Source organism: Tachypleus tridentatus, chromosome 10 (assembly GCF_004210375.1).
Source record: "Tachypleus tridentatus isolate NWPU-2018 chromosome 10, ASM421037v1, whole genome shotgun sequence".
NCBI lineage: Eukaryota > Metazoa > Arthropoda > Merostomata > Xiphosura > Limulidae > Tachypleus > Tachypleus tridentatus.
Window position 1 is genome coordinate 176813556 of NC_134834.1, and position 136276 is coordinate 176949831.

At 33.5% G+C, this 136276-nt stretch overlaps 4 protein-coding genes and 1 long non-coding RNA gene across 10 annotated transcripts; 4 read left to right on the plus strand and 1 right to left on the minus strand.

The window, feature by feature from the left end:
• Window positions 1-1890: 1890 nt before the first annotated feature.
• On the plus strand, window positions 1891-17520 carry LOC143231000 (multiple coagulation factor deficiency protein 2 homolog). Its single transcript, XM_076465422.1, has 5 exons — window positions 1891-1994; window positions 2569-2763; window positions 3301-3387; window positions 5296-5489; window positions 17299-17520. The coding sequence occupies exons 2-5, from the start codon at window positions 2597-2599 to the stop codon at window positions 17415-17417; spliced, it is 567 nt and encodes a 188-aa protein (XP_076321537.1). The 5' UTR covers window positions 1891-1994; window positions 2569-2596; the 3' UTR covers window positions 17418-17520.
• A 1495-nt stretch (window positions 17521-19015) lies between these two features.
• Window positions 19016-28731, minus strand: LOC143231001 (centromere protein S-like). Its single transcript, XM_076465423.1, has 4 exons — window positions 28510-28731; window positions 24887-25044; window positions 20294-20360; window positions 19016-19587 (listed from the first exon to the last, which is right to left on the minus strand). Exons 1-4 carry the CDS (start codon window positions 28558-28560, stop codon window positions 19444-19446), a joined length of 420 nt encoding a protein of 139 aa, XP_076321538.1. The 5' UTR covers window positions 28561-28731; the 3' UTR covers window positions 19016-19443.
• A 7019-nt stretch (window positions 28732-35750) lies between these two features.
• On the plus strand, window positions 35751-41517 carry LOC143231002 (uncharacterized). 2 transcript variants are annotated; one of them, XR_013016742.1, is made up of 3 exons: window positions 35751-36069; window positions 38663-38792; window positions 40775-41517. It is a non-coding gene; the product is annotated as an uncharacterized LOC143231002 (long non-coding RNA). The 2 variants fall into 2 exon arrangements; XR_013016741.1 differs by having other exon boundaries at window positions 35758-36078.
• A 4502-nt stretch (window positions 41518-46019) lies between these two features.
• LOC143231003 (nuclear exosome regulator NRDE2) lies at window positions 46020-82222 on the plus strand. Of its 5 annotated transcripts, none has more exons than XM_076465424.1 (12): window positions 46020-46706; window positions 49597-49684; window positions 55098-55292; window positions 56203-57245; window positions 65596-65853; window positions 66977-68183; window positions 68728-68799; window positions 73237-73434; window positions 75051-75187; window positions 75974-76101; window positions 77544-77615; window positions 81674-82222. In XM_076465424.1, exons 1-12 carry the CDS (start codon window positions 46559-46561, stop codon window positions 81845-81847), a joined length of 3720 nt encoding a protein of 1239 aa, XP_076321539.1. In that variant the 5' UTR covers window positions 46020-46558; the 3' UTR covers window positions 81848-82222. The 5 variants fall into 5 exon arrangements, with proteins under 5 accessions (XP_076321539.1, XP_076321543.1, XP_076321540.1 ...); XM_076465427.1 differs by lacking the exon at window positions 46020-46706 and adding an exon at window positions 48192-48302; XM_076465428.1 differs by lacking the exon at window positions 75974-76101.
• Window positions 82223-99088: 16866 nt separating this feature from the next.
• Window positions 99089-131593, plus strand: LOC143231004 (glutaminyl-peptide cyclotransferase-like). The gene is made up of 7 exons (XM_076465430.1): window positions 99089-99290; window positions 109941-110090; window positions 110865-111134; window positions 119861-120043; window positions 120570-120669; window positions 123344-123466; window positions 129998-131593. Exons 1-7 carry the CDS (start codon window positions 99177-99179, stop codon window positions 130156-130158), a joined length of 1101 nt encoding a protein of 366 aa, XP_076321545.1. The 5' UTR covers window positions 99089-99176; the 3' UTR covers window positions 130159-131593.
• Window positions 131594-136276: the final 4683 nt, after the last annotated feature.

The window sequence follows — 136276 nt, forward strand, 5'->3', positions numbered from 1 at the left end:
ACCGCCAACTCTTTTACCAACGAATGATGGAATTGACCGTCACATTATAATGCCCCCACGGCTGAAAGGACAAGCATTTTCTGCCACTGGGATCATTTGCATATCGTTTATCTAGTATCTTTGCACTTACTACGAAGAATACCTAGAACAGAAAAAGGTAAAAACTGATTAGTCCAAAAATAGGAGAAAAATAAATGAAATGGAAATGACAAGTGTAATCTTAACAAAAAAAAATTCTATACATTCATTATTCAAATGACTCTTCTGACTCCCCATGCCTGGTCACGCTAAAATACGCAAAAAATTGCCAAAGTTAATGTTTTAATTTGTACTAAATTATTTACAAAATATAAATGCATTTTAGATCAAAATAAACATTTAATAATATAATTGAGAAAAAAAATTATTATTTAATTAAAACACAAAAATTAAAAATATTTTTATTTTAAAAACTTCATCATAAGATAAATATTAAGTATAAAAACATAAAAAATTGTATATTCATTGTTCAATCATAACGAGACGTAAAAGAAAAACAAACTGATACGGAATTACTTTGGTAATTCCATCATCTCTTAGATCTACTGTTCAATTGTTTGCTGACATGCATTCGCTCAAGCTCCTACGGTAAGAAAATGAGTAAAGTGAAAACAAAAGTTAAATATTAATCTTGATATTCTAACAGTTATTTTTGTGTCTCTGTATCTGATCCATATTTCTTCCTTATTCCTTTCATATTCTATTTTCATTTTTTCTTCAATTTCCCTCCAAGAACGTACGTTTTTCACCGAAGTGGGGCCCCCGTGCCCACAGGACATGGGTGTTATTCAAGTTTATGCATATCAAATATAAAACATTACCCATGGAGACACAACTGACACATGTAGAAGTGTACTATAGGTATTACCTAATAATAGTTTCATTGCGAGCAGTATTTCTCGACCAAATATTAGAAAATTCAGAGAATAACCAGTCAGTTGTTCAGTTGCCTAGAACACCCTATATGACTTTGGATATTCGATCAATCAGTTTCCATACTCAGCAACCAAGTGCTTAGTTAGCAGTCTGCACAACTCATTCAGCCAAATCATCAGAATGGAGATGACATGACAAAGTACACATTTTCGCCATACTTCTGTTTCTTACTTTTTCTAATATTAAAATCGTATTCACCAAACCTTCGAACCTCTTATTATGTGTAAGAGGTTTACCTGTGATCTAAACATTCCAGAAAAAGGAATGCCATATTGATTATACAGTATAATTACCACTAACTACCTACAAAGATCAGAGTTAAAATTAACACAGCTGACTAGTGATGTGCAGCACTTTATAACAACAACAACAAAAATTGATTAAAATAAACTAATCTACCAGTTGCGTACAGGTTGTTAGCGACGTGTTCGGCCGTTATCCCAACAATATTTCATGGGTTTGGCCAGCTTGTGAGACTCAGGCTAGTCTTAAATCATACATTAAACTAACAATGCAAAATAATCCTCATAATGAAAATGACAACAGTTGAAAAAATTGTTATATATACTAAACATTTTAAACAATACTGGTAATGAAAGAAATGATAGAAAATAAGTTATTTACAGTGTAATAAAAAGAAGCTTAAATATAGGTAAATATATATATATATATATATTACTCCACATATTTTTGTAAGTGCATTATAGGGTAAGGAAAGCAGAATCTGAACTAAAGATGAATTATATAACTACACGTGTAGCAAATTTTTAAGAAGCGATACGTAATTGGTTCTGTTTGCTCTCTTTATATAAATATTTAGAGATACACGAGTCAAGCAGTTTATTGTTTTTGAAATCCAAATGAAGCATTAGTATTTATCACCACTTCGTAAGGCAATGCACAGTGTGCGAAAGAACAGCTGTTCCGAATGCTAACTGATACACGTAAAGTGATAATTGCTACCTTGCCACAAATGTTATAGTACATAGTGTGCTGTTTCGCTCTTCACGAAGACACAGGTAAAGGTTTTAAATGTTTCCGAACAGCTTAGGTTGTATATTGCATACTTCGTAATGGTGTTTTCTATAGACACATTTAAGCCTACATTCTGTAGTCGGTTGATGGAACATTGGGTCTTTAGAATACACGATAATTTGCAAACGACAAATGCTACTTGCTGGACAGAGCGTTTAAATGTTGTTTACAGATAATTTTTGTATTATACTAATCAAGAGTGAAATCATCAAACTTATCATGTTATACGGCAACATCACTAGTAGTAGTGATACAGAGGTAACTCCAGAAACTCCAACGTAAAAACAATGTTTCGATACCTGTAATTGGCATAGCACGGATAACACATTGTATAATTTTGAATGTAATTACAAACAAACAAGTATGTCACAATGTAAAGAAACATTTTATTGACTCTTAATTTAGTGTAAATACTTATATTAAAAATTCATATTAAAAAGTCAGTTCATCTTTCTATTTCATTTTGTTTTTCATTTATCATATGTGTTTTATTCTGGTATTGCATTGGTTTTATTTAATACTTTGATGACTAACTTGACACTTTTAAATCCTTTCTAGGTAAAAAACAACAACAAATAAATAAATAATGTTTTATCAAAGAATAACAGCGTATGTCCTGTTATTGGGAATATTTCTTTTCAATCACTTGACTAATGGATCAGGTTCTAAACATAAAGACCATACACATTATCAGCCTTCTGGTGGTGCTGATTACAACATTTTACGAGACGATTACTTAATTCGAGACATTGAGTAAGTATATTTTGTGTCAATTTTGAATGAAACAACAACAATATATGAAACAGTGAAAATTTTTCAATGCCTTAATTTTAAAAATTTTGGTTCGAAAAGGGTGGTAACTGATAAGTCACAAATAATGTAATTTTAATGAAAAAAGTCGAAAGTGAGAGATTTAGTAATACTACCTGTAATACAACAAAAACGATAGTAGATGTCGCAAAATATATCTTAAAGGCCTCGAACAATAACTACTTATATCAGTTCGAATCTCAGAAAGGTCTATTTTTTATAAAGTTGTAATAATTACATTATACAAGCTCACATTTATTTATTAATTAAAACCATACATTTTAATAACCTCACAAAACTATGAATAGGCGTTGTTTCTATATTAAAGTATAAATATTGCTTGTTCTATGGTTAAATTTTAATTAAGGTAATTTTCTCTTTATTTAAAATGAGTCATCAACTTTCAACACCAAATCATTTTATCATTTTAATAAATCATTATAGGCACCATTTTAAAACAAGACTGTTTATCTACTTTAGGCATCTACGAGAGGACATTCAAAGCCTTTATACATTCGAGTTATCAGAAAACATTGAGAATAAAGAAGTGGAATTTTATTACTTTCAGTAAGTGACTGCAAAATTTAATCCACTAATTTATTCTAATTTTTATTAAGGTCTGCATGAATCATTTAACTGAAATCACAATTTATGTGTTAAAATGGACAAAGTAATGCATGCAGATAGATTATTTAATGCCTAAGTGCAAATATCATTCGCTTACGGATATTTTAAATGTGTTCAAAACGGCCTACTTTCTAGTTTAATTACCGCAAAGAAGTAAATAATTATAAGCTCATTTAAGAGTTCTAATGAAGACAGTGGTTCATTATGATGACTTATCACACAATATAAAAATCAACAAATGATATTTACCAAATATCTTGAAAAAAAACACATAAATGTTTCATAATAATTAAAAGTATTAATCTTAAAGGTCATTAAATCGAACAGGAATATTATTTTCCTGAATAACTGTCAATACGAATGGTAAACTTTTTTGACAAACAAACTATAAGTATCCTAACTTTAATTTCTTTTAAACATAAACTATAACAAGATTGTAAACCATATTTACGTACCAGATGAGGCCTGGCATGGCCGAGCGAGTTAAGGCTCGTAATCTGAGGGTCGCGGGTTCGCATCCGAGTCGTGCTAAACATGCTCGCCCTCCCAGCCGTGGGGGCGTTATAATGTGACGGTCAAACCCACTTTTCGTTGGTAAAAGAGTAGCCCAAGAGTTGGCGGTGGGTGGTGATGACTAGCTGCCTTTAATTTAGTCTTACACTACTAAATTAGGGACGGCTAGCACAGATAGCCCTCGAGTAGCTTTGTGCGAATTTCAAAACAAACAAACGTACTAGATATTCAGTTAAGCCAGGCGAAGAATAGTGGTTAGTCCGAGGTTCGAACCTGTGATATCCCTCTGAACATACGCTTCGTTCTTTTTAGTTGTGAGTATAAGAGTAGCAGTCAGTTCAATTATCCAGTTAAGAGTAGTCTATATGAACAGCGAGTGTTGCTGATTGGATTTTACTCCATCTGATCTATATTTCTAAATTAGGTGTGACTATGACCAAACCTTAAGTTTTTTTATCTGGACTTTCGTGAAGTCCAACGAACAAGTAAGATGATTGTTATGAACCGTCATCAGTCCATAGACCAGTGACTACGAAACACTGGTTTGAAATATTTAGAAAAAAAAAAAAGAGTATCAGTCAGGGTTATAAACTGATATTATGTAAAAATTATAAAAAAGTTAATTAATTTATTTTTTACAGTAGTTATAGAATTGTATCTGACGGCGTTGTAAACTTTTGTTTTACTTTGTTTGGATAATGACCCGGTATGGCCAGACTTGTAATTTCAGGCTCGCGGGTTCGAATCCCAGTCGCACCAAACATGCTCGTCCTTTCAGCCGTGGGGGCGTTATAATGTGAGGGTCAACCCCACTATTCAGTGGTAAAAGAGTAGCCCAAGAGTTGGCGGTGGGTGGTGATGACTAGATGCTTTCCCTCTAGTCTTACACTGCTAAATTAGGGACAGTTAACACAGATAGCCCTCGTATAGCTTTGCTCAAAATTCCAAACAAACCAATCCGAGATGCAATTACACAAAGCCATATCTAACTTTTAATAAGTACATTATAACTTATGTTTTGTACCATAGTTAGAAAACAAAATCTGAGAGTGTTATTAATTATTTACTGAAGCTAGAAAGTTGTATTAGGCAGTAAACAAGCACGTATAGCATTTAAAACTTGTACCTGCTACCAAAGTTTTGTTATGGTTCGAGTTTTATTCGTGTTTTATTGAAATATATAACGTCGTTGAATATCTGCATTAGCGTGCGATATAAATTTCGTAGTATAGCATTTTAAATCTATCCAAACATCAGTACCGTTTACAAAAATATAAAAGCTGTATTAAACGTATTTTTAATTACAATGATTTAATGAACTTTATTACCACATAGATTACACGACTTCGATAAGAACGGGATGTTGGACGGCCTGGAAATTTTGGCCGCTCTTAATCACGTGAATGACGATCCAATAGAAAATACGAAAACTTCTGAAGAATATGACGTCGAATCAGCCAATCCAGGTGTCAAAGTGGCCAACTTAAACTGGCAAAGGTTGTGGAACTCAAAGTTCGAAAAAGATTCTCGTACGTTCCACTTATTCTAGTACAGTGAAGAACGACAGGGTGTTCGGAAAGTCACTGTGCACTTATATATTTATTAACAGACATGTTTCGGTATATAATACATACAGGAGGTAAATATGAATGACAATTATAAACAATGTTGAAAGTGACCCTAGTTGACATCAATGCAGGCTTGGATCCTTCTTATTTTGTTTCTAAACACCGCTATCAGTTGCTGGCTTGAAATAGACTGAATAGACACATGATTAGAAAACTGCACAGTGACTTTCCGAACACCCTGTACATGTAAACATGTGGTTCTTTATTTTCTGTGTAAAACAAACGACATTTATCATTTTAATAAGTTTTTTTACAAAACTGTTTTATTAAAGAATCATGTAAAAGTTAATTTAAATATTATAGTACTTTTGTTTAAGTTTCAGTAAATACAAAAATCCATTTATATAAAATTTCATACAGATATCAATAAAAATATTTTAAAGTTTTCATATAGTTAAGAACATTTCAAACTTAAAGTGGCCCGGCATGGCCAAGCGCGTAAGGCGCGCGACTCGTAATCCGAGGGTCGCGCTAAACATGCTCGCCCTCCCAGCCGTGGGGGCGTATAATGTTACGGTCAATGCCACTATTCGTTGGTAAAAGAGTAGCCCAAGAGTTGGCGGTGAGTGGTGATGACTAGCGGCCTTCCCTCTAGTCTTACACTGCTAAATTAGGGACGGCTAGCACAGATAGCCCTCGAGTAGCTTTGTGCGAAATTCCAAAAAACAAAAAAACAAAGCTTTGTGCGAAATTCCAGCAAAACAAACAAAACAAATAAACTTAAAGCGTATTGTTACGCTTGATATTATCCAACATTCTAAAAATAAATATTGTGTTTAAATAATTATACCCTTTTCACAGTACCATGATTCTTTTTGTTGCTAAACACGAAGCTGCATAATAAGCCGTGTTTTGCTGGCTGCCGGTATCGAAACCCGTTTTTAACGTTACAAGCCCCCATATTTACTGCGATTCACAGTGGAACTTCAACAACTTAGAACAGTTTTATGGAATATGCAAAATTCCCAGATATGATGTAAATAAGCAATTGCTGTTGCTTCTTCCCGGTCGCACCAAACATACTCGCATTTTCAGCCGTGGGGGCCTTATAATGTAAAGGTGAATCCCACTATTCATTGGTAAAAGAGTAGCCCAAGAGTTGGCGGTGGGTGATGATGACTAGCTGCCTTCCCTCTAGTCTTACACTGCCAAATTAAGGACGGCTAGCACAGATAGCCCTCGTGTAGCTTTGTGCGAAATTCATAAACCAAACCAATCAAATAGGTTGTAATTACCTATATAATCATATCTGCATTATTATAACACGAAATCATTTTCTGTTCTACAACGTGTCTCTACAAAACATATCGAACATAAATTACATCCGTAATCTAAAACTTTAAACAAAATTATAAACTAACAAATGGGCTCATAATAATAAGCAATTTTGTTTCAGAATATTTCTTAAAAGCACTAAGAGTGTCAATTTATTTGCTGTTAAGCGCAAACCTACACAATGAGTCACCTGTACTGTGCCCATCATGAGTATTGAAACCCAGTTTGTAGCGTTGTGAGCCATCAGACTCACTCCTGAGCCATTGGGAGGCATAAGTAGTGTTATTGGACGTACAGTGAAAAGTAAGTAGGCTGCAAAATAAATCCATGTCTTACGTACTATTTTACCGCCAAATTTATTTATGCAAGTCATCAGTAATTAGATACATACGCTTATTTGTTTTAGTGCAAAGCCGCATTGAGCCATTTGATATATCCACTGCTGAGAATCGAACTGTGAATTTTATTGTTGTAAGTCCGTAAAAGTCCGGGGAAGAGGAGCGCCTATATATATGTAACTGTGGTGATTAAAGTGGTTTCTGAGAGACGGCAGAATGATGATTTTGAATAGTTTTCTTCCAGTTCTAAAAGACATAAAATATAGATTACCGTCAAACTGGAACATTGGCGCAGATATTCTGATTGCTTTGCGCCATAAAACACCAAAACTACCAACTAACTGGAATAAAATATAGTACGTCTGGGCAATATGTTCAGGTTTGTTTCTGAAACATAAGATCTTAAGTTCATCTTCGAAGAAGTAAATATTGCCAATTCTGTTCTTTACCCCTCGGTGTGGATTCCTGTACGTGGTGAGGGGACCCCCCAGGGAAGGTTCTGTTCTGTCTAGTTACCTTCTCTGGGATCTAAACATCCACCCACGTGTTTGCCGTGCGTGGCGACCAGTGAACGGGAGGAGAGGATCCTGTTGGTTGAGGGGTCCAACCCTAACACACCACTTTGGCCTCGAATTCCTGTAGACGGACGGCCTTTGGGTGGCCCCCCTTGGATCAATCGGCTGGTCCACTTGGGCTAGAGTCAACCAAGTACCAGTGTTGGAAGTTCTCAACGGGTGTTGTGGACATTGTGCCTGATGCTGGTGTTTGGGTATGGTGCTCACGAAACCCTTGCGTTGCTGCATTGTCCTTGCATGACTTTGTAGTGCGTCCCCTTGTAGGGCTCCATGGTGGGTGGGGTCAGTGGGTACCGAAATTTTTCCTTTTTCCTATGGATCCTCCAAAAAAAATTAAATAAAATTGTGAAAAAACAGTCTTGAAGACTCTGAACAGCAATCTTCAACATCAGTAACACACGTACCTCATTTTCTTATATTACATTCTCTTTCGGAAAAACCTTTAGGGCAAATGTCCCCTTTTTTTATTCAGAAGGGACTAGAGGGACTTGCTGGCTCTCCAAAGTCAGTAAAGAAACTTCGATCTGGTGACATATTGGTTGAAACATCCACATCCCAACACAGTGAACTCCTCTTGAATTCAAAGGCAATTGGGGTTATACCTATTGAGGTTACACCTCATGCTACTTTGAATTCTTCACGAGGAGTTATTGTTGAAAGGGATTTGAAGAACGTTCCCGAGTCAGAGATTCTCGCTGGTCCCTCCACTCAAGGAGTTTCTGCAGTGAGGCGCATCTCCACTCGCAAAGATGGAGTTACACTGCCAACAAATACCCTCGTTTTAACATATACTTCACCACGTGCACCTGCCACCATCGAGGCAGGCTATCTCATTTGCAGGGTTCGGCCATACATTCCAAACCCTCTTCGATGTTTCCAATGTCAGAGATTCGGCCACTCAAAGACATCTTGTCGTGGTTCCCTGACATGTGCTCGTTGTGGAGGCAAGGACCACGATGCCTATGACTGTGACATGAACCCACATTGCATCAACTGCAATGGTTCTCTCCCCTCTTACTTTCATTCTTGCCCAAAATGTTTGGAGGAAAAAGAGGTGCAGCGTTTGAAAACGACACATAACATTAGTTATCCTGAGGCTTGGAAATTGCTGTCCACAACTCCATCTCGGACATATGCTGCTGCACTTCATTCCACAACTACAGTGGGAGTGCAGACAGATTTCTCTGTGCCTCCAAGAGAATCGTTTTCAAAACAAATGAAAAGCCTTTTGACCTCCGTGGTTAAAAAGGTTGATGAATCGACTTCCACACCCATCTCTGTTCCTCCCATACCTTCCAACAAACCTCAAGATCAACGTCCTTCAGTTTCAAATAAAGGCATTTCTTCTGATACATCTTTTTCTCCCACCACAAGAGACAAAACAATTATTCGTTCGCGTCCTCAGTCACTGGATTCCTCTTTCAATAACAAAAACCTGCTCACTCGACCCAGGACAGGATCCATGGAGGTTGATAGACCTCCTCCGACTAAAGACAGTAAAGAAAAAAGACGTGGTCGTAAACCGAAGGGTTCTCCAGCCACTTCACCTACCCGTTCTTAAAAATGGCCACCTTGATACAATGGAACTGTCGAGGTTTACGTTCTAATCTGGATGATATCAAAACGCTGATTGCTTCCTACCATCCTGTTTGTCTTTCTTTACAAGAAACATTTCTCAAATCTGCTGATACAGTCTCCATTCGGCAGTTTTCTCTGTACAGAAATGACAGGTTGTGTGATGGTCGAGTACATGGAGGGGTGGCACTGTTGGTTGATCAGCATGTGCCCACCCTGTCTTTGTCACTCAACACACCCTTGGAGGCTGTAGCCATCCGTGTTTCCTTGGGTCATACCATCACTGTTTGTTCTCTGTACCTGTATCCTGGAGAGACATATGATCAATCAGACCTTGATGCTCTCGTTGAACAGTTGCCGTCTCCATTTCTAATCCTGGGGGGATTTTAATGGACACCATCCCTTCTGGGGAAGTGCTGTTATTGATGGGAGGGGTCGATTTGTAGAGCGGATGCTCTCTGATCACAATCTTTCTCTTTTCAATACTGGTTCTTCCACTTACTTTCATGCACCTAGTCAGTCCTTTACCGCTATTGATCTCTCGGTTTGCTCCCCTTCATTATTCTCCCATTTTTCATGGAGGGTTGACAGTAATCCACTAGGCAGTGATCATTTTCCGATCCTTTTGAGAGAGACTGGCCGTGGTCGATGCCACCCTACCTGCGTGCCCCGGTGGAAGCTAAATCAGGCAGACTGGTCCACTTTCACTGCTCTCGCAGAACTTGATCCTGCCATCGTAAATCAGCCATCAATAGACGACTGTGTAGCACCGTTAACTGACTGTATTATGCAAGCAGCTGCTCAGTGTATTCCTAAAACCTCGACACGTTTTCCACGATATCCTTGTCCGTGGTGGAATCCTGCTTGCCACTTAGCACGGAAGGCTCAAAAACGGGTCTGGGATACTTTTCGTAGATATCCCACACTTTCAAATCGTGTTGCTTTCCAACGGGCCCGTGCACATGCTAGGTGGGTAAGACGTCAAAGCCAGAAGGAATCTTGGATTAAGTTCACAACTAGCATATCTTCTACCACCAGTTCCAAGATCATATGGGACAGGATTCGAAAGGTTAATGGGCACTACAATTCTGTCCCCCCTCTCGATCTTACTCTCTGATGGTCAGGAGGTGACTGATGTCCGGAGCATCGCTGACACTCTAGGTGAAAGCTTTTGCCGGGTATCTAGCGCTTCTGCTTGTTCCTCCACCTTCCTGGTCATCAAGACTCGGGCAGAGCAATCACCTCTTTCCTTTCGAACTGACTGTTTCTTTGACTATAATTGTCCCTTTATCCTGGTGGAACTGAAAATGGCCCTTCATCGGTCTGCCAGTACGTCTGTTGGACCTGATGATATTCATTATGACATGCTGCACCATCTATCTCCTGTTTCTCTTGATGTCCTTCTGATTGTCTTCAACCGGATCTGGCAGGAGAATGTTTTTCCTGATGCCTGGCGCCAGGCTATTATTTTACCTTTCTCTAAGCCAGGGAAAGATCACAAGATTCCTTCAAACTACCGCCCAATTGCTTTGACGAACTGTCTCTGTAAGACCTTAGAAAGGATGGTTAATGCTCGTCTTGTTTGGTTCCTTGAATCAAACAACTTCCTCTCGCCCACCCAGTGTGGGTTCCGTCGACAGCACTCCACCACAGACCACCTAATTTGTTTTGAAACATCTATCAGAGAAGCCTTTCTCAACCGCCAACATCTTGTATCAATATTCTTTGACATAGAGAAGGCTTATGACACAACATGGAGGTATGGCGTTTTGCGAGACCTCCATACATATGGGTTACGTGGCCATCTTCCCATGTTTATTAAAAAGATTTTAATGGACAGGAGATTCCAAGTTCGTGTGGGTTCGACACTTTCCCGTTCTTTTGTACAGGAACTTGGAGTCCCTCAAGGCTGTGTATTGAGTGTTACACTCTTCAGTATAAAGATAAATGCCATCACTAAACAACTCCCTCTCACTGTTGCGAATGGGCTGTATGTCGACGACTTTCACATCTCATGTCAGTCGTCAAACATGAGATATATTGAGCGGCAACTACAAACTGCTCTCAATCGTGTACGGAAGTGGACTCTGGCGAACGGCTTTAATTTCTCTCTCTCTAAAACCGTATGCATGCACTTTTGCCGTCGACGGGGTATTCACCCTGATCCTGAACTTCATATCAGTGAAGTTTTGCTGCCAGTGGTCCTGGAGACCAAGTTCTTGGGGTTTATCTTTGATCGTAAACTGACCTTTATACCACACTTAAAGCAGCTTCGGGTCAAATGCCCAAGAGCACTGAACATCCTCCGTGTTCTCTCTTCTACCAGTTGGGGGGCAGATCGCTGTTCAATGTTAAAGGTATATCGTGCTCTTATTCGATCGAAACTCGACTATGGATCAATGGTCTATGGCTCTGCCAGACCCTCGGCCTTAAAGATGCTGGACCCCATTCATCACCAAGGACTCCGACTCTGCACTGGGTCTATCCGTACCTCTCCAGTTCAAAGCATATACATTGAATCTCATGAACCTTCTCTACACCTTCGCCGTTTGCAACTATCTTTACAATATACTTCGAAACTTCGTTCCTTACCAAAACATCCCACCTGGAAATGTGTTTTCCTTCCTCGGTGGGCAGTACTTTTTCAGAACAGACGATCTGTCATTGCTCCGTTTGGCCTTCGCATCCGGGCGCAATTGGATGTATTGGATCTGTCCTTGGATAACATTGCAGATTCCACAGGTCGGCCCATCCCACCATGGCTTATTACAGCCCCCAAATGTGACTTTTCTTTCAGTCACCTAAAAAAGGCAGATACTCCAGATTGGAAGTACCGTCTTTTATTCAATGAACATCTTTCAAACACTCGTTCAGTTCCCATTTATACAGATGGTTCCAAATCAGGTAATTCAGTTGGCTCTGCTATGGTTTGCTGTGGTTCAGTAGTTGCGTGCAGAATCCCCTCTACAGCTTCTGTGTTCACTACTGAACTGTATGTCATATCTCTTGCCCTGGATCATATTGCAGCTGAGCAGTACTTCAACTGCACTATTTATACTGATTCGCTTAGTTCTATACTTGCCTTGGAATCACTACACGTTGGCTCACACCCTGTTCTCGCTGATATTCAAAACCAACTGGCCCATTTCTCATTAACAGCTACTTCAATCCAGTTTTTCTGGATAACAGGCCATGTTGGTATTCGCGGGAACGAGCTTGCAGATATGGCAGCTAAATTTGTCTGCTCCAGCACCATCATCCCTGTGCCTATTCCGTACATGGACTATGGTCTTGTCTTCAAGGCTCGGCTCCGTGCCAGCTGGCAGTCCACTTGGAGTGAGCAACGCGACAACAAACTTTTTTTCAAATCAAACCCTATATTGGACTTTGGCCATCTAGCTTCCGTAAAGTTCGGAAGGAGGAAGTTGTTCTCACTAGGCTACGCATTGGTCACAGTTTTTTAACTCATTGTTTTCTTTTATCTGGAACTGATGCACCAATGTGTAGTTTATGTAACACTCAAATCACTATCAGGCACGTTTTACTTTCTTGCCATCGTTACAATTCTCAACGACGGCAATATTTTAAACATATTTTTTCCCAGGGTCACTCTGTAACATTGGACAGTGTTATTGGTGATGGTGACTCTGTCCACCTTGATAACGTTTTTCATTTTTTAATGGCCATTAATCTTTTTAATCTCATTTAAGTATTTATTCATTACACCTTTTTAATTGTGGTTCCTTTTTTACAGTTTTAATCTCTCTCATTCAATTTGACATTGGACAATGGCCAGAACATTAAATAACTCGACACCAGGACTGGAAAGGCCAACTGCAGGTGACTAACGCTACTGTTTGAACTATCCGTTTGAACTACTCGTTAGTCGTCCTGGCGAGTTGTTATTATATTTTTGCTGCATATCATTTCACACTTTTATTACGTTACCTTTTAGTACTGGACATTATGGCTCATAACCCGGAACCAGGACTGGAAAGACCAACTTCAGGTGACTGACGGTGGTTTTTATACTTACCTGTTAGTTTTCCTGGCGGGTTATGATCATTACCATTTTGCTAGAGTAAATATTTTACAACTTTGAAGACTGGATGTCACCATTGGTTTTTACACCATTTTCTGTTTTAATTGCTGTTTTGTTTTTACCTTCATTTACTTTTACAAATTTTACTCCATTTACTTGACTTTTATCTTTTTACTGGATATTTGGCTACTCATTATTACGATTTTGCGGAGTGTCTTTTAAAACTTCTATTCTTTTACATTTTGATACTGGTTGCTATGATGCATAACCCGGAACCAGAACTGGAAAGACCAACTTCAGGTGACTGACAGTGGTTCTTGAACTTACCTGTTAGTCTTCCTGGCAGGTTATGATCATTACCTTTTTGCTAGAGTAAATACCTTACAACTTCTTATACTCTGCCTTCTATCTTAACATTGTAGACTAGGTGTCAACATTGGTTTTATACTTTTTTGTTTTACCTTCATTTCCATTTATGTCTATTACTACATTTATTTATTTATTTATTTTTTTACATTTTTACCGAATGTCTGGCGCAGATAGCCTCGCTGCTTTGTGCCATAAAACACTAAATCAATCAATCAACTGTTCTTTACCAGCAAAACGTAATATTATTTTAACACGTTTCTCGTTTAAATATCTCAAAATCTCTCAAGCTTTCTTTTCAGTTCTAGTCGAGTTTTGTCAGCAGCTGTAACTGCTAGATGAATTTGTACGTTGAAAATGTGAATGAAATAAATACTTGATTTATTCCGAAGTATAGGTCCTGCACTTAGAAAACGATATTAATAGAGGTACATGGCATGCACTATTAGTCTTATCTGTAGCAATTAAACTATCCGATTCGTACAAACGTTATCGTTTTTTTTTTTAATTTGTTTATCCTATACAGTTCACCTGATTTTTACATGCGTAAGAATGTTGAAATGCATGTTTCACTCTTACAACAAACGAACTCTGAAGTAACTCAACGTAAGGCGTGCGACTCGTAATCCGAGGGTCGCGGGTTCGCGCCCGCGTCGCGCTAAACATGCTCGACCTCCCAGCCGTGGGGGTGTATAATGTGACGGTCAATCCCACTATTCGTTGGTAAAAGAGTAGCCCAAGAGTTGGCGGTGGGTGGTGATGACGAGCTGCCTTCCCTCTAGTCTTACACTGCAAAATTAGGGACGGCTAGCACAGATAGCCCTCGAGTAGCTTTGTGCGAAATTCAAAAACAACAACAACTCAACGTAAATGCTATATTTCTCGGAATTTGCCCTTGTCTGTTCTGCAACTTTTCCAGCCTTAAACTGTAACTCATTTTTTACTCTGAACTCGCCCTAGCCTGACATAATGTTTCTCACTCTTTCATGTAAATCCCACAGGAATTACTTCCGGCTGCCACCTGGTGGAAGAGTTCCTTTATTGAATTGTCTTCTGACATCTTGTTTAGTTTCTATGGAATTGATGTGTCACGATTGAAAAGGATAGTGGTTCGATAATGGAATATACGTTCGTTACGGTACGCCCCCTGGCGGTACATCAATAAGTTTTCGAACTTACACTCACGGGTTAGATTCCCCTCGGTAGACACAGCAGGTAGCTTAATACGGCTTTTCCATGAGAAAACATCAATACCCACTTGTTACATTAAAAGGCCTTAGTAAATAATTTGGCTTGTAAACACTGTTAGTTCTCTGCGATGTTACTGTTATGTAACAGTGCTTTGATGGTGATGTCTTTTACCAGTCTCAAACAGTTGTTTTGTATCTCTGTAATCTTATCTAACTGTTCATCACCAGTAGTGCATAATCCAGGATGACACGACTATAACTGTCGTAGAGCATCAGCAGCTAATGTTTTATGTTGCAACTTTCACGGTCTTGATACTGTTGGTGACTGTGGTTATCATAGTGTTAATATGGTTGGCTTTAGGTATTTCAATGTTTCTTCCAAAAGGATGGCAGCACTCGTAAAGGATGCTAATGGGTTGTCCTCTTCAACATCTTTGTAACTGTGTATGAATAACATGGCTGTGGTTTTAGCAGAATTAATTACCATATCTTTGTTATTGTACCATGTTAAAGGATCATTACATCTTGCTTTCTATTTCAGATTTGCTAAAGTCTCTGATGTACCAGAATGTCGCCAGCAAACATTATAAAACAGTATTTGGTGGGACTGTAAAGGATGGCTATGTGTTAAAGGGAAGATACATGCAAGATAATAAGATTTGTAACTTATATCATCCTATTTTAATACAAGCTTAAAATGGAACTCCAAAACTTTGTTTTCTGCATACATCACGCTACTATTTTGTTATACAGAATAATTGATATAGACACGCCAATGAACAAGATAACTTACTTCAGCATTTGCTTATTTATTAGTAAGTATACATGTGTCCTGACCTACAAATTACTTCCGCTACCGAAGTTGACAAAGACTTATGTTCTCACCGTTGTGTCTGTCAACAAGATTTCTCAAAAAAATACTGAATAGATTTGGAGGAAAATTGGTATACTTTTGGATTATGACCCAACACAGAAGTGGTTTTAGAGGGTTAAACTCAAGGTCACGAGACCCCCCTTAAATCCCCATCTTTTACAATGGGAACTGATTTTTCATACTATTTTTGCATAATAACTCAGTCAAAAATGATCGAATTTTAATGAAACTTGAAGGGAATGTGTAAGAATGTTGTCCATCATTATATTTCTAAAAATAGTTCGTGTCCGTTGATAAGGACGGACATGTTTTCGTATTTTTGGAGGACTGAATATGATCAACGCCACGTGGCGAAGGTACACGCTCTCAAGACTGCCCCTCTTGTTCTGAATTAATTCAGTGTAAGACCAGTAATAACATTTTCAACAGTCTCTCACATTTTAGTAACTCACGCAGGTTTCAGTAATTAATGCGTAGGTTTTAAAATATAAAGATTAATATTACAAAGTCTTAAAACGACTTCCACTAAGTTTCTGAGGATTCGATCCATTAGTCTAAAAACTATGCTCACTTAGGGTGCACTATAAGTGTGACAGTCAAATTCCACTTTTCAGACAAATAAGACAAATCCCAGAGATGGCAGTGGGTGCACTAGTCCATTGTCTCAAAATTAGGACAGTTATGTACAGATAGCCTTTCGTGAACTTTGCACAAATTTTTGAAGAAAAAACAACAATAAAAACAAACCACTGAATGAAAGCGATAGTAAAAAATGCAAAATCTCCAATTAAATTAATAATTCACGAGCCTCAATATATTTGTGAACATGCACGTTATTAGCAATGAGCCAATGGTATTGGCCAAGTTTGATTAGTTAATATACGAAACATGAACAAACAAACATATCGGCATTGGCGCCACCTGAAAGAAGCAAGATTTTGTTTGGCTTGTTTTGTTTTGAATTTCGCGCAAAGCAACACAAGGGCTATCTGCGCTAGCCAATCCTAATTTAGCAGTGTAAGACTAGAGGAAAGAGCTAGTCATCACTACCCACCGCCACTCTTAGGCTATTCTTTTACCAATGAACAGTAGGATTGACCGTCACATTATAACGCCCCCACGGCTAAAATGGCATGTTTGGTGTGACGGGACTCTAACCCGCGATTCTCACATTATGAGTCGAGTGCCTTAACCACCTGGCTATGCGGGGCTAGCAAGAAGGGGTATTTGTTCTGATAATTTCGAAAACAATTGCACATATTGTAATTAACATAACACCTTATTTAAACTAAATACTTTTAGTAACTGTTATTAAAACAATAATTTTGTGTTTGGAATGAAGCCCACATAACATTATTCTAGTCTGTTGATTTATACTGTAAAAGCTGATCTCCTACAACATACGTTTGCAGTTTTCACTGATACAGAAACTTATTTGAAACTGTAATACAAATTTATTTATTTATTTTTAACAGAATATATTGACAAAATTCTCAAAGAGGATGACATCGATAAAGATGGTTTTCTGACGTACCTGGAATTCGCTATTGGTCGGCGTCGTGAGCAACGTGAAGCTGCTAAATTAGAACAGTAACAAATACATCTTAGTGTTAACTCACTTGTCAAATATTTGAATATTGGAAACTGGTGTAACTAACTTAAACAGAATAATAAAAAAATCACAAAATTCTGAAATACTTCAGGATTATTATTTTAAAGTTTTGAGTAATTTCGTCAAAATAATAATGACGTCGATCTACACCTTGGTAATTGTTCTTCGTGTTCACTCCGATTTTATTCAGTTACTTTTACATAGAAAGAAACAAAAACACAAAAGAATGCAGGTATTTATCACTGCAAAGATTTTACTCATTTCAACGAGAACGTACGCATAGAACAAACAATCGAAATATGTTTTTGGGCAATAGAAGGACTGAACTCGATTACATTTGATTTAATAAAAAGCAAAGGTGAAATATTTTCCCATATAATTGCTTGTCTATTTAATCTTTAAATTGTAGTAATTAAGTATAATATGTATATAAATATATATTTTCGATGTTATACCTTCTATAATAAACTGTAATCGGTGCATGCTGTAAATCTATTAAGTCTCTAATTATTTCTAAGAATCTCTAAGAATTTGTAATATATTATTACACATGTATATAAACGTACTGACTTTGCTATAAAACTTAATATAATAGTTATTCCGTTTATTTCCACATTGTTGAGGGTAGGAGGCCAGTTTGACATCATGAATATAGGTTCCTGTTCTATGTCCTGTTGGTGCATTGCGACAATGACAATCTAGTACATTTATCGATGTTGTCCGCCCATCTTTTGGACTGTCGTACATATGAGCGACATCCGTTAATCTTCCCTTGTATGATTATTGTTGGTCCTGGTAATGTGGCCAAAATATCTTGGTTTTTATTATATATGTAAAAACGGCTCGTTTGGGTTGAGAAAATATTTTACGAACAACGTTTCGACCTTCCATACTAACACCGCCCTCTACATTCCGACACTCAGTTACACAACCCCTTCAAACATGTGGTCAGCTTCCGGTCAGTTACCTCTTGCTTTGGGAACCTGACGATGACCGAAGAAGGTCGAAATGTTTTTCTCTCCTCTACGTAAAATATTTTCTCAACCCAAACGAGCCGTTTTTACATATATATTTCTCTACAAGTGGGTTTTCTCGACATCACTGACTTGGTTTTTATTGTCTAATGTCGTCAACAACTGTTGTTTGTGTCCCCACTTCCTCCAGCACTGATTCATTCATCTGACAGTTTGTCAAGCTAACTTCCAGTAGCCCCCGATAGCCATGCATATCATTGAAATGCACGCTTTTAAGCATCCAACTCTGTCAATCACAAATTGTTACCAGCCAGTCCATAGTTTTTAGCAATTTCATCTTGATGTTCTTGCCAGGGACCTGATTGCAGGCTCTTACCCTGAAGAAATATTTATTTTTACTCTTTTTTTTCTTCTTCACGTTCGTACAACATTAAAGAAGTTATAAACTTTATTTTATCTTAATAATTTATTTTCCTTCTGGGATTGTAGAACAATTATTGTCCAAGTAAGATGATCCACAAAGTGAGTATTTTCAAAAATGTAACTGGTGGTTATAATAATACAGACTATAAAAGAAGCAAAAAACATACACTATGATGCAACAAATAAAAGAAGTATTTGTACAGTGTTTAATCTTTCAGGTTTTACACATGTTTCAAAAATGTGGTATCTCCTTTGAAACAAAAGCATGATTACAACATTTCTTACGTTACTGTGATGGATAGCTTTGGATCTGAACTGTACAGCTACAGTTGTGGGATTCTAAGCCAAGACTGAATAACAAAGCTGCAATATTTGTGTGATAAAACCAGAACTAGGCATTTCATACTTAACTTTATTACTTGTTGTATACAGTACCATGAAAACATTGTATTTGTTATTTAGTCATGGTTTAGAATCCTTTAAATTTACTTGCTTTAGCTTGACAAACAACTTCTGTAGATAAAACCTAAAATTTCTCACAAAACATTTTATTGCCTCCAAATAATAACACACACACAAAAAAAATCCAGTTTAGAATTTTCTACAAGCTTTCAGTCTATGTTCTCAACTGCAGAGTTATCTTGGTGATTGAGTTCAGAGTCAGTGAAGGAGACCTTCTTTTTCCGTCTCTGAGGCTTCTTCTTTACTTCTGTTCCAGAATTCAGTGCCTCAGCTAATTGAGTTATGTGGTTTGCCTGTATATCAAATTTTAAAAACTGAAATAGCAATATACTTATTTATAGGCCTTAAGCTTTAAAACAAAAACTTATTTTAGATTTGGAGAAAAAATAGGCATGTTATACTAAGTTCTTGTTTTCCACACAAATTTCTTTCACAATAGTAGTTCAAGCCAACAGGTAGTGGATTTGTGTTTCCTATGTAAGTTATGCTACATAGTAGTATTTACTATTTACTATTACTTTAATAAATAGTATTGCTCACACTGTTTAGTTTATTGAATGTTATTAATTGTTTTGATTTAATATTATAAGGATTGTTCTGCATTATTATCTTAATATATGTGCTCAGAAGTAGCTTAAATTTTCAAAGTTGACAAAACCTTTTTAAAACATTCATTCTCCTCTTTATAAGCAGAAACGAAAGAACATTTAAATAGCTAGTGACTGCCATGTTGATTTTTAACTTTGCTCTAAATAAATAGCTTGCCCTGATTAGAAATCAACAATGACTTGAAACTTGCAATATGAATTATGACAATCATCACAAGTTTTCAGTTTACAGAACTTATCAAAACCCAATAAATTTACCTGAATATATACATACATAAAAAAACAAAACATTTTGTTGCATATTTTGAGCACAACATTCTTCAAACACACATTATTTACAACATATATAAAAAACAAAACTCCCAAACACTTTGTTACCGTACATACTTACCAAGGGTAAGCTTTTACGAACCAGTATTTTCACATCATCTACTCCTATCATTGAACGTTTGGCATGTCTAGATAAGGTTTGGAAAAATTATTATATTTAATACCTCTGTTGAACAACATTTCTACTTTTGTGCTGATGTGTGTGTGTATTGTGGGAAACAGATCTTTTAGAAGCAACAGATAAAATCAAAATGAGCAAAAAATCGTATTTTCCTCATTATTATATGCAGTTTATAACACAGTAACAGTAAGAATAGTTCCAGTAATAAAATATAGTAATGAAAGCTCTCAATTAAATGAGGGAGTATAAACTGAACACTTTATTAAAGGTTCTATACAAACTATATTTACCTTATATTTAGGTTCACTGAAAGATTTCCTGTATAGTTATAAAATATAACAATGACACTGACATATGGGTATTTCAAAATTATTTTAAATAAAACCAACGTGTATGGTATCACAACTCAATGTTTTAATAAAATGAATGGCCTACAGAAAACAGATTAAAGAAAAGCAAAATTCATAATTATCTTTATAAATTGTATCTTAGTTACAATATTAACTCTACTAAATGAAAGGTAATGATACAGATAAAAGTTTTCAAATTAAAATGGGTTATTCATGAAGAAACAGGTAACCTTATTATAATGGAGATTGTAATGTATATGTACAAAACTTGGATCTCGGAACCTACTGCACGAATCACAACTGGATTACATTTTTATAACTAAGCAGTATTTTTATAGCTGAGGAATAAACAAAATATTGAAATTTCCACAAATGTGTTTCAGATTCAACCAATAAAAATTACAAAAAAAAGTAAAAGTTTCAAATATACAACAATCAAAATCAAACTTTAAAAAAAATTGTTTTCTTCAGTGAAAATCTCATGAGTGTTGCAACAAAAAAAACAAAGATACTTTCATTGATAAGTATAACTACAAAGAAATACTTCAATAAAATCTACTTTGTGAGGTAATGCTATGATAACTCATGTTTAAACTAAAGTTTCAATAAAATCCTTTTTCTCAGGGATGATGAACATTGTTTAATGCCAAATACATATAAACTGACAGGCCCAATACTCTTCTGCAGGAACTAGCAGTTATACCTTCCCAAAGGGTGGGTATTTATGCTAGTCTAAGTAATAATAGAAAATCATTAGCTAATTTGTTTTTGCAAACTGTTTGGCTTAGAAAAGCTAAGACAGCTTTTAAATGTTAATCTGTATATGGAGATACCTTATCCATTTGTTCTAGTTGTTTTTTTTCTTTTCACTTTCAGACAGTTCAAAATTAAATCACTTTTCATTGATTACAAGAAACAAGATGCCTTCATTTCTGTAAAGTTTTTAAAGACAGCTTCTCTCTTGTATTTGTTAAAGAAAAAGTTTTAGGCTTCCTACAGAGTCCTCATTCAGATCTAAGGGCTTGTTTTTTTCTTACAGATTATATAGTACAATGAAGCATGATCCTGGTTGAGAACTCCATGGTTTTGATGGTTTTTCATAATAATTTGCAGTATTGGCTCCAGTGGGGAGCATGTTATTTAATCCTATATCCTTTCTGTTTACAGTAAACAGTTACAAATTCTGGTAGTGTCTAGACCCTCATCTCATTTGAGACTCAATCTTTTAATTTTTATTCTAAAAGTTTCTCTAGTTTCTTCTGTGTTTTCAGTGTTGTTCCTTGTCTAATACTTTGTGTATTTCTTTTTCATTCTCCTGTTCTGGGTTTTTACAATACTTGGCACTAGGTTGACTTTTTAGGCTACACAAGTCTTTTTTCCATCTGCACATTCTTTGTTGGATAGTTCCATCTGTTTTACTAATGTAAGTTTCTCCAAAACTGCAGGAAAATACACTGCACCACCTATTTTTGCTTTCTAGGATTGCTGAGGTCTTTATAACAGGTGATAATATGCCTCTGAGAGTCATTATGAATTTTATTCTGGTATTAAAGTGTTTGAAGATCCTTCTAATTTTGTAGCTTAAATCTGGTACAATATTTTTCAAATCTAACCAAGTTTCAGACTTGTTATTTTGCTCTAAATCTTCTTTTCAAACTTCCTTTTGTCCTAGTTATGCTACCAATTTTTCTTTCCCAATTTCCACAACTTCCTAACCTCTATACACATTTAAACTATCTTTAATAACTGGCTTAAGTGGAGCTCATTTTTATAATATAACTTATTCTTACCCTGAAAACTATCCCACAATTTCAACCAACCCACCTGTTGCTCTACAAAACTTGCAAGCATACCCTTGATAATCTTCCATTTAATCTTTGGATCCTGCTTATAATTCATTTCCACATCTAGCCCAGTGTGTCACTCCTGAAAAGGTCACATCTGTATTTCTATCCTTAAATTTCTGCAGAAGTTATTGAAACTTTTTAAATAACTCTTCTGATTTAACATAACTGCCAACACCATTTGTTTCTTCATGTTCTAGAAAAAGTGTGTTCTATAGCACAAGCAACTAACTTGTCAACACGTTTCATAATACCCTTTCCTTGCACACCTGCTGAGCAAAGTTATATACCTAGACTTTTTATGTTTTTCACCATGCAAACCATCCAATCATCTCACTCCTTGCTGCAATCAAGCAAATGTTTAAACCTGTTACAGACTGGTTCCTTAAGTTAAGTGAACCTCTTTTCATAGCCCTAAATTCTTTATTACCATACACCCCTGTAAAGCCACTCTTTCAAACCAGACTTTACCCTAAAACTAAGTCCCATCTAGCTTCCTCGATTTCTGCTTCTAACATGTTATTTCTTCCCTTTTAAACAGCAATTGACCTTTCCCAAAACTATATCTTTATCTGTTCTCAAGCAAGTAAGTTCTGTAAGTGAAGTGTATTATTATCTTTCTAAGCTTCCTGAAAATTTAAAAGAAAGTTATTAAACACAATTCTCAATCATAACCTAATACTGGCATCTACTGTTTTACACCATATTAATTCTATCACATTTACAGAAATGCCAACTATTTCAAATGACTAAGTGTAATGATTGTAGACAGAGCCCTTTCACAGTTTTAGTCCCTTTAGATTTGCCAGAAACAAGACAATCCGGTGAATGAGACCTCTTTTTTTCCATTTTGTGAACGATCGAATTGGTGTTTCTATGCCGCTTAGGAAACGAGAAATACCCATCTACGTGAGCGCTGATTGGCTGACAAGCACTGATGACATAACTATGGATTCCCCCACATACCCAGTATGGAGAAGCACCGCACTCAAACTATTGGTAGATGTCCGAGATACAAATATTTTTATTATTTCAAGCACAAACATGATTATCGCAAGTAGCCATTTGGACTATGTCTTTTATTTATTATCAAAATTTATTTGTATCTCACTAAAAATTTCCTTTTCACCCCTTTCAAGCCCTGGGAGAACAATTTATCACTTTATTGTATAGGCCTATATAATATATAATAATTTGGGAGTTGCAACAAGTAATACTTGTTTGTATGAGTGTGTAGTCATAACGTATACAACAAATTCGTAATGATTACGCTCAAATTGTAATGACTGGCATCTATGCATTTACCTGTAGCTACAGTACCTCTAACCATATTGGTTTTGCCTAGAATTAACTATTAATTCAGCAACTCAATATGTGTACATTTAACTAAAATTAATCTTTTAACAGCTTATACTATAAATTGTAGATAAATTGAACACTGATAATATTAGTTATTAGTACTGAAATTATAGATTGGGACCAAGCCTTCTTACATGCATCTAATCTGTAATGCTAAATAATCTACTAAAGTATTTTAAATTTATAGTACCTACTAAATAATATTGAAAAGAAATCTAGTGTCCAAAAACAATAAGTATTAGGAATAATGATATAATTTTAGATTTCAAAAAATTGCTTTTAGCAATGTAGCATTTAAAAAAAAAAAATCCTATTTAATATAACTGGAACTACCAAAATGCTTTAAAATAATTAATGGCAAAGGTAATACTTATGATAAAAATTAAGAAATTATTTTTGAAATACTACTTAAGTTTCCTTTTACATTTCTTCACTGTTGCAGCTTCAAAACCAAATCCTCTCAAAAAAAAGGATGACAGAAACAATTATTTAACCATGTGAATGTTACACATGTAATAATGAAGGCATTTTCTAAAAAGAGTTACTGCATACTTCAAATACCATTAATAACAAAGAAAAAATGTTCTCCAACCTAAACTGAAACCATAAAAATTTTCCTACAGAATTACAGTACATATCATCTCATGATAAAGTAACCTGTTTCAAACTAACAATTAATACATAAATATATATACGTACACGTTTTTTATTACAAATGCATGGAAAACACGTGAAGATACCTAAACACAATTTTAGATGTTTGAATCTGATAATGTAAGATTAAAATTAATAAAAGTAAAGCTCACAAGTTATACCCTAGATTAATGGAATGTCCAAAACATACTCTGCAACACATCTTTTATACACAAAAACAAAAACTTTCACACATAAAACCACATTATCTTATACCAGTTTAAGTTAGATAAAAATATTGAAATAAGATATATTATTAAAAGTCAAACACAACTACACAGTTTTACCTTGCAAATAATTCTAAGTCTTCTGCAAAAGATCCTATTTGTCTGTATGTCAACTCTGACAAAGTGGCAATAAACTGACGTGAAAATGTTTGGTGTTTTTCCTCGCTTGTTTCTTCACAAATCTTGGCTACAGTGTAATGTACAGCTGCTTTCAAGTGCTGAGTAGGGAAAACCAAGTTATTTTTATTGTCAGTTTTTTAATTGTACAGTGAACCTATATTTTCAAGTTGTGTGCAGTTCACTTAGTTGTAAATGTAACTTATATTATACACATAAGATAATACAACTAAATGAAAACTTTTAGTGAAAATCTTGACTTATTTGTTTTATACTGGGATGAAACAATCAAGTTCATCCAAATTCATACACAAAGAAAAAAAAAAGGACAATACTTATGGTGTTTTTTTTATTTCTCTTTAATTGAAACATGTACAAAGTTTTGAAAAATCTAGCAACATCAAGGATAACATACATGTCAATAATTAATTTCATTTATACACTTATAACTTTAACAACATGTCTAAAACTAACTGTTGGTTTTCAATCATAAAAATTCATCCAAACACCTTGAAAGTATTAATGCACTGAGGAACTAAAGTTCTTTCAGGAGTTCAGAATGATTATGATAAGTGATTTGAAATGCTTGTTTACTGCACAGGCATAGTAAAAGATAATACTGGTTTAACAAAGAAGTTTCTAAAACCAAAGTAAGGAAAAAAAATTGTTCTGTAAGCATAAACTGTTTTATAACGTTTTTACTAATGGGCAAATACAGAATTTCAAAACTGATCTTCTTTTATTTTTAATTACGAGTATTTATTTTTATATGCAAAAAAAAAAAAACTTAAAAAAAAGAACAGATAATATCTAGAGCATAATACTACTAGCCATAATGAAACTTATGGCAAAACTTTGAAAATTAAACTAAACAAAGTCTTTAATTAATTTGTAACACATGGATAATTTCCAGTAGTTATTGATGACATGATCCCTAAAAGATAAAATGAAGATCCTGGAAATCACAGGTTAATTAGTTTGACCCTTTCTGGATAGCAAATGGGTGGAATCTTTTTCTTAAAAATAAATTACTTTCAATGAATCATCTTTTCCTGGAGAGAATGGAAAAACTAGGAGATACAAATGTAAATTTTCACAGAGTAAGAGTCATCTTCATCTAGGACAGTTTTATTTTTGACAGGGTTGTTGACCTTTGGAACATGTTGCCTTCAGATGTAGTGAATGCAATTAATTTAAGAAAGTTTAAGAAAATGTTTGTTAAATATTGCAATGATAAAGGTCAGTTTTATTTTAGACTATACTCCAGCGAATGAGACAATATAAAAAGAACCAACAACTCTGTCTTATCTTTATATTTTGTTATACTAAAAATGCTGTAATTCTGTTTTAAAAAATAGTTCTTTTTATTCAAAACAACTTTAACAGTCTTATAAAGTGGGCCAGAAAATGGAAAATGAATGCTGGCATAGAGCAGTAAATTTTACCACTGAGGTACACATATCTTGTGACATTGTAAAAAGAAAAGAAGAATTTTGGGTGTTTCTGTTAATAAAAACTCTAAAGTCACCTGGTGAATGTTTAATTATTAAAAAACGATTCTTTAAGGAATTTTGAACAAATAGAATCAAGGAATGTGACCACGAGTAAGACCAATTATGTTTGAATTAGATTTATATGAAATTTTTGTCCCTCATTGTTACAGAAAAGACATTATTATGCATGACAAGAGACCATTTGGTCCTTTGAAGGCTCTTCATGCACACCCATCATTAAGGGAAGTACAAATTAAACCTACATTCTATTTGTAATGAAATCCTAGATTCCCCTCCACTCTTACAGTCTTACAAAGTGCTGTCCCCTCCACTACTGTCAGTGGCAACTTAATCTAGAAGTCAACCATCTTGTTAATAAAATCATTTTAACTGTAGCCAAAGTTGCCTTTTTCAGATCTTAACTTTATGTCTTCTCATCCTACCATTTTCAGAATACAGCAAAGATAAATAAGAGGTCTGTATGTTACCAATCCCCCAGATAATCTTGTAAACTCCAATATCACTTCTCACCTTCTATCCCTGTAAGTATAACATAACCTTTCTATTCCCAAAATTGTCCTAGTAGCTCTATTGTAGTTAGATTAAAAAAAAAAAAAAGTCAAGAAATTCACATTGATGGGAGTTATGGAAAGACTAGTTAACTGAAATTTATGGTGGTCAGATAGAAGAAAACAAAAGGTTGTTTTTAATGATTTCCAATCAAACTAGACCCACTATTGCAGTGTCTCATTAGTCAATGTTCACAATAACCTTTGTCTTTTCTTACTTACATTGACCCTGATAAGAGAATAATTAGTATAATCTGGTGATGTCATTACACTCTTGTGTACTTCTAGCTACATTAAGGACGTTGAGCTATTACAAAATGATTTGGCTAAATTAGTCTAATAAATATTTGGCAAATAAACTATAATTACAGAAAGTACAACATTTTTGGAAATAGTTTGGAGGTAGATAAGTAGGATGATTCCAAAGACTGAAAAGTTATCTTAAAGAACTAATTAAAGATACTTTAACTCCTAAGCAAAAAGTGGTATGAGCAGTTATTATATTTAATATAAGATAATCCAATGAATCATTATGACAGAGAACTCTGGTTCTTATGCTGTCTTCTAGAAAAAAATATGTGACTTTTCATGCAGTTAAAGTTCATGAAAAATGTGATGTAACATGTTCTTTTTTCTCATGGATGCAAGATTTGAAAAAAACAGCCACAGCTCCAGTTGTTGTCAGCAGTGGGACTAGCATTTTACAAGTTTAAAAAAAGGAATTATAAGGATGTGTTGTAAATTTTTACTTTTCACAAGAGTAGGGGTAAAGGAACACATCTTGAGGAAATAGCACCTAATTGTATTTTATATAACACAAGTGTGGTTTACTCATTAGGTATGTTAGAAAGGTTTTCTTGCTCTGACTTCAGTTTATGATACTGTCAACAGAGCTCATTGTTGTAGGCACAGGGAAGGAAGTTTACACTTATTAATTTGGTAAGCAAATGCAAGACTGTACACACTACTCTGTTGAACGTTATATGCTGCAGGAGCTGGCAAGCACCCAGCTATATTAACAAAAATAATGCTTCCCAAATCTTGAGCCAAGTTCTAATAATTACTCGAATTACTCTCACTGATTCAGCGTTTGTTTCAACTTTCATAATATTGTATCTACGTTTTAGTCAATAGTTTGTAACACAAGAACCCAAGTCAAACTTCCCATAAAAGTTTAAGCATATATACAAAATTAGATAAATAAATATTGGTTAACGGTAACATTTGTTTCTATAGGCTATAGTGCTATTTGTAATATATTTCCACTCTGTTTTAGTTAGAGTACATATACTTAGCCAGATACTAAACTCTAAAAGTGAAATATGTTGACATCTTAATACATTTTAAGTAATAAAAGTTATTTTTAATATCGGTATGAAGTTAGTTATTATTTATTTGAGTATTTCTAAGCATCTTGTAAGTTGTAAAAACTAAAACGACAATTATAGCGTAGAGTTATAAATTAAAGCTTAGGCTATTTGAAAATAAGTGTTCATGATATAACCTGAACATGGGTTAATGTTTCAAGATCATCACTGGTATTTTCACCATCCATACTTCACCCTATTTTTATTATGCAGAACCCTATACTCCAATCTACGAATCGATCATCAAGATATAGATCAGATTGATCAAACGTGATATAAAATTGAAAATATCCGCGAATTAGTTTAACAAATTTTCCAATAGAGGGTAGGATCCTCCCTTGCGCACACGAGTGTATTTATCTCGATTTGACTTCAAACAAAACGGGAAAACTATCAAAAATTTATATTAATAACATGCAATAACAATTCCTTGGTTAGTAATACTATTAAGATTAATATCTTTATATTCTTACCACCGACTTAGAAAAAGACTCGGGTATCATGTAAACTATAGAAAATTCAGATAATGCTAGTAATGTTTTTATTGTCATTTAACAGTGACATTATAATACACAGCGCTGCGAGTTCAATCTCTCTTAAAGGTGAATTTTACAGAAAAAAGGAAACTTTGCAGTCAAAAGAACTGCTCATACTGATTAATTTTGCAGGTTCATATTTTTTATAAAAAAAATATGTGCTAATAAATGAAACATAGAACTTGGTGCAGAAAGAGCCCTTTCCGAGCAGTAATCCGAACGTTTTAGTTTTTACGTTTGCCGCTAGGAAAAGTACTGTGACGTAATAGTTGCCAAACAAATTGCCAACGCCAGCGCAATGAATGTAAATAAACATGGCCAGTGCATACGGAGAAACAGAGGCGGAATCTGTTTTGACTTTGTGTTCTGAACAGTGTCGAGTAGTGCCATATCAATTCGAACCTACTCTGAACGAACCTAGAACAGTTACTTTTGACACAGATCTGACAAGTTCTAGTGATGAGGACAGTTCCACGAGCGAGAGTAGCGAAACTGTGAGTGATACTGATAGCGCCCAGGCCGGTTGCGAGTCGGTCATACCTCTAGTGGAAGAATGGTAAGCCTAAGTCATGACAATAAATATGGTCTCTATTATTTCACGTGCAATTTTAAGCATATCAAAACCTGTCTGGTGTTTATAAAATATTGGTATCACAGACTGGGTTTTATTTGTTTATACTTTGCCGACTATGGTAATACTCGGCCCTTCCACAATCATTGTACCGGGTATTTATGACTCGAAACAAAATGAATTTCAATTATACGTCATAATTCTGTCTATAAAATCAAACTAGATGTAGCAGTCTGAATAGTTAATTTATCTTGAAATGTTAAATTTGAAAAATGGAATTCTTCAAACTTTTCCATATTTAAAAATGATACAAAACATCTACAGAATGATCTACCAGCTTTAAAACTTGGAATATACTCTATTTGGGATAGATTTGTCCACTGACTAGACTAGGAAATCAAGGTTTCACTGACTTTCAGGTGCCACAAATTCAAAACATGCTCATGAATGTGAAATGTGTATGTCTAGTTACATTCTTCAAAAACTTGTAATTTTTAAATTATTATATTATACTAGTTATTGTTTATCGCTTTATACTGCACACATACCTTTAAGTTTGTTCTTTTCGTGACAGCAAGGGATGGCTTCAGAGGGGTGGAACCTGTACGTTGCAGGCTGAGATCAGTCCTCAGCTCTACACGGGAAAAGATGGTGGAGAAGATCCTGTCTACTGCCGATGTTTTTTTCAGTCTCAACCTGCCTGGCTTGAAACCCACGGAATCCAAAACAGTGGGATCCGACACAAAACATTAGCATTCAAAGTGATCTTGACAAAGCGCATTGCATGGTGTGAATGAGTCCAGTTCTTCCTATTGACCATCCGCACCCACTGTCGCCACCTTGCCGGTTCCTTCTCCTTGCACGGAAACGAAAAGAAGCTTTTTCCTGATGCCTAACCGCTTTTACAACCATAAGCAACGCAGTAAACCTTGTTATCATAAAAGAAACATAAAGTAGCAATATCAAGACAAAAAATAGTCTCACAAAGTATGTAATCCGAAAAAAGCACCGATAGATTTACATAAAACACCAGCACTGAAAGGAACACAATGGTCGGCGTGCAATGAAGCGTGTTTAGGCAACTATTACGTCATAGTTGTAAGATGTCACAGAAACGGCCGAACGACCAAGAGAAACTTGAATTCGAGGACCCGAATATTTTGTTTCATTTTTCACTCAAAAACTAAAGTGTTTAAAAATATGGCAATCACATAGAAATTATATCTAACGAAAGTACAGTTTCTAAGGCAATTATTAAATTTCTGGAAAATTCACCTTTAACAGTTAAAATGTGAAGTAATCTTCACCTTCTATTGCTTAGAATCATGAAGCCGCCTGAAATAAATTTTCAGAAGATCATTTAAAAGAGAGGAAAGACTTAAAGTGGAACAACTTAAAGAGCTACGTTATACTTGCATTATATTGTTGCATGCTATATTTGATTAAATTATCGTTTGCCAGAAGTAGTGTGTTATTAAATAACGAAATTTCATAAAAGTTAAGAGAGAAGTAAAAAGGGTATACAGCCTACAACGAATAAAAGAATATAGATATCCAAAGAAGTGTATTAATTGGGAATACAAGGAAAAAGACCACTTGGAAAACCTCCAAAGAGATAGGTAGAAGGAACACAAGAAGAGATGTTATTGATATGTGAAGTTGAAATGCATGCCAAGTTTGAAGATAGGATAGTGTAAAAAAAGATTGATAGGCACAGCAATGGGGAGGACTCAGTCCTAAATGATGTTGGAGAGTTGAAGTGACATATATATATATAGAAATGTTATGAAAAGTTAAGGCCACTCTAAAGACTAGAAAGTTCGTGCAGTATGTATAAATTATAATTCAGTGTAAATACCAGCCTCAGCGAATTAGTTAGTTCATGAATTAATAAGTAATCAGTGAAGGATTTAGTTCATTGTCAGTTTGTGAGTTAAAGGTTGATAATTATTGCGTCTATTCAGTTAGCCAGTGGGTTAACTACTGTGTATGTTAACAGCTGATTAGAGGGAGGCGTTGCAAATAAATTTATTTGTAAATTAGGCTTTCATTAGTTTCGATGTTTGTATTGAAACATTTGAAGGTCAACAAATGAACATAGCCTGTGACAAATGTTGTTGAAGAAATCCGTTAAGATTACATATATTGGATTTAACAGTAATGTTTACGAAATAATAAAAAAACATATATCCAAGGGTAGAACACATTACAATAATATTAATAGCTGATCTTTTTCGTTCAGTTATGTCCTTTGTTTGGACAGCGGTAAGTCTTCGGATTTACAACGCTAAAATCAAGGGTTCGATTTCCCCTCGGTGAACACAACAAATAGCCCAATGTGGCTTTGCTATAAGAAACACACACATTCATTCAGATATAGCTTTTGCTGGGGTTTTAAGAACTTTCGAGAGGTTGTAACTAAATTTAAAAAAGCATTTATTTAAGTTAGTTCTTCCTTACCTTTTTCTTTTACGTCATTGTTATACACCAACTCTTTTATTTCTATATTAGCGTGACACATTAATAAATTTACATAATTTCATGGTTTTTATCACGGAAATACTTGTTTATGTGTTGCACGTTTCATAGTGAAATCGAAGTTTGGGAAGGTTGTGGCAAAATTACTTCCAAATACTGATCACAAAACCTTTGTTGCTTGTGATACTCTGTTCAAGCCGTGTGATATTTAATGTTGTGATAAGAATGATTAGTGCTAGCAGTTTGATAACTTTATTTCTATAATAATCATTTTTTGTAATACTTCAAAGTTTTGTTTCTCTGTAATAATTTGGTCTTGACTGCTGTAACCTATGCCTTTAAGACTGCAACCTTTTTGAAAGAGAATATCAACCACAGGTGTCCATGGATAGGGCAAGAGAAACCTTTTCTTTCTGGAATTTCAGAAGTAAATTAATTTGAATAATGTATTCAAAATGTATTAGAAAATAATATTATCTGAATGTAAAAGACGTAGTTAGATTCACATAGATAAGCCTTAATCAAATAGAGCATTGCACCCAAAATTCAAGGCATTGACCCGTGCTCTGCCATGACTTGCTTCAGCCTGGAATAAGTTATGCAGATACCCATGGCAACAACTTTAAACTGTAAATCTCTAGTTGGATGGTTTTGAGACTAAGGGTGACCAGCGTCTGCTGTTATGTTATTGAACAAAACATTTTATCCCACTTATTTCATCTGTTAGCTGAAGGTTAACTTGTATTAGACTAACATCCCGTTCAGGGATATATTGTCACCATTTTCAAACGCTTGTGCCACTTGAAACTGGATTCAAAAGCAATGATCCTATGTGCCTTTAAACTGTATGGTAAGGACTGAACTTAAATTTTAACCTTAAAAACTAAAAATGCACGTTTATGAGTGATTTCAATTTAACTTTTTCCAAATAAATGAAAATATAGACTTTTAGTACGCTATATCACATTAAAGTGCTTTGGTTTTGTTTGTTTTTTATTTTGCGAAAAACTACACAAGAACTGTCTGCACTACCCATCCCTAATTTAGCAGTGTAAGACTAGAAGGAAGACAGCTAGCTAATCATCACCACCCACTGCCAACTCTTGGGCTACTCTTTTACCAATGTATAGTGGGGCTGACCATCATATTATAACGTCCTCACAGCTAAAAGGGCGAGCATATTTGGTGTGACGGGGATTCGAACCCGCGACCCTCAGATTACGAGTCGAATGTTTTGGAATCTCACCATATTATTATAATTCATGTCGCCATTTGTGATTATGCTCTATCTAACAATTTTACATTTTGTCAATAGTTCAGCAATGTAGTTTCTACTGTAAGACTGTAAAGTATGAAGCACATCCTTTTCTTTGATTGTTTTCCATAAACCACCTAGGACATGAAAGCATTTTAACATTCCAATCATATAGAAATGCATAGGTGTTGAATCCAGTGACTTGACAGATGTCTTTCTATGGAATACCGTGAGTACTCATTTCATTCTACAGCTGCACAAAGTATGGGATGGTTGAACAGACACGCTGTGGATAAAAAAACAACTTGTGTGAACGTGACTTCTATCACTTTTCCATGAGGAAATACTCCTTCATTATGTTGCATATTATTGCTTAAGAGGCGTGGAATGCTTTTGCCACTGACTTTTTATTTGTAGATTATCACCTGTTCCAAGATGATACACTCTGCTTAACACGACTTAAGTTGCATGTTTCTATAATAATGATCTTGGTGCTTCAAGTTGATCCATATTATAAAATCATCAAGTACAATAGGTATCCTAAATCCCCAAGCCAAACACATCTTTATTATCTAAATGTATGAATTTTTTTTTGTGTCAGAAAGTGTTGGGCTGTTGCATAATCTTTCTGAAAGTGATTAGTTTTTAGTGACATCATACTATAACTACAAAACACCAAACAGTATCAAAATCTAACTTTGATGCATTGCATTTCACTGTGACTTTATTTTGTCTACGGCCATCATGTGACTTGCTGGCGTGCATATTGAAAATAATTTTATTATAATATATTCAACATTCTGTGCACTATGAGCGAATGTTAAAGTCGAGAATAATTATACAGTGTAACATTAAATATTAATATTGAAAGTCTTGAAGAGATGATCAGTGTATAGCTGCATCATTACTTTATTCCTGTTTCTATTCTTTTTGGCACTGCTATCCCTACGTTGTTTTATATTTACAAAATAAATTTTATCACTTATTTTTCACATTCCACCTGAATGAAGGTTAGTGTATTCTATAAATCTGTGAAATATAATTGAATATTATATGCACTGATTTTTGTTTACTCTTTTACTTCCTATATAATATAAGAGTTGGCTCCCTAAAGATACCAATTGTATAGTGTAAAAATTATTGAGTATTCTACATGTTGTAGTCATCTAATGTTAATCTATTGTTGACTGGTAATTCCTGTTACATCCGCTACTTAAGCATTAAAAAACACACACCATATTTGTGAAAAAACTAAATTCAAGAGAGAATGATAATATCATTTACACTAGAATTATGATAAATTTTAAGTACTACTAGTTATTGTGTCAAAGAGATTACATCATGCGCTGCCCCAATTTATATACAGGGTGGCCCTTAAGTCCCTACCCATCCACATATCTTATGTATCCAGTGTATCTGTGTGCTGTACCTCATTCTCGCTGCATAATAAGTACCCACGTACTTGTCACAATACGCTCTTCAAATGTAAATGGGCTTACCTCGGCCATATTTCTCTGAAAAAAGACACAAATTTATAATACATGCGTAATTGAATATAACATGATAACATATGGATGGGTAGGGACTTACGGGCCACCCTGTAGATTTAGGTTTAAACTGACGTTAGTAATAAAGTAGTTGTAGGAGCTATCCTCAATGAAACAAGAGGAAAAAGATGGGTTGAACACTTTCTGATTTGGTATCTTAGTGATAGTTTACTGCGTTGGTTTTTAGCTTGTTGGGTAGAGAAACAAATAAAAGTGAGTGGCAGTCGTATTTTAAAATAAAACCCTTTTTGTCACCGCTGAATTTTTAGCGTGCATATGTGTATTATGCAGATTGAGTACCTTAGCCATCCCCACATAGAGTTGTACTGACGCTGTGATATATATTGTGTGTGTTTGTACATCATCTCTCAGTTTTAACCTCTATTTACAAGCCTCTCATCTGAAACTATCTTTCACTGTCTATAACTGGTTGATATCTTACTTTCTAAGTCTAAAGTAGAATTATAAAAAATGGAGTAAAACAGGTTAATCTACGCTCTAACCATACCACTGCAGATGATAACTGAAAACATCTCTTGGCGTTAGAGGGCCCGGCATGGCCAAGCGCGTTAAGGCGTGCGACTCGTAATCTGAGGGTCGCGGGTTCGCATCCGAATCGCGCCAAACATGCTCGCCCTTTCAGCCGTTGGGGCGTTATAATGTGATGGTCAATCCCACTATTCGTTGGTAAAAGAGTAGCCCAAGAGTTGGCGGTGGGTGGTGATGACTAGCTGCCTTCCCTCTAGTCTTACACTGCTAAATTAGGGACGGCTAGCACAGATAGCCCTCGAGTAGCTTTGTGCGAAATTCAAAAACAACAAAACAAACAAACTATATCTGTAATTAGTAAAAATAAACTTAAGTTTAATAATTTCAATGATAAAATCTACAGTTTTGTTAAAATCAAGTGGATAAATTTGGTTTATTCTGTTTATGATAAACTAAATGCAAGGTCTACAAAAATCTTAAAGGTTAACTTTCAATGATCAAAGCTACTGGAGATACTCGAGTGAGTTTGTTAAACTTCACAGTGTTAATCCCGCCAACTAATTCAAGGCTAATGCTCCAAAGTATAAATACAATTGAGGATTTAGTTTTACTATTTATATTATATTTAACTTCATAAAGATTCAACAGGCTTGAAGTTGAACTATTACTATACATATTTTAATTTTTGCTGTAATTTTCTTTCTTCTTAATTCTGTATTTTGATCAACTAAAGTGAGATTATGGAAAAGAGTAACGAGTGTCAAGTAGATGTAGGCCTAAGTGTTACTGAAAAGGAAGCTGCAGTGGGACTGTATTATCAAGTATGTTCGGTAAGGTTATAAAAATAATCTGAACCTGTGTTTATCAACCCTTGATCCGTTACAAACATCTTGCCGCTCCTTGGGATTTCATAAAAATAAACAAACAAAACTGACAAAATATTTTATGTATATCGTAATAATTTTTAATTATACTTGCTGTTTATTTTAGCTTTTAGTGTTGGGAGGCAACGAGTTAGCCCCGGTAATGGTATTGAAAAGGTTGAGCAAAGCCGATCAAAACTATTAGTGTTATACGTATGAAGTTTTGAAATGCCGAAATAACACAGTAATTGTATGTTTGTATAGGATTTCCAGGAATATACAGTATTACTACAACTAAATTATTCTTGGGAATTATTTGTCCTGATAACATGTTTTAAACCTAAGTAAATGTAGAATTCAATCTTTCATTTATCACTTGTCACTGAGTTATATTAGTTTGAGGAAATTCCACCACTTATTTGGTATCAATATCAGTAATCCGAGGGCAACTCAGAAGAATAAGACAAGGCTTCATATAGTGGTGGAATGTATATTATATATATGATGTTTTGAAGCGTCTTTTACTTGTAAGGTAAACTTAAATCTACAGGAATTTCAAGAATATGCAACAATAATGCATCTAATGTATTCTTGTGAATTATTCAGTTGTACAAACTGTTTAAAATGCTAAAATTGCTGAAAATCACAAACTAGAATAACTCTGTGGCAGATGGTAAGTTAATGACAGATTGAACATCACACTTATTTTCAATAACCTAAACCATTCTGGTGCTTTTTTGATGCAATTTCAAAATTTTATCATTCTCAAAGAAAATTGCATCAGTAGGGGTTGGGGAAAGACTGGTTAAATGGACAGTAGGTGGTTTTACTGATGGAACACATCAGATGTCTTTACTTAAGTTCTGGGACCTTTGTTTAATTTTACATACAACAATATTCATGGAAACAACAATATGAAATCAGTACATTCTGCTGATGGCATTTGGGTATTTCTAAATTTTAGTTGTGTTCAGCATGAATCGGATCAGTTGATAAGTACGAAATATGTTTGGCAAATCACCTTTCAGTACAAGGTAATTCATTGGGGTTATCGTAGTTGCATCATGCATTTAATATAAGTGAGAACCAACTCAGCAGCATGACTGAAAAAAAGGGTCTTGATACTTTAGTGGCTAGATCACTCAGTCAGTAAAGCAGTGCTCTGTTGCTAATAGTAAAGTTTCGAGGTATTAATTTCTGTTTAGTTTTATCTCTAGTTTTATTTATCAGTTATGTATAGGTTTTGCTCCATCATTTAGTGCAGTTACATTTTGATTTACTTTAAATGTTAGCTTGTCTGTTTCCTAGTGTGTTTTAAATATTAAATCATTTTGACATTAGGACCCCAACTTGAGGTTCCCTTAAGATGATGTATGGGTACTAAGTTTAGATATGTTGTATAAAACAAATGCTAAATGGTTAGTCATCACATGCCATCTAGTGGTTTAGCAATAAAATAAAATAAAAATCTTATAACCTGAAAGTAAAGCATATTGTGAAGAGAGTTACACTGAAGAGGTAGTTAATTTGGTAAAAGAAATAGTTATGCAAGTTCTCAATCTGTATTTGTGATTTGACATTATTTTTTAAATGTATCTAATGTTATTCATTTGTGTAATCTAAAGAATTAGGTTTTTGCTCTTCTTTTCTTAATTTGTTCTTGTTAATATTTGGTTTGAGTTGATATTAATAATGGTTTGTGTGTTTTAATATTTGCCTTTTGAGGTTAAAGACTGAGTTATGACATTTAGTTATGTAGTCCTGACCAAGGACTGTTTAAATATTGATTATATTTATCATACTCTGGTAATAACATGTTTGATTGATAATGTTGCATTAAAGATAATAGAATTTTGGTGTGGATATATTGATAAATGAAAAAGGTAATTATATCTGCACAAATCATTTGTTTGGCCTTGCTATAATACTATATACAGTTTTGGTCTCATTATCTAAGAAAATGTATTGAGTTTTAGAAAGGGTTCAGAGGAGGGCTACTAAGATGATCTTTTAAGATAAGATCTCTTAGTTTTTCCTGAGTATAGGAGGGCAAGGTATGATCCTGTAGAGGTATACAAGATTAATTAGAAGATTTACAGGTTACAGACTTCTAACTTCTCTGCTATTCTGAGGATAATATGATGTGAAGACATAAGTTTAAATTTAGTAAAATATATGTTAAGCTTTAGTTAAAACAGTTTTATTCTTCTATCAAATGAGTTTTAGTCAATGGTAGTAGAGGTCAGTACTTAACAGGAGTTAAGAAGAGGAATAAGTGATTTCCTGAAAGTTAAAAGTGTGGGTTTAAAATTTTAAAAGGATGGTTATGCAAGGACTACTTGTTAGTTTTCTAAATTTTATACTTGAAATGTTGAGACTTGAAAAGCTATGTATATTTTCCAAAAAATTGATCTAAACACATAAACTTATTGCATTTGATTGTAAAACTAAAATTCTACATATTTTAATATTAAGTAAAAGTAAATGTTTGAGGTAATTAAACTCAATGATTTAAAAGCTTTTAATAAATTAATTAATTTACTTTAAACAGGACCTGGTTAGCTGTCAAAAGAAGCTGCAGAAACTGCAAGAAAACTTGTCCAGTCTTTTACAGAATGGATCTGACATTGAACAGTTAGCAGAGATTTGGAGTGAATTTGCAACCAAAAATGCTGCAATTGGTGATTTCTGTTAATATTTATAACAGTGTAAACAATTAGATAATTTTGGTCTGTTTGAAGCATACACAAATCTCAGTAGACGTAGATTTTCCTGATGTTTGGTGTGCGTAAAAAATAGGGAAACTCCAAAAGTATGTACATATGTATTTGTAGAAAATGTAAGCTCCATCTGTGTATTTTACAGATGTGTGTGGTCTGTGAAGAGTAATGCCTTTACAGATGTGTGTGGTCTGTGAAGAGTAATGCTTTTACAGATGTGTGTGGTGTGTGAAGAGTAATGCCTTTACAGATGTGTGTGGTCTGTGAAGAGTAATGCTTTTACAGATGTGTGTGGTGTGTGAAGAGTAATGCTTTTACAGATGTGTGTGGTCTGTGAAGAGTAATGCTTTACAGATGCGTGTGGTCTGTGAAGAGTAATGCTTTACAGATGCGTGTGGTCTGTAAAGAGTAATGCTTTACAGATGCGTGTGGTCTGTGAAGAGTAATGCTTTACAGATGCGTGTGGTCCGTGAAGAGTAATGCTTTACAGATGCGTGTGGTCTGTGAAGAGTAATGCTTTACAGATGCGTGTGGTCTGGGAAGAGTAATGCTTTTACAGATGCGTGTGGTCTGGGAAGAGTAATGCTTTTACAGATGCGTGTGGTCTGGGAAGAGTAATGCTTTACAGATCGCGTGGTCTGTGAAGAGTAATGCTTTTACAGAAGTGGTCTGTGAAGAGTAATGCTTTACAGATGCGTGTGGTCTGTGAAGAGTAATGCTTTACAGATGCGTGTGGTCTGTGAAGAGTAATGCTTTACAGATGCGTGTGGTCTGTGAAGAGTAATGCTTTACAGATGCGTGTGGTCTGTGAAGAGTAATGCTTTACAGATGTGTGGTCTGTGAAGAGTAATGCTTTACAGATGCGTGTGGTCTGGCAAGAGTAATGCTTTTACAGATGCGTGTGGTCTGGGAAGAGTGATGCTTTTACAGATGCATGTGGTCTGGGAAGAGTAATGCTTTTACAGATGCGTGTGGTCTGTGAAGAGTAATGCTTACATCTATATTACTGGAACATAAAGTAAGCATTACAAAAGAAACTGGAAGGCAGGTGAGGTTCTTTGTATCACTTCACAACCATACAACAAGTAAACAAGAGTTGAAATATACAAAATGTCATTCAAAAAACTAGTTGGTTTCACTCTGTACATATAAATTAATGAAGTGCAAACCTACAAAGAATGATGTATTGGTTTAGTACAACTTTTAAATTGATCTGTACAATCAAAGAGACAGTGAAGATTATGGTAGTTTCATGGTAATTCATAACAAAAAAGAGAGTTTAAATAATAATAAACAAAAAGACTTTAGTTAGGCGGTTCACAGCTTCAGGTAAGTAATGGAGATATTTCATATACTTTAAAATCATAAACAGCTGAAATAGTATTAAAAAATAACACCATATAGTTAATATGCATCATCAAGTACATTATACAATATGATATAATATTTAAATGCATAATGGTAATGTCAGCATGACCTTGACCCTAAAATAAATGTAAACTTATTCTTTGCATTTTATTTATTATAAGTTTGTTGTTTAATTCATATTCTTTCAGCAAACAGCATGGTTGAAATATTGTTATACACTCTTCCTTTTGAGGGGTCAATAAGAATATAGTTTTAAAAACAACAACTCACTACTATCTTCTGCCAAAATCAAATGTCATTGATTATAATCACATTTCACCAGTAGAGGGATTCACAACATTGATAAGAACAGTTCTTATTTGTATTATCTGTTTAGTACTGTTTCTTCAACTCCTATATTTCAGTACTTAATTAAGTAATACGAGTAATAAAGATTAATTTTTATAACTAAATATTTGTTGGTGCTATATCTAAATTCTCTAATGTTTTAGAAATAAGTTTAACAGATCTTTATTTCCAATTACTAGTGTGTATTATGTGTGCACATTTTTCTAATGCTTGTAATGCTTTTCCAGCTTCTTCACCTTCTTAATGCTTTGATTCACCAGATGACTAAACTTGACTGTCATTGTAGCTGCTGAAGGAACAAAGATATGTTGAGTTTTACTTAATACTGTTCAAAAAGTGGAACAAGCTTCAAAAGTGGCATTTTTGTGTTCTCAATGACAGCCATATTGTATCATATATATAATGTCATTCTAGTGATTTCATTTTATATTCTTTATTATAAATGTGAAAAATTAAAACACTTCTAGGAAGTTTGTGTGTTTTGAAGAAAACATTTGTCATCAGCCAAAATATTTTCACAAATGTCAGCACTGGCTTCTCTGGTGTTTGAGCATATTTTACACTAACATGAACTATCAAACAGAACTGTCTCCTTAACACACATTTCTGTATAATGTCAAATATTATTTCTGTTTTACATGCAGTATCCTTCAAATCTTCTAATACTGAACATTTACATTAATGTCTTAGAGTTTCCTTAGCTCTGTTAACTCTTATTCACAAAAAAAGTGTATAAATATTTTAAAAGGATTGAGTTAAGAAATTTATTAGTAATATTAATCACTACAAAATAAAGTATTTTAAAGAAAAGAATAACAACTAGTATAATTTTCAAATTTTGCATACCATTACGAACTGAAACAAATGTCATAAATTCTGTGACTGTAAGTGTAGGTAGGTAAGTTTTAATAAACAAGTTCACTGTACAATAGAGGTAGAACCTTAAAATAAAGTTACTGAAAGCTGATAATTGTATTTTAGTGTGTTTTTTTACTGTGACTTCTAATTTGATTTTTGTAATTCTTGCATATCATAATCACTGTAATATTGATCATGAAATATTTGGATTGAAGTACAGTTTTCAATCATTATTTAAGGAAATGTAGACCAAGTAAATAATAACTGTATACAACAAATTTCTGTGTTTATGTAAACCTGTTGATCATGTTTATTCATGGGCTCTTTGATCCCTCTCATTTTTTTCTGTTTGTATTTCACCAATTCGTGGTACCCCATGCAGTGGCTCAACTATATAGAAAGAAGCTTGTGTATTGTACCAGTGCTGGGAGCAGCTGGCCTTGGATCTGTTGATGTTCCTCACAGTGGGATATCCAAAAGCTCACTAGCAATGCTTACTACTTCATGAGTTAAAATGGCTTCTGCTTGTTCAGGAGCTCACAAAAAAAAAATTGTCATCCAAACTTCTTTTATGAAAAAAATCAGCAAAAGTTAATAAATAAAATGAAAGGGAGGGGGTGACAATATTAATGACCATGGGGCCTGGGCTGACTCTTGATGCCCCTGGTACCAGTATATGCTAGAATAAATCAATATATGGCACTCCACAAATAAATGTTGATAAAACATTGTTTAATGCTATATATTAAATTTTGTTGTTGTACCATGGCCCAAAAAAAAAAACGGAGAATTGTCAGTAAAGCATAAAGTTTCCATGAGAGCTTTACGTAATGCTGGTTGGACTCTCTGAGAAAATGCTGCAAACTTGAAATGCTCCCCCAAAAATTGTTAAGTACATCCTAGATTGTGTGACTGAGACAGGTAATTTGAAAATAGGAATGGAACAGACAGAACACATGCACTCAGTTATACTGATATTAATCGTCATTTATGCAGCCTTTGAGATGGAAGAAAGACTGCCACTGATCTCAAGCATGAGATAAATGATATGTACCAAATGACAGAAAATTGTCCAGATCTACATCATTGAGAAGCTTCAACAAGAATGGAATATTTGGTCATATAGTAGTTATTAAAGCAAAAAGGGGAAGAGTCAAAATATAAACTTTTTGCTGAACTAGCATTTCCAGAGTTTCTGTCGTACTAAATATGAATATTAATAAAATTTTGATCTTTCACCTAGAGTTTACCATCCATTGTATTTTGAAAGTAGCCCAGAATCTAATTTTTAACTTGGCCTTAACATATTTGCATGGTATTGTATCTATATAATACAATTGATGTTTTGAGTGTTGTTATTGTAAGTTAGAAATATCCATTGGGATTTTGACTAAAAAAGAACGATAAGGTTTGTTATGATATTAAACCAAATTCATCCTCATTGGGACCATTTTTCAAAATTTTTGTAGAGGTCATGCTCCCAAAATCCTATAGCTTCTGTGAGGTATTCAAGTCAGGCTATCACTAAATAACTTGCTGTGGTCCTGTTGTATCAGTACGGGACTCTTATCTGCCTTGAAAGAAAGTTGCCAACTCATACATAGATCCAGTAGAGGTGATCGTCCAAATGTCTACAAAAGTGCATATGTTGTTTGTATGTGTTTGTCATAAATACTATTTTCGCTTAAAGTCGCATATGTTCAGTCTGTTTATTTGTACACAATTTAAAACTCAACTGAGTTCTCAGTTTCAAATTACACTTAAACTCCATATCAAATCCTGCTTATTATTAACTATAAGAAAATAGTTTATGGTTTTCTGGACCAAGTACTTATGCAAAACTGCATAGGATCCAGCTAAACGATAAATTTTGGAAAATCCTAAATCTGTACAAGAAGTTAGAAAACATATAGTATGGAAATAATTTTAAAATCTTTTCCTAAATGAAATTTACTATTTTATTCAAAAGATCTCTTTTGGTAGCTTCCCAGTGACACAACATTGTCTGCAGACTCACACTGCTAAAACCAGGATTACGATACTCATGGTGGGCAGAGCACTGATTGCGTATCTTTGCGCTTAATTCTAAACAAGCAGTGTTCTGATAATGATTACACGTATTTTTGTAAATACGTTTATAAATACGCAACAGGTATACCGATGGGTGCTAATTGTAATTATTTAGCTGCAAAATTTATATGTTCAGTATTAAGAAAGTAAATCCATAAATAATTTTTCGAATCCAAACGCATTTTCAATAACATACAGATATGCTGACGATTTGATTATTATTAATATAAAGTAATATCATTATGTGGGTAACATTTATACTATAGTTCTACAGATTGAGAATACTTCTATATCATTATTTAAACATAAACATTACGATAATTAATAATGACCGTAATATTAATATTCATGATAAACAAGATAAATTTACGTTTCAATTTTTTTGTACTTTACTCTCCAAATAGTAATATACCAAAAAATGTCACACAGAGCTCCATAACAAATGTAGAAAATATTTATACAAATTTGAAAACAATGGTTTTAAACAAAATTACAGTATGCACAATAAAATATTTTCTAAACTGTAGAGATATAATTGGAATTACTTATTGGATATTTTATACGTGTAGAGGTAAATTAATGTAGTAATATTTGTATCAGTTTTGTTTTTATAAGAACTACTACTGTATTGAAGATCCAGATAGTTCATTAGAACTATTATCTGAAGATCCAGATAGTCATCACCACCCACCGCCAACTCGTATGAAAGAGCAACGAATAACGCCCCACGGCTGGGAGGAACTATACCGGGCGCGAATAATATTGGTTGTGCTTAACGTAGTAATACATAATTATTTTGGTATTTCTGTTCAAGCATCACATTAGGGGCTGGAATGTTAACTTCAAGGACAGCTTTGCTGTTTCCCACATCGATGTATTGTGTTCTATTATTTCTTGCTGCTTATTATTTTTATTTTATTTTATTTTTGTGTGTGTGGCAACCAGTTTTTCACATCTGATTGCAGATAGCTAAATATGGTAAAAATGTAAGGCGTTGTGGATTAGGAAGCCTATATCTGTTCAGTTTATTTATTCTTAATAATGCGAAGCCGGCAAAGTTGAGGTTAAAGGAAAATTTTCAACAAATTTAAAAATTGCCTTAGAAACTGTACTTTGGTTAGGTATAATTCCTGTGTGGTTGCCATATTTTTAAACACTTTAGTTTTTGAGTAAAAAATGAAATAAGCGGGTCCTCGAACTCAAGTTCCTCTCGGTCATTCGGCTGTCTCCTTGATGTTTTACAACTATGATGTAATAGTTGCCAAACACGCTTCGTTGCGCGCCGACCATTGTGTTCCTTTCAGTGCTGGCGTTTTATGTAAATCTATCGGTACTTTTTTCGGATTACATACTTTGTACATACTACTTTTTGTCGTGATATTGCTATTTTATGTTTGTTTTATAATAACAAGGTTTACTGCGTTGCTTATGGTTGTAAAAACGGTTCAGCATCGGACAAAAGCTTTTTGTGGTTTTCGTGCAAGGAGAAGGAACCGGCAAGATGGCGACAGTGGGTACGGATGGTCAATAAGAAGAACTGGACTCCTTCACACCATGCAAAGCTTTGTCAAGATCACTTTGAACGCTCATGTTTTGTGTCGGATTTGTCCTCATCACTAGAACTTGTCAGATTTGTGTCAAAAGTAACTGTTCTAGGTTCGTTCAGAGTAGGTTCGAATTGATATGGCGCTACTCGACACTGTTCAGAACACAAAGTCAAAACAGATTCCGCCTCTCTTTCTCCGTATGCACTGGCCATGTTTATTTACATTCAACGCGCTGGCGTTGACAGTTTGTTTGGCAACTATTACGTCACAGTACTTTTTCCTAGCTGCAAACGTAAACACTAAAACGTTCGGATTGCCTCTCAGAAAGGACTCTTTCTGCACCAAGTTCTATGTTTCATTTATTAGCACATATTTTTTATAAAAAATGTGAACCTGCAAAATTAATTAGTTTGTTTGTTTTTGAATTTCGCAGAAAGCTACTCGAGGGCTATCTGTCTTAGCCGTCCCTAATTTAGCAGTGTAAGACTAGAGGGAAGGCAGCTAGTCATCACCACCCACCGCCAACTCTTGGGCTACTCTTTTACCAACGAATAGTGGGATTGACCATAACATTATAACGCCCCCACGGCTGAAAGGGCGAGCATGTTTGGCGCGACGGAAATGCGAACCCACGACCCTCAGATTATGAGTCGCACGCCTTAACACGCTTGGCCATGCTGGGCCCAAATTAATTAGTATGAGTAGTTTTTTGACTGCAAAGTTTTCGTTTTTCTGTAAAATTCACCTTTAAACTGCATAGATGGTGGTATCCCCAACGAAATTTGGTCTTATTTCTCTCACTGCTTCTTTGAACATAAGGGCACGTTACATAATGACCCACTTAATATTTTGTGTTTCGGTGTGTTGGATGTTTATATTGTGGCTGTGATTGTTTTCATGAATTTACATTTAATTTTATATACATATTGTGATTAATACAGTTGGAAAATTATTTATATTGAACAAACTATCCATAAGCGTAACTTTTGCATCCTGCCCTCTCTAGGGTAAAAGGTCTACTGACTGATGGCTTTCAGCTTACGAAGTGATAGTTCGTTATTTAGTGTGGATTTTTTTTTCAAGATATACCACCATAAATGTTTTAGAAAAATAATATCACTGTAACCAAATTGATGGTTCAATAGGATTACGAAACTGATTGCTCCTTCAGAATTTCTGTAAACATTTATTATGAACAACGAGTAAATGACGTGTGGATGATTTGGTACTGAGGATTCTATAGTGTTTTCTCCAAGTTTACGTTGTGTGTCTCTTCCAAAGGCTTTCGATTGCTTTTTTGCTTATATCAAGCTTAGTTGCACATAATTAGCAACAAACAAAAATTAATCAAATTTGTATAACGAGCTGATTGTTACACGTTTTTTTCCACTGATGCGCGGTGATTGACACACTTTTGTGGTTTACGTTGGTCTATTAGTTCTAATGCTTCAATTTCTTAACATTTTTAATTATAAGAAATAATTTATACAAGAAGCTGATCCATAGGCTTACGTATTATTACTAAACAACAACAAAATGAATACTAAACAAGGTACCACAGTCGATACACGATTGTTTTCTTCTGCTGCTGAAGGTGAAAGTGAGCTTCAATCAACTGTAAGTGCAGGATCTCTTTTTCCTGCATATTGTGGAAACTTACCTAACACTAATGATGAACTAGCTGGTAAGTTTAGTGTATATGTTGTAAATTATGTGTTGTGTTGATGTTTAACGATAAAGTCGAAAGAAGTTTCAAATTTTTTGCTTAAAAATGGTACTAATCATGGCAGTGAAGGTAATGTGGATTTTGTATACCTAGATTTTTTGGAAAAAAATGCTACGTAAAATTAAGAGGTTAGTAAATAAATTCTTTCTTGTGTTATGCAATACAGTTTTGATTTTTGTATATAACTTAAGAGTTAGAGGAGAGAAGCAAAGGGTTTTAATAAATGAATGGAGTTGAAATTGTGTGGTTTGGAATACAAAGTACCACTGAGGATTCTGTACTGAAAATTTTAACTAGGATATATATATTCAAGGTATCAAGGATGGGTTAAGATGATTTTTAATATTTTAACTACTAACTTAATGGAAAAAACTCAATGGTGTTAAGAAAGAAAATGATCTTTATGTTTTCGTCTCTTAAACTTTCTAGGCATTGTGCTGTTGACAATGCAAAAAGCAAGTAGAATTTGGGTTTCTTTGTACATAAACACTGAACAATAGCTGATGTACCTGTTCAGTACACAGAGAAATCATAGTGGCCTTGTAAAATAGGAGAAGGGTAACATAGGAGAGTGAGATTCATATGTCATTTCATGGTGGCTCTGTGGGTACATTTGGTTTTGTGACAATTACTCTTGCAGTTAACCAGTTATAAGCAGATACTTTTGCAAATAACTGCTTTTCCAGTGATGGTTTAAAGAAGTTAAAGGAAGTTATTGTTTCTCTGTACAAAGATCTGTCAAAGCATTATTTAGAGAATTGATTTCTGTCTTGGGTTTCACACCTTAAGAGAGACAATGAGTTATTTGAAAAGGTTACCAGGATGATCCTGGGATGGAGGGACTGTCATATGTGGACAGTTTATGGATTTCAAAAATATTTTCTCTTGAGAAAAGAAAGGCTAGAAGGGAATCCTTTCAAGTTTTGAAAATTATAAATTGAATAGATAGGATTGTTGCATAATGATTTGTGTGTGTGTGTTTAATGGTAAGTGTAGTAAGGCTAGGTAACATGATTTAGCAGGGTAGAAACTATCTGTAAGGTATGCAGTTTTATCTTTTGAGCAGGGTTGTCATCATTTGGAATAGATTACCATCAGGCATGCAGAGGATGCAGCAGGATTGGGAAAGTCTAAGAGTAGACATATTCAGTACTTAAGTTTAAGGACAAAGTTGAACTGTTTGCACAAAATAAGATGGATATTTTTATCTAGAATTTGTAAAGAAACAGGACCTTTGTTGTCATTATTTTAGTTGTTGGTATGTAATAAGCTAACAAGTCTATTGTTTTAAAAGGAAGTAGAAAAATATATTTTTTGTCATTAATACTTTTCTTGTAATGAGATGTGTTGGATAAATTTTTAAATATTTAAGATAAATTTATTCCTAATGGAGAGAGGAAGTTGACTGCAAGTGAAAAACCCAGGTTGGCTCATAAAATTAAAGGAAAGCACCACAAGTTTAATAAATTTAAATTGATTGATATGATGGAAGATTTTGAAGATTGTAGTTGGTCAAACAGGAAATTGGAAAATCCAAAGGATGTATGAAAACAGGTTAGCTGAAAATTTAAACATTAACAGTAAGGTTTTCTCTAAATACATTAATGGTAAACTAAATCTTAAGATGGGGGTAGAACCTCTGAGGGATGATAAAAGAAGACTCGTGTATGATGCTTGATTATTAGATAACTGGTTTGTTATATTCTACTTTTTTATTCTGTTTTTACTGATGAAAACTTAAGAAATATTCCTTGTCTTGAACGGTTGATAGATGGAAACAAGATTGAACAAGCTAATCCTGCTGATTTTGAGCTTGTTAAGAAAAAACTGAGAAGTTTAAAGAATAAGGCTCCTGGGCCAGATAAGAGTTTTGAATGATGTTAAAGATTGGTATGTGAGCTGCTTGATAATATTTTGTTTTTCAAGTCCTTAAATAGTGGACAGATGCCAAATGATTGAAGGTTTGCAAATGTTACTCCTCCTTTAATGGAGATTTTAAAAATTGTTGAAGAAACTAATTATATCAGTTGTGGGGTAAGTTTTGGACAGTATAAAAGATGTTTTACAAACTTACTTAACCCATTTAACAAAGTTAAAATTCTAGTGGATGGTCATTGTGGTTGCACTGAGCAAAAAAATCTTGTCTTACATATCATTTGACCTTATTTGAAAAGGTTACTGTTTTTGTAGATGAAGGTAAGGGTGTAGATTTAGGGTATCTGGATTTTCAGGAAATATGTGTCAAAGTGCCATATAAAAGGCTTGTAAAAAAAAGTCTATAGGTCTTGGGGAGAAGTTAGCTAATTGGAGAGAAATGTGGCTGGATGAGAGAAAGCAGAGGGTTGTTGTAAATGGAACTCAAACTGGATTAATTTGATTTTTCATTAGTGACATAGATGAAGGAATGAACAATAAATTATTTCAACTTGCAGATGATATTAAGGTCTGTAAAGAGGATGCTGCTACTTTACAAAAGGATTTTGATCATATAGCGAGTTGGGCAAATAAATGGCAGATGGCTTTTGATTATGATAAATGCAAGATATTGCATATAGGTCATCATATTCTTTAATTATAAGTTTAACTTGGATGGGAATAACATTAACAGTGCCATGAAAGAAATGGACCTTGGTGTAATGGTCGATCAGCCTTTTCAACCATTCGAGTTGTGTGTTGTTGCTAATGGTAGGGCAAATGGGATTTTAGGTGTATCTATAGAAATATTGAATATAGGTAAATAAAGAGTATAATCTCAAAAGTAATTTAGTTCAGACTTGGTTATGAAGTTTTCATTATTAATGGAAGCATGTATGTATTGAGATGATATGTTGTTCAATTACTCTTACAGGTAGTCATCACCAGTTTGAGTGGCTTCAAAATAAAAGCTTCCCGGGCAGGTCAGCAACTGCTTTAGCAAAATTAGTGGAAGAAGAAAGGTAAGATGTAAAGAATACTCCTTCTAAACTTACTGTAATATGTATTTGTTATATTCATCTGCAGCACAAATACTGTCTTTTTCAATATTTCTTACTGTAAGAATAAGGTAATATCATAAAGGTGAAAATTGTAGAATTTTGTAAACAAGTTTTTTTTGTACTGAAAATCTTGAAAATCAGTGGTTTTAAGATGTCTTAGAAAAGTTGTCTGAAGTCTTCCACCATCACTCCCACATCTTGCTTTTATTGATGACAAACTGAGCCATTTTTTTTCTCTCAGTTTTGAAACATATAGTTTGTAACAAATGTGATTTGTAAAATGTAAAATATGCTGATGTGGCAAAAATGGTCAGCAACAGGCTGACCAGATGATTAGGGCATTTGACTCTCAAATGTGCTTGTCATAATTCAAATCCTCATCCTACCAATCATGTTTACCCTTTCTGCTGTGGGTCATTATAATGTTATGATAAATCCCACTATTATTTGGTTGTTCTTACTTTATAATTCTGTACCATGAAACACTAGAACACAAATACATAAGTTAAGCAGCCTCCACACAGTTAGTTTGCAGACATCTATCAGCACTACTCTGCCTTTTAGTTCTTACTGCAAATCCACCACAAAAGAGAATACTCACTCACTATACAAATTGCACATTCAATTTATGGAATCAAGCTTGGTGTTCATAACATCACTTGTACATTTAACTTTACACGTTGATTTATAGTGAAATAGTTGCAAGCCAATCTTATAAAAATTTATTTGAAATTTTACAGTTATTAAAATTTGTATTGTGAAGAGTTTGTGAAAATAAATTATGTAGTAAGTAATTGAAACTTGCTGATGTTATGTATTATGTTGTGCAACATCTGCAATGAATATAAACGTAATGAAGAGGTGCAGTACTCGTATTTTTGAAGTTTTAATTTAATATATATGATTGGGACATATAACATTTATTTTAGATTTGGCTGCAGTATTAGTTGTACGGAATATTTCAAATGTTTGTGTGGAAAGATTCTGGTTACAAAAGACATGTCTCCCATGTTTAGCATGTGGTTGACACTCTGAGTCTTACTAACCAAACTCTCTCTAGTTTCACTTAGTCTCTGAAAGGAAAGAGTTTGTATAGTGAATAAGCTAAGTTTCCAAACATCCTCATAGTTAGTGAAAAAAACACTATTTCTGAATGTCTAGTTAGGTCATAAGTATATTGGTTTGGATTTTTGAACGTTACACCTAACATTGTTTAAAATAGTCAATTAAAGGACAGAGGAAAAACTCAGAAGTGGCTGATTACTGACAATAGTTATTAGCTGAAATGAAAAACTAAGATATGCTCTTTAAACTAACAAAATTGAATCAACTTACTTATTTTAGTGTACAGGGTAAAATGGATATTTATTTTCAGTAGACACAGAGAAATCTGTTGCAGTCTTTATAATACTTGCACAAAGGTAAAGTTTAAATAAATTTCTTGATTTTATTTTGAGTGTAATGTGACTATATAACTGTTTATTTTTATTTTACAATATATCTAGTTATTTTTGGATAACTTGTTCCAACAATAAGTGTATTTTTATACACTTTACAATATTAGCTTTTTCTTTTAAATTTAAAAAAAAAAATAGCTTAGTTCTCCATTTGGAAATTATGGGAAAAATAGTGTTGTTTGCTTTATGTCTTGTGAGTATAGTACTCATGTCCACTGATGTCCTACGGTGCAACAAGATCTGTAGTGAGTAGCACATTAGAGAAATTTTATACAAAAAATAAAGTGAATAACAAAGGAATGAAGACTTAGGCTTGTTTGCTAGCCAACAATACTAGTTTTATGTCTTACATAGAAATGTCATGTTCAATTGCTTGGCAATTAATAAGTTCTATTATACTGGCTGTTTTTTTACTTTTTAAACTTAACTAATTGGTTGCTGAAATACAAAGAAACCAGAGCTTCTACACACCACAAAGGAAAGAATGGATTGATGCTCTACAATACTGTTAAATAAGACAAAAGTTCTACAGGGGTATCCCACAATACAGGAATACTTCCATCAACATGTAAAGAGATCTAACCCCCAGCTTCAACAGACTTACACAAACCTTTATATCACCCCTCATAGGTATGATCCACATCCCAAGGGAGCAGTAACACTAGAATGGCCAAGCAACCATAGCTCTGTGTTAAGGTCACTGGTACACCTATGTAAACCTAGCTCAGTATCAAGATTATTGCAGGTTTTACAAGAATGTTAGATAAATGGAGAATACTTGCACAAATATGTTTAAAATTTTTTTTGAGTATAGCTGAAGAAGTTTTTGTACATTACTTTGTGTATCCGTAACTTCAGGAGGATGAAAATATATGACAATGAATAATAATAATAATTTTTTGTTCTGAAAGAAATAAGGTACAATTACTGCATAAAAAGTAATGTGAAATGTATTATTTACAATTATTATGGTAATATTATAATTTGACTTGTACGTAGGACAGTTTACTTGGAAAAAATCATTATAAACTAGGAGTGTTAATAATTAGAATTTAAATGTATAAATGTATAAATGCCAAGTGTCAAACATTTTTAATGATGCTTAATCTGTTAAATGTTAAAACTGTGCAAATCAAATATAATAAAATTAGGAGCTGTTAAAATGTTCTTCCATTGTTTACTTCCTACTGTTGTTGTGTGGCATTATTGCAGATAGTGAGGTTCACCTTAACCTCAAATTTGTGAAAATATTTCATGCTGCCACTCACTTTTGAAAATTTACATATACTGCTATAATTATTATTAATATAAATAAATTACACACTTGACAAATAAATGTTACTACTGAAATGAATATAAGACTCTGACAGAAAGAAAAATACATAAAATTATGATTATAAATATTTGGTATATTTATATCTGTATGTGTATGGTTACAAGTCTAATAAAATACAAAAGAACAATTTTCAGATTTTCCAAATAGAATAATTAATGTGAAGAATGATGTTTAGTCACTTGTAATTTGGACTACTGTTTTGACACATTGCCAGTATCTTTTCCTGCTGCATAGATACAATAAATTCATGTAAAACCCAAATAGGCTATAGATGTGTCATCTTTAGGAGCTGTAAATAAACTAAATCCTATATTGATATATTTTGTTGCTTAGAGTGAAAACAAAAAAAAATTAAAATGTAGGCTGTTCTCTGCAGAGATTAGTTAGAAACAGTATGAGAACAACTTTAAACAATATTAAAATGAAACATCTTGTTGGATCTAGTGCAGAGAACAGGTGCCCTAAACAAACAGTTATGCATATGTATGCTAGTAGTGACAGCAATGTAATTTGAAGAAACCATTACTGTACCCGAGATATGATTATTTTGTCCTGTTAGATTATTATTTTTATGATTATAGAAATATGTGGTATTTTATACACGTATGTATGTATGTATGTATGTATGTATGTATGTATGTATGTGTGTGTGTGTGTGTGTATATACAAACACTGCTGGCCAAAATCTTAAGGCCAATGAACATTAAGAAAAAATATGCATTTTGCATTGTTAGACTCAACCACTTGAAAGATGAAAATAAGTAAAGGGAAAATAAAAACAAAAAACTTGTACCATTTAATTGGAAAAATGTGAACACTATGAAATTAGCCTAAATACTAGCTGGTTAAAAGTTTAAGACCATACTGAAACAAAGTGTTCATTGGCAAACACATAATGAAATTTAGTCATTTATATTCAAGCATTAGCATTGTCAACATCTCCTGTGTTACATTGGGTAAAAACATGGCAAAGGCTAAAAAGTTGACAGAGTTTGAACGTGGCAGAATTGTCGAGTCGTAAAAGCAAGGTCTTTCTCAACATGCCATCGCTAGTGAGATTGGGCATAGTAAAACTGCTGTTGCAAATTTCTTAAAAGACCCTGAGGGATATGGAACGAGATTTTAAAGTGGTTGGCCCAAGAAAATTTCGCCGGCATTGAGCAGGGATTCGACGGGTTGTCTGGCAAGACAACAGCCGATTATTGAACCAGATTAAGGCCCTTATGGATGCAGAATGCAGCTCAAGAACAATAAGATGGCATCTATGAGAGAAAGGCTTTAAAAACCGTAAACATCTTCAAAGGCCATGCCTTCTTCCACACTACGAAATTGTTCGGTTAAACTTTGCTGAGAAACACCAAACATGGAACATTTCTGAAAATTGGAAGAAGGTTTTGCTCTCTGATGAGAAAAAAATTAACCTGGATGGTCCAGATGGCTTCCAACATTACTGGCACGATAAGGATATCCCACCCGAGACATTTTCTACACGACACAGTGGAGGAGGTTCCATCTTGATCTTGGGTGCTTTCTCCTTCCATGGAACAATGGAGCTTCAGGTTACACAGGGGCATCAAACAGCAGCTGGCTACATTGTCATGTTGGAGAGAGCATCTTTATTGACTTAAGGCCCTCACTTGTGTAGAAATGACTGGATCTTTCAGCAGGACTAAGCTGCAATCCATAATGCCTGCAGGACAAAGGACTTTTTCATGGTGAATATCGTGATTCTTTTGGACCATTCAGTGTGTTTGTCTGAAATGAACCCCATTGAATATGTTTGGCGGTGGATGGCAAGGGAAGTCTGTAGAAATGGACGTCAATTCCAAACAGTGCATGATCTTTGTGAAGCCATTTTCACCACTTGGAATAACATTCCAGCCAGCCTTCTGCAAATGCTTATATCGACCATGCCAAAGCGAATGTTTGCAGTTATTTGCAATGACGGCCATGCAACTCACTACTGAGACCTCTTGTTGGGCATTTCCTACCATGTTTAGGACTTCTTTTTTGTATGGTCTTAAACTTTTGACCTGCTGGTATTTAGGCTAATTTCATAGTGTTCACATTTTCCCTATTAAATGCTAAAAAAGTTTTTTTATTTCCCTTTTCTTATTTTCATCTCTCGAAGCTCTATTAAAATAAGTGGTTGAGTCTAATAATGCAAAATACATATTTTTTCTTTATGTTCATTGGCCTTAAGATTTTGGCCAGCAGTGTGTATGTTTGTACACATACATAAAGCTATTTGTACAATAAAGTCAACACTTTCTAATATTTATACATTTAAAAACATTGTTTGTAAAGAGCTCATGTATTTAAACAGAATCTGGCATCCTATTATATACTTAGCAATTTTAAATTAAGTCTTTTTATTGTAATTCATAGTAAGTAAGTTCAAACTTTAACTGCTCTAACAGTGCTTTAATAACATTATTTTTCATTTCAGAAAATATACATTTAAACAGGTAATTAATAGATTAGTTTTGACACGTTAATCAAGTTCATGTTTTTTTTTCATGTTAACTGTTAGTTGTTTTTCTATATAACATCTCATTGTGTATTGTAAATTCTCATTTAGTGAAGGAGATCTTACAGAAGAGAAAGAAAACCCACAAGTTATCAAAGAAAATTATTTTATAACTACTGAGGGCAAAGAATTCTCAAAGGAAGAAAAGATACCTAGGTCGAAGAAGTCTCTGAAAAAAGAAAAGAAGGGCAAACATAAACACAAAAAATATAAAACTGAATCAGAATCCATCTCAGATGATGATGAGTAAGATTTGATGATAGTTTTGATTTATATATTGTCACAAATTTAAGTGATTATATTAAAATCTTGAAGATAAACACCAGGTAGAGTTTATTGGGTTTTTTTTTGTGGTTTGTATCATTTGTTTAAGCATCTTTAAAAACATAGAAACTTGCTGTGTGAAAGATTAATATATACTTAAAAGATCTGTTTCTAAGAGGTGTATATTAGCCAATCAAGTAAATTTTTCTGCAAGTATTAAAGTTTTTCATAGCCTGTAATTTTTATGTTTTTGTACTTAATTGTTGTACTTTTCAAACTAAATTGTGTAATTAATATTTTTCAATTAAAGGATAAGAGTGTAGGTCATAATATAATTTTTTTCTTCATGTAGATTTTCAATCAAATTTTATTTCACTCAGAATTGGTTAATGGATGTTTTATTCTGTGAATTAAATATACATATCATAATTTATATGAAAAATAAATTGACTAAAAGCCAGCCACTCGTGACACAAATATAATTCTGTATTCTTAAATATCTCATTTTGTCTTAGGTTCTCAAAATACAAGTTTTATTATTTTCCTGTTCAGCTACTCGTGTGAGAATAAAAGCTATAACCATCACACACTTTTATTTACATATAAAGAAAACAAAACAAACCTTAATCTTTACTAAGAATTTGCTTTAGCTCATTTGATTTTGATAATTACCAAAAATGTTTAGGTATACATTGTTAATTTGGGAAAATATATATATCATGTGTAGAAATAATGATAATCAAAGACCATAGACCTGGGAAAGCTATAGATAAATTAAAATCATTTTTGATTTTCAACTGCTCTATTTAATTATTTTTTCTTTCTCTTTGTTTGATAGAAATTTTAGTTCTATGTACATGTAACTGACAAGGTACTTGTTTACCATTTATAGCTATGAGATAAAAGGATCAGTATATGGCCAGATGTCAAAGATGGTGTTCATTGAGGAAACTGGACTAGCACCAGAGAGAGCATTTCGCATTGATTCAAAACGAGACAGAAATAATCTTGCTTTTAGTTCACTCTATCATCAACACATTGCACGCTATCATGAAGAAGTAAGGAATCCATTGGGATCAAATATAATTCTGTGGCCACCTGATAAGGATAGAAAGAAGAAGAAAAAAGATAATCTTCGTTACTGTAATAAAAAATATGCTACACTGTTACAGGATGATGAGAATGTCCTGGATTTGTCAATGCAGGCTGTGTCTAAGGGTGTAGCTATAAAAGATTATGTACCACTTTCATTGTCAGTTAATGAACTAGAATTTTCCAAGTTCAACTCAAGTAATTCTAAAGAATATAACTGTTTTAATCCTCTTTGCGTGTATGATTCAAGTACGGTATTATATCTTCAAGGGAAAGGTAAAGAATGTGAAAGATCAGAAGTCAATAGCAGTTCTCTCTTGAAGCCCACAGAGAAACAGTGGTTATATCAAAAGACCGTTGAGTTCAATAAGTACTTAACACAAAATCCAGGGGATGAGCAAAAGTGGCTGGACTTTATTAATTTTCAGGATGTTACTGCTGCTGCTACCTTTGAAAATCATGTGCTAAGCAGTACAGAACCTGAGAAAAACCGTAGAAAAAATCAAAACCTTATGGTAACGGAGAAAAAACTTGCAATACTGGAATGTGCCTTAAAAAGTAACCCTTGTTCTATTCGCCTTGCTGTGATGAGGTTGGAACTAGGACAAAATATTTGGGAATTCGAAAAACTTTTACAAGAATGGAAACAATTAATATTCCATAACCCTAATAGCTCATATCTATGTCAACGATACATTACTTTTGTGCAGACACAATTAAGTTATTTTACTGTGTCCAAAACTGTCAAGGTCTATAATCATTGTTTAATGACACTAAATAAAATCTTAGAAGGCACTTTTGTATCTCATACTGCACCAGAAGATTTAGAAGAAAAAATGCTTGGTATGGTATTACTTGTACTTTTATATTTAATAAAACAAAAAAGGTTAAAATAGTTTTAAATTTGATACACACACACACACACACATGTTTGAGCATGTAAATGTTGTAATGCTGAGAAGCCTTGTAATGTTTATGATATTTAGTTTGTTGATACTCAGTTTCTACAACTAGAGCTGAATCAATGTAAATTGACTGATAACCATTAATATGATCTTTTTGTCAAACAAGTTAGTTCATGTGTTGATATTTGTGATTGGATAAAAAATAAATTGTTGTCTGTGACATTATGGTATACCTCTAGACTCTTATTCTTTGGCTTGTGATTAGGATCTTTCATTTTTGCTAGAGCTCCAATTCCTTGAATCTCTTCTTCCATCTTGAAGATTTTCTACACTGTCTTTTCCTCATCCTTAGTCTGCTGACCTTCATCTTTTACGTACTCACTTCTTTGTTATCTACCCTTTTGGGACCCACAACAGATTTACTGAGGAATGTTGCACCAACATTTCCTCCGTGCTATTCCCAATTTCTTCTTCAGCAGTTTCCCAGTTAACTTGGTATCTTTGTTTCTGGAATTTATTTGGTTGAAATGTATTGCTTTCTGTTGTTCAACTCCCTCAGTCTTATCCCATTGAACCATGTTAGATACCCTTCCTTCAATAAGAAACATTTCTATGTGGGGGTTCTTCATATTTTAGAAACTGGATTCTTGAGCTGAATTGTCACACTCTGGTTATCTGCTTGTCTAGGTCAAGAGAGACCAGGCAGGTTACTCTTCTTGGTGAGCCTGGCTGGTCCTTCTCTATCCTGTTTCTCAACTGGTAGCTTCTTCCCAAAATGGCTGCCATTGAGGTGCTTAGAGATAACTCTTCAAGATCTGCCTTACGGCTCTGGTGCTGTGGGAACTCGGCTCTTATACTTTAAACACCTGTATACTCCCTTCATTTGAACCCTTAGCCACCTATTTTCTTGTTACATTGTTTTTAAGATGTATTTTCTTCTCCTTTTGGCTTGTTGGAAAATTGACTTTGATATTTTTGCCTTCAGCACTTCTCACATGGGAACAGATTGATTTGATTTCCACGTTGCTTCTTCTTTCCTAAGGCTTGAGTTGCCAAGGATGGTGATCAGATAGTTTTTCTGATCATTTTACCTTCAGATTTTTTTCTTTATATACTTGTGTTTAGACCAAGGTCATCTCTTTTGTTCTGTGCAGGCAATTCAATACTACTCTGATCACACAGCTCCTTTTAGTGGCAGTCAAAATAATCTTTTCCTTCTATTGGGATCTCTCTTCCTGAGAGTTTTCCTTTTTTTACCTTGACCTCATTCAGATGTCTATTTCTCAATTAGAGATAACATTTTCTCTTTTTTGTTTCACCTCTGAACAAGTTTATTACTTCATGGCTTCTCTTGCCTTTAAATGTTATCATCCTCTGAATGAAATCTTGCAGGTGAAGGAATGGATCATCCAAGATACCTATGTGTCACATGGTTTCTACGGTCTTCAAGTTTCATTTTGTTGTCATTTTTACAGAGGTTGCATATAAATTCTTTTTTGTTATTCCAACCTTAATTGTTACATTTTAGATTTAAAAGAAAAACAACAACACGCAAAGAAAGAAAAACCATCAAATGGCTGGTTTTGCTTCACAAGGAAAATTTCTCTATCCTAAAATTGGCATTGAGTAGGGAATAACAGGAACATTGAGTGCTGTTCTTCCCTTCCTTCCCAGTGGGATACACTTCACGTGTTTGTCCTTTCTGTCACTGTAATCACAAGAAAGGAGCTCTGTTTTTCGTTTTGTTTTTATATTCACCGTGCTTTCATTAACTTTTCAGTATGAGGTTATAACAAACAGTTAACATCTTCCAGTCATGAAACCATAATTTCAGGTAAATACCTCTCAACGAGATTGTGTAACCCACTTCCCCATTTATGATATATGTGTCTGCTTTGTTTATGCAAAGAACTCATTGGGAGTACTGCACAATCAGGCTTTTTTCACATTCCCATTGGTAGAGAAGTATACCCTAATTTAATTTCATCAAAGATTAATTCATATAAAAGTCCAAAAACATATTTTTTGGAGAGGATTATGATTTTATAACCTTCTAACAACATTTCAGTTACTCATGAAAGTCCAAAAACATGTTTTTTGGAGAGGATTATGATTTTTTAACCTTCTAACAATATTTCAGTTACTCATGATCATTATCAGGTAAATTATTCATGCAGGGATGAGTACTTTCAATGACTTAATTTTTAAGCAGTAGTTCCTAGGTGCTGGCTAATTGCTCTGTGTAGAGGTAAGTACTACATTTCCCGATGTTAAAGACGCATCTCCATTTTGATTAGCTAAATTTTGCAAAAAAAGACAAACATAAGAATAAGGTCACAGCACCTCCACCAATCTTATCAAAATGTTTCATGGATTGTTTGGTGACTTGTGGTACATAACACTTCTCGTTTTTTGAGCTTGATGCTTATCATATCTACCTTTGAAAGTGTATACCTTATATTACCACTGGAGCACCTGTATTATTACCAGTAATAACATTATTCTAGGAGTGCCTTTTTTTTTTGTAAAGTCATAATATGGGCTGTGTTGAAAAAATTTTGTTCAGTTGAACTGTTACAGAGAACTGCTATCAAGAACAGGTCTATGTTTGATATAATTTCACAATAACTGAATAGAATAGTCTGAACAGAGCCAAAACAAACATAAGATACATTGCAAATGACTGACATTACATGGTAGTGTTTCTGCAGTTTTACTTTTCATGTGTTCTTATAATGTTGTCTTTATATCAAGATTGTTTGAGATGAGTAAAAATGTCATCATTTGATGGAAACCAGTCGAAGGTAGATCATCGACTGGTTTACCTTTGCCTACTGTGGAAGTCACAATGAACTTTGTGATCGGTTATGATTATCTTGTTTATTTATTTGTTATTTAACACTGAGTAACTTATACATTTCATTCTTGGTCATATGGAAGGGCATGGATTACTGTCTAGTATTGAAATGCTTCCTCTAGGCTTAGATTTAGGCCTATGAGCAATGTAATCTTCAGTCTGGAAGATGAGAATTTTTGAGATTTTTTTGGGAAAAAATAGCATCTTCAATGCTGGGAAATACGGTATTCATTTGAAATTCATTTTCACTTTCAGTGATGAATTACTTTATCATTTATTCTTCTTTAATTTTACCCTCAATATAGATTCCTGTACGTGGCGAGGGGACTACACAGAGAAGGCTCTGTACTTTCAGTTTACCTCCTCTGGAATAATATAAACATCCACCTGTGTGTTTGCCATGTGTAGTGACCTGTGAATGGGAGGAAAGGATCCTGGTGGTTGACAGGTCCAACTCCAACACACCACTTTGGCCTTGAATTCCTGTAGATGGGTGTTCTTGATGTCCCCCATCCAAGATCAATTGGCCAGGGTCAACTGAGTGCCAGTGTAGGACGTTCTCAACAGTTGTAGTGCACATTATCTCTGATACTGATGTTCGGGTATAGTGCTCACGAAAACCCTGGCATCACTGCAGTGACCTCGCATGGCACTGTAGTGCATCCCCTCATGGGGCTTCATGGTGGGTGGGGTCAGTGGGCACTGAAATATTCTTATTCTTTTTTTATTATAGATACCCCTCAAATAAAAAAAAATAAACAAGCATGACACCATAGAGAAAAATCTGACTACTGGCAAACAACCACACATTGATAACTTTGTACAGTCAAACTCACAACTTGAATCTGTCCCTCATTTTTAACTATACATTCTTTAATTGAAAATCCCTTAGGGCAAATATTTCCATTTTTTATTCAGAAGGGTTTGCTGGCTCTCCTAAATCAGTAAAAAAATTATGGTCTGAGATAAAGTAATGGAAACATCTTCATCACAACATTCCAAACTCCTCTTGGAATCAAAAGCCATTGGGGATATACCCATTGAGGTTACTCTTCATTCTACTTTGAATTCTTCCAGAGGAGTTACAGTTGAGAGGGATTTAAAGACCATTCTTGAGTCGGAGATCCTTGCAGGTTTCACCAACCAAGGTGTCACAGCCGTGCGTCAAATTTTTACTTGTAGAGACGGGATTATGTAGCCGACAAATGTTTTAATATTAACATTTACAACATCATGTTCTCCTACCACAATCAAAGCAGGATATCTGAATTTTAAGGTACAGCCTTATATTTGACCCTATTAGGTGTTTTCATTGTCAATGATTTGGTCATTCGAAAACATCTTGCTGTGGTTCCTTGACATGTGTCTATTGTGCTAGTAAAGACCATGATGCTTTTGAATGCAAACTAGAACCACATTATTTTAACTATAATGGTCCACATCCTTCCTGTTTTGCTTCTTGCCCTAAATTGGTAGAAGAGAAAGAAGTACAACGTCTAAAGACAGTTCACAATATTACTGACCCAGAGGCTCGGAAATTACTATTCCCAATTCCATCTCGGACAGACCTTTCCATTTCTACTACAGAATCCTTAACAGTGCATCTCAATCTAGTACCCTCCAAAATCAACAAAGTTAATGAATCAGTATCTACTTCTGTCTCTGTCCCTACCACATCTGCCATTTATTGCCCAACTTCACCTTGTTCAAGCCCAGGTGTTTCTATGGGGTCTTCCTCTCTTGACACCCCAAAAATTAAACAAACCATTTGTTCACGCCCTCAATCACTAGAACGTATGCCTACAAACACCGACCTGCCTACTTGATCCAGAGCATGATCAATAGAGGGTAACAGACCCATATCCAGTGAAGAAAAAAATGAGGTCACAAGCAGAAGATCTCTTTACTGTATTCTCCTTCAAAATAAATAAAAATGGTCACGCTAATCCAATGTAACTGTTGAGGTTTTCAACCAAATGGAATGATATCAAGGATGTGATTGACTTTTATCATCCCAAATGTCTTTCTTTGGAAGAGATATTTTTAAAAACCTACTAATAAAGTCACAATTCGACAATACTCCTTTTTCCGAAATGACAGGTCATGTGTAGGACAAGGACACTGGGGAGTAGTGCTGCTGATTGATCAGCATGCGCTCACCTGGTCCTTGTCATTGAATACGCGCCCTTGGAGGCTGTAGTCATCCGTATCTCCTTGGGTCTTACCATCACTGTTTGCTCTCTGTCCTTATCCGATCCAAACTTGACTATGGGTTTATGGTTCTGCTGGAACTTCAGCACTGAAAATGTTGGATCCTATCCACCATCAGGGGCTTCGGCTTTTCACTGGGGCCTTTCATACTTCTCCAGTCCAAAGTTTGTACGTGAAGTCCCGTGAACCCCTTCTGTATACTTGCTGTTTCAACTGTCTCTTATGTATGCTTCCCAAACTTTGCTCTTTACCACAGCATCCTACTTGGGGTTGTGTTTTCCATCCTCAGTGGGCCACACCTTTTTATAATAGAAAATCTGCCATTGTTCCTTTTAGCCTTCATATCCAGGCACAATCAGAAAAATTGGATTTATCTTTGAATAGCATAGCAGTATCCACAGATCGGCCTCTTCTACCACGGCAAATTACTATCCCCAACTGTGACCTATCTTTGAATCATCTGAGGAAGGCAGATACTCCTGATTGGAAATATCACTCTTTATTTGCTGAACATTTTTCAAATGATCTATCCATTCTCATATATACAGATGTTTCAAAATCAGGTGACTCTACAGGCTCTGCCATGGTTTGTTACAGTTCAGTTGTAGCACACAGAATCCCCTTTTACAGTTTCTGTGTTCACTGCCAAATTGTGCATCATTTCTCTTGCCCTGAATCGTTTTGAAACTATGCAATATATGAATTGTACGATCTGTACTGATTCACTCAACTGCCTATTGGCCCTGACATCATTCCATGTTAGTTACCATCCTATTCTTATCAATATCCAAAACAACCTGGCCCATGTCTCTCTATCATCTATTTCTGTCCAGTATTTATGGATACCAGTTCATGTTGGTATCCGTGGGAATGAGCTAGTTGATCAGTGGCAAAGTCCTTTTCTGGCTCTATCACCACCATACCTGTTCCATACATGGATTATGGTCTAGTTTTCAAAACCTGACTGTATACCAGTTGGCAATTGACCTGGAGTGACCAACGAAATAATAAGGTTTTTCAAATCAAGTCTTCTTTAGCTCTTTGGCCATCTTGTTTCTCTAAAGATGTAAGGGAGGAAGTTGTTTTGGCTAGGCTATGCATTGGTGACAGTTTTATAAATCATCACTTCCTTTTATTTGGTACTGATGCACCATTGTGGTCTGTGTGGCACTCAGGTTACAATCATACATATTTTATTATCATACCGTCATTACATCCAAGAATGATGACACCATTTTAAACATATTTTTAAGGTAGGTTTGCCCTTGACATTAGCCAATGTCATAGGTGATACTGCCCACCTCATATTTTTACATTTTTAAGAGCCATTGGTCTTTTTAACTTAATTTAAGGTTTTTATTGGACTGTATACTATTTAAGCATGATTTTTTTTTACACATTTTAATATCTATTTTGACCTGAACCCAGGACTGGAAAGGCCGACTTCAGGTGACTGATGGCAAGTTTAAACTCAATACTTCAGTCTTCCTGGTGGGTCTTAATTTTACATATTTTATGTATTTTTACCTTAATTTCCATTTACCATTATAGTATACTACATCTTGTTTGGCACAGATAGCCTAGTAGCTTTGTGCCAATAAGCATGAAACACCTACCTACCTACCTCCTTTAATTTTTCCTCTTTGTGTTATAATTTAGGTGTTTCCATTTCTTCTGTTTTGACTTAATGATTAATCATGAGTTGAAAGAAATTTGTTTTTCTTCAGATGTGTCTTACATTGCCCCTAACATCAGCTGAAGTTTTGTGTCAGCATGTGATCGTTTCTCAGGTTCCATATAAATTTTGTAATGAGTTGTCTTATGGCAGTATTATTTTTCATAGTAATATCAGTCAGTATCTATATTAAGTGCTATTTTGTACAAGTATATTTCTGGTAATTTTTTTGAATTTGTAAAAGAGGTTAGAGTTAAATTTCCAAGATATTTATTGTGTATAATCTCTGATTTTGAATCTTTATTTACTAATATAATATTAGATAAAATTATAGATATTTGTTGATAGATGGTATTTAAAGATCTAGATAATGTTAATGGAATAATTGAAAAGTGTTTAATAAAAATGTCGAGATCATATGAAACTTCTATACTATAGGAGATATGTAGATTACGTTTAGTAGTTTTCAAGGATGTTAATCAGTTTCAACATACTTTAAAGTATTATAATTGTCAACACACTACTTTACACTAGTTTTTAGTGATCATATTAATAATAATGTTTTAAACCATAATAAGCAATTTAATACAAATATGTTTGTAAGCTAACTTTAGAGGATTATATTGATACATTGAGTTTTGTCCTGTTTGTTTTAAGAAAATTTAAAAAAAAAACATTACACAGTAGGTCTTATAAATTCTTGTAATCTCACCAATAGTTACACGGAGAGAGATTAACTGTCATTAAAAGGTTTTTAACTATACATTGTTACCCTGCAACTTTTATTGAAATAATAGTGAAGTTGGAATAATTAAAACAATATATGTTCTTGTTAGAAGAATATATAATACCCAAAACCTTTTACAGTAGTTTTACATATGTGAATATGTTATCATGTAGAGTGTAAAAAATCTTAAAAAATACTCAAATTATTTTATCCATGGATAAAAACTAGTTTTTATTGTAGCTCAGGCTTGAAAGTTAATAATGTTTTCAAAGACTGAATTGAATGGACTGCAGAAATCTAGGTTGATTCATGAAATTAAGGGCTCAAAGTGTAACCTGAGATATACAGGATGTACCATGAGAAGATTTCAGTCACATGACAGAATACTGCAGCTTGCAAGTCAGTTACATTACTAGCATTACATCACACTATATGGAAGATTGTAATGTAGTTCCAAATAACAGCAATTTTAATATATTAATGCAAGGTTAACGTGAAAGAAAATTGCAAAATTTATATGTTTTGATTATATTGAGTTAGAACTGGTTATGATTCTGAAGGCCAATGTTTTGTCATTACACTTAAGATTTAAATCAGACTTTTTAAAATTATAGCCAAATTACAGTTAACAAAATACTATTGAACACCATATATTGGCCTTGGCAGCATTATTTAAACATTGTTTATTTTCTAACATTTATTTGATTTCTTTCATACATATATATTTTTAAGCAGTTCTTAAAAACATGCATTTAAAGATGAGCTTTAAAAATATTGTATTTGTAACATTTGTACAGGATTTATTAAATTTATTTTAGATATCTTCTACCACTTCTGTTCTTTTCTTCACCAATGTGGACAGACAGAAAGAGCAGTAGCATCATATCAGGCTTTAGTTGAGTTCAATATGTATACTCCCAAATCTCTGACTTTGAAGGCATCTTTATCAGACTGGATAGTGCTATTTGAACCTTTCTGGGACAGTGGAAGTCCAAGATTTGGGGAAGAAGGTGCTTTGGGTTGGGCAACAGTAATTACAGAGAAAAATATTGGTTCAAACTTTGCACATAACCCTGGTTTGTATTTTCCAATGTTTGTTTTCATTTCTAGTTTAAATTGTGTATTGTTTTGTAATACTTGAATGTTAGATTTTGTTTACACATTTAAAAAAGAACTGTTATACTTATAAGCCAAAAAGTGCAATTATTTAAAACCTTTGTGCTTTAAAATTTTATTTTAATCAAAAGGTAGGTGAAAACAGAACTTAAGTCAAAAGGAACAAATGTATAGAAATGTAATTTTTGGAAGTCATTTAAAAAGTAAATTGGAAGTAGTGATGACTAAACAAGTGTAGTAAAGATACAATAGAAATATGCACATGCACGCACATATATATAACAAGAGCCATTAAAAACACAACAACATACATACAGTAAACAATTTTAATATGCTAAGTTAAATATGAGTTTTGAATGTACATATTTTATTACTTATTGTGTTTTTAATGCTGCTCCGTATATATTTTTTAACCATTTTTAGTTTGTAAAAAAAATAGTACTCTTATGAAAATAAGTTAGACAAAATTATTTTTGAAGTAACATCTGATAAATTACATATTTTATTACAAGTCATATTTTTTCAAGTAACAATATTCATGCAAGTATAACAGTTTTTGGCATTTAATTTTTGAAATGTTCAACAACATTCAAAATTGGAATATTTAAACAGTACAGATTTTTTAAAAGTTTCTGTCATAAAAAGTAGACATTTCTCTCTACCTATATACTTGTATTCCAGCCTATTTTGTTTTACCAGAATAATTATTTTTGTCCAGTAGATTTTAGGTAAATAACATAGTTACATAAGTTTGCAGCTGATTTTTTTTCACAGTATTCATATGTATTTGGCATTCTATAATTAATATTATATCTATAAATAATAATTGAACTATTCTTAGTTTTATTTGACATAGGAATTTTTCAAAATGGTTTGATACATGTTGTGCTACAGAAGTTAAGAGATCTTAGCTGTTGTTTTTCAACATTTTGTTTATTAATTATATAATCTAATAGATATGTTTAGTTTATCCATAATTTTGTTATTTTTTACATAATTTCTGGGCTCGAGAATAATAAGGTGAAACAAGTTTTTTCATGAAGATTTTAAGAAAAAAGAAATTATTTTTTGGTTGATTTTCAGATTTAAACAAGACTGAAGATGAAATATTAAATAGATGTCTTTCTAAGAGTGAGACATGGCTTCACTTTGAAAACCTACGTGAAGGGCATTATTGGTTACCTTGGCGTCCAGGCTCAGGTTCAGCTAGTAATGATGAAACTTGTGAAGATCCAGAAAGGATGGTGCTTGTTGATGATGTCAGTAATATGTTATTTAGATTGAAGTCTGAAAGAACCAAATTTTATCTAGTTTTGCTGTTCCTGCAGTTTCTTGGAGTGCGCACTCATAATCATTCCCACACAACATGTAGTCAGAGTCTTTGTCTGTGTCCTACCTTGGTGCACAACACTCCTGTTGAACAAGATTATTCATTTCATTCCTTATTTATGTTTTTTTGCAACAAACAAACTTTTCAACCATTCAAACAGTTTCTTGTTCATAACACTGACCACTTTGAAGCTTTTATAACTAGAATTTTTGAACAGTCTTTGCAAAATTTTAGTCATGATTTACAGATAGAACTTCTGATTTCTTGGTTTCGATACACTATTGACTCTCTCTTTTATACATCTAAACAGTCTGACTCTAAAACATACAAAAATAAGAGTAAACTAGCAAGAAAAAAGGCAAAAGATTTTCTTAAAAAGGAAGTAAATAGGAACAACTTGACTTTGTGGGAATGGTATGGTAAGTTGGAATGGGCTTGTAATAACCATAAGGAAGCAGAAAAGATATTTGAAACAAGTTTTGAAGCTAGTTTGACTGGAGAGATTAGCAGTCAGCAGAGGACATTGTGGTCTTTAACAAGGACCTATATTGAACTGGAACTTGGTTTAAATGACGTCCTATGTTTTAAAGAATGTTACATACGAGAAGAAATTAATGAAAGCTTAAAGAAGAAGCTTTTGTGGGTTTTGTTATGTTTAGGAGGCAGTGCAAAGTATTCTGTCTTCTCTGAGAAATCTCTTGAAGTGATATCTCCAATTCAAATCTTAAAAGCACAGAATGTGTTCAAAACTATTCTTGAAGAGTCTCTTAAGCATGTTTCTCTAATACAGGATACCCAATCAAATTTTTCAAGTATATTATCATTTGAACAACACTGTAAACATGTAGTGGATATTGCATCTTGCTTTGCATTCTTTCAGTATTTCACTCATGGTTTAGCTGCAGCAGCCAGTGTGTTTGAAAGTTCCTTTACACAACTTGTACAGAATGAGGGTATTCAGTAAGTATGAATTATTATTCTAGATAAAATGTGGAGAAAGGCAGAAATTTGCATTATATAATAATTTACCTTTTTTTAACCTCTTGTAAAAGTTGGAAGTTATTTTGAAAATTTGTTTCATGGAGTTCCAAAACATCAGAGTTTAACGTTTTTGTGTATGTGTGTGTCTTTGTTTGATGTTTTAAAAATTGCAGCCTTATCACAAAGTAAATCATTTGTCGTTTGTGTATATCAAATATTGCTCATTATTGTGCTTCAGGAAACATTCTATTCAGATAGCTAAAAGAGTTGTAATGTGTTAAGAGATTTGTAATATTTGTTATAGCTGTAGTAAGTTGAACTTTTTACATGTAAGTACTTAGAATTCAGAACATGCATTTCATAAGCTAAATACTAGTAATTATGATAGGAATTGTAATGTGTGTTCTTAACTCTTCTCAAGATGTGCATGTAATTTGCTGGATTCATGATGTGTTTAAATTTGGTAATAATTTCAAGAAGAGTGTTTTGAAGGTTGTACATAAAAGATTTTTTATAATTCTAGGACTGAAATTTCTAGTGGGTACTTGCTGGAAGCAGTTCCTTTTTCTGTTGATTTAATGCTGTCAACATCTGTGTAAGTCAAAGTTCTGACTGTTGTTGATGCAGTGCAGATTGTGTGTCACATTCACTATAATTTTCCATTTTCCCCTCTTTTGTCTTCTAGAGGGCATCACACACTCATAGAGCACCTATTCAGAGGACAGAAGTTGTTTTTTAGGACAAACACAGGTTTAAATAACATGCAAAATAGAGACCCTCCTAAGAGAAGGAGAGATTAAGCTATGCATAAGTGATAGATATAAAGCAGAAGCAAAAAAGAACCAGTGCAAGTATCAGCTGTAATAAACCATATAAACAAGGAATCTCCCAATGAAGGGGAAATTATTTTAAAAAAATATTTGACTTTTCACCCCCATATGTTCACTGATTGACAGAATAGAAATACTTGGATCATTATATACTACATAGGTGAAACCAAGGTAAGCTAAAGAGACAGCAATATAATGAAATGTACTTTGATTCACCCACAAGCTAATCTGTAAGATGTTCTGTAATAGGTATCGATCAGAAAATCACATATGTTGTTGAATGGAAAAGTTCATGAGATGGAATCTGAAAATCACTGTCAAGGTGTGCACAGGTACCTTACAATAGACAAAACAGATCAGTTCATTAATGTGGAAGGATTTGTTTTCTGCTATTTTCTCAACACTAACTATGCAAATTTGGTCAATTTGATTGATCTTATAACCACTGAATAAAACAACAACAAAATTTAAATAAATTTGAATTACTTTTTTCTTTCTAGAATGACTTTAAATTACAACCTGCAACTACATTTGTTTATCCTAAAGAGCTTTAAACTTGGAACAGTACACATCTATTTATACTTTAATTTAATTGTTTTATTGCCCTTTGAACCATATCTAACTACTATTCATATCATTATAAGCTGTAACTCAGTTGCGGAACATGGAGCTCATGTTACGCTATCAAATTACATTATGTATGAGCAACTCCAAGCTGCTGACTTGTATGCTTTGTGAAACATTTTTATTATATTATTATTTATTTAACCTCATCTGAACTTGTATACCTGAGAAGATCCCTATTTTAACATTTTAGTTACTTTTATAAAAATAAATAAAAAATGAACATTATACATAAGCAATAAAGTACACATTCTGGTCTTCTTTTCTTACTATTGATTGTCGATGACACTTATAAGTACCTTTTTTTATACTAATTGTAGTTACGTACTAAATAATTTTTATTTAATTAAATAATGTACCAAAGAACATGGAATAATAATATCCAGAAAAATCAGATATTTTCTCTAACTATCATAATTTTTTGGTCTTCTAACTGTGCGATAAAACTGTTACAAATTCATCTAAGGTAGTTGTTATCTTTTCTGTGGGAATGAAGCTTGTACTTACTGAGAAACTGACAATTCTCTGTTTAGAAAACAATTTAATATATCATCTGATAGATGAAAATCTTAGCTTTTTATTCATTATACATAATATAATATTAAGCATAAGTTAAAACTACTAAGAAATCTTAAAAGAGAGAAGGATGGGACAGGTTGGTGTGGCAAGAAGGAGTCTGATTTCTATTTGATGACTCAGTAACCAAACAAGACTGAAGGCTATAAAAATTATGGTTTGTCTGAGCAATGACAATTTTATAATTTACATTAAATTTCATACTTATTGGAGACATAGTGAATAAAGTAAGAGAAAATATGTAACATTTCTTGCACTAGGGAAAATTTTGGATTTTTTAAAATATTGCCTTATAAAATTAAGAACTTAAAACTTGTATACTATTAATATAGTGATTATTAATCCACAGTTTTATGTTATACTAATTAATATAACATAAATAAAGTCATTTAATTAAATTCTGAATGTAAGCTACTAAAACCTCATGACATGCACAGAAAGGATAGTTGGAGAGAGAGGGTTAAAGGATCCATTGCTGGAGAATCTGAGTGGAACTGAAGACGAGTAATGTGGAAAAAAAATGGTTGTCTGCCATTTTAGAGAAATGTGTTAGGAGATGAGGAAGGCATTGCACAACCATTAAAAATCTGAAGGGTGAGACACCTATTCTGTAGGAAAAAGCCAATGATATCTCTATAAAGATAATCCACAAGAATGTTCATAACACGTTGCATGATAGACTCTGAGATAGGTATGATGTGAATGGTGCCAAAACAAGGCATAGGCTACAGAATTGAATTTTTTCCTGATTATTGATACACACCATCATTGTTAGAAAGTGTGTTTGAACTAAAACACAGTGGTTGTGTAACAAGTGTAGGAACTTTTCAATGTGTTTGAACTAAAACACGGTGGTTGTGTAACAAGTGTAGGAACTTTTCAATGTGTTTGAACTAAAACACAGTGGTGGTGTAACTAGTGTTTGAACTTTTCAGAAGCATGTTAAACTGCTCAAAGATCTAAAAAATAGTCACATTCTTATTCCTAATGAAACCAGGAATCTAAAACACTATGTTAAAACCAGCACCCTATACATCAAGAAAGGCAGCTCTTAAATCATGTAGACCTATATCAAGGGGAAGAGAAGTGGAAACTGCAGTAATAAGCAGTCAATAAAACCAAAATTAAAGATAATCAACAGTAGTGGTAGCAAGGGAAATTCCCTAAGAAGATAATGTGTTTGAAGGTAAATGCCATTGAAGAACAAAATTCCATTGGAGGTGTCATGCGAGTGTATCTCAAGGGAATGACTTTGTGACATGAAGTCATCTTCCCAAAAGCGAAAAAGGATGTCTTTGATAGTAAGTGTGCAGAAAACAGAAGAATATGAACATAAGACTCCAAGACTTGTAGTAAGAGCTGGTTTAGGTGTTCCTTGAATTCTGTTGATCAAAAATCCCAGATATGTCAAATACTGTGTTGATACTGAATGAGATGTGGAATTGTGGATGAGCTACCTCATAGATGTAGTCAGCTGGATGGTCAACTGAGCGTGTGTAAGAGACTGAATGGGAATAAGTAATAATAGCTGACATCAATGAAAAGTAAACAGGGGAGGATGAGGGATTGAAAAATAAAAAATTGAGAAGATAACAGCAAGATTAGATTAGTGGAAGCTTCTACACAAATGTGTAGCTAATAGATCTTGATCATAGTGGTGAGAGTGAATAAGTTTGAGAAAAAGGTTGCTTTACTGTTTTTCTCTCTCTTGTATCATCATAAGAAAAGGGTAGGTAGGTTGAGCAGGCAATTCGTAAATAATGGCCTTGAATAACTTTAGTCAGTGATGAACAACAGTGCCACCACAGTGAAATAATTCTTGATGACGAGAAACCCACTTGAAATAAAAATGTATCTCAGAACAGCTGGTATGGGTATTAACACTTTTATTGATAAGGAGAGAAGAACATTTTGACCCTCCTAGATCATCTTTTTAACCTGAAGATGACCTAGGAAGGTCGAAACGTTGTTCTCTCCTTATCAATAAAAGTGTTAATACCCATACCAGCCATTCTGAGATACAGTGCCACCACAGGATCTACCTGAACTCTAGAAACAGACTATGTAAGTAAAACTTCCAAAGCAGATATAGTGAGTGAAGTTCACAGCAAAGTTGTCAATAAGAAAATCTGTATTATGGTGAGAAAGAAGATTTTATGTGAGATATGCTGACATGAGCAGTGAGTCGTGAAAGGTGAAGAGTGGAGAATGATTGGTAAGTTGATGCATGCTCTGCATTGTGTCAAGCACGTTTAGAATTTTGGTTGTTGGTTGTTGACACCAAAGAAACCTAGCTTTCAGTATATCACAGACATACTTTATTTGAAATTTACTTTAATGTAAACATTAATGTATTTAGTTAGCCTGATAGAATGTACAATTTTTAATTTAAACCTAACGATATAATTCTGTGTTGTAATGTAACTTTCAATCAACTTAGTAGTGTATGTTGTAAGAAACAATTCCAAACTATGACTTAAACGTTTGGTCAAAATAAATTGATTTCTGTAGTTATTTATATAAGTATGGGCAGTTGCTTATGCTGGAAATAATATAAGAAGCACAATAAACCTTGACAAAATGGTGTTTAGTTTTGGATGTATCCTCATAACTCTAAGACATAGTTTTCAAAGAAATTTGTAGTATGTTTTGATAGGGTTGTTACAGTTTACTGTGTTGTGGTTTATTTTTTATTTATAAAAGTATTAATATTATTTCCCAAGTTTCTTAATAATTAATTAGTACACAGAAAAAAAGTGTGCTTCAAATATTAACTAAAGAAAAAATATTCACAACTATGATCCAAAGAAGTAACATTACTGTATTGTAGAATATATGCAGTTTGAATTTAATAACTTTGGTATTAAGGACTTTAAGAGGAAGGTGTTAGTTTAAATGAACGTTTTTCCCAGATTTTGATAGAAAAGAAGTAATGAACCATGTTTATATTGAGTGAAAACAGTTTTGGTTTCTAATTTATGTAAATTTATCTTTATATGTAGGTCTAAACTACTTAAGGAGAATTTATATGAAGTATATATAAACCTAATAACCTATGACAGTCAGCACCCACTAGTTCCTCTCAAATCTCTGAGATCACATTTAACTGAAGCAATTACAACTTTTCCATCTAACTCTCAGTTTTTAGCAGGCTTGGTAAATATGGAGACAAACTCACTGGTGACAGGAAGACTGAGAAGGTAGGAAGAAACATTTAAAAATTATTTGTTTCTTGACAGAATGATGGAACAAAATTGTTTTATAAAGATACCTTACCATGAAATAGATCCTTGTTAATATAAAAGTAAGACTGTTTTTTTATAAACTTGTGCAACAGGATTTCAGAAATGTTGTGTTTTTTTTTTTTAAGTTTCCTATCACTTTGATAGAGGGCCTTTCTTTTTTTGGTCCTACTTTCTTTTCAACCACCTGATTGCAACTTCATTTTCTCCAGCTAACACTTATCTTTTTTGTGCTACTTCAGACAATAAATTCATAAAAAAATGATAGAAAAATAGAGTGAAGAGGGTGACATTCCAGACGTTTTCTATCTTTTGTCTTCTCCTGTGTTTTTTATAACAGGCAGTTGCTGTCCCTTCCAGTTTACTTCTCATGAATACTCTGCCTAAACAGTCTATAAAAGAATAGGAAAAAAGTTTCAGGTCCATACATTTCTCTTCAGGCATTTCTTTTCAAGTGAATCGGCAGCAACGAGAGACCTCTTATATGTCCTTGGAGCTAATGGATGGTGTGTAACAGGTTTTGGAGATATTAAATTACTACAATGTTATTGAATGATGGTGAACCATGGCATGACATCTTCATTGCTGATGTTTTTAGTTATGATGTTACCACTATCATGGATGAGGTGGTTGGTTCCTTCTGCTCACTTGTAAATTCCAGATCACACATTACTCTGTTTTATTGCCTTTTGTGGCATCTACACTGCTTGTTGACAATTTTTGCTAGCTCTTCTACAACTTTCCCTTCTGGCTCTTATCCCATCATTGAGGAGCAGGAAGCTCATTCTTTTCTTTTTGTTATGCTCATAATTCAGGTTTATGACTTTGTCTTTTTTTTCTTGTGTATTGTAATGACTCTGATTATTTTATTTTGTGAGCGTCCTTCTGGCCTACCTCCATGTTCATATTTTGCTATAGGCTAGAAAGATACCTTCTACATCAGTGTTTCAACTTGATGGGTTCATTGTTTACTTCTCCAAATAAAGTGGATACAATAGACCAGTAAGATAAATACAGTATGTTACATACTGTGATTTCCTCATTTGTTTACAGTTTATTCAGCAGAACAAATTAGACAAAGTCATATCCAGAAAACTTGCATATAGTGATGGATTATTGAAGATAATTGTGCCCAGTAATGTTTTTGTAGTATTTGTGGAGTCATAAAACCAAATTAAAAACCAAATTATTACATACAGTTTGCATTATTATGAGTAAATGTAACAATAATTTGGTTAACTATCTGTTCTTGCATTACAGTTAATTAATATTAACTTTTTATCAGAGCCTGTTAAGTTATTTTAAAAAAATATAAGTTCTCTGTTAAGAGACTAGTTATTTTGTTGTATACAAGTTTCTTTCAAGTAAAGAGATCATGAAAGCTTCTTGGAGGGCTTCTTATTATTTTTTTTAACTTTATAACTATTATGCATTTTTTAAATAGTACCTTGGTAAAATTACATGGAAGGTTTTGGTTTATGTCATCTAAAATTTATTTGCATCCTTAAATGTTTGTTAAAGTTTCCATATCAATATTGCTATGGTCAGAAAAAGCATTTTCTATTGTGTAATAGGTTTTTCAATGACATATTGAAGTTCCCAGACAAGACTTCACCAATAATGTGGATGTTTGCAGTGTATGCAGAACACAAGAGGCAAGATAAAATCTCTAAGGAAATTGAAACAACATGCAATGATAAGAACCCATCAGGTTAGCATGTTTCTATGGTTATCTTTTATTTTATCACAATAAAAGTTTTTCTTTTAACTACCATCTTATTTTAATATTAGGATGTTCACAAACTGCTGTTCTAAAGAAAACAGAGAAAAGCCACAAATAGTATTTGTTTTACAATTAAGGACACATTTTACATGAAAATAAAGTACTTGTGAAAACATTCTTGCCAGAGGTCATGGAAATGTAGATACTTCTCTGTTATGTGGTAGATGCATCTCTTTTAGTAGACTGGCTTCTTGAAGAACTAACAGATAGTTTACACACTTTACTGATTTTCAGAAGTATGTTGTCATATATTTGTAATTTCTAGCTTCAAATGTAAGCAAAGTGGATTTTAAAACTTGGGAAATAAAAACCTAAGACTTTCATCCATAAAAAATCTGTCAGTCTATTTGCCTTTGCTTTCGTGTAAAATTAATAGTACTGTTGCAGTTTTATTAAAGAGCATAATTACTCTCTTGATATTTTTTAAATTTAAAAATAATTCTTGTATGTATATATTTAAAACAAAAAGAAGATTGTTCTGTAGATATTCAGTTCACAAATATTCTCTTTGTTATTAGTGATCCATGTGTTGTAAAATATCTGCCATTGATACTCACAAGATACTCAGTATTTCTTCGTTTAGTTTTTTAACTAAGATATTCAATGAAGTGTGATTTCTCAAACTGTACCAGAAGTGTGATAATTATTGAGGTGTAGTGCTTAGAAGTTTATATTAATCTACGCTAAAGTAAGTCAAGTTTCTTTAAATTATAGGATCCATAGTGCCTTCAGTTCCAGACTGTGGGGTTACATGGAGAATAAGATCTCTGTTTGAAAGGGCACTTGATGAATCACCTTCCCGTCATTGTGTTGGGTTGTGGAGGTGGTACTTAAAGTTTGAGGTAAATTGGTGTACTACATCTCTGTAATTGTTTTTACACTTTTATAATTATTTCTTAAGATACAGTTTTGATCCATGCTTTCTGTATAGTTAATTGATTATTAATATTATTATCTGTACATTTTTTACCTAACAAAAAGTGGTTTCACAGAAAAATTTCACTAATTGATGTTTGATTGCCACAGTTGCCAAGAATAAAAAGCTGTGTTTATGAAAAATTGTTTAAATTGTGTTGTATAGAGGTATGTAGTGTAGTTAAAATATTAAATTATTCTGGTGTAGTAATATTTTCAGTGGTATAGAGCTTGACAATTATGAACAAGATGACAAAAATGTTATCTGTAGTTCTAATATGTTACATTAAAATTTTGTTATAGTTGGTTTAAGGCCTCAAGCTGCAGGATAGTAATGTCATACAGCCCACGACTGAGGTTTTGGAAGATTTGTTTCCTGTCTGACATATATTTTGTTACAAATTAAGCCTTAAATTAGTTCCCTGGTTGTTTTTGAGAAATTAAACATGACATATTTTGTTACACTTTTTGAGAAGTAAAACTAGTTATATTATTTTGAGAAGTAAAACTAGTTATATTATTTTGAGAAGTAAAACTAGTTATATTATTTTTTACTTGCCAGTGCTCTCTAATAAAATGTTACAATAGATAAAATGTAGATAGTAGTTTCTTTGATCATAAATTCTAAAAGGATTTTTTTCTGATTCAATTTTATAAATCTAAGGTAAACAGAAATAATTCTTGGCCTTTGTAGTCGATATTATTATTTCTAATTTTGTGTGTTTTCGATAGCTTGTGATTTTCTGTTGCTCAGTCACTCTAATTTCTTTCATGTGATAACACACAATATTACCATTGTTAAGCCAGTTTTTAATTGTTGTATGTTATCTTTTTGGTTATCAATTTGTATTTGCATGTGACAGTGTAAGGCAAAATGTTGTTTTTTTAAATGTGATTTCAAACTTACAATCTGCTCTGGAGAGTATAAAAACTGTTTTTTTTTTTGGTTGAAGTGGTTCTACTTAAGTCTGGCACTGGACTTTATTTTTGGAATGCAAACCATGTAATGGTGCTTGAAACTTGAGCTGGTTGCAAAATTACAACATTTACATGTAAAATGATTTCATAACAGTGTTTTGATATGTCAAGAGAAGCAGTGAAAAAGTATTCTTCAGGTTACTTTCTATTATATGACTTTAGTAAAGTACAAAACATGATTCTGAGATTGACATATAACAAGGTTATATCAGCAATTTAACTGTATTGCATTTTGTTTGGAAGACATCATTAGTAACAAAATGTGAAAATGCTTGTATTTTGAAATCCGTAATTCTCGGTTGATTAATCATGGTTCTTACAAAGATTCTTTTAAAGTATGATATATGCTAAGTTCTACCCCTCATTTAAATTAACTCTCTATTTTTTATAGGTAGAACAACAAAACTGTACGAGAACAGAAGTAATTTTTTATCGAGCTTTGCAGCAGTGCCCATGGGCCAAGGTACTGTTATAGTGTGTCTTGTTTTTTTGGTCACAACAAAATTTTAATGGCGAATAATTTAAAAATTGGAAGAAAAAGTAATGTTTGTTCAATTCAAAATCTTTTTTTCTCTTTTTCTCTCTGTTGGGCATGGTTTCCATAAATAATTTTTTTTAGTATTCTCTCTTTAATTTGAATTCCTGCCAATTTTCCTTTTTCTCCACTTGAAGCTGACCTTTTTTTTTCTAACAACTAAAGTGTCTTCTTGGATTTATAACATTTACAGAAAAATACTAAACCTAATCTCAGGTATGGAATCTCATCAGTATTAAGCTAATTGGAAAAGTAACCATACTCTTAAGTTGTAATTATATTGTGCATGTCCACCATGAGTTAGGTTAATCCATTAAAGAACTCACTAGACTATATTATTCACTTTAGATTTAGCCCAGGTGCATTATATAAATCAAAATTACAAAACAGTGTTGAGTAATCACTTTTATTTGCATAGAAATTAGAATTTTGTGTCGTTCTAGATAAAAATCGGCTTCAAGTGGAAGATTCTGAGTTTTCCACCCAAACTACTTTTTCATCTTGAGGTATTTGAAAGTAAGAGTTCAAATGAACTTCAACCATGTTCAACATTTTGAGTATAATGTAGTTTTGTGGAAGCTTTTGTTTGGAAAATCATCAATTTCAGTCATGTTCATCATAACAAGTAACATTTACCAAACAAGCAACTTGGTATGTTTACCCACCCACCAGTAAACCTTCTGAAAACTCTCCAACTTAAACTTACCAAGTCATAAAAAAGATCTATTTCTCTTTTCTAAGCTGTAAAAATAGAATAAGTAGTAGTAAGTAAAAATAGTCAAACATAAATTTATTTTTACTTATGGAAGTATTTATCTATATTTGGGTAGTTTATTTTGCTCTGGGAAAATACAGTGCAAGTCTTCTCTCATATGTTAATTAGAAATTATTAATGTGTCATAGTAGATTCAGTGGTTTAATAAAAAAATTAACAGCTTCTTTATTTTATGAAGTGATTTTAGTAAATAATATAAAGTATTATTTGTGAAAGTAATAAAATCTGTGTGATCTTTGAACTCTGGTAGATTTGCTCTGTACTGTACAAATACCTCATCCAACATTGTAAAGATACAAATCTTGTAATAATATTAATTGTAACTAAAATTGAATAGCTTCAAATGTCATTTTATTAGTTTTTTTCTCATATGTTCTACCTCCACTGAGATCTTTCTTCCAAGTTGTTTTTGACCATAAATTCATTATCTCAATATCTTTATTTTTGAGTATGTCATATTCATCTGCATCTTCCACAGAATGGATTTTCTATCCTTTATTAGTTTAATAAGTATCCAGATGGCTGGGTTATCCATTGATTGATGGCTTCAAAGTGTTTATAGTTTGAGATCCAGCTTCACTGACAGTGAATATCAAGAATAGTAGTTTATTAACAATAACAAGAAGGAGAGAGGTAACAGATAAAGAAGGTTGGAAATCTTATTTTTAGCATTTGCCTGTTAGTGTTGTGCTGACATTATTTTTATTCACTTCACTACTCCATCTCCCAATTCTGGTACTCTTGCTTTGAAATCAATTTATTTTTGTGTTACAGCACTGGACATTTAAAAATGAGTATATATCTACAGTGTCATAACAACATGTTTCAACTTACTGAAGTTTAAGCCATCATCAGAAAGTGTTTGACTTATAATAAAAGTATCTACACTTCAATGTTCTGATGTTTATACTAGCTACTTGTATATACTATAATGTTTTATATGTTAAAAGTGCTACCTTTTATTAAAAACATATTTTTTAAGAACTCCAGTTTGTCAGTACTGTATTTAAAAATTACATCAGTAATGATCAAACCCTTGTGTACAGTTCTTGTGAGAGTCATGTTCTTATCATGAGGAGACACATGCTTTTATTTGAAATTGTGTTCTGTGATAAAGCAATAGTTGTTGTGAGTACCATATGGAAAATCCAAAGTTTGAAGTACTTCAAGGATTTTTGTTTGTTGTGCTGTTTGCTAGATGGCACCACATATAAACTTCAATGAATGCTGAGAAGATTGAATCATATTTCAGCAGGACAGATAGCACCATTGTTTTTATTATTTTGGGCACTTACATAGATTGTTTGTTTTTTGAAATATTGTGCAAAGTTATATGAGAACTATCTGCACTAGCTGTCCTTAATTTTGCATTGAAAGACTAAAGGGAAGACAGCTAGTCATCACCATCCATCATTATCTTTTGGGCTGCTATTTTACCAATGAATAGTGGGATTGACCATAACATTATAATGCCCCCACGGCTTAAAGGGCGAGCATGTTTGATGTGACAGAGATTCTAACCTGCGACTCTCAGATTACAAGTTGAGCGCCCTAACCACCTGACCATGCTGGGCCATGTACATAGCTAGATGGATATATAGAGAGCCACACCATTCCTCCATTATAGTAGCATTTAATAATTTGTACATGAAGTCAGTAAAATGTTAGATAAGTAAAGGATAGATGTTAAACTTGTAGACATTATTTAATATAAAGGGACAGACCATTTAATCTTCTTAATATCAAAGTTTTCTTCAAATATTTTATATATTTTTATCCTTACACTGTTAGTAACACAAGTTAAGATGTTTCACTTTAACAGTCATATGAACAAAAATATTTTCTGCAATGTGGCACCCCATTATAATGTGGCTGTAGATCAACTAGTCATTTCACTGAAACTAGTTTTATGGTACTTTACAGGGAGTAAATTTGGCTGTATCAAAACTGTCAAATATTTAGTAATTATATTAGAAAATAATCAAATGTGGCTCACGTTGGATAAGGTATTATGATAGTTGATAGATATAAATGAAAGTAAACTTCATGTTAACCATTCTGAAAGGCTTATGATAACCTGATGTCTTCAGTACAGTTTTGATAAAAACTTGTATAATTAGGTTTTTGTTGTTTTTTTTACAATGAGCTCATGTGACCAAAGGTTATATTTGGCTCAAACCTAATATCATTGATATACAGATGTTAGAATGTAGTAGTTACCTACATATCAGATCAAGCTTTTAGTTTCCAACTAAGCTTCTTTTGGTTGTTATTAATGGCTTAAAATATTTGTTATGTAACTTTTCTATTTTCACCAATTAAAAAATAAAGAATGAATACAATGTAAATAATTCAAGTGAGGGGGAAAGAGAAAGAGCTTTTGAGAAAGCTTGTAAGTTATACAGATGTATGAGTGGTCTGTCAGTCAGTGGTTCTTGTTGGTCCTAACATCTGAAATCATCTTAACAAGACATAAATGTTCATTAAACATTCAATATGTAAAAATATGGTCGAGAAAAGTATTAAATTTTAATCAAAACTAAGCTTCACTGTACTTAGAAGTTTTTGTTGCTTTGTTTCTTTGTGTGCTTATTTCATTGTTACAGCTTATTTTACTATTTTGTTCTGGCTAATCATCTGTGTACTTCAGCTAGATAGCCTTGGTCGTGAACAAGATAGTTAATTGTTTTATTGCAGTAAATAGTGTATCATTTGTATTTAGCTTTCTATAAATATCAAAAAATGTCTAATGGTCAAACAGGTGAAAATTATTGCTTCACAAACTTTGGAAGTTGTAACAGTGGTGGTTTTATTCTCTTATTGCCTGCAGCCTATTTTTGTTTCTCAAATGAACTGTTTTCATTATGTCTTGTATCTTTAGCAAGAGACAAATGAAAATCCTGCTGTCATTTTGCCCTCAGTTTGTCAGTTTTAACCACAATATTAGGTATCAGGGTGTATGCAGTTTGTACAAGTGCTCCATATAACTGGAATGGAAAAATTGGGGCTTATTGGGAAGAAGATATGGGTTGTATGTACATAAGAGTGTTGAAAAAACACAATTAATGTTAAAGAAGAGGTTAAAGAGGAGGGATAATGGTTAGTATGTGCAAAGCTTTAGTGAAATTATAAAAGTAAAACCTAGATCTGTTATACTGTCAAAACATTTTCATTATGTGTATTATACATATATGTATATTTCATACTTTAGGATCTATATATGGATGGTATTGCATATTTTCCAAATAAATTGGATGAAATACATGACATAATGATCGAGAAGGAAATAAGAGTACGCACACCACTAGAGGAAATTGAAATGTTACAGGAACATCATGGGAAAAGTAAAGATGAAGCCAAACAACAACCTGCTGAGGATGTGTAGGATTTTGACATTTTTTCTACTTCACCTAAACTTATCATCCTTCAAGTAATGTGTATAAAATATCTGAATGAATGAAAGTTGAAATAAATAATTAAACATCTTAAATGTACATTATGTTTGATGTATATGTGTGTTATAAATACATATTATATAGACCAAAATTACATACAGGAGTTGGTGGCATTAGGGAAATGGCCATGTTAATATGACATGTAGGAACTGTTGGCATTAGGTAAATAGTCGTGTTAATACTATTTTTAAAAATGTTGAGAACATCTGTACAATATTTGTGTGGGGGATAATTATGTATATATTTTGTATATATTGTGCTTGTTGTAAAATGTAATGATGAATAAACTGGTCTGTCAAACTTTAGTTTTTGGAAATTTTCATGTTAGTTCCTCTGGCATTAGAGTATGTTTTTTCCTAAAATTAAAGAAACATAAGACTGTGTTTATTGTGCATTAGCCATAATGAAAAAGACTTCCCTTTTCTAAAGAAAAAATAATTTTTCATTTTCACACCAGGATAGTGTTTAATCACACTCATTATTTGTAATTAATAAATGACCTAGTGCTGAGCTATTTTAACATTGTGGTTTTTACTTAACATAGTTCTAAAAGTGAGAACAGCTATAAGACGAGGTACACTATCATAGAATCTCACTACAGTGTAACTGTAGTGATAATCTGAGGTGCACGTAATAGGGGTAAATTACAAGACAACAACAATAACAGCTGCTTTTGAGGAATTTGTATAAGAATATGATTAAGTTGAACTTAACCTGAAAGGAAGATACTGACAAAGTTATTTTACTTTCAAACAACTAAAACTTTATTTGTGGTATCATAAACTACCAGCTATAAATTATGATTTCTGCAGGACACTTAAGTTTATATTGTTTTATCTTCTCACTGTAAAATGACAGTAAGGTAGGATGCACAACATCAGAACTTCACATTATAATACAAAATGACCAATAAGAAGTGGGAGAGCTGGAAAGTAACATTTGTTTGGGATTATTTTGTTTCATACTATCTCGTAAATCCTACATTTCCAAACCTCACATGTCAATAGAGCAGTCTTATTTTAACAGAAGAATGAAACCACGACTTGTAATATTCCAGTCCTCCTACAAGACCACGAGTTACTTAAAGCCTGTTCAACAACTTACCAATATAGATGTCACAAGAGAAGATACTTACTGTCCTTGGACTGACATTCAGTCATGTAATGCATATCACAATAAGATTAGCACAAGTGAATGTTCTATATATTTTGTTCATCTTGTACTAAAATTTGGAAACATTTATCTGGATACACCAGAATAACAGTTTATTCAGTTTGTATATTACACTATGTAACACAAATTTTGTTCCTGGATAGTATGTGTATTTTTTAATTGCTTATGTTATAAAAGTACAGAAAATGGTCATTATTCCCTTCAAACTTTGCTTTTGTGACCTGGATAATGAAACCTAGAAATTAACCTATTTTCTATGTAAAAATGGGCAAATTTGCATATTTTCATTTACATAAGGTCTGAATAAAACGACATATGAATCAAGATTTACATGTATTTATACTAAAGTTATACAAAAATAAACAGAAATGTTTAGAAGTGAGTAGTTTTTCGAGATTTGTGACTGTAAGTAAATTACTTTCATGTATCAGCCCCTCCCATCATGTTTGTGTTCTACGCTCCCAGGTCATAAAAGCAAAGTTTGAAGAGAAAAACAGGTCTTTTCCATTTACTTTAGGCATAAGCAATTGGGAAATAACACTTTCTGCTCAGGAACAAGACAAGTAAAAATTGTGTTACATAGTGTTATTAAAGGCTTACAACCATGACATTCATTTGTCATAGCTACACCATTCCTTACTTTACAATCATTCTCTATCTGACTTTTAATTTTAAAAGACAAACTTGAATTTTTAAATCCACAACCATATTCGATGATTATTGATAGTGTATAAATTGATTGAATAATCTCAAGGTTCTTTATGACAATATGTACTAGAACAGTGAAGTTTTAAATATTGCAACTTTGGTTCTGTTTATATGTTTAAGATGGTTTAATATTTTCCATGCAACATGCATAGAAGATCATCTTAGGACATTAATAATTAAATTTACATATATAGTTGCATGCATTTACTATGGATTTAGTTGTTGTGTTGAGAGCTCTAAGAATATATAAAGAAAAGTAGTTTTTCATCTAATTGCTATTCAAATATAAGTTTTCATAAGTTCTTTATTTTTACTGTCACATCTTTACTTGAGTTTTTAACTTTTAATTCTGCACATCTCCATCTTTTGTACAGGATGTACAGACACTTACATTTAACTGTTGAACATTTTGCAAGTTATTTTGATATCCACGTGATAAGATTTTACACCATTGTTTGACTTAGCAGGGCTTCATTTCCAATAAGGAAGAAGAGAAAACTGCTAGAATGCTGTATATTGGTAACAGATTTGGTCAGAAATGGATGCTTCTTCGAAACTTAAGGGACAAATATTTCAAAGCTAACGTTTCAACATCATTTGCTTTTGTTATGAGTTAATAGTAACTGTAATAATATAAAACATTACATTCATATTATACTTATACCATAGAAGTACAATTGTAGAGAGTACATCCTGAGAAAATATTATGTAAGGATTAGTTCGGATTTGCACATTGTGATTCAGAACTACTTAGAATAATGGGAACAGCAATAGATCTCTTTATTCAAGATAAAATGATAACTGTGCAGTATTCGGACACCTTTGTCAGTAAAAATATGTTTTTTCCCCCTTTATGTGGTGTATATTAAACAGTAACGTTCACTGAAAGACACTTATGAATTGCAGTTTCAAAAATAAACTCAGCACATTTTTTACTGATCGTAAGTAAATACAGAGTATGAATGTTCTTTTAAAACATGGTCAAAGCCAATTACTACAGTATTTACCTAATATGTGGTCTACCACACTAAAATATTTTTAGCCAACTGCTAACATCTGTAGTTCAAATGTCTACTATAATATCTCTGTCTGGGGCTAAAAAATCCAATGTAATTGATGTAAAAAGAAACTTACTTAGAATAAATCAAGTGGAACAGAACCTTCTACAACACCAAACTGTTTAAAGACTGCTGTATACGAGGTCTGTTCGAGTTTGACTGTGTGGGTATTTGGGTATTGATGTTGTTAAATACCCAGGAGGGTCAGGTACATTTGACCTCTTCCTCCCTCCCGAACGATTATAGCGTCTGTCTTTAGGGTTTTTTTTTTTGTTTTTGTTTTTTTTTAAAGCTTTGGGCCAGAGTAAAAGTATAACATCATACTCAGGTCCATTTCAGGGCTCAGTCCATGCATGGACGAACAAGGAGTTTTTTTTGTTTTTTTTTTCTCCATTTAATTTTTTTTTTTTTTGTATTTTCATATATATATATTTTTTTGTATTTTTTCTCCTTTTTTTCGATTGAGAGAATGCTACTACTACTTGTAGTAACACAAACACTCACACAGAAAAGAAAGTAATAATAATTATTATTATTCAATACTTGAATAATAATTCAAAAAGAGAAGAAAATAAAAATAATAATAATGATTAAAAAAAGAAAATAATAATTATAAAAATAAAAAGAAACAAGGACTAAGTGTCTAGTGCATTGTGGCCAGCTTGTGTTACATTTCTTAAATATATGTTAAAAGGGGAGAGGTATTTAGTACCATTTACATCATGTACGTGATATCTGTCGAGATCACACATTAAGTCATTTTTGTGCCAATTCTTATTGAAATATTTTAGAGAATTATGCAAGAGTCTTTCAGCTATTGTATCTATGTTTGCATACTTGTGCATGAATGTACGAGGTCTGTTCAAAAAATACGCGGGCTGTTTGAATTGCGCGGCTCCAGTTGGTTCCAGGAGAATCCGCTTGGTGTCGCTAGGTTCGCACAGATCAGCTGATTACGATGCCATTTCCCGATTGCAGATATCTTCATTTGTGTATGAGCTACGCGGTTTTAAGTGAAGTGCGATTTTTTTCGTTTGGCGGATTTCAGAATGAATGACCTGAAGGAGCAACGACTTGCTGTGAAATTTTGTGTTAAACTTGGAAAATCTGCGACTGAAACTTTTGCTATGCTTAACACGGCTTACGGTGATGTTGCTATGAAGGGTACGGCATGTTTCAAGTGGCATGAACGTTTTAAGGATGGTCGACAGTCCATTGAAGATGATGAGCGTCCTGAACGTCCTTCCACGTCAACTGACGACCCACACGTCGACAAAATCAACACCCTGGTGCGGGCAAATCGACGTCTGATTGTCAGGGAGCTTGCTGAAGAGTGTGGGATATCAGTTGGATCTTGTTACGAGATTTTGACCGAAAAATTGAAGATGCACCGCGTTGCTGCGAAATTTGTGCCTCAGAACTCGTGAGTTTTTGGCCAAACACTCGATCACTGTTCTTCCCCACCCCAACCCCCCCTTCTCATCTGACCTTGCTCCTTGCGATTTTTTCTTGTTCCCCAAACTCAAAAGACCCTTGAAAGGAAGAAGATTTGAGACGATTCCCGAGATTAAGGCAAATGCGACGAAGGAGCTGTAGGACATTACAAAAGAAGCGTACCAGGACTGTTTCAACAAGTGGAAACACCATTGGGATAAGTGTGTGCGTTGGGGAGGAGAGTGCTTTGAAAGGGTCCCAGACCTGTAACTTCTAAATAAAGTACATTTTGTTTTATGACGTCAGTCCGCGTATTTTTTGAAGAGCCCTCATACACCTGAAGATGTGGTCTTGAGTGTAAGTGAAACAAAAACTTGCACATACATTCACAAAAGAAATATCAGTGTTCATGTAAAAATCTTCTGTGTCTACCTTAAAATGAACATTAGTGCTTAGAATGCAAATATTGTGAACATCTTTCAGCTTATGACTGTATTAGAATTATTAATGATTACTAATAGTTATACTGTCTGAAAAATGTTATATTTCCTCTTCTACAATATGAAACATAGCATGAAAGTGTCATTGTCCAAGCAACCCGTAATTGAAGTAGCAATTCTACCATGGTAACAGGATCTATATATTCCTGACTAACTAATAGTAACCAGTGGGCCGGGCATGGCCAAGCGTGTTAAGGCGTGCGACACGTAATCTGAGGGTTGCGGGTTCACATCCCCTTCGCGCCAAACATGCTTGCCCTTTCAGCCGTGGGGGCGTTATAATGTGACGGTAAATCCCACTATTCGTTGATAAAAGAGTAGCCCAAGAGTTGGCGGTGGGTGATGATGACTAGCTGCCTTCTCTCTAGTCTTATATTGCTAAATTAGGAACGGCTAGCACAGATAGCCCTCGAGTAGCTTTGTGCGAAATTCAAAAACAAACAAACAAACAAGTAACCAGTGAAATATTAGGTATAGTATTGTTATCTCAATACTATTTCGATATCTCTGAAGTACATATCAAAGAAACGTCAGCTTAGAACCACTAATATTGACTCTTCCAACAATTTGTTCTATATGACCATATGTGGACAGTATTATTATAGAAGTGGTCTCTTTCCGAGCTAAAATATTCTTAACAGCCAAAGAGTACTACATAGTTTTACCCATAACATCCTTTGATAAATCTGTGTATGATTATTGTCACATGATCTGATAGTGCTATGTTTTTTTTTTTTTTAATTTCCCCGTTTAAACATTATAGATCATCTATGTACATAACTAAATCCTTATGTTGACCACCATCTCACACTTTGAATTCAGCCCTTTGGGTAGCTCAATATCCCATGGAGTCAGACCCTCAGAGCAGGTCAATAATAACCCTGTGCCAATCAGTGAGTTGCTCATCATCCAAATACTTGATATAATTTTGGTACATCAAGATCAGACTTAGGTGTTGTGGCACCTACTCTTTGACTATGGCTGTTACAATAATCACTTGCTCAAAATGCTTAAATAAATGACACTCTGCAGTATTCCTGAAGGCTAAAGGGGTATGTTATTTCAACTGACTACCATTGGACAACACCAGTAAATATAAATGCATGTGTTTGGCTTTCCAGCCATAAGTAACAGAGACGCCAATGAAATTAACAGCAGTAGTTTCTCTTCGTGTCTAGAGGCTTCAACAAACACAACAACTTCTGATGGATTTCATCTTCCAGAGGCATTCCAAATTTTTTATCTGTTTATAAGTGATTCCTTCAATAAGACATGGGACTAGACTGTGCTGATTAATAGCAATATTGGAACCCTATAGAGAATGCCTCGCTTGGCACAGGACATAAAAGTGGTTCATCACAGACTCCTCAGTTACGTAGTAGGTTCTGGGTTAAAACATAATTCCTTGGTTCTGAGGTCAGAAAAATAATGTTAGACAAGGTCATTGAATGGGTGGCAAAAAATCTCATATGCAAGAGAAAAATTATCTTTAGTTGTACAACATACACAGATGTTGACTCATTATAGTTCCTGCTTCCTTCATTTCTACTATAAGCCATTCTCCTTGGTGGAGAATACTTTGAACTAAAAATGAAATTAATTTCACAATATTAAAAGAGTACAAACATAAAAACTCACCTGACTTGCAAACAAACTTCCATTCATAACACTATTTACCTGACTCGATAATTTAGTCTGTAGTATAAAATGTACTCATTTCAATTAATTGACTAAACTGTGAATAAATCAAAATCGACTCCCCCCCCTAAAGAAAGACTAACAGTTGTTTCACTTTATTCACAGTAACGTAAACTACAGAGTATCGCCTGTGATATCTCGAAAGATAGTGAGTATATTGATCTAACTTCTGGCTGGCTACAGGGGGAATAAAAGATAGGAAGCACAGCACTTCCATTTCACTTCGCTCTCAAACTCTCAGGACTATCATTAAGGGAAAACACACACGTAATTAGATCTGCATCATAGATAGCAAAGGAAAGCAAGGACCTCCAACATCGTTATTTCCTCATGTAACCTTTATGCTAGCCTAGTTATTGAAGACCAGTTAGATAACGTAGGTATGTCCAGTTCTTAGGCTGATATTCAACCATACATGACAAAGGTTTAGCACAAGACAAGACTGGGCACCCAGTTACTGTAATTTTAAAGAAAAAATGTGTTTATACTTGGAAAAAGAAACATTCAGTTTTTAAGTTTTGAAATTGTTGAAACTGCGATGTTTGCGTATTACATACACACTGTGCATTTTGCTCTGTAACGTCATGTCAAGTTAGTTTACATCAGCAAATCCAGTAGGTACATACACACACATTGATGATAACTGAACAATCAAAGATGCTTAAAGTTTTTTGAATTTCGTTTATTTGTTTTGGACACCCGTGCAAAGTTACACAAGGGCTATCTACATTAACAGTCCATAATTTTGAACCAAAAGACTAAAGAAAAGGTAGACAGTCAACAGCACACACTGCCAACTTCTGAATTACTTTAATCGAATAGTTGACTTTGACAATTATTCTTAAAAGGGCATGGCTAGGTGTCATAGAACTGGGCTAGCAATTTGCACATCCCATTACCAAACATGTTTACTCTTTCATCCATGGGAAAGTTATAATGTGCCGTCCAATCCCATTATATGATTAGATAAAGCCATGTGTTAGTAATAGGTGGTCTATCACTTTTAAATAAAAAAATAAATTAAACGAACAGGAACTGTGAAAAAAATCCATAGCTCAAAAGTAAAAAACAAAATTTTCTGTCATCGAGACATGAAACATGGACCTTCGCATCTATTATATGGCCCCGGGCACTCTAAGTAAACTCTTTTCCCTCCATATATAAATGATTTATTTTGATGTCATAACTGTTGTATGAAATCTTTTACGTTGTAATCAGTAATTCACGTTTGTTTTTTGTATAATATTGACTAGTATTTCATAGCATTATTTCTCTTTATACATATGTATTAAGTACTTATAATTACACCCTGTTAAGTGCCTCCCGATAGTACAGCGGTATGTCTCCGGATTTATAAAACTAAAATCAGGGGTTTGATTTCCCCTCGGTGGGCTGCGCAGGTATCTCTTTGTGGCTTTGCTATACGAAAAACGTAACGTATGCACTGTTAAGTAATTTTATCTTATTTTTTTCCTCCTTTTTTGAGGAGGGGCTATTTGCAAGAATGGTTCTCACACTCAAGCTTCTCTGTTCTCGCAGTTACATAAAAAATGACCGTAGCATAATTAAACTCAACAGAATCTGTATTTACACCCCATGAAACCCAAATCTGCGTCAAAATTAAATCATAAGATTGCAGGAGGACGTTATTAATACAATCATACAAACCTCACAGTGGGACGAATAAAACATTTAAACAAAATAAAACTATATGCAATCGAAAAAGGATGGTAAAGCCATTTGAATGATGGCTGTGCATCCCATTGAATATATATCTAAATATCATGATTACACCCGTCACACTGGGTGTTCAAGTACTATAAATATCATCTGTGTGTTATGTTAAAAATATATAGGTTAGACTATTCACATCAGTAAACCCTAAATATAAACTTAAATTTTTTAGATACTCCAGAATATTCAATTTTTCCATCATAGTAGCATGCACTTAATGTAACCCTATGGTCTGGAATGGCCAGATGGGTTAGGGTGTTCGATTCGTAATCTGAGGGTTGCGGGTTCGAATCCCCGTCGCATTAAACATGCTTGCCTTTTCAGCCGTGGGGGCGTTATAATGTAACGATCAATCCCACTATTCGTTGGTAAAAGAATAACCCAAGAGTTGGCAATGGGTGGTGATGACTAGCTGCCTTCCCTCCAGTCTTACACTGCTAAATTAGGGACGGCTAGCGCAGATAGCCCTTGAGTAGTTCTGCGCGAAATTCAGAAACAAACAAACAATGTAGTCCCAATAATGGGATGAAAGAAGTTAAAGCAACCATTGCTCTTAGATACAGTGCTATAGGTTTTATTTATATATCAGATATTTCAACTTAACGTGATAGTTTTTATGGCCATTTAGTTAATTGAAATGGTACAATAATAATAATATATATACATAAACAAGAAAGTTATGTTACCAGTTCTGTGTCTGTATATTTATGTGTATACGTATGTTTATTTGTGTAGTGTGATTATAGTGTCTCTAGAATATTAAAAAAAATTGAGACGTTTAGAAGTAGCAGTTAGTATTATGCACTTGCAAAAATCTCCAAATACAGACCATAGTGACTAAGAAAAAAAAAAGTCATTTAAAACCGACAGTATCTGAGATCGAAATGTATATATTTCTTTGAGGAATTAGGTTTACTTTACTTTTCTAAACTTTGGTCAGAAATAAGGTAACTGAATCTATCAGACCAATAGAAAACGTTAAATAACTTATGAAGCATAATTTTATCTCTTCAAGGGAATCAGTAGTTTGTAAGGCTTTCTATTCATTTATTGGCTAAAAATAAAGGTCAAGTTTATAGTAAAGAAATCACCCAACTAAAAGTGTAGCAGTTACAACTGTTTGATTTTTCATTTCTATAATTAGAAGACAAAATATCTTTATTCAGGAGTGTATATGTATGTATATTTAGTTTCATGCAGTTTTTCTTCTCTTAATGTTATTGCTAAAACGACGTAATTAACTATAAACTTATTTCAGTCCTCAACTCAGCCCATTTAAAGAGCTTATACTCACTTATACAAGCTTCTGCATCACTTTTTCCCTAAAATGTAAGCCATATCCAAGCGCAGACTTGGTGTGGAGGCTATTATTAGTTAGTATGAACTGGGCGATAATCCCCTCATGAATATGTATAATGACAATGATCGCTGACGTAAATTAAGTGGGATAAGGGATAGTACACTAGAACGATGGCCTAACGTCACTGTGTGATATAGACAATCATTTCTGCCTTCATGTTGTGAAGAATTAATTATCTTGCCTTTCTTATCTCCAACAGCTAATTCTCAACAGTATATAGAAGCACGTTAGTCAAAGTTCACGAATCTGAACGTTATCTGACACTTGTGTTTGATTGATTTCTTTGCTTGACGTGAGTACTCGTTTTTCTTCAAGCAAATATTTCAGAATCTGCTGCAAACTGATGAAAATTTATCGACTTTTTCTTCAGAATGATGCATACATTTGGTTTTTCTTAACTGTCCATACATTGCGTAATACATAAAATCACGTATTTAAATAACCAAACTTTGTTACCTGTAAGTTACATTTAACAAATTCTTTTTAATTTTATGTTGTTTTTTTTCAGAGAGAGAGAGAAAAAATAAGTTTCGTTTCGACATTTATTATTTCTGAAAAGAGCACTCCAAAGTTTCTCTGTTAATAAGTATCAGTTTAGATGAAAATTCTAATAGTCAATAAACTTAGAATTAAATATTTGTTGAAATGTTCTAATATTATAACGTAGTTTTATATCATAATATTATAACGTAGTTTTATATTAGTGTTAAACGGTGAAAATTCATTTAGTTAAGTAACATGGTATTTCGGTGGCCAATTGATAGCTCGAAGATATTATTAAGATAACAGACAACGCCGCTCTTATTTTATTTTCTCTGTGATCTGGATGTTTTTGTTCCCACGAGTTTGTAGTTTCTAAAAATAGATCCCGTTCTTTGTGCACAGAGGCGAGTTATTGATTTCGTCCTGGTAAGTGTAGATATACTGTACTCCCACGCGTCAACGTTGAAAGGCAGTGACGCAAAATTATATTTATAGAAATAGTTGATCTTCGTCTTCTAGCTTCATGATGTTTTTAAACGACAAAAATCATGCTCCGAAAGATATTGTCATTAATTTATTTTTAAATTTAAAGTTATATAAAGGTAACAGCTGTACTTATGTAAAAATAAAATATAACGTATTCATTACTCACCAAATAAAACATTTTATTTTCTAATAACCACCAGTTTTATCCTAACTCGTATTTTTTATTTCATATTTTACTTATGTATGAGTGTTTGGAAGAATACGTTATTCTTTTTGTGATATTAATCGGCAACAAAAAAATTCACGAGCAAGATTTACTGATGTGGACAAGAGTTGAATGGAAGAACATTGCGAAAATCACTGTAGTATAAATACGCATGCTCAGTTTGATTCATAGTGCGGGATTACTGGTTCATTCATCAGTTTGTATACGTTCGCTCTTACATCCATGGGTGCATTATAATTTGACGATCAACCCACTATTCGATTAGTTAGTTACCCAAGAGTTGGTGGTGGTGGGTGATGACTAGTTGTCTTCCCTCTCGTAGCTTCGTATCAATTTCAACAAAACAAACAAAAACGCCGAAACTTGTTGTTTTTATGTTAAATACACGTATACGCGCTAATAAAATTATATTGTCTTTACTTTCTCTCGTGTGTAAATAAATATACGATTTCATTTATAAAAGTTTCTTGTGTTTCAGACTTCGCAGAGAATATGTCAGGCAAGTGCACCAAAAATAAGAATGATATTTTTCGCATCTTCCCGTATATATTATTTATATACAATTTATGTCTCCTCACCAAAAACAATAAGTCTCCAAAGTGATATCCGTACAACATTTCTTTGAAGATGATTTTTAAGTTGTATTAGATTTGTGTCTGAGAAAATTTCTAATGGAAGTAAGACTCTCGTGCTAATGGACTGACGTGTTTGTGCAGTAGTTTGTCTGATTTTATTTATTATTTTGGAAGAAGCCACTATCTTCTATGTTTTACATCCACCTTTGCAAACAGTCTTTGTTACCATAACAACTAGACGATGATGGAAGGCTCAAATATTTAAGAATGGAAAGATCAAGTCGGAAATTTACATAATAATCTAAATATGAAAATTCGACTGAGTTTTAAGCAGTGAGCAATAACTAGACTGTCATAATAAATATAAAACAGTCTTTATCGTAACACAAAGCAACAAAACTATGTGTATGCTTCCATAGAAACTGTATTTTTCCCTTTAACGAACCATAGAATTGGACGACACCGTTCATTTCTTTCAAGACGGCCCGGCATGGCTAGATGGTCAAGGCGCTCGACTCGTAATTCGAGGGTCGTGGGTTCGGATCCCCGTCACACCAAACATGCTCGCCCTTTCAGCCATGGGGGCGTTATAACGTGACACTCAATACCATTATTCGTTGGTGAAAGAGTTGGCGGTGATGACTAGCTGCCTCACACTGCTAAATTAGGGACGGTTATCGCAGATATCCCTCATGTAGCTTTGCGCGAAATTGAAAAAGAAACAAACGATATTTCAAGAAATAACAAAACATTGGAAATTTAAGTAAAATAAAATAAAATAAAATTACAAAAAATACAACAACACGTTTGTAGATATATAAAAACTCTTGAAGGTGTTTTAAAAACGAAAAACTTCATATTATAAAGGGTAGTTCTAGTTGATTTCCTTTGCATTTTCAACATCTATTTTCAGTGTATGTCGAGTTCACACATGCACAGACAAAAAAACTACGAAAGGCGTTTTTTAGACCAAAAACTGAGTGAAAAGGGTGTACACAAATAGAACTTTTTTTAACGCTGCTAACAGAATATATAAACACAAGATATCTAAATTATCCGGTTATTTTTCTTTGTCTTCAGGTTTCTTCCTGCGCAGGAAATCTAACATAATTCAAGGAGGTAACTCAATTTGTGCTTGATGAATTCCAAAAATCATCAGTTGGTGGTCAGTTTTATTTACAGCTACATTTTAAGGACTGTTCATACATCTGCGATACATCTAAAAATATTCTAGCCTTAAAAAAATATCTTCTAGAAACGTTAAACTACAGTATATATAAAAATGATGATGTTGTATTGAATTAAGCACAAAGTTATAAAATAGGCTATCTGTGCTCTACCCACCACAAGTATCGAAACCTGGTTTTTAGCGTTGTAAGTCCGCAGACATACCGCTGACCGCTGAGCCACTGGGGGTCAAATGATTATGTAAACGTGGAATACATATAAAAAAAAACATTTATTGTTACAAACATGATGAATTAATTTCTTGTAAAGAGGTAAGAATTTTTTTGCAAACATCCATGCATTAACTCTTATATACTTTTATTTCTTATATTATTTTAAAAATATAATGTCTGTATTATAGTGAGAAGAAATGCTGTTCATCTTGACAACTCCGAAATAATATTGAATGCTCATTTAATGATATATCCCCTGATAAGTCAGTGGTAAGTTCACGTACTTACAACGATAAAATTAGAGGTTCTATTGCCTGTTCTGGACGGAACTCAGACTATGGCGTGGCTTTGAAGTAAAACATATCAAGCAAACAACAAACATCTTGGAACCTTACTTACGAAAGTCAGATAACTACACTATTCTAATTACTTACATAGGCCACTTAGTTAGGAGTTCATTTCCTAGGTTTAGAGGTGTAAGCTAGCATTTCTTCCGGTATATTTCAGGCATGGATAAACATGACTGCTTACAAAGAACAGTAGTCTTCTGCTGTATGCGTTAATCACAATACAGTGTGTGATATCAAAGGCTAGGAACACCTGAAAACCATGTTGGCCTCAAAAAGTAAGAAGACAAACTGTACCGATTCTCATGACCGAATTTAATGTGGCCTTCACAAAATAGTTTTGTGTTGTTTTTCATATTAATAAAGTATTATTTTTTACTATTGGTACATGTTTTGATTTAGTTATATAAAAATATAAATCTCAGTGCACACATTTTCAGTGAAGTATAAATAAAACTGACTGTTTGCTCAAATGGTACGAATTATTTCTCGACAAAAAACAGTAAATGCATTTTTAAACGATATTGTGTAGAGTGGACTTAAAATATGTTTGTTCACTTCTACTATAATGAAAAATATACAATAGAAAGTACGAAACTATTTCTGATTGTAAAAACAAAACAACTAAAATGTTAGCACCTTTTTCAACATATGTTTTACTTCATGAAACATATGCCATGATTGTATCGACCATTACGTCTTTTTATACTGGTCGTACTTGGGAATAATGGTTCCACTGTTAAAATTTTAAAACAATGTTCTATTTACTGCGTTAAAAGTAGTATAGTTCTTTTATCTCGTAGTGTAACAAAAGGATGCTTGTTAATATTACGTATTACACACGTGTATAGCGCAACACTCTAAAGATAATTTTTATGAAAAAAAGTGTGATAGATTTATTATAATTTTCTGTTTTCAGTCGATTTATTTGAAGAGTGTAGAGAATATTAAATCATGTTTCTTCCTGTTTAGGCCCATCATGACCAGGTGGGTTAGGGCGTTCGATTCGTAATCTGAGGGTCGCGGGTTCGAATCCCCGTCGCATCAAACATGCTTGCCCTTTCAGCCGTGAAGGCGTTATAACGTTACGGTCAATCTCACTATTCGTTGGTAAAAGAGTAGCCCAAGATTGGCGGTAGGTGGTGTTGACTAGCTGCTTTCCCCCTTGTCTTATGCTGCTAAATTAGGTACGGCTAGCACAGATAGCTCTCGTGTAGCTTTGCGCGAAGTTCAAAACAAACAAACAAATCTTCCTGTTCAACAAAATATAAAGTATATCATAAATACGGACTTGATTTGATTTCACTGCCACTTAAGTCATCAGAAAAACGTTTAAATCATATCATAAAGTAAACGTGATTTAGCGTGTTCTGAAGACTGGATCAGACAATTTGCTTGTTTCGTTAATTTGCTTTTTTAGCGTAAAGCTAGACAATGGATATCTGCGCTCTGTCCACCATGGGGAATTTAATTACGTATTTTAAAATTGTGAGTCCACAAACTTACCGTTAAACCACCTGGAAAAAGGATGAACAAATTTCTTTTTTTAAAACCAACGAAAATTAATTACCATAAAAAAAACTATATCAGATGCGAGATCGTACTATATTATACAGAATTTTGAAATACTAAAATTAAGCTGTTCACGAAAAGAATAACGCAAAAATTAAAAGCCTGACATAGCCTGCTGGTTAGAGCGCTTCACCGTCATTTGTGGGTCGAAGGATGGAAAACCCTCACTGGCTGCACCCTGGTCCTTTCAGGTGTAAGGATATTATAAATTTATGGTCAATCCACAATTCGTTGGTAAAGAATAGCCGGAGGGTTTGTTATGTTGACCAGCTGCGTTCCCTCTAAACTATCAATTCAAAATTAGAAACAGATAGTGTGTGTAGTTTTTGTGTAGATTTTCACGAAATTCAACACACAAACAGCAAAAGTTAGACCAATCTTAAGATTTAACAAACCTTAGCTAAACACGGTTGCGACAAATATATTGTTCTGCCTGCGTCATTAAAAAAAATATATGTAATAAAAATAAAAGAATTAGCTTTAGTTTTAAGAATATATGGTATAACGTTTAAGCCAATTTTATCCTATAATCTCTCATCATCATCCGTTTGATAGGCCTAGAATGACCTGGTAGTTAAGGCACTCAACTCATTTTTTTGAAGATCGTGGGTTCGAATCTCCATCAAGGAGCACACTCACACATCCAACAGAGAAAGTGTTAGAATTTGACGACCAATCTCATTATTCATTGGTAAAGAAGAAGCCCAAAAATTGGCGGTGGGTGGTTTGACTAGCTGCCTTCCTTGTAGTCCACCACTGCTAAATTTGGGGCAGATAGTATAGATAGTTTGTTTTGAATTTCTCGCAAAGTTGCACGAGAGCTAATTTTATGATGACATCAAATGTTTTACCGATGTTTGGATTAATTTTGAAAATTTTAGTTTTCGTCCGTTAAAAATCTACAATACAAAGAATAGCTCCCATGCCTTACGCACTTATATACAGACTTGTGATCCATAAAAATCATCCATTATTAACAAACTGTGTTCTCACAGTCGAAAACATTTTCACCTTGAATCTTCCATCCTACTGCACATTTGCTTGATCTTTAGATTAAACATCAAGAAAATGCTTTCAGTGTCGTATAACAATTGTGAAGAATCTGAAACAAGCCTTAATTTGCATTTTCCAGAACATGTATTCACAGTAACAGACACTTATACTCTACTTAAAATGACTGTTTTGTTTCTTTATATACAAACAAATATATTTACTTTGAGTTATCTCAAAATTACACCAGTCAACCGTTTATTTGTTCTGTCGACGCTTCTTAGTAAATCGATTCAAAATAAGGCTTAATCCAACTGGTGAACGGTGTATTATATATTAAAGCTATAAATGTACTTCAAGGCAAGCCCTCTAAACTTCTATGCGTACATTAGATATATTAACAGATAATTACATACGAAACTAGTATACATATATTGATTATATTATTTGCTCATTTTACTTCTGTTATCCACATTACACGTAAATTTCATTATTATTTTTTCAGCCAAGCTCTATATATTCAGTTTTAATTGACTAAGTGATTCCAGTTCTCAATATTTATATTGAAAAAAACTGACTATTTTCTGCGCTATCGTTTAATAAAAACTAAAAACCACACGTAATACAGTCGTTTCTCATACAGAACTGCTCTTAATCTTCCGGTAATTATGTGCTGTTATGTAATATTCTACTTCCACAAAGTTACGTTACAGATTATATAATAAATTACAAGATCAGAATTAAATCATCTCATATTTTATCATGGGCAGATTATTCTGATTTAAACACTTTCAGAAATAATACTACATTAAAAATGAATAATTTATCTACAAGAAAACTGATATATTGCGAAGACTTACAGATTTCTTTCGTCGATGTCATTTTATCTTATATCGCTAATATGCTGTATACATATTAGTGTATTTTGTAGATTAAAATATTGTAACAGCAGTAAAGTTTTAAAACAAATGAATCTATCAACTTGAAGAGGTGACTGAGGAATTTTTTTTACGGCCTGCTTAGTTATCGAATACTAACTAGAAAAGTAGGTAAATAACTTACTTTTGACACTAATTATATTCATGATATTCAAGCGTAACAATTTTGTTATTTTTTTATTATTTTGAGTAAATCATTATCTTTTGACATGAAATTTTATGCATAACATTACTATTGATTTAATCTATAATTTTTCAAATTCAAGATTCAAATTTTTAGTCACGACTACAGCTCGGTAGTCGAATCAGTAAATATGACCAAGCACCTGAAAGTGGAAGTGAGACTGGCTGCCACGTGGAGTAACGTGACGTATGGATTATTGCAGATGAGTAAACCAATCGTAGCGAGGATAACAAAAAACTCTTAATACTATTTGTATGCCGTTGGCTCTGTGAGTGTTTTCAACCAATCATATACTTAAAACTAAAGAACGCGTTGGTATAATTCACATAAACGTACACAAAGCAGAGAACAGGGTGAGAAGTTTTTACGCTGCAAGTCTTCGAGTTAAGAGACATGACAGCAAATGCGTTATCGTTCATGCTCTTGCCGGTAGCACTGTTTCTACGGCTTCTTAGTAGTTCAGTTGTTGATTCGCCTGTAAAAGCTGTAAGTTGGTCCGAAAAGAAGGTAAGCTCATTCGTTCATTATCACAAGGTCAGGACAATTTATAAAGTAAAGTACTTGCATATATGGCGTTGGGGGCAATATCCTGGTTATACTATAGTCTGTGATATACAACACGTCGTCACTGGATACGTACTTGTTTTGACTGTAGCCGTTGTATAGTTGAGTAAAGTTTGTCATACGCTAGTATTTGATTATTATTTTAGGTGTGAGTTCAAAAGAAGGATGTACCAATACTCTATTATATCTGTGCTTATTAAGTGCACCCTTAAGGGAATATATTTTTTTTGTTAGATCTAACTAGTTGATCTACTATTACTAAAGGCAAAGCTGAATTTTTTTTGTAACTTTTTTCACACATTTTATTATCCTTCCTCATATTATGTTGTGTGGGTATTTTATATCTATATTTGTTGGACAAGTAGGTGATAAAGAGCAGTTAAATATTCCATTTAAAAATTATTACAAATTTTGTCATTTTTATACTGTTGACAAACTTTCGAAACACGTTCGAGACCGTCATTAGATCAGTTGGATACGATATGAAATAATAGCCTTTTTTTCAGTACACCCCTTTAAAGGCTTAAAATGAAATTACAAACGTTGAAGTTTTGCCTCACTTCTAGATGTTCTTCTCTGCATAAATTTTACATGTTTGTTACAATTTACGTTTTCTCGGTGTGATACCTTTGAGGTTTAAATAAAACAGCGCTGTTACCTGTATTAAAGAAATTGCTGTTATGTCATTACCGTATTTGAAGATAAATTTAAGAATAAATACAATTTTAAATATTACTTCCAAATCGGTAAAAACCGCTATTATTAAAAACATGGTGGATTTAAAGCTAACAAAAAATTACTTGAAAGCGTGATTAATTAAGGTAGTAGGCCAAATATATAGTTCACAGTTATATCATTAATTTCATAATCAGATCAGTAAATCATAATAAACAACAAACGTCCTCAGCAGTAATGTTTATATGCTGTTTTATTGCGATAATAACTGAAAATAACTTGAAACACGTTATTATTTAACCAACCCAGCGAGTTTCCGATAAGACAAGTGTATATAGTAATCTTTCTATAAATCTTCATTTGAATCAGTAAGTTCATATGTATTATCATCAACAATACCTTGTTGACAAATGATAAGGGTGTATATAGTATCATTCAACAACGCCTTGTTTTGTTCTGACTTGCAGTCCAGAGTTGTTTTTTTAACCTTAAATTTAGTTTCAACGATATGAGTCTGAAACAATATACTGTTTCTTATATATGTAAAAACATCTCGTCTTTGTGAACCTGACGATGACCGAAGAAGGTCGAAACGTTGTTCGCTCCTCTACGTAAAAAAATTTCTCAACCCAAACGAACCGTTTATATATATATATATATTTTTTTTCACTACAAGTGGGTTTTCTGGATATCACTGAATATACTGTTTCTTGTATGTGGTTGTCAGCAAGGCTTTTCGCTTTGGTGTTGAATGTTACTGTTGCCTATCAGCAAAATTGTTCATCACAACAAAGTAGCAGACACCCCTTGAAAAACGTCGACGAGAATTTTCCTAAAAATAAAATGAATAAAAAAAAAATGCAGTCAACCCAATTCCTCAAATCATGATGTAGACGCAATATGATTGTCTAGCGGGCCGTTTATAACTGTCTTTTATTCAATGTGTTATATCAATATGGAAAATTGCATTTCGTTTCTTTTTCAGAAAAGGAGACTAGGTATAATGTTTGGGTTTAGATGCATGGATGGGTCCAGCACAATAGAGCATTTAGGTTCGTTAAGTAGCTGAAGAGATTTTTTTCTCCTCTGGATGCCATCATTCTTGCCCTTTAAGTAAGTGCAAGAAAAAACTGCTCCAAATTGAGAACTTTTTGACAGCTGTCGTTTCTTTAAAAAGAGGCAAGGGGGATACTGAAATCGATTTATTTCACATAATACAACAAAGTCATGTGTCTATGTCTATATAATACCGAGATGAAAAACATAATAAACTGAACAACAACAAATATCTACCCAAATATATTCCTCTTCATATGCGCTTTTTCCTTTCATGCTCATATCTTCAAAATATTTCTTTCAATCAGTCGACAGAAGTTACATATTTTTCATTTTGTTCTTAAGTTTTTTCTCATACTGACCATTCAGCATAAATAAAGACTGACAGATCGGTGTTGACATCGATATAATTTTTTTTAGAAAATGAATAACTTCCTTTTACATACTCTTGAAAGAAGCATTTCAGTGTGTGTGTGTGTATTATAACAACGCAACATGAGGCTATCTGCTGTGCCTACCGAGGGGAATCGAATCCCCGATTTTAGCGTTCTAAATCCGTAGACTTACCGCTGTACTAGCGGGGTACATATTTTTTGTATACTTATACGATTAACAGTTCAGGAGATACAGGGTATGACAGAAAGACATCTGACTATTATAGATAGATTTTGAAAACAAAGGGCACACGACGTAAAATACATAATTAAATCTGTAGAACATCGTAAAGTTTCATTAAATTTACAATTTACTAATTACAAAAAAACAAATTAATAAAATATGTATTAGATACCACAAAATTTAATTTCAAAGTTGGAACTACTGTAGAACATTTCACATAGTAGTGCTGATTTACTTACACAAATATCATAAGCTTGTCTTAAACGAATCGTTTTAGACGGATTTTATCGTCTTCTCCATGTCATTCAGTTCGATATCTTTTAATGTTTATTTTGTATATCACTGATTATAAAATATTCATAATCATTTTAGTCAATAGGATTTTTTCTTCCATTTACCACCAACACAGAAAAAATTAAAATTTCATTTTTCTTTGTGGTAGTGTGAAAATGTGAGATTTATATTGAACCGAGAGAACAATGGTAAGAAATATATTTACTTCTTATCGTCTGGAAGTAGTTTGTTCACAATTAAACTCGTAACCCTTCTTAACTGTGTTTGTGATGAAAACAGTCGTTATAATATAATCATGGATGCGATTTCATTATTTTTGTCACCAATATAAAAAACAACATTAAAATGTCTTGTTTATTGTATGTGTCGCCCTCTCTTATTCACATTCTCAAACATTATTACAAGAGTAAAATATGTAATTAACAAAATCCCAGACATATTAATTTTATATGAATATTTATCTATGTTTCTCCATATAACTTGTTTGGAATAATTATGCTTTTTGTATAGCTGGTTTAGAGAGCCATGTTGGTTAAATCGGAGGTTTTCAGACTTGTACTATGGAGTAGCGTTCGGGACACTTTAGAAAGCATTAAAAAGGACATTTGGAATCTTTAAAGTTTTACATCCGTCAGAAGTCAAGTTTTGAGTTTATGGTTTTGGTGTCATTCTTAGAAAATATGATTAAGAGGCGAATCATGTCAAAAGATTATGCATATTATTTTTGTCAAGATCAGTTTTCAACCTAAATCGAGAATTATTAATGGTTGCTACATCTGTCGATTGTTGTTTGTTTTTTTCCAGTTTTAGCTGAGATCGAAATTTCAAAACGTTATGAGGTTTCATATGTAAGAACGTCTGAAATTTAATGTCAGAAAATTGTAATAAAATGTTAAGATGAAAACGCTTACAGTTTTATGATGTAAAAAAAATTTGTCATGTGACATTTATTTTATGCACAACAACAGAATTGTATTTTATGTAATGCATCAGTAAACTGTGGTTTCAAGTTTACTGCTACAAAGCTATTTTTCAAGTCAACTTTGTTAAAGTGACTGCTCTGAAGAATCAGTACCTAAAAATTAGACATTTAAACACATTGTTCTGCATGACAGTTGTGTGTTATTTTATATATGTATTTGCACGTGCACGTACGGTTCTCACAGTGGCTTGTTGTGCAAGAATGTATAATCATATCAGTGCAAGCATCCGGAAGAGCATACCTAATGCAAGTTTCTACTCTCAGTCACCTGGTACAGGACATTCCATTTCACAGTGGTGGGCATTTTCTCTTGCATCTGTTTGGTAGAGTGAACGCATAGTGTGCTGTCGCAGTGCATCATTCACTGGGGCAAAAAGAGCTTGACGAACGTAGCTTACACTTGTAACCCGTGATCCGACCTTGTGGCAAACCCTTCTACAACAGGTGTTGCATTTTCAGTCAGAGGAACGTTCCCAAGTTCGGTAATCAAATCAACATGGCTTGTGAATGAATCCCTTACACTCTCTCGTATGCTTGGAAGGTAAGATGCCACACTTCAAGGATTTGGTCTTTAGCATTGATAGCAACGTATCATAATGTGTGAATTGGGATAAACTTCTTCCTCTTTAAGGTTCCGACCACCATGCTTGGTTTCGTACACTGCATTTTCTCAAAGTTGTCAGTTAGTAGCAGTAATACATCAAAGTCCTGAGTCCAAACCATTACTGTATGGAAATTGTTGCTGGCTGCACACAGTACCATTTAAGTGCCCGCCTCTTCACGTAATACTTGGGTTTGATAACTACTGTGTCATTTTACTGCAGCAAAAGTTATACCACGTATCTCTGTAATGTGCACGTGCTATTTATAACCGGATTTGCAAGGCTAATGATGATGCAATTCACGTTAAAGGCTTGTATTTGACGCAAACGACCTTCCTTATTTTCCTGACTCAGAGCAAAGAACTTCCAATCTTTGGAGAAGTGTCCGACTACCTTATTCCTTTTGCTGGAAGAACAGTCAGATTTTTTTGGTGGCTGTTTTTGTCTGTATATTTATCCAGTTTTTATATCTTGCTTTTCTCTGTATAATTCTCACAGCACATCCCATGGTAGTGGAACTTGATGTTTTTAGAATATAGACCCAACAGTTAATCATGACGTTAGCAGTTACGTCACCAGATAATGCTTTTCTTAATTTTTTTGCATCTGACAATCTTCCAGTTTCTCTGATCTTTTGCTTCCAAGAAGTCTTCTTGTATTTTTATCGATAATGACGTTAGAGAGCTAATTGTCTCGTCTCCTGTGCAAAAACTATCGGGATCAGCAATCTATACATATTTTTCGTTACCTCACAAAATTTATTTTTGGACATTTTAAAGTTTCAAAACATTTACCAGTACGGTTTTTGATATCATTAACTACATTGAAGTGTTTAAAATTTCAAGAGTGGATGAACTAGAATCGAAAATATCACGGTTTATTGATTTGGCGAACATCTTTGCTACCTACCATCTTGTGTTTTGTATTTTAGGCCAAAGATCCGTCTTGGCAACAGCAATTTTCAAACTTCTGAACTACCCTAAAAACATGTTTTCAGCTTGTTGCACGATTTGTCTCTTCCATCAATTTCTAGATCCTTTTCAGAAGTTTCTGTTTAGACTGTTTAAGATATTGCTTCTGTTTCAGTGTCGTCAGCTAACGTATCGTATTTGTCAAACCTTGGACTATCTCTGATAAGATATTTAAATTCAGGATTTTTATCATCAGTAGTTTATCCATTTTGAGAACTGTTTGGCTAGCGTTCCATCGTATTTTTACTCTTAAAGTTTCGAGTAAAGTATTTCAACCTAGAATTCGGAAGCTTTGTAATGAACAACATCAAATGACTAAACATAATGACACGGATTACGTTTAGTGATTTACAAGCAGTTTAGAGTACCACTCTGAACGTGTGACTTATGGCATATGTTAGTGACTTACAAGAATACTCAAAACAAATACTAGTGGTTCACAAGAAACTAGAACATATCAGAGATTAGAAGAGTCTCGGAAGATATATTAATAACTCACAAGAGACTTAATAGAAATATTAGTGGATCACAAGAAACTCGAGAAAAGATTAGTAATTCACAATTAACTCTGACCCAATACATACTAGCGGCTTGTTAGAATTGGCTATAAAGATTTGCCAATGTGCTTGGGATCATAGCGTATGTGCAACATGTTTGACTGGTTAGCCATTTACAATCGTATTTTGTTATTCCATGTGTTATTTCAATAAGTAAAATTACAATGAATTTGTTTATAAGCAAAAGCGTATGATTGCAATTTTGGCCGAAATGTTTTGGTTTCGATGTAGTGGTTGTATCCAGCACAGTAGAGCACTCAGGTTCACTAAGTAGCTGCATGTATTTATTTTTTCCGCTGGATACCACCGTTCCTTGTTATTTTACTGAGCGCTAGAAAAGTCTGCTGACAAAGTAAATTATTTTTTTGAAAGTTGTCATACACACAAGAAATGTTAAAGGTGAGATAGCTATTCAATTCATATCAATAAAATTGTGTATGTATATAATACCGACTTGAACAAATATATAAAAACCGAACAACAACATATATATTTCAACACATTGCATTTTCTATGTTATTTTCCATTTATGCTTCATATCACTGAATTATTTCTTTTTCCATCAGTCGTCGTCGGAAGTCCAGTGTTTTCATGAAATTTCTTCATAAAAAGAAACATTTTTGTTCTCTAAGTTTTTCTTTCCAGGCTGACCATTCAACACAAACAAAATCTGGCGGATCAATATTCAACCGATATGAAATTTTAGGAACTGAGAAAGATGAATAGTTTTTTTTTTCTCTAATATGTTCTTAAAAAGAATCGTTTTGATATATAATTTTTCTACAATTAAACGTTCAGGACATGCATAGTATGACAGAACCAGGCAAACATTCGGCTATTTCACGTTTGATTTCATTGTGGCAATTATAAGTGTTTCATTAACCAAATATTCACAAATGATTGAGGTCAGGCGGTTAAGACACTCGACTCGTAATCTGAGGGTCGCAGGTTCGAATCCCAGTTACACCAAACATGCTCCCCTTTTAGCCGTGGTGGCGTTATAATGTTACGGTCAGTCACACTATTCGTTTGTCAAAGAGTAGCCCAAAGGTGGTGGTGGGTGGTGATGACTAGCTGCCTTCCTTCTAGTTTTACACTGCTAAATTAGGGACGGCAAGGGCAGATAACCCTCATGTAGCTTTGCGTGAAATTAAAAAAACAAACAAATGATATATATTTATGTATGTGTATTTAGCTATTTACGAAAGCCAGTGATGAAAATTAGGATTTGATATCGTATTTGTGTGTGTGTGTTTTCCTGTAGCAAAGCCACATCGGGTTATCTGCTGAGTCCACTGAACAGGATGCTATTTGAACAGATCTTCTTGAGTGTGTTCTAAAACCATATAGTTTTACGAGGGCTGTTCAAAAAATACGCGGACTGACGTCATAAAACAAAATATACTTTATTTAGAAGTTACAGGTCTGGGACCCCTTCAAAGTACTCTCCTCCCCAACGCACACATCCCAACGGTGGTTCCACTTGTTGAAACAGTCCTGGTACGCTTCTTTTGTAATGTCCTTCAGCTCCTTCGTCGCATTTGCCTTAATCTCGGGAATCGTCTCAAATCTTCTTCCTTTCAAGGGTCTTTTGAGTTTGGGGAACAAGAAAAAATCGCAAGGAGCAAGGTCAGGTGAGTAGGAGGGGTGGGGAAGAACAGTGATCGAGTGTTTGGCCAAAAACTCACGAGTTCTGAGACACAAATTTCGCAGCAACGCGGTGCATCTTCAATTTTTCGGTCAAAATCTCGTAACAAGATCCAACTGATATCCCACACTCTTCAGCAAGCTCCCTGACAGTCAGACGTCGATTTGCCCGCACCAGGGTGTTGATTTTGTCGACGTGTGGGTCGTCAGTTGACGTGGAAGGACGTTCAGGGCGCTCATCATCTTCAATGGACTGTCGACCATCCTTAAAACGTTCATGCCACTTGAAACATGCCGTACGCTTCATAGCAACATCACCGTAAGCCGTGTTAAGCATAGCAAAAGTTTCAGTTGCAGATTTTCCAAGTTTAACACAAAATTTCACAGCAAGTCGTTGCTCCTTCAGGTCATTCATTCTGAAATCCGCCAAACGAAAAAATTGCACTTCACTTAAAACCGTGTAGCTAATACACAAATGAAGATATCTGCAATGGGGAAATTACGTCGTAATCAGCTGATCTGTGCGATCCTAGCGACACCAAACGGATTCCCCTGGAACCAACTGGAGCCGCGCAATTCAAACAGTCCGCGTATTTTTTGAACAGACCTCGTACATATTTTTCTGTTACCTATTAAATATATATAACAAATTAACAACATTTTCAAGAGTGGCAACTCTTTTGTCCACCACTTTAATTAATTTTACAATACAGTTAAAATATTAGGTTTAATAAAACAAATTAAAATTAATTTCAGTTGTAATATTATTTAAAATAAAATAAAATAAAAATCGCGGAAAACTCGATGGTACATAGGATCTTGAATAGGGATTGTATCCTGATGATGAAGAAAATAAAACGGTTTTGAATGATTTGTGTGTTTTCTTATAGCACAGCCACATCGGGCTATCTGCTGAGCCCACCGAGGAGAACCGAACTCCTGATTTTAGGGTTGTAAACTCCGTAGACATGCCTCTATACTAGAGGGGGGCTTTGAAGGATATTTCTTAACGGAAAAAAGGAATATGTATTTTAAGTGCGCCTTGTGGATTCATTGTTTAGGTTTCGTGTATGTGTGGATTTTTTGTTTATTTTTTACCTAAAAGTGAGAAACTCTTAGTGAATATCTTGGCTTTAAGACTGTTTTTGGCGCACTATGGTTATTTAAGTAATATTCAGCAAATTTACTATGTCTTCTTAACGTGTTCTGAGACTTTATATTTTATATTAATTCTGTTAATATCTGTATTGAAGTTGAATTTGCAGTCGTAGCAAACACCTATTAGTATAGTATTGTTGTTCTTTTCCAAGAAGGTTTGTTTTGAATTTTGCACAAAGTTGCACGAGGGATATCTGCGCTAGCCGTCCCTAATTTAAGCAGTATAAGACTAGAGGGAAGACAACTAGTCATCACCACTCACCCCCAACTCTTGGGCTACTTTTTAACCAACGAATGGTGGAACTGACATTCTAACACCCCCACGACTGAAAGGGCGAGCATGTTTGGTACAACGAGGATTCGAACCCGCGACCCTCAGATTACCAGTTGAAAGCCCTAACCACCTGACCATCGCGGGCCATTTTTTTTTTTTTTCAAGAAGGTTTGCTTGTTTTTCAATTTCGCGCAAAGCTACAGGAGGGATATCTGTGCTAGTCGTCCCTAATTTAGCAGTGTAAGACTAGAGGGAAGGCAGCTTGTCATCACCACCCACCGCCAACTCTTGGGCTACTCTTTTACCAACGAATAGTGGGATTGACTGTCACATTATAACGCCCTCACGGCTGAAAGGGCGAGCATGTTTGGTGCGACGGGGATTCGAACCCGCGACTCTCAGATTACGAGTCGAACGCCTTAACCCACCTGGCCATGCCGGTCCATTTTTAGGAAGGAAAGTACTAACAGTTTTTATTCTATTTCCATTTAAATTCTGATTTTTCAGCTACCTGAACGTTGAGGTTTGCTTGTTTCAGCAATAACTTTAATTCGGTTAGAAAATTGAAGGCAAGAAATGCCAAGTTTTGGTCAGTGTGAAGGATTATATTTTTCTTTAATACTTCTTAACAATGTTAAAATTGGTGTTTGTTGGGCAACTATCAATGGGTAGGATACTTTTGAACTTGTATAACCGATAACTTTTAGGTTATTATGGAGATAATTATGCTAATGTTCGTGAGTTGACAATACATAACTACTTTTTTTCATAGGTAACTAAGCTCATGCTATTAGTGGTTGTTGTTTCTTCGGAATTTCTCTTAAAACTCGTGTAACTGAAGGCATGAAATAGGTAGTAACCTGATCAATCGCTCCAATCCCCCACCAACAGATGAAATGATAGGCCACATAGTGGGAGAAATAACAAGTATTTATTATACTTACCACTACAATAAATGCAACAACGTAGATCCATTTAGTCATGCTTTTGTAATTTTTATAACTCGCTTTATATGAGATTGTGTTATTTCAACCATTGCAGTCCGTGAATTGTAAACATAATATAGTACATTAGTACATCCTAACATGGTGTGTATTCGTGGTTATAAGAATAAAGAATAAACGCAGATTGCGAATAGGATATTATCCTCCTCCATTTTTAAAATTTATTATTTAATTAAAGTACTAAGTTGTAAAATATTAAATACTATCTTCGAGCTGAGGATTTGGTTTTCTTTAAGAGGGATTATTTCTTTTGACTTGTAGGTTATCGTGTAATTTGATTTGATTTATGACAGTGCATACCATAATTGCTAGACATTCCATTTCTTAATTATCCTTTGCCACATCATGACAACGGTCACACATGAAATGACTTTAATTTCTAGAGTATTACCCGAGTTGACGGTTTACGGTCATGCATTTCTATAACCGGTCTTCAATATCTTGAACGACCAGAGTAAGTTACATCTTACAATAAATCAGTTTTTACATCGTATACTGTTGTTGTCTACTGAGAAACATTATGTTGTTTCTATACAAATAAAATACTTTTTTACAATATGTTAGGAAATTATAGGCATTTTGGAAGGATTTTTAAAAAAAAAATAGACGAGTTTTTGTTTTACAACGATACCGTCAATATTCATAGTTGTTAAATTTATGTTTTTGTGAGATAGTGCCCTAATGTTTTATTTCTTAATAAACATAATATATATTGTATATGAAGGCACGAAATGTCTGTGACTTCTTTTCACTAGTGGCACCATGAATCGGAAATTTTATCCAGAGCAGCCGTCCACACACTGACCTCAGCTAACCCTATTCAGTATGCAGTGTTTAATAGTACACTAGACATCCTGTTGACTCCACGAGTTCCAGGAACTCGCGGTCACGAGGATGTGAGAAAGGTAAGTCGGTCCTTCACTTCTCATTATTCAGTCCAGAAGAGAAAAATAAGCAAATGATTACTGTTTATAAAACATCTCAGACTCCTTTGTGATTGTAGTAAAATCACCAAATTAACAACAGTATTTTTAATCATGTGATGTTCTGGTCTTTCTGAAACCTTGTAAATTATATTACTCTCTGAGAGAGAATACTAGTTTAATGTTATTAATGTCAATTTGGAGTAAGTTCTATAACCATCTGTTCGAACGTAATTGAAAGTTAAAATGAGGTATATGTATCAGTCGTACAAACTGGGTTAGAAATGTATAATATTGTTATAATTGTTTCATTATCTCATTCTTTATTGTCTTTTAATTTGCTTCATCTTTTTATTCTGTATTTTACTTACTCTCTGTGCAATGTTTGAACCTAATACTTTTACCCTGTTCAGTATAGCTTGCTGAAGATGAAATATGTATATCCCGGAACGTTGAAGAATTAATTTTGTAACTGTGTTCGCACACGTATGAAATGTTTATTGTTGCTACCACCGTTCTGCTGTCAATCGTTAGACTTTGATTGTCGTTGGCCATTTTCTTAATCTTATAAAAAAGAACGTTATTATTATATAAATGTAGTTATAATAATGTATGACAGAAGACAAAAACTTAAATTATAACACCTATTCCTACTTCAGTTTTACATAAATGCTTTAATTTATATTTTATCAGTTTTTTTTTTTTTTCGTAATTCGATCACTTAACGTTTTCACCTGTTTTATAAATTTTTGGCAGTTTATAGTTGAAACCATGAAGTCTTTAGACTGGGAAGTCGAGGAAGATACTTTTATAACAAGAACCCCCCATGGTGAAATATTATTCTCAAACATCATTAGTACCCTCAACCCTAACGCTTGTGAATTCTTAGTGTTGGCTTGTCACTACGACTCTAAGTATTTCATCGATGGCGCGTTTTTTGGAGCCACCGACTCTGCAGTTCCGTGTACAATGATGATTCACTTGGCCCGTATTCTCGACAAGCAGTTAAAACGACAAAGAAAGCAGGTTAGGTTTGCTTGATAAACAGTTGCTACTTCTTAATATTAAGTATGTTATTTGTTCATAAATGTGCGTATATACTGCTAGAATAATAATAAAAACAAGCAAACATGGTACTTTATTACGAGTTTCTTCTTTAAAATGTATTAATAAAATCATTTTTATTCTCTGTAATACATCAAGACTTAAAATCATATAGATTATCAACTGCACCATTATGGCTAGTTTATGGTACTTCATGAATTTTTCAAATGTTATACTGGTGATTAGAGTATAGAGTATTTTTAAAGCGCTCACTAAAGCTGTGTTTACGCCAGATCATTTTTCAAATTAAAGTCCAAGTCGAATATGAAGAAAATAATAAACCACAATTAGTATTTATCTTTATTAGATGTGTTATTGACAAGATGGTCACAGAGCGAAGCATATCGCTGACGTAGGTACGTTATAATGTTACGGTCAATCTCACTTTTTGTTGATAAAGAATGGCTCAAGTATTGGCGATGGGTGGTTTTGACTAGTTTTTATCCCTCATGTTTGTTTCTTCTAAATTACGGACGGCTAGTGCAGATAATCTTGTAGTAGTTTTGTACGGCTCGGCATGGCCAGGTGGGTTAAGGCATTGGACTCGTAATCTGAGGGTCGTGGGTTCAAATCCCCCTCGCACCAAACATGCTCGCCCTTTTAGCCGTAGAGGCGTTATAATGTGACGGTCAATCCCACTATTCGTTGGTAACAGAGTTGCCCAAGAGATGACAATGGGTGGTGATCACTAACTGCCTTCCCTCTAGTCTTACACTCCTAAATCAGGAACGGCTAGCGCAGATAGCCCTTGAGTAGCTTTACGCGAAATCCAAAACAAACAGTTTTGTATACGAAAGTCAACAAACACATTTATTACCCAAACATTCTAAGCAAATCTAACTGTATGAGTTGTGTTCGTGATGAAGCCGCCAGATGAAATATAGGATAGTAAAAAATACAATTGTTTGGAATAACATGTTTCATTTGCGTTATTATGACCAGTTGAATCGCATGTAACTTGGAAAAAGGTTCAACAGACTAATTTACATTATTGTTTGTTTGTGTGTGTGTGTTTGTCAATGAAGCTGCTACATGAAACGTCGTGTGTGGGAGTTTGGGCTTATAAATTACACCGTAGTTTAGTTACTTCTTACACTTGGTATAATAGTGTGAAGTATTATATGGAGACCTCGGTATTATATGAATTATGAAGTAATCAAATTTCATAACCACAAAATAACACACATAATATAGATACTGATTGACTTTACTCCAAAGAAATGTATACATGACAAACATTGATACGGTCCAGGACTGTGTATATTAGACTGTCTACTTAGGCCTACATATGTTATCGATTTAAGATAGCTATTTACTGTGAAAAGTCCTGACAATGCCTGTGACATTTACTAGGGGTGTCGTTAAGCGTATACAAGTTCGCCTGTACTTAGCATGGAAAGTTATAGATACGAATGTTACTTGCTATAAAATCTTAAATTTAAGAGTTATAATTTCGTTTATATAACAGATTTGGTTATTGCTAACTAAATCATACCAGTTTTCTTCCAAACAAATTTAGAAAAAAAAATTATTGTGATAAAAAATGTTTACAATACAAGTTGCCTGAATTGTTAATTTTTATTATTATTTTTTTAATTTTACGCAAAAAAGTAATTAGAATATGCTATTTCACATTTAAGTTCCAAACATATTGTAATGAGGACTCCTGTCGGTGGGTAGAATCTCTTCGTGTAACTCAACTTTATACTCGGTTACCACAAACTTTCCCTGGAACTTGAACTGTTTTATGTCCAACTGAATAAAGTAACGTGATGAACAGTTGTAGAATTCACCAAATGCCAAAACGAAACCCAGTGTTATCTGGGGAATAATAGTTCGTTGAAATTCAGTTCTCAAAAGGAAAGAGTGATATATATACATTTCTGTCGTTTATATAGTAAGGTTTCTTCAGCTAAAGTGGGGTTTCTTGGTGAAACATCGGAAAGTCTACGGAATTGCAACGCAAAAGTTAGGGGTTTGATTCCCCTCGGTGGACATAGCAGATAGCCTGATGTAGCTTTGTTATTACAACACACACACATGCTTGGTGAGCTTGGTTTTACATTTAAAAAACCTATAAACGAAATAGTTACATACAACACACACAGTTGCACACTAAATTAAAATTATCGCCTCTACTCTCCAACAAATATCCGCGTTGGTCAAAATGGTAAAATATATAGAATATGCTGTCAAAATTTCCGACTTTAGATAGTAGAAACTGGAATAAATGTATAACTTCGACTGAAAGATGTCACAATATTAAATAATGTAATGAGAAAAATAACGTTGGAAACGGTCGTCATGAGCCAATGGAAATTAAACGAAAAACTAAATAATTCTGTGATATATGTGAGAATCAAATTTTTAGTGGGAATGGTTGGTGCTGCTCTCTATTAGACTTCTTTCTGTCTTTCGTCGGTAGTTTAAAGTTAGGGACGTTAGTAATTTCCATATACACCGATACAAATGTTTGTTTGTTTGTTTTTCAATTTCGCACAAAGCTACTCGAGGGCTATCTGTGCTAGCCGTCCCTAATTTAGCAGTGTAAGACTAGAAGGAAGGCAGCTAGTCATCACCACCCACCGCCAACTCTTGGGCTACTCTTTTACCAACGACTAGTGGGATTGATCGTAACATTATGACGCCCCCACGGCTGGGAGGGCGAGCATGTTTGGCGCGACGGGGATGCGAACCCGCGACCCACAGATTACGAGGTCGCACGCCTTAACACACTTGGCCATGCCGGGCCTATACAAATAAACGCCGTGTGAGGAGGAGGGTGGTGTTTTCTAGAGGTTGATGCTGTCTTGGTCGTAATGGTTGAAATGTGTCATCACATGTTTCTTTAGATTATGGTTTTGATTGTACGAAAATTTTAGTTTTGTGTTTAAAATATTATCCCTTTGTCCCATGTATGGTTTCCACAAACATACTTAATTTTTATATGTGTAATTAATTTTATAACGACAATATCGAGTGAACAGTTTTCATTATTGCCTCTCATTACTGTGCTTACGTTAGTTTCAGTTAATGACAGTTTACCATTGTAAGCATTGTTGCTACATTTTCAAGTCTTATTACTATTATTGCCATGAAATGTAATTAATGTTATTGTTGCCTAAGCATTTCGTCTTCAACATTAGGGTTTAACTTTGTTTATTGCTTCTAGTTTCCTGCTACGTATGTTGTGAAGTAATGACTAGTTGAAGTTGGATTAGTTTACCTAATAGTTTATGTTTAATAAGTTTTAATTTACTGAAAAATTTTATTTAATCATTATTATTGTTTTCATATTCATGAACATTTTTTGTTGTATTGGCTGTACTAGCTTGTTGCCAGAATCTGTAGTTAATTTGGTTCGTTTGTCGTTAAGCAGAAGACTACACGATGGACGATCTGTGCTCTGCAAACCGTCATAAGCTCTCAGATTTCCTGTTGCGTAATCAGAAGTACTTTTTAGTTAAACAGTAATATGCGTGTCTTAATATATTTTCTCAGATGACAAGCTGCTCCAAAGTTACACTGCGAGTCTGATTGGTAGAAGACGTTAGGGAGAATTATTGTTAAGTTTAACATGAAACTGATGATTGTATATAAAGCAAAAATCACCCCCTTCTCTTCATGTGTTCTGTAAATTAAAAACGCTTCTTCCTTTAGTTTTACACTCATTAACACTTTGTTAGAATGCTTATTAAATAAATAATATAATATACATACATACACATGTTATTTTTCATCTTTATTTGCAAGGACAGTTATGCATTGTTAGCTTAATATATTGATTATGGACTAACCTAAATTTCCTAAGCTAGCCAAATTTCGTGATATATTATTAAGTCGTAGTTGAAATTATCGTTAATAGTGGGGTAACCATCTGATAAAACAAAACATTTTAATCGTTATAAATAAGAATATAATAGCAGTATATTCGATTAATTGCATTAATCAAAGATTAATTTTAGTTATCTATGTTGTTTTATGTACGGACCAAATTTTGTACAGTAGATGTGTGTGACTTATTGGCGGTAAATTTCAACAATGGACAAACAGAACACATTCTACTTATTTTTAAATAATATATCAAAACAAGTCAAAAGTATATACAATGTTTGTTACACTGTTGGTTGTCGCAGTTGTATCCAGAGCTTTAAGTAATTCTTGGTTTCTAACAATATAAGCCCGAAGACATACCACAGTGTCACGTTGTTCGCTCCTCTGTTAGTACCTTCTCTACCAATTCCAGCCGTTTTTAAATATATAATTGACTGCAGGAGATTTAGGACCAGCAATGAAGACCAAGTTCTTACCAAAGAGAGAACCCTGAGCTTATGTGGTGTTAATTGTAATGGTTTTATGCTATAGAAGTTGAAACAATGTGGACACAATATCACTCAGTACAAAAGAATTCATCATTGAATAGTTGAAGAACAAGATATTCAGTTGGGTCAAAAATATGATATTAAATACCAAACTGAACACTAAGACATTATCAACATATTTCATGTACATCTCTCATTGCAGTCCATTCAGTAAACTCATTTGGCATTTCCAAAATGGTTGTCACATTATACAAGCCAAATAGCTTCACACAAAACTCATAAAAGTCATCTCTTATGTTGAAGCTCAACTTGCCGAGATCTGATTGGTAAGCCTAACATATTAAATCATTAAGCCTCTACCAATACATCCAGACACTACTGTTAGGAATAGTGAAGTGGCATCAACACGAGTTACTGAGTACACCTGTCTAAAATAAATGGAGAACGTGGGCATTCCTTTCTTCTTCCTAACAGTCACTATTGGAGACAATCAAGCACTCTCTAAAATTATGTGATGGTGACATTGTCCAACTTACTTGTGTTTTTAACTTTTTACAAACCATTGGCCTTTTTAATTTTATTTAAATCTTTTATCTGAATTTTGGACATTATTTCATTTCCCCTTATTTATTTTACATTTTATAACAATTTTACTTTTACATTTCTAACTCGTTTTTTAGTGCAGACAACCTAGTTGCTTTGCACCAATAAATGCCAACGAACCAAACAACCAAACTGAAGTTGTGTGATTGATTTAACATGTACTATACCTCCATGGTGGCTACCTCTCTAGCAGTCAAGGGAGATTTTGCAGCAGTTTTTTACTGGCTGTGCATCACCCATATCTGTGTGACTGTTGAATGATTTGGTCACCTGGTCCCCAAAATAATCAACATATTCAGCCAACAATTCACAGAATTTTTGTTGTTGCATTGAGTCTGAATTGTCTGTGAAATACCAATGTAGCAATTTCATATGTGTTGATGTGTACTTGATTTCAAAATGGTGCAATAGATGCAATCATTTCATTTTTGCCAACCAGAGTTAATTTCACTTTACTTATCTTGCTGATGATTAACTGCTGAAATGTGAAGCTGGATAACTAATCATCCATAACTGGAGAGCCACATCAGAACTTCATACTTCTGAAAGAGAACAGCATTAAATGATGCTGCTTGCTTCCTGGACAGGAAACAGCTTATTTTGATGGACTCAGCCTGATGTGGCTTTGCTATAAGAAAGCACACACACAGCTTATTTTGATGGACTCAGCCTGATGTGGCTTTGCTATAAGAAAGCACACACACAGCTTATTTTGATGGACTCAGCCTGATGTGGCTTTGCTATAAGAAAGCACACACACAGCTTATTTTGATGGACTCAGCCTGATGTGGCTTTGCTATAAGAAAGCACACACACAGCTTATTTTGATGGACTCAGCCTGATGTGGCTTTGCTATAAGAAAGCACACACACAGCTTATTTTGATGGACTCAGCCTGATGTGGCTTTGCTATAAGAAAGCACACACACAGCTTATTTTGATGGACTCAGCCTGATGTGGCTTTGCTATAAGAAAGCACACACACAGCTTATTTTCTTCATGAGCTCTATAATTTTGTTAACAACACTGACACACTGTGTTTTATCTATAGAAAACAATGGAACACTACTTGTGTAAATTAGATTTTGTGATAATTAAGTACCCTACTGTTTCTAGATTCAGTCTGGTTTATGTCAGGTAAATCTTCTATGAAAGATCAGTTAACCAGTTGCACATATGAAACTGACTGAGAAGTTCTGAAATATATTCATCCAAGGGATGCCTATACCAGAACTGAGGTTGGTGACAAATACCTTTATACTGTAAGTGATGCCTCAGACAGTGTCAAATAGTTATTTCAATTCAAATCTTGTTTATCTCTGTTTGTTAAAACAAAATTTATGTCAACTGACTGGATTGGTAGTTTTGTTTAGAGTGCCTTATACTTACCTGTATTTTGGCTGTTTTTATTTAATAAACCAAGAATGCTACCTCTTGCCCTTTATCCTGACAGGCATGTACCAAGACCTGTCCAGTCCTGACATGGGTGGAATATCCACTAAACCATTTTGGTGCAAGCTGTCCACTGTACCATTCATTTGGCAGTTAGGCCTCACTTGAGCTTCTGATTAGTTTCATGTAGTTGTAGCAGCATTTTTCATTGTCTGTAATTGGCTTTACTACTTAGCCATCAGTCAAAACAAATAGCCTTGTGTACCTTGTTACTCGGCAAGATACTCAATTGACTCAACACTCAATAGGTAAACCCTAACTAGTGATCTGCATATTGAAAGAGTTACATCTTTTAATTTGTAATCAGTATGTCTGTAAATATCTCTTAATATATTATGTGAGGCTTAGTGAAAATGGTTTAAATGATTTAGTCATCACTATGCCAAGATTCTTTGGTTAAGTCATACTTGTACATATGAAATGTGTCAACCAGAATAAAATAACCCAGATGCACTGCTATGTCAAGTTTGTGTATAACTTACATTTTTGGATGAATTTGTGAGTTATGCTCAACAAATGTAATAACATTTTGACTTTCTCAAAACAGCTAGAAATGCTCAAGAGTTTGATGGTAACAACAACATTTACTTATTAACTGATTTTGCCCATACATGATTAATGTAATTAATAAAAACAACAACAAAGGCCTAACTACAAACCCATAAAAAAACTCAATTAGAAACAGAGGTCTAATTTCATTCTACTCAATTAATAATAATTAATAAAATTAAAACAGCTAGTCTTTCTTCAGTTTTTAGTGATTCAATTTTCTTAGTCTTGTATGTAGCAACTTACCAAAAGCCTTAGTAAGGCAAATATTTTTGTGTGTGTGAATCTGTGTAGGTTTCTTTTATGATATCATATTTCATTAAATAAATTTTGCAAATCTTTTATTGGAGTTTCAAATTTTTCCCATTTTTAAAGTAAGTCTAAATGGTCTAAAATTTCCAATGCAACTGTTATCAATGTCTTTTAAAGACAGAAGTAATATAAGCAACTTTTCAATCTTCATGCATCTGCTCATTTTATATTGATCAACCAAAAGTTAAATTAGAGAGACCTAATTATCTATCTTTGACCTCATTTAAAACCCTGTTGAAAGAAACTTGTCTGGTCATGTTGTTTTACCTAGTTTTAATATCTCAATCTTTTTGCTTTCTACCAATGGATATCTGCATGATTCAGGTCAATTTTGATATATCACATAAACTCCTTAGTGTAAGGAAAATTGTTAATATCTTCTTTTGTAAATACAGAAGATATTGTTTATTTGAAATAAAGCACAAAGCTATACAGTGAGCTATCTGTGATCTGCCCAACACAGGTTTGAAGCCCAGATTCTAGCAGCATGAATCCACAGATATACCGCTGTACCACTGGGGAGCAAATACAGAAGAGAAGACATTTTAAAACTTCAGTCATGTCATAGTCTTCAACATACACCTTGCCATATCTTTTAATAGCTCTGTGTGCATTTTGACATTTTGATTACTTTTAACACATTTCATGAAAATCAGTTAATGTTAAGTTTATCATTGTTAGCCAGGAATTTCTCGTAAGCCCTTTTTAATTTTCTGATTTCTTTTTTAATAAACTCCCTTAGTGACCATTAGCTCTAAATATGGACACCAGTGATAAAATTGGGGAGGTATGTGCTATTATGCAACATACAAACAATTAAGACAAAAATAGGCAAGTATAATAGAATTCCAAGAAATTAGTAATAATAAAGAAGTGTTACGCTGTTTCAGAAAACCCTATCTGCATCTCTTTAGTGATTTTACAATTACAGATTGTTCACCATAGGTGCTCTTAATCTTCAGGAACAACAGTCATGCACCCCCCACAATATCATGCATATCACAACCTTTACCAAGCCACTTTAACACAGTGATTTCACTGAGACTGTGAAGCTCATGTACAGTAAACCAAGTAATTTCTCCGTGATAATGAGAAAACCCACGTGTAGAGAAAAAAATGTATGTAAAAATGGCTGGGATGGGTAGAGAAAACTCTATGTAGAGGAGCAAACAATGTTTCGACCTTCTTCGGTCATCGTCAGGTTCATGAAGAAGGTCGAAACGTTGTTCGCTCCTCTACATAGTGCATTCTCTATCCATACTAGCCCTTTTTACATATACAAGTATATTTCTATAACACATAGATATAGGTATAAAACACTGTGATGGATGTGCTTCATTCTATAGTTTTATTTTGTATTGAATAGCTATAACCAGTAATTTTTATATCTCCATTTTTTTTTTTTCTATAGAATAACAACCTGACTCTTCAGTTTATCTTCTTTGATGGAGAAGAGGCATTCAAACGCTGGAGTAGAACCGATTCTCTATATGGATCTCGACATCTTGCTGAAAAACTTAATTATGAACCATTTCCTAAACTACCACAACATCAGCATTGTCGAGGTGATTATGCAACACAACTTGACAGAATGGTAAGTATTATTCTTTTAACTGGACAAACATTATGGTGCAAGCTGTCCACTGTACCATTCATTTGGTGATTAGGCCTGACTTGAGCTTCTCTTTAGTTTCATGTAGATGTAACAGAATTTTTCACTGCCTGTAATTGGCTTTTCTGCTGAGCCATCAGTCAAAACCAATACCCTTCTCTATTGTATACAGTATATATATATAGTGTATGATAGAATAGTCTTTTAAAAGATATTAATTGATATCATAAGATGTTTTCCTTGTAATTTGATGAAAGTTAATGAAATTAGGTACTAATTGTCAAATATTTCACATTTGTGAAGACCGAAGTAAGATAAGGATTTTTCTTTGTAAGGAATAGATCCAGTGTTTTTATCAAGTCAATATTTAGAACTTAGACTGTATTTTTTTTAATTTTGTAGCAAAATGAAACAATATATAAAATATTTATGTCATATTTGTAATGCCTACACTTGATATATTCAAGGTTTTCATTATGTGCTTGTTTCATTACATTGTTATGTCTAGCATGTATTGATACTTTTGGATCTTCTGGGTGCTGCAGACCCACAGTTCCACAGCTACTTTGATGACACCTATGGTTTGTACATTCAGCTTGTGAATATTGGTAAGTATTTTGTGTTGGAATGTTAAGTGTTGTATTAATATATTAATGCAGTTTTTTACTAACATCTGTAGTCACCTAGATTTTTGATAGTACAGACATGCACAACAATTTGCTTTTAAATTAAAATTGTTAAGATTTGGATATTTTTCCTAATTTGGGGAATTTTTATTTCTTGATATCAACTGAATGATATTTTTTATTGTAAAGAATATAGGAATGAAAATTATACAAGTTTCATATCATTTTCCATCTCTTTAACTTAATTTTTATATATTTGTTTTTCAACTATAATAACTTATGACATTACAGATAATGAGAGACCATTTGGTTCTCCAAGGCTATGAATAAAGTAAAAACTGAAACCAAACCTCTGTTTTTTTTAAGGAAATAATCTTTCCTTTTCTAATCTTACGTAAAGTGCCAGCCTGTAGTAGTTATGACTAATTACCCTGATAAAATGGTTTTAACTGTAACCTAGCTATCCTTTTCCATACCTTAAAATGTGTGCTCACTTGTCTTTTTGTCTTATGAAGATAAAAATTCAGCACAAAGAAATCAATCCTTTGAATAACATTGTTTTACTCACCCCCATTAAATAACTCTTCCAGAATTATCCAAATAGTCCTAATTTACAATAAATCAACATCCTTTGTTGGATGAGAAGACCAAAACTGTACACTATATTCAACGAGAGCTTAACTAGTTATTTGTATACTGAGATAAATATCCTCTTTAGCTAAAAAATACTCTATTCACAACAGAATATGCACTACATTTAGTACTTAAAGATATATTGGTAATCCACGTCTGTTTGTACTTAAACAGCTTTATGAATGTACTGTATTGGGTAATTTTTACAATGGTATTGTTATAGTACCTCTGTTTAAAACAGAACAGGTGCTTAAGTTAGATTCTGTTGATGATTTCCTAAATATTTAATGATTTCCATTTTTAACTTGTGTTTGAACAGATCATTCAAAATGCATTCTGGTCTAGTTTAAATTTTTGGATAATTAACAACAGTTATAGTTTAGAAACTCAAAATTCCAAATAAAGGTTTAAAAAAAGGTTTATTTGATTTGATAAACTTATCAGTTGATTGAATAATGATCGTTATGCTTAAATAACTTATTTAATGTTGAACTTGCTTTATTGAGCTGTACAGCCTAATTCTCTTAAATGAAAATTTCTCTTTTATACATAAATATTTTCTTATTTTATTAAAAAAATTTTAAATGAACTGCAAACAAAGACTTAACATTTGGTGATTCTAAGTCTTGTACTAAATCTTTTTGCTCAAGTTATAGTTTATTGTAACATTGGAAGAATTATGAAAAACTTGTTTAATGGTTTAAAATAGTTTATTGCTGAATAGTTTTCTCCATGCAAAGATAGACAATGTGCTCTCCATACATCCTATGTAAATGGAAAAATTTCCGTGTTTGCCTGCTCATGAAATCAAGTTGAAATGTGAATGTCAGTGTTAAAGATATTTTTACAAACTGCAGTAGATTCTTACTTAAGGTTCTTATTATTTTGTTTGATTATTCAGATGTAACTGAAAATTGTTTCAAAATCTCATCATGAGTGAGAGAAAACTAATTTTATTTGATCAAATCTTGGAACATACTGTAATTAACAGATTTTGAAATTAATTTTGTAAAACTTTTGGCAACGAGCTAAATAACTAAAAACATCAGTGGGTTTGTTAAAATACTGACTATCTCAAACATCAGTTCATAGAGATCGTGGATTTGTCAGTAAGAAGTCCTGATCTAAATTACATGGGTCATCTCTGAGAAATCCTTAAACATGATATATGTCTTAATTCACCATGCAGAGCCAAAACATTTAGAAGAACTGAATAAAGGGATAAGGTTGCCCCTGCAGTGTTGTCTGTTTACTGGTCAGAATTACACCCTATTGATGCAATTCCAGAGGGGCTGATACTGTTTGAATTGTATCCTAATGCTGATTGATGGTATTTATGTTTCACGAGTTGAAACTAGTAGGAAATTTTGTAGTTAATTGTATTTAATAAATAAATGATGATCTTGAAGTATATTTTAATTTCACTTTTTGGTTTTGGTTACTTTTATAAACAGTTTAATTATGAAATCTCGCCCTTATAATTTTTGGAATGTCTTATATCGTGGCATTATCAACAGCAATACACTAGTTCAAAGCAGTTTGAAATTTTGTCGGTTAAGTGTTATTTTTGAAAAAAAAATGTATTAGTTCAGATTGTAGAAGACAGAAGTAACAAAATTTATCAGTGCTGCTCTGGTACTTTATCAACTTTTAATAGTAGAGCCCCCGAATGGCTCGGTGATAAGTCTGAGGGTTTATAATGCAAAAAACAGGGATTCGATATCTACAGTTGACAAAGCATGGATAGCTTGTTGTGTTGCTTTGTGTTTAAATCAAATAAATTTAATACTATAAAACACTGTGGTTGAGTTCAAACTTACACAGTATGTGTATTGTTTTAGCATGGTCTGAATTATATAGATGTATTTATATTAAAAACTCCTGTAAAATTTACTGGAATTCAGCACCACACTGTACTAACATAGAAGTGTTTTGATGTAATATATTAATATGTATGTTCCCTATTGTAATTTTTATCTCATGTTGAACACAACTTTACTAACTTATTTACATGTGTTTGCAGAACGCCGTTTAAATGCCATGAAAAGGTTTGAACTCTCACCACCTCTGTTTGCTACCAACTATTTTTACAACAAAAATACATTTTCATTTGTAGAAGATGACCATATTCCATTCTTAAAAAGAGGTGAGGTAATTTTGATTTTAAATGTATATTATATGATAAAAAATCTTAATGCATAAAGTTTTTATATAATAATAAATTCTTTAATAATCTTGATTTTTATACAATTCTCTTGTTTGCCTTGTAGCCACTAAAACCATTTTCCTTGTCATGCTGCCATCCACCATGTGAACAAAGTTCTGAATATCCATGATACCATATCATGCAGTGCATGGGTCAATTTACTCAGAGTTGGTTGTCCACCCTTCCACCTTCCATGCAACCTTTGGTCCCCATATCATGAGGATTTATATAACCTTTGCTTTCTCTCTATAATCCAGATTTTCTTGTTGACACTCATGTTGTTAACTTTGCTTACTATCAGTTCAGAAGTGAACATGATACAGATGTTTCAACCAATATCAGACTTTTAAATCTTTTCTTGAGGTCTTGTTCATATAGTCTATCTCTAGCATGCAGAGTTTCTGTGATTATATGGATAACCCTTATTAATTTGTGTATTACATAATATTTCAAAGACAGCAAAGGACCCCCTTGACCCATCATGACTGTCCAGTTCATTTCATCAAACACTATTTTGTCTATATCTAGTCCTGCCTTCCCAAGTGCTCACCAAAACTTCTCATGAATTTTTCCAGTGATGTTGTGTGTACTGCATCTGAAAGCAGTCTTTTCCAAAGGCTGATCACCATTTTCAAAAAATAAAATAGCTTAATCTACAGATGGCTTCTATCCTGTCAAATATTAAATCTTTGTCTCCTAGTCCTGTTAGAAATTTGTTTTAACTATCCCTTAACTTTGAATAAAAATTTAATAATTTTTAATGCTCTTCATTTGAAAACTGAATATTAAATCACTCAATAAACTACGTAATAACTATTAAGGTAAACAATCTTTTATATCCAACATCCACTTAAGAAAGTCAATACTTACTTAGTTGTAGGTACTTGAAGTAGGATGAAAAGAATACCAGCTCTTTTGTTTCTTTTAGGATGAATATTGTTGTTTCTGACCTTATTTTAAACATTAACATCATGGAAGTGGGCCTGCTATGGATATTATCAAACACTTTAACCAACTATGTAATAAAATTATCCAACAGTGATCAGCCAAGACCTAAAGTCAGTGTTAAACATTAATATATCTAAATAAGGTTTCTATAGTTCTCCAGAATGTGCAAGTGTTGCTCTGAGATACATTGTGGATTCAGTTTGATGCATTACTATTTATGCTACCACTTTTGACCTTTATCACTGCATCCTACTTGAGGTTGTTTCTTCCTTCCTTGGTGGGATCTGCTCTTTTGGAATAGATAGTCTGCCATTCCTCCTTTTAGCCTTTGTATTCAGACACAGCTGGCTGAATTGGGTTTGTCATTGGATGATATTGCTGAGTTCAATGATCAGTCCATCTTGCCATGGCTTATTACCATCCCCACCCACGACCTTCTACTGAGCCATTCTTCTGTTCCATCTTTTATGGATGGTTCAAAATCAGATGACTCTGTGGGCTTTGCCATGGTTTGTTGTGGCTCAGTGGTTGCTTGTAAGATCCCCTCTACAGTTTCTGCATTCACTACTGAACTGTATGCCATTTTTCTTGCCTTGTATCACGTAGAAGCTGAGCAGTACATTGGCTATACTGTTTAAGCCAATTCTCTTAGCTCTCTTTTGGCCATGGAATTGCTTAATGTAAGCTCTTGCCCTGTTTTTGTTGATAATAAGAAATGACTGGCCCAGTTTTCAGTGTCTTCTTTTTTAATTCAGTTTTCTGAAAACCTGGCTATATTGGTGTTTCCAGTAGCACATTTGCTGACATTGTAGCTAAGTCTGTCTGTTCTAGTGCTGTTGCAGTTATGTCTGTCCCATATAGGAACTACAGCCCTGAAATCAAGATCTGGCTTCACAGCAGTTGGCATTTGACTTGGAATGACCAACTTCATAACAGGCTTTTTCAAATCAAACCTACTGGTGTTGTTTGGCCATCTAGTTTCCAACTCTTGGCTAAGTTATGCATTGGTCAAAGTTTTTTTTAACCCATCATTTTCTTTCATTTGGGATTGATCCACCAGTGTGTGGCCTCTGCGACACTCAGGTCACAGTTGCTCATGTGTTGCTTTTGTGCCGTTGTTATGACTTTATATGGTGCCACCGTTTTTGGCATCTTTTTTCTTGGAGTTTACTGTAGACATTGGACAGTGCCATTGGTGACACTCTGTCCAACATGAATGTATGTTTGGGGCCTTTTAATTCAATTTATTTTATTTTTTCCACCTGATTTTTGGGCTCTATTTAGTTTCTAAATCTGTGTTTTTATTTTTGTATACATTTTTAGAAATTTTACTTTTGAGATTTTTACCAGTTGTTTGGTGCAGATAGCCTACTTGCTTTGTGCTAAAACATCCTGAACAGCATTACTATTACCTGCCATGATAATGAAACTGGTGCACAAAACAATTTTCTGTTCAAGAACCAAACTGCTCTTATCCAAAACAAGTTGTTTTTAATGACGGACAAAGTTATTGGTCTACCAACTAAGATGGTTATGACATGGTTGGTGAAACAGAGACGATTGAAGCTTGTAAGTGTTACTCCAACCTCACTCTAAAGTCAAGCAAATACACAGTTATCAGAATGTCTAAGATCATTTGCAGCAGATTGTGATGAACAATTAACCAAACTTCCAAATTGGTGGTAGATATTATGCATTGGACTAGATGACTTGGTTACTTGTTATTACATAGATGTAGATGATACATATCCACTTAAAAACAGCAATTTCAGAAGTTTCCTTAGAACACTAGAGATATTGCTAATGTTAAAGTATGGGTGTACATCAAAGGATGAAGTAATACAACTCTCATAGAGTGCTTTGTTACCTTTAGTAATTACTGTGAAGAAAAAGAATGAAATGCCAAGATCCTGTGTTGATCTTAGAGAACCAGTGCAATCATAGATGTTCACACATTTGCATTTTCACAAGTAAATGAATTCCTAGACACATTAATAATGACATAAGTTTGCCAATTGCAGTTTGTGCAATTATCTTGGCTTTGCTTAAAGTACAAATTATGATGTGACTCAACAGTCACATGATTTTGGCAAAGCATGTTGATAACTGTAAATATGTGACTGTGACACTGACATATAATGAGCTGCAGTACATAAATATTTAACTGCAAATTTAAGGAAGAAGTTAGGGATTAATAGTTATTGTCACTGCTGTTTCTGTAGACATTACCACACAGGTTTGAATCTACCAGTGCCTGATTGGACTCACCATGTGAATGCTGTATGTCTAGTGTTTATGAATTGTTCTGTGTATTTTGTCTTCATGATACAATTAATTAAACTCAAGAAACATTTATTAGCATATTTACAGTTATTAACTTAACGTTGTGTCACAAGCCAGTCGATGATGAACACTTTGTACAGAGTTTAAAACTATTGAGTTACATCATGTGTTGTCTCTATTATTCTTCTGACATCCATTTAATGACTGATACTGATATTATGTTATAATTTTCAACAGTCTATACATATGTTGTATCTTGTCAAAATCTAAAGTAACATCTGATACATACAGTGATATTTTTCAACTGCATGTACATGTGTGTGTATGTGTAGGTCAAATATAACTTAAAGTATCATTCTTATCAAAAGTTAAATATGATGGTGTGAAGTCTAAAGTGTATGTGCCCTATAACAAGATGTGCAACTGTCTTATTACAACTTAAATGGTAGCATAGAATTTAAAGATATATACATACTGACAAATGGTACAGTGATGGTATAGTGAATAAATACATAAAGGACAAGACTTTTATAGGTTGGAAGATGTTGGAATCTACTAAATTCATAGTTATACATTAACTTAAAATATGACAATCAGAAAATCATGTTTATATCTTAACATCTACCACATGACCCATTCCAGCATCTTTTAGTACAGAGTGTAGGATGGTTAACAGGAAGGGCCATTTAAAGTTATTTCAATAGATCTCAATGAATGAACCTCAGTACAGCTTCTAAAATGTGAAACAAAAAAACATCTAAATACTAATGAAAATATGATAATCTATATGGTGATACTTTAATGGGCCTTGTACCATCCTTCTTATATTTAAAGAAATGATACTTGTAATTTGAGATTCACTAGGGAAATCATCTTGTAATGCGTTATGCATCTGTTTTTGTTTCAGCACTACATTTTTTAGCTTTATTGTGCTGTTGGTTTCACAGAATATTGTAACTAATGATTTCTTTTGTATGATTCCAATCCCACTCTTTGAAGCTAATGATACTGTTGTGTCCATTGTTCTATGTTTTGTTGTCAATGCAGTAACTAACTGATGAATCTCCAATTCAACTGATATGTCAAATTGATTGAGATATCTTTGAATAAGTTCTTCCCTCATCTGACCTGGACCCTAGTTTAGCTTAATTGCTACACTTAAACCATCACATTCCGAACCATATTTATGACATTTCAAGCATGTTTCATTGCTACATTATTTTACTTTACAAGTTAACTTCTCCATGTTGGGTATCATGGTCTCAGGTCAGGTCCAGTGACCTAGATCTCAAAAATAGTGCTAAGCATCTTCTTTTTGTGTAATAAAAACAAAAACTCAAGCACTTTTGGAATGACTACCTTTTTTTTTATCCACATCAAGATACCAAGTGTTAAACTGTAAATGAAAGTTTTAGTTATTTCTTAAAAGTGTATGAACAAGAAGTAACCAAACCAGAAAAAAAAATATATATATATTGCATTCTAATGCTTAAATGTTGATGTTAAAGGTATGACTTAAGTGGGATTATTTCTTTTTATCTTTTAGTCAAATTCTTGACTTTTTAGACTAACTGATTACTATTGTTCACACCACACTAAGACTTAAGTTGTCTCTTTGATTATGTGTAAATGTCTATGCTAAAAGGCTAACTGTAAAGTTATATATTCAGCAATTTTAAAATGTTTCTTTATGATTATATATTGTTTTTTAATACATCATTCAATGTTATTAGCATCTTTTTTTGTATTCTTTTTTCCATTGAAACAGTATTAAAGTTCTTACATATATTTATTGTATGCTTCTATGAATTTTAAAAAATTAATGTGTATGAAAGCTTATCAATATTCTGCATAATTTTCTATATCTATTAGTATTCAAATTATGGTGATGATTTCTTTATGTTAAATTGAATTATAATGAATATTTTTATAATTGTTAAAATTAAATTTGGCCAGGATTGCTATAAAATAAAAGGGAGGATAGTTTTCATACACATATATCTCACAAAAATTTTTGTTTTTAAAAACAAATTATATACATTTATATATGTTTATACAGATAATTTTAGTACAGGTTTCTGTTCTTAATTTTAAGTTCTTGTAGATTATGTTGTCCCCAGTGTACATGTTAAACTAAAGCCTGGGTTATGACTTGGCTACTGACTTGGGAGAGTACAGTAGGTAGCTTGTGGTGAAGTTTTTGGTGGTCAATCCAGCTGTTTATGTGCTGTATATGGCTCTATGTGCTGGTTAAACGAACAATTTAGTCTTTATTTTATCACTTTATTAACGTTCAAACCTATGATGTTCCTGAGTTACCAGATTATAAGTTCGTCTCCATTATGTTTATTGATTCTCAAATCTACAAACTTTGGTTCTCAGGTTCTAAGTTAGTTTTCATAGTGTCATTTCATCAATATTCAAATGTGCACTCCTGTATTCAGGACAGAGGCTCTGATCTCTTGAATCATTAGTCTTAACTTTGTTAATTTATTAATACAGAATTTAACAAGTCTCTAAATGTATTCCAGTTAACCTTCAAAGATCAGAACTCTATATTTATGTATTTTATAGACTGTTAATATAATCTCGATGTAACTATCAGATTTCTTTATTTAGACCAGGGGTTCTTAACTAGGGGTGCCCGCACTCTAGGGGTGCTAAGATGATTCCCAAGGTGCGAGGATGCCCATGAATAATTAAAGCAAATCTATATTTTTACATAAGAGTATGCTTTATATTTTTATATTTAAGTTTCCAGGGGGTGCGAGAAATGATTACTGATTTGAAAGGGGTGCAAACACTGAAAAAGGTTAAGAACCACTGATTTAGACTATTAATATAATCTCACCGTAACTATCAGACTTTTTTATTTAGACTATTAATATAATCTTGCTATAACTATCAACTTCTTTATTTAGACTATTAATATAATATCACCGTAACTATCAGACTTCTTTATTTAGACTATTAATATAATATCACCGTAACTATCAGACTTTTTTATTTAGACTATTAATATAATCTCGCTATAACTATCAGACTTCTTTATTTAGACTATTAATATAATCTCACCGTACCTATCAGACTTTTTTATTTAGACTATTAATATAATCTCACCGTAACTATCAGACTTCTTTATTTAGACTATTAATATAATATCACCGTAACTATCAGACTTCTTTATTTAGACTATTAATATAATCTCACCGTAACTATCAGACTTCTTTATTTTTTCAGGTGTACCAATCTTGCATTTGATTCCAAATCCTTTTCCTTACACATGGCATTTGTTGATCGATGACAAACAACATCTACATCACCCAACAATCAACAATCTCAACAAGATTCTTACAGTTTTTGTTGCACAGTATCTTCAACTAGATATTGTAGGGATTTAATGAATAATTATTTTAAATTTTCACTCTATTTGCCCCAGTATTTTTCCCTCTCTTTTCTTTGTAGCATCTGGCCATATCAGACGTTGACGTTTTAGGGAAAGTCTATAAAGGATTCGACTTAGATGTGTGAGTGCATGGGGGGTCTGGACTGGTGGTAAATAAAGAGTTAATTATATAGCTTGTTACAAATTTCACTTGAACATTATCATTATTTTGTGGTATTATTAGTACAGTAATTTTTAATTGTTTATTTCTTTCCACTGCTCATCATACTTTTCAACTTATGATTGTTGTTCATTTGATTTGTAGAATCAACATTGTTTTTAATCTCATATTCTTTTTTAATGTATTCATTATTTTAAAAGGGATTTGTATGTGTATATTGTGTACTTGTTTACATGGTGTTTACTTTCATATAAAGATTGGTTGTGATGGGAAATTAACAAGAATTTTTTCACTCATGATGGTTTTTTATTTTTCTTGAAATTGGTTCTTTGTAGGTAAGTTTGTCATTTGTAAAAAAAAATTAACTAATATTTTACACAATATATTTACCAAAACATTAAAACAAAATGTATAATAATTAAAAAGTATCAACCTAATTAGACTGATATGGTATGAAATACAATGAAAAGTTGTTTTAATTTCATCTTTTTAATATAGTTAATAAATGATAGCACTACTTTCAGTTCCCCAGACAATTTTGAAGTATTTATGTATTAAATTGTTAATTGCTTTAATTTTTTTCAAGTACAACAATATTGCTATAAGTTTATAGCAGATTATCACAAGTACACTTGGTGTTTAAAACATGCTGACATTATGTATTGTTATTTCTTTTTTGTAGTGTGCTTGAAACCTTGTACCTCACTTGTCACCATTAAAACATTCATGCATTTCAAACTTGCTTTTGCAAATTTTAGATCACCTCAACCATAATTTAGAAAATAACACCACCAAAGATTATATTTGTTGTTAAAGAAGGAGATCCCAGTTAAACCTGTGATTGCTTTTATTTGCCCTAGAATTTCTAGCTTTTTGTGAATCTAGGGTTTTAATTTTGAGTAAAGTTTTATAGTAATGTTAGAAAAAATATTATTCCTGCTAGCAATAAGCAGGTATTTTTTGTGAATTTATTTTCTTTTTGAAGCTTGTAGAAAATGTATTCCTGAAGAGAAAGAAAGGATGGGATGAATATTAATTAAAGTTTCTAAACATCTTCCCTTCTCTCTCTTTTTTTTTTTTTTAATTTCACTGCTAGAGATCTCAAAGGTAGGTTGTTGCTTAAAAAAATTAAGCTTGTAAGATGTCAAAGCTATTATTCCAGATTCCTTGGATAATTACAATATAGTGCATTGTATGTATAAACAGTTATTCTAATGCTGTACTCACAATTGAAGATCTAATTTTGAGAAATATTATATTGTGTTTGTTTTATTTATACATGCAAACGTACACTAAAATGATATTTTATTATGAAATAACCAGTCACTGGCTTGTTATAAAAACATAATAAAACTGTTGAACACAACCTAAAGAAGCACAATTTTTTACCTTATTTTGTTGGAATACATTTTAGTCAGTGATGCTTGTATACAAAGTAAGTATTATTATGATTTTCATGTGAAAGTTACAGCCTGGCATGGCCAGATGGTTAAGAGTTGACTCATAATCTGAGGGTCACGGGTTTGAATCCCCATCACACCAAACATGCCATTTCAGCCATGGGGGTGTTATAATGTGATAGTCAATCACACTATTCATTGGTAAAAGAGTAGCTCAAGAGTTGGCAGTGTGTGGTGATGACTAGCTGTCTTCCCTCTAGTCTCACACTGCAAAATTAGGGATGGCTAGTGCAGATAGCCCTTGTGTAGCTTTGTACAAAATTCAAAACAAACAAACAAACATGTGAAAGTTTAAATAGTGGTATTTGACCTTTATCCTTTTTCCTAGAAAACAACTTGCATTCAAAACCTTATTCACTGGAATTAGACTTTTGAGTTAAAGAAATAATTTGTAATTTTCATTTTTCTTAATGTAACTTTTAAAAAAAGTTGATTAATTTAGAGAAAACACTTTTAGTTGTTTTGTAAAATATAAAAAATATTTGTATAGTTTTAGTTGTTTTTTTTTCGAACTATCACTTTTATACTAATAAAGTTGGATTTCAAGGGCTGATATGGGATTTTATATTCTATCAAAGTGCAAAAGTAGTTCACTTCTGTAACATTGTAATTTAGTAAGATGTTTCTCCATTTGTTTCTAATGTAATATGACATAAGCAAAAGAACCACTTGGTTGAAAAATTAGGTTCAGCATGGCCGGGTGGTTAGGGCACCTGACTTACAATTTGAAGGTCACAGGTTTGAATTTCCATTACACCAAACATGCTAGCCCTTTCAACTTTGGGGGCATTATAATGTCTCTTAAAATGTTGATCTCTTTAACATTAGAATGCTTTTTCTTGAATGTTCTTATCTTGACATCCATAATTTGTTTTATTCATTATTGTATTTACGTACATCAAAAGTAATCAGTAATATAGTAGCAAAGATATTTAATTTGTATAACTTGTATAGTTGTTTTTATTTGTATTATATTTAGATGTTATATTTACAGTTATGACAGATAGATATTTATCTTTGATAAAAACAACATTGTTTTTGTTTTAAAAGCATTTTTTTATTTTCACTATTTAATGTTTCAACTGTTAGTGTTTGAACAGTGGCTTCTGATTGTACTGAGTAGAGGAGGTTTACAGGTTCAATAAAAACATTCGTCTGTGTAACAGTGTGGCAATCATTTAAATGTAGGTTACATATCTTATTCTAAGGCAGAAATCCAATATAAGTTGAATTAAAATTAAATGGCTATTCTGAACTATATGTATAAAAAATAGGTTATAAGATGTATGAATTTGGTTTTATTTCAAATGTTTTGTGTTCATACTGTATGTATTAAACATATCTATCTGTGTAGCTACAGACAATGATTTAAACATATCTATCTGTGTAGCTACAGATAATGATTTAAACATATCTATCTGTGTAGCTACAGACAATGATTTAAACATATCTATCTGTGTAGCTACAGACAATGATTTAAACATATCTATCTGTGTAGCTACAGACAATGATTTAAACATATCTATCTGTGTAGCTACAGACAATGATTTAAACATATCTATCTGTGTTGCTACAGACAATGATTTAAACATATCTATCTGTGTAGCTACAGACAATGATTTAAACATATCTATCTGTGTTGCTACAGACAATGATTTAAACATATCTATCTGTGTTGCTACAGACAATGATTTAAACATATCTATCTGTGTTGCTACAGACAATGATTTAAACATATCTATCTGTGTAGCTACAGACAATGATTTAAACATATCTATCTGTGTTGCTACAGACAATGATTTAAACATATCTATCTGTGTAGCTACAGACAATGATTTAAACATATCTATCTGTGTAGCTACAGACAATGATTTAAACATATCTATCTGTGTAGCTACAGACAATGATTTAAACATATCTATCTGTGTAGCTACAGACAATGATTTAAACATATCTATCTGTGTAGCTACAGACAATGATTTAATAGTTGCCATTTACAACAAAACACTGCAATTTGCTACATTAAATGCTCGTACAAGTAATGCATTTTTGCTACGTTCCTCATTGCACTTTATCCATAGAGAATATCCATATTAGAACTGGTCCTTCAGTTGTTTTTCTTGGGACTCTTGAACCATTAATCTTGGCATCCATCCATCAGTGGAATCTCCTACTGTATGCCTTGTCATCGTTATGACAGAAATGTTTCAATTTCTACATGGTTTCCAGGTCCTGGACATTTAATAAATGAATAGGGCCTTACATGATAAGACCATCTATCAGTGTTTCTGTGTCATGAGGCTGTTGATACAGATTAAAAGATCTCGCAAGATATTTGTTAAAAATAATATTCAGTTTATCTCAATATCTGAGTTTGCAAAATGAAATAAGGTGATTAAACATAATGTTAATTCAAATACATGAACATTATTATAGCATAAACACTGTGTGTGTACTTGTTTGGACAATGAGATGATACTCTTACTCGATTGCAACTATTATTTCTCTCAACTGATTTCTTCAAGCTCGTATGCTAGTCTGTTCGAGTCGATACTATACACTAGAATGATTAAACCTACTGTTTCTTACTGAACATAAAATATTAGATTTGACTAGTACGACTAGTTTACTCATGTGACTGGTCAACCTCATTCAAGGTTAAGAGAGAGATATCGTAACTTCCAGATATCGTCTGATCTATCATTAAAAATACTGGTTGCTATATTCTTGCACAACGAGCAGCATCACAATAATACTTCTATGGACGGAACAGATGTTATCTTTAGAGAATGGAACAAAATCAACATGACAACTTTCTAGACCACGTGTTAGGTGAAAAATACACGTACACATAATATCTTTTTAACTGGAGAAAAATTACTAAAATAAGAAAGTAGCAAATGTATAGTTTATATATAACAAAAGAATTATTTTTAAGTAACAGAGCAGTCGTGATTAGTCAGTTCTTACAAGTCTATAAGCTAAAAAAGAAACGTACATATATGTATATTTGTATTGAATTTATCTATCTGAAAAAGGAAAGGTTAATAGACACAGCATAACAAAACTTATCATTCCTCTATGCTGTTGGGGTGTATATAATAATGCACAATATTTTATAGTATGATAAACCATTGCTACCAAACATGAATTTTAACGTTACGCTGATTGAAGTCCAAAACTGCTGTATATGCTGTCTGTTAATAAATATAAAAATATGTATATAAAACATTGATTTACAAATTTTGCAAAGAAAGTGATTGTTCCTTTAAACAATAATTCAGTCTAGTGAAAAACGTATTTTATTGTCTAATTTAGATGTTCCTGCGAAAGAACATTAGTCATATAAATGAGTTAAAACAAGTATAGTTTTTTTGTTACTTTTATTATAGTTTGAGTTCAGCACTACTTAATCCTGTAAAGATTTTTTTATAATATAAATAGTTACATGTGATAAGTTAACTATGTTACATATGCGCATGAACTGTTTCATTTACAGCCATAATAATGCTTTATAATTCATGTTAAATTTTAGTACTCAGTATCCGGGACTTTGCTTATGGATTTTTTCTTTATATTAACTTGAAAGGCGTTAATCATGACGATAAACACTGATTACCAACAAACATCTAATGTTTTTTCACAGTTTCAGTATTAAGTGTATAAGATGTAAGTTCTGTATCTCCTGTTACAATGTTTACAGAAGAAAGTGTTGTGGATAAGTGAGGTGAAGCAACAACAGACTGATTTTATTTTACACTTCTGTGGTTTGGAGACATACAATTAAATTTGTTATCCCTTATTTTAATATAGCATACTTACAAAATGTTAATTTATTTAGACGTATGTAGTTTTAACTTAGAATAACAGTCCAAAAATCGCTAAATTCATTTCACTCTAGCTACGTATTGTTTTGGATCATTGTACTAAGGCAACTGTTAGCAAACTGTGAAGCACCGCCCCTCTCCCAGCGGGCGCGATGAGTCAGTAGAGGGAGCTTAACTACGACTATGAGCATGTGTAGTATACATGACAGTACAATTTTAAAAATAACATTTAAAACTCAGATACAAATATTACTTACTACTCTTAAGTAATATATTAAAAACAATTGACATGGGAAAATGACGGCTAAAGTATATTACACATATAGGTTATAAAAGGGAACAGCGTCATTGTGGAAGCTGCCAAAGGAAAAAAGTGGAGTTAATTCACGATGAAAAGTAAGAAGAAAGATAATAGAATACAGGGTGTTTTGTCTCTCTTTCTATTTACTTCTGGTGTGGGTCGGAACTTAACTTTTTTATACACAAATAGTTTTGTAATTGAACAGTTTCGTACAAGTGGACAGAAGTCTTCTTGCTGCAGACTTGGAAAGTCTTAATATATGTTGTTTTTTTTTCCGAATAGTGGTTGTTGTTTTTTCCAAAACATTGTGCCTTACTCTTTACGGGGAGTAACGTGAACTCTGTAAATTATGAATCTAGACATAT

Coding starts and splice junctions, on each gene's coding strand:
- LOC143231004 (XM_076465430.1), top strand. CDS start 99,177: ATGACAGCAAATGCGTTATCGTTCATGCTCTTGCCGGTAGCACTGTTT. Junction 110,091..110,864: donor GTCACGAGGATGTGAGAAAG/GTAAGTCGGTCC, acceptor AATTTTTGGCAG/TTTATAGTTGAAACCATGAA. Junction 120,044..120,569: donor CAACACAACTTGACAGAATG/GTAAGTATTATT, acceptor TGTTATGTCTAG/CATGTATTGATACTTTTGGA.
- LOC143231000 (XM_076465422.1), top strand. CDS start 2,597: ATGTTTTATCAAAGAATAACAGCGTATGTCCTGTTATTGGGAATATTT. Junction 2,764..3,300: donor TACTTAATTCGAGACATTGA/GTAAGTATATTT, acceptor TATCTACTTTAG/GCATCTACGAGAGGACATTC. Junction 3,388..5,295: donor GTGGAATTTTATTACTTTCA/GTAAGTGACTGC, acceptor ATTACCACATAG/ATTACACGACTTCGATAAGA.
- LOC143231001 (XM_076465423.1), bottom strand. CDS start 28,560: ATGGATGGTGAAAATACCAGTGATGATCTTGAAACATTAACCCATGTT. Junction 20,361..24,886: donor GACTTAGAATTATTTGCAAG/GTAAAACTGTGT, acceptor AACCTTATCTAG/ACATGCCAAACGTTCAATGA. Junction 19,588..20,293: donor TTCGTAAAAGCTTACCCTTG/GTAAGTATGTAC, acceptor TTTGATATACAG/GCAAACCACATAACTCAATT.
- LOC143231003 (XM_076465424.1), top strand. CDS start 46,559: ATGAATACTAAACAAGGTACCACAGTCGATACACGATTGTTTTCTTCT. Junction 49,685..55,097: donor AAATTAGTGGAAGAAGAAAG/GTAAGATGTAAA, acceptor ATTCTCATTTAG/TGAAGGAGATCTTACAGAAG. Junction 65,854..66,976: donor AAACTTTGCACATAACCCTG/GTTTGTATTTTC, acceptor GTTGATTTTCAG/ATTTAAACAAGACTGAAGAT.